The 125,228-nt window shown below is 39.1% G+C and overlaps 1 protein-coding gene across 1 annotated transcript; it reads right to left on the bottom strand.

The window, feature by feature from the left end:
- Positions 1-22,014: 22,014 nt before the first annotated feature.
- On the bottom strand, positions 22,015-94,135 carry TMC1 (transmembrane channel like 1). Its single transcript, XM_030005857.1, has 20 exons — positions 94,022-94,135; positions 85,474-85,539; positions 84,976-85,339; positions 79,564-79,704; positions 65,426-65,516; positions 64,073-64,154; positions 56,924-57,030; positions 55,557-55,655; positions 51,156-51,298; positions 48,296-48,440; positions 46,048-46,242; positions 39,198-39,377; positions 38,825-38,977; positions 37,290-37,418; positions 33,322-33,389; positions 30,271-30,510; positions 27,557-27,682; positions 25,804-25,882; positions 25,571-25,706; positions 22,015-24,611 (listed from the first exon to the last, which is right to left on the bottom strand). The coding sequence occupies exons 1-20, from the start codon at positions 94,059-94,061 to the stop codon at positions 24,343-24,345; spliced, it is 2,853 nt and encodes a 950-aa protein (XP_029861717.1). The 5' UTR covers positions 94,062-94,135; the 3' UTR covers positions 22,015-24,342.
- Between the last annotated feature and the right edge of the window lie 31,093 nt (positions 94,136-125,228).

Raw genomic sequence — 125,228 nt, 5'->3', positions numbered from 1 at the left:
AAGCTAATCACAACCTCTAAGGTCTCTCTGTGAGGCTTCGGTGTTTCACTGTTCTCTGCTAGCGCAGCTATCAGCACCCTCTGAAGGCCACTCACCAGCAGCAGCAGCCAGATATAAGCTCTGGGACAGTGGTCTACAGACACCAAGTACACCAATTACATAGCCTGCTACTGACAGGGTCATATTTTCTCTAGACTGAATCCAGAGCTACAATTCATCTCTTGTTACAGAGGGTCAGCCTTACATACAACCTTACGTACAAGCTCTGCCTATTAGTAAGAACATAGAGCACCACAAAATTTTAAGCAGCAAGTATAGAGAATGTGCACAGAATTGAAAGTAAAGAAGTTTGTTGTTTTTTGGTTTTGTTTTGTTTTGTTTTTAATAAGGTGGTTAAAACAACACGCAGATCAGGCTTTCACCCTATGACTCTTCTCTGGATGCCTTGTATGCCTTTTTTCATGAAGTGAAGAACTGGACATAAGACTTGTGGCATAGGTATCTCTCTCCACAGGCCTCTACATTATCTGTTCTTGAAAGTTGTCAGTTCCAAATCCCATACATATGCCTCTGAAATAATTTCGTTATTCACGGTTGTCAAACAAACCCAATCCCAGTCCCATATCAAGAAACAAGTAACAAAATAATAGAAGAAGGAAAAGAAGGAAGAGTGAATCAAAAGTAAAAATGTACTGTGGCAATAATTAGCAGAGATTGTTCAGCAGAGGAAAGTATACAGAAGCACAGAAATCAAAATAAATGCCAAATAAAGGGAAAAGAAAAAAAAATTCTAAAGAAATAAGCTTCAGAGGAGAAAAGAATGACAAAACACTCCAAAAGACTTTAAAGGTGGTAGTGAACATAGTATTAGAGAAAACCTGGATACAATGAAAGATTAAATACTTAAAGAGTTGGAAAGTAGTATGTAGAGGAGGTATGGGTCATCATAATTCTGTACTGTCCAAATTCTGCTTTTGCTGAAGTCAACTGTAGAAGTCTCAAAGGAGGATAAATAAGCCAAACGACAATAAGTCTACATTTGCATTTCGGTTTGGATCAGGAGTGCACTGCTGAAATTATATTCCTGATCATCCGCACTTACCTTCTTTAGTTCACATGGAAGAGTGATACAGGGGAGCAAAATTGGGTGCCTTTTCGATGACGCTAAGCCAGAAGATGCACACTTGGTGTGGTATGATCCAACCACTAATAAACATTCAGCTCTTAGAAGCGGACTAGGGCTGGTCTGAAGCAGCTCCCCTCTGAATGTGTACTACATGGGCAGTTGATTCTCATCTCCTTACAGTGTCCTTTGGCAGTTTAGGACTGCAAATCCAGTCCTACCAGGTGATGTTGCCTGCAACTGCAAGCACAAGAAAGAATGACTTTGAAATATAACCCAAGGAAAGGGAAAAGCCAACATAAATAGAGGTATATAGGATCAACTTGACACTTGCATGCTTGTATGTATTCTTCTTTACAATGCCTAAAATATTTTAATACTGTTCCCAGCAATATTGTAAATCTATTTTAGTTTGTGATTGACAGAGTCTTTCTCTTATTTACAGGTAAAAGAAAGCTGGCAATGGTCTTGTTTCGTCAATTTAAATGTTTCAATGTGAACAAAATGTAGCATCTAGTAGTGACTTTAGGTTCTTATTTTTTTCAAAAAATAAGTCAGAGAAGTGTTTCCATGTGTATATTACAGGAGAGACAGAGAGAGAGAGAAGAGCAAAAGAAGGCAAAGACTGTAATTCAACCAAGGTGAAACACCCAACGTTTTCATCAGAGCCAAGTATAGCTTTGGGTTAATCTGGTGATACACTGAAGTTGTTCCCAAGAGATGCCAATGTAAAGAGATACACCTTTTGGCATCTAGTAAGTGTAAGGAATTCAATATGTGTGTGTTTGCCTAAAGCACTTGAGATATGTTTGAAGGAGGCAAACAAGGGCTTATTAAATTGCATAGTCCGGTTTACCTTAAAAGAGCACATTAGTTCACAGTGCATGGCAAAGTGGCCAACCTAGACGAATTTCAGAATATAGTCCCATTTGTTCCTCAGCTGCCTGGTTACTAACTCAGAGTCAAGGTCAGGAGTGGATTTCACTCTACAATGCACACATTGTGCAATAATACAATCTCTCTGTGAGTACAAGAAATGTCCTTTCACAATTAAGAGTGTTTATAACTGTGTTCATAGTATTAAAGACTCCATCTGATGGTGAAATACCTTTGCTATGTCTTTGCATTATATCTGCATATGGGTACAGTGACTTGTAATCACCCAGTCTGGGTAGGAATAAATGAGGACTTCAACTCCACAAATATTACACAGGTAATTAAGGAGGCCCTTTCTTTCTGTGCTGGAATCACTATCGTGTTACTCCTGTTACATGCCAAAGCAGCACCACTGAAATTTACTGGGATGAAACGTGAGAAGAGCAATAGTTTATGTAAATATTGCTTATAATGTTGGGGAAGTTGTAGTCAGCATTTCACAGAGAACAAAAGTAACAAGAGAAATGAACTTACTGCACTTCCTTTGAAAGCCCCTGAAAACTGACTGCTATAGTCAGCAGCGATTACTAAATTTATACTTCATGTTTGGATTTAAATGGTGATATTTTTCATATAGTTCTCCAAGCCAGAGGGTGCCTGAATAAATAATGTACAGCAAAATCCCAGCAGATTTGAATGGGACTATTTCTTTTTCCAGTGAACAATCTTTCTATCCCCTTAATACTATTGAATGCATTACTTTAATTTTCATGAATGTATGACCAATAAGATGCTTTTGCAGTCTTCTCGGAAAATTATGTTTCATGCAATTTTATACCATATAGAAAAGCAAGTCCTAGAAACTTGGGGTGATTAAAGCCATTGTCTTGCCATCACAGAGGCTATCCCTGCTCCTGACACACCTTCTTTTTTTTTAAGAGGGGGAAGCTGTTGAATAGCAACAGCAGGATAGAGGGATCCTCAGGCTATTTCAGTCAAAATAGTGAAGCTGTAAGGAATTCTCATTCTGTCTCAAGAAAGAAAATTACTGATAATCCTCGACTGCCAGATATCCAGGTCTTAAGACAGACAAGAGAAGATATGGAAAAAATATTCAGAGCAAAAAAGGCATCTGGCTTGGATAAGGAGGGAAAATTCCCTGATGAAGTAGGTTTTAGGGAGGAATTTGAAAGATGTGACATCTTGGCAGGCAAAGGGGCTTGGGGGAGGAGAGTGGGATATTCCATCTGGGACACAAAAGATAAGTGAAGAAAAGACAAGTGCAGGAAAAAGAGGGAGAAAGGAAGGGAGCAATAGCGGAAGTATAAGGAGTCTGATGAGGAATGAAAGAAAAGCTAAGGATCACCTTGGGTTTCTGAAAGATCTCACTGTAAGATCTCATTTTAATTCTGTAAGAGTTAACATGAAGGGTTTAATAGATGAAGTGTCCTTCCCCAGCTCGTCCATCACCATGTTTGCTGTCAGATTGTATTTGTCCTGTCTGATCCTTCTGCTCTCCCTCTTCCCATTCAAGTCATGCTCTAGTTCTCTTGGTGTTAATATTGTCTTCCATCTATAACTCTACTGAAAAGTGAGATTTAAAACTCATTAGGAAAAGTCCACTTCAAAATAAAGCAGCAAAAAAAGAGTCTCTGAAAATTTGGGAATAATAGTTTCCTGTGAACTTAGTGGGAGGCCCTAAGGACTGAATTATTACCTTTGCTATGCTGAGAGAACAACAGTGGCTTGATGAATATACTGCTCTGGAAATAAAAGTTAAAGATCTGGAAGCACAACATAAACTGACTCAGTCAAATAAAATGCTGCATAGTCTTGTAGGAAAGACATAAATCACTTGTTGCATGAAAAATTGGACAGGTGGTTTGACTATTGAAAATCCAATTCGTGAAACAGTCCTCAAAGGGCAGCAACAAAGATGATTCATACACAGTAAAATAAACTGTCCATGCAAGAGGAAGAGACCACAGCTGCTTTTACACATGACTAGCAGGTGTTGCAGAGAGATTTGGAAGAAGGATTAACCAAAATACAATAAGGTTGTCCTTGATGGGAGTGGAATAGAAGTAGCAAACTCTTCCAAGAAACTATATTAGTATTGGGGGTTATTTAGAAGCAAAGAAGCTAGAAGAGACAACACCAAGGAGAGGGTTTGTTTTATTATTTTAGTTTATATCCTCATATTACTTATAGTACTATGTGGAGTATAAGATTATGACTAAATAATAGCTTGGATACTCAATACACCCCAATCCAGGATGGCTCTGCACATAAAGAGCAATCTGACAAACTCTGACAAGCATTTCAAATTATTAAACCAACCACTGCAACTGGGCACCATCCTCTTGCTGTCAGAGCAGAAGAATCCCTTAGCCACCAGTACCTTTTTATGGACTATTAAGAAGCTTTGATAACATAGCATGATACATACAGCACAAATCCAGCTGTGGCAAACAGAATAATGCCTTTGTATCATCATACTTTGCCAAGTGGTGCAAGCTGTCAAGGCCTTACCTATGGGCTCCTTGCAGGTTGGTGACTCCAATAACATGGATTCTACATTAGTTCTGAATATAGCTCCTTATTACACACAGTGATCATGCTTAGGACTGAGGAGAACACTGTGTGGTGACAGCAAGAATGAGCCTGGCAAAATTTGAGCAAAATTAGAGATTTATTGCCCTTGGAAGAGAAGAATGTCTGACAGGCAAATAAGTGAATCAAGTGAGAACAAGCAATACTGTCCACAATTTACTATATTCAGGAACCAAGAAAGACTTTGTATGAGTGTGAAGAAAGAAATGTGTCATGTGAACATTGTATTTGGACTATAAATATGTCCAATGCACAGACGCATCAGCACATATTTTAGAACTGTTATTATGGACAAATAATGTCCATAGCAGCACAGTGCCTATTAGAGAGCTGACTCTTACATAAAGAATCTTTGACCCTGCTTATCCACTGTGTTGATGGAAATCTTTAAAAGACATAAGATTCTGTGGCCTTCTGCATTTCCAGAAATCCTCAAGGAAAAGAATCCATGCAGAGCACTTATTTTCAGCACAATGCATGGGCCCTCATATGGCACATCGGTCAAGTTCAAACTACAGGGAAAAATGCCAGTGCATACATTTCGATGATGAATGAATGCAAGAAAATCACAATCTGTCTACAGATATTCATCCAGCAGAGGAGTATATACAGTAAAGACTTATTGCAAATTACTTATTTAGTATTAATATACTAATTATTATTCAATATTCTTAACCTATGGTTTTCTCTTAGTGGGGAATTTCCAGGGAAAATCAGTCTTCTCTTCCTTCTATGTGTACTAAGTCAAAATTCTCTAAAATAAAATAAATGTAAGTATTTAATTTTAATGTCCTGAGCAATAAAGGCATTCTGTTTGTTGAATACAGGAGGTCTTGGGCATAGGTTAACTAAAGGTAACAGAAGGAATCTGAAGTCACAGCTCCACATATCCACATGTTATGAGGGACATTCGGTCTGAAGGAGGAAGGAGATACAAGCACACACCATTAATACTGTTGTGGCTGTAGGGGTCTAAAGGCAAAACAACATGATTAAGAAAGAGGTGCCATCTTTTACAAGACCACGTCAAATAACAGAACAACAAAGAAGCTCTTGGGTACAAAGTGCCTTCTCTATGCCACCTGCTGGTTGCCTGTTCTCAGGCTTGATCACAAGTAAGGGGAAACAATCACAGTCAATAGTAATAGTAAGGAGGTTGAGGAGAGGAGCACTCCCAGCTCATATACCCAAATTCCGTCTCCACAAAAAGCCCAACATACAGGTTCTTTGTTAGTTTCCCTTTATGGCATCTAATGTGCAATGGGAAAAGCAGTAAATTTTCCACTACTTCATCCTCCTTCTTTTGATGTGCGTACTCCCCTGTGCTCCATGGCTGCCTCTCTGTTAACACCTACATAAAGGAGTTGTTTAATATGAAACTAACTTGCTATGTTGAATGCCATAATAATTTCAATATGATTGAGGAAAACAATTGTGGAGTTATTTACACGGACAATTAGTCATGGCACTGTAGAAATGGGCAAAAACCCCAGTCCTCTCTATAGAGCTAAAGAAATTTCACAGTCTAATAAACAACATGTTTCATATCTTCTATTGTGATGATCTGTTGATGGAGAGGTTAGGTTTCATTATGTTTCTCTCCAGACCTCAGCAAGCAAACAGAAACAATTGGTGCCATTAACACTGAGGAAAGGTCAATCTCCATGAAAAAGTAACCCAGGAACCTAAACCTTACACTTAGCAAAGCACGTGTGTGTTTCATTCACAATATGCTTCCTCAGCCTGCGCTCAGTGACTGTAGTCCTCTTCACAGAGGTCTTAATTATCTTTAACAAAAGGAAAAATGCCCATGCATTACACTATTCACTGATACAAGACAGATCATGTCTGACAATATGTCGCTATCTCCTACTGTTTTCTTTTCTGTATGTGATGTATTAGCCACCAGTAAACAAGGGAGCTCTTGCAAAACCTTCAATATTTTATCTGTCATTTTTCCCTACCTCCTTTAATATGTAGGCTTAATAATTAACCTCCACTGGCTTATTCACTGCTAGAAATTAAGCTACTTAAGTATGTGGCTTTATGGACACTGGAAGACACTTTTTAAACTTTATTTAACCAAGTGATTAATTTTTTATGAGATCTACTTGTTGCACATGTTTACTGCCTGTTTGCTTCCTTCTTATTTTTTTCTGTAAACACTTTGCTTACAAAAAACTACATTTAAGTAGTAATCTTGTGCAAATTATATAGAATTATGAGCTTATATGTAAGTCATTGTATTATGGAGTATATTTACCTGTATTGGTTTTGTGTGGCAAGGTTTTGGTAGTGGGGGGGGGGGGGGGGGGGTGTTACAGGGGTGGCTTCTGTAAGAAGTTGCTGGAAGCTTCCCCTGTGTTCGAGAGAGAGAGCCAATACCAGCCGGCTCTAAGACGGACCCGCCGCCGGCCAAGGCCGAGCCCATCAGCGATAGTGGTAACGCCTCTGTGATAACACTTTTAAGAAGGAAAAAGTTGGGACAGGCGGTATTCAGCAGCCAGAGAGAGGAGTGAGAACATGTAAGAGAAACAACCCTGCGGACACCAAGGTCAGTGAAGAAGGAGGGGGAGGAGGTGCTCCAGGTGCCGGAGCAGAGATTCCCCTGCAGCCCGTGGGGAAGACCATGGTGAGGCAGGCTGTCCCCCTGCAGTCCATGGAGGTCCACGGTGGAGCAGATATCCACCTGCAGCCCGTGGAGGACCCCACGCCGGAGCAGGTGGGTTCCCGAAGGAGGCTGTGACCCTGTGGGAAGCCCGCGCTGGAGCAGGCTCCTGGCAGGACCTGCGGATCTGTGGAGAGAGGAGCCCACGGAGCAGGTTTTCTGGCAGGACTTGTGACCCCGTGGGGGACCCACGCTGGAGCAGTGTGTTCCTGAAGGACTGCACACCGTGGAAAGGACCCATGCTGGAGCAGTTCGTGAAGAACTGCAGCCCGTGGGAAGGGCCCACGTTGGAGAAGTTCGTGGAGGACTGTCTCCCGTGGGTGGGACCCCACGCTGGAGCAGGGGAAGAGTGTGATGAGTCCTCCCCTGAGGAGGATGAAGCGGCAGAAAACAACGTGTGACGAACTGACCATAAACCCCATTCCCCGTCCCCCTGTGCCGCTGGGGGGGTTGGTAGAGAATCTGGGAGTGAAGTTGTGCCCGGGAAGAAGGGAGGGGTGGAGGGAAGGTGTTCTGAGATTTGGTTTTATTTCTCATTACCCTACTCCGGTTGATTTGTAATAAAGTGAGTTAATTTTCCCCAAGTTGAGTCTGTTTTGCCCGTGATGGTAATTGGTGAGTGATCTCTCTCCTGTCCTTATCTCAACCCACAAGCTCTTTGTTATATTTTCTCTCCCCGGCCAGTTGAGGAGGGGCAGTGATAGAGCGGCTTTGGTGGGCACCTGGCAACCAGCCAGGGTCAACCCATCACATTACCAGAACAGAACGTGGCAGAACTTGGTTCATAAAAGGAGATTATGAAAGTTTAAAACTTTGACATACTGGACATGTAAGACAAATACATATGCCTTCTCCTTCACACCAAACATACCTGTCCAGATCAAGGTCATAGCACTTTCATTGCTGCCTTTTGTGCCTACCTCCCTAGCACACAAGCAGCTGCCTGGGAAGAGAGTGGGGTGAGTCAGTTTGACTCAGATTTTTGTGTGGTTTTATGTCACTATTGCAGCTGGAAAGAAGAGATTCACAGCTCATTAGGAGTTCCTTCATGTCATATGAAGAACTGTATGGGAGAAGCTAGCTGTGCGTTAAAGTGATCGATTCCTAACAGACTGAAACTTTCCACAACCACCAAATCTAGAAGAGTCTGACATAATTTTTGACTGTTAAATCAAGCACTCCGCACTGTCCATGCTGGCTGACTTGTCAACGACAGAGACCAGCCTGCATACTCTATAGCCTGTACAAAAACTTCAGTATCATCCACGAAGAGACTAGACTGAAGATTTCTAGTGGTGTCAGTTGTCACTAGCATTAATTTTGACAGGTCTGGATATCCATGTGATTCAGGTAAACATCTCCTGTGAGCATTGCTATGCTCTGAATAGAAGAACCAGTTATTCATTGTGGTCTGGTGCTTTACTGCCTCAGGGCTGCTTGCATGTTGTTACTGCTTTAACTTCGAAAAACATGTTTTATCTGAAAGATGCATTTCAGCTCTTTAATTTTTAAACAAACCAAATGGACATCTTTAAAACTAATCTTTCTCCTGAATGCTGCATAGAATAAATTATTTTGAAGGTGAGACTTTTAATAACGGTATTCAACCAGGGAAATGTATAACATATGTGATGACAGAAAAAAGAGCACACCAGTTGAGAGAATCCAGAAACAAGTTAAATATTTAAAACTAAAATTCTCATTGTATAAATAAGACACTACATTATTAAACAGAAAATATCTGTTTACTTTTTAGTCATTGCTCTCTCTGTGAGAAAACTTGCAGCTCTAAAGTACTGATGCAAAAATCCATGAGTGTGAGTGGCAGCGGACTACAACCACCTAGCAAAACCCATAATGCCAAGGTCAAATCTTCTTCATAATAACCAGCTGAAGGCAGAGGGGCTCCAGTGAATATGGCGGACAAGATTTTATCTCCCCAAACCTTTAGGGACTTAAAAAGTGAAGCTTGAAGAAACAATCAGGAGCAAAGCTATGAAGTAAATTAAGAAACCTTACTGAGAAAGGAGAAAATATATGGCCACAGAAAAGTCGGTAGGGATTTGATGCAGAAAAACACACTGAACCTTTTGCAGAGATAGAAAGATAATGTTTCATATTATGTAATAGGCTGGAAAATTAAGGCAATTAAGATATTTTAACATTTGTAAGAATGAACTTCTGGTTACAACATTTGAAAGTGACAATAAATTAAATATTACACCCTATGATATTTTTCCGTCATCTTTGAAGAAGTCCAGCTCTTAAGCTTTATAGCTCTTTCTTATATATTTCCTTCAGGAATACATATCTCAGAAGGCTAGAGATCAGCATATATAGGAAGTATTCAGAATTGAGAAAAAGAATTACATAGAACAAACTCAGCATAATAGGCAGATTCGAGAATTCATAGCTAAGCTTAGACTTAAAAGAAATGCAAGTACATAAGGCAAAAAAAGTCACAATGTAGCCCTTGGATATCAGTAATATTTAGAGTGATATTCTGTAGTTAGCAAAGGAGAAGAAGCCGTTTGAGAGCCTATGTAGCCAAGTTAGAGGAACTAATTTATTCAATTTAATTTATGTTTCAGCTTTTTATATTTTCTCCCTTCTCCTCAAGGGGAGAAAATTGTTAAGAAATAGCTGTGTAAAAGAGTGGAGTCATCCACAGATAACCTACTAATGGGTAGGATGCCATTCAGCCCAATCTTTGATGTAGTTATTAATGCAGACCTCAAGAAGGTTTTGAACAACGGCTTATCTGTGAAATCTGATTCTATTGCTATGACATTTGTGACAGATGGGTCTTGTTTGCTCTTCACAGTAAATACATTTTTCCTTTGCCATAATGCAATACAAATACTTCCTCAACAAAAAAAAACCAAAACAACAAAAAAAATCTGTATATGAACAAAAATCATCTGTCAAAAGAATACCTGCAGAAAGTTTTATATAAAGGAAGTGTTCCTAGCCTCAAGGAGTTGATGGCACAACATTACTTTAACTTGCCTGGTCTGTCAGTGAAATAAGAAACACATGAATGAACAATGATATAGTTACTTCAGAACCAGGAATGATCCTATTTTAACCTAGGATTGAAATATTCTTTATTTCATTATCTGCCTGGGAGAAAATGGTACTTTTTATGCCACAATCCCATATAAATTATGTGTAGTGCTTCAGTACAATTAAATTAAAACTTAAAAAAAAAAACACTTTCTTCATTGAACTCCGTCCTAGAACACACCTGTGAACTCCTAGGAGATTGACAAAACAGCACAGAATTTCCCGTGCTCAGGGCTGCTGTCTAACTGGAAAGCACCATGCTGTCCATTAACATTTCCAGGAGGTGCCCTGAGCTCTCAGTATCCAAGTGTGCATATTAAGAACATCGAAATGAAATCTGCAAAATCTTGTATGTTAAGCACTGAGCTAACAATTGCCAAACAGTCAAGAGTAATGGGGCAACTAAAGATCGTATGGACTAAGGGCCAGCTTCCTGTATTTGTAAAGAATATTCAGTATAATTACTAGGCTCTGAAGTCATTCTGGCTCAATCTCTGGCACAAGGATGCTTTGTTGCAAGTGAAACAGGAGAAAAGGGGAAAGTGCCATCTACGGAGCAAGCTGTCATATTGGCATTTCCTGGAGAGAGAAAAGACTGGGAAAAGTCTGGTACCAGACATTTGAAACTGGAGTCCTGCACATCAAAACCCATTTACCACCAGGACCCTAGGACAGAAAAAAGGGAGCGCTGGCCTGACTGTTCACACAGTGTTAGTCACACTCTGCAATGGTTACACACTTAAAGCTGGTAGGGTTTAAACCTGAATCTGAGTTTGTTACTCTCAGTATAATTTAGGCATATGCTGGGTGACCTGGCTTTTGGCACTTGTAACAGTCAAGTTTTAAGCAGGTCTATGCGTGTCCTAGTAGACATTTGGGTACCAGGGTAACTTTGCTGGTGGAAAGATGTTTTCACAGAAAATTCAGATAACTTCAGGCAAGGCAGCAAGAAAGGGAAATTTTTTATTCTGTAATTCTGAATACACACAATGGCAGTGGAAGTTAAATGCCTATCTTTGTGGATTCAGCTGCTGCTCCTATCTCTCAGCTAGGTGCAGCTGACACAGGAAAAGTATCCACTAATTCCTTGACCATCCAGCAGAGAGGTTTCAACTGAGTCACTTTGGATGGCTATGTATTTGTTTGCAGACAAACCCTGGAAAGAGAAGCCAAACTAAAAGAGCAGTTTCAAGCAGCTGAGTCTCCTGCAGCCTTGCTGGGATGTAACCAAAGTTCACCACATGTGCAGAGATGGTACCATCACTTCAAATGTAGCGTAAGCAATTCTGCTCTGTATCTTTGGCACATCATAAAACACCACAGAAAAATAACCATACATAAGTAATAAAATATTGATAACAATGAATACAGTGAAGAAAATTATCCTTATGATGCTGGGGTTTGTATTCATACTTCCCTAGAGTTAGCTTTCCTTGTTACTTGCTGTGAGATTCCCACACTATTTTAGCTTGCCTGTGACCCTTAGGAGACAGAAAGTACTTACTCCACATTGCACAGTGGTAGCTGGAGTTAAGGTGATATTTATCTTTTCTAGTGCAATGCTGGAGGTTTTCTAGGGGCAGTATTGTTTGCTGCTGTACATTTATTTGTTGTAGTTAATTGAAATACAAAGCGGGGACTGGATATACCACTGCTGTGCACAGAACCTGGCTGCCCACCAGCCTTATATTGCATTGGAAATAAGATCCTTCCTGTACCTTCATACTTGTTTTGTGTTAGGGAACAGGAAGGTGTAGTCTGAGGTTTTCCTGATCCTGTTGACTCATGATGTGGAAAAGAAGGGACAGGTACCTGTAACCTCCTGTGATGGATGTTTCAGCATTTGAAGCTGTGTTGTACTTACCTACATGGACAGTTTGTGCGAGGCAGGACCATCTCTCCCTCTACCCTATTCTGTCACAGTTTATAAAGGCTGTGGCTTTTTCTTTAATCCTATCTCTGCATGTGATTTCTCATTATTGTGGTGTTTGGGCCATTACAGATGCTCCGTGATATGGAGTAGTGCTGGATTCTTTGCAGAACTATTTGCTACCTGCACTGAGGGAATAACAATGTAGAGTTTTTCCAAACATCTTTGCTTTACAAAAACTTTTCCCAAATTATTCTGGATAAGGCTTTTCTATCTGAATATTTCCACATATCTATGCATTTGTCCAGCAAAATGAAAATCATTACTCAGGTACTTTAAACACAACATGTAAGACAGAAGGTATCACTTTTCTTTCCCAAATAGAAGCTCCTGAAATGAAAACTCACTTTGATGAGTTTAAAGTTTGCCTTTTCTATGTACTTATAAATAATGTTTAAAGTTGGCTTTCTGAACAAGCATTACATATTGTTATGTTTGAAATGAGAGAATAGATGGACTATTTTGGCCTGCAAAATACCTATGGGTCAGACTATATGATTCAGCAATGTTGCTTTTAAAAACAGAAACCAACAGACTTATTCCCAAGCAGTTATACTGCCTGTTATTATATCTGAAAAACACACTAATGTTGGAAAGATTATTTTTTTCACTTAATTTTCCCATGCACTATTTCAGACGGCCTATTAAATTCTTTGCTCCCTTTAGATAGCAACAGCACAGAAGATCTTGTACTTCAGTCCAAACATCGCATCAGCAAACTTCTGGTGTTCTCACAAATTCCTAGTTGATCTGAAACCCTACTAGCAGCCTTAGTTCTGTCAACTTTTACGGGATCAAATAGTAAAGATTTATCCTTCCCTAAGGCAGTTTGCTCACATGGATGCAGAGCAATATCTTATGTTGTTGTGACCTCTGCTGGAGAAAAGACCAAGGCACCTGTAATTTTTTTTTTTTTTTTTTTTTGGAGACAACTGGAAAGGAAAGGAAAAGGGCACTTTTTACTTCACTGTAAGCTTTAAAACCATTTCTTATTATGCATTTAGGTAATAGTTTAATTCATATCTGATGGCACGTTTCAATGTGAAACTAATGGTTAAGTACTCACACACCTAGATGTTCACTGTACTAGTAGCACTCAAAGATCCTAGTCAGATTTGGAACAGCTCTGCATTGGGAGCCTCACGAACAGATAAAAAGGCCAAGTACCCCAAAGGGTTTACATGGGACATGATGCAGCCTGTAAGTTTGACAAAGAAAAATAGCTGAAAAGGAAGTGGCTAGGCAGATTAAGGCAAGAGTAATATTTTTTTTTCATGAGTTAACATTAACTTAAATTCAGCAGTTACTAAAGTGAGTACACAAGGCATCCTTCTGCAGTCAGTGAACTATTTACTAAATTCATACTTAAATGCTGGATTATGATCTCTGTATCTATAGCTTGCAGTGCTGGAGTGAATAAGGTAGAAGCTAAACTACAAGTGAGGTCCACAGTTAGCAAGGAGAAAGGGCAAGGAGCAGGATTTCAGGAGAGGGTTGAAGGTTGAGAGAAAGACAGGGAGGAATTCGGGGACACAATTTCATTAAGTTCAGATACTGACAAGAAAAATGTGACATATTTGTCTTTCTTCAGTTAAAGCTGATGAAGTACTGAGATAAACTATCTCCTAGTGCAAACACTCTGGAATATAAAAATGCAGAAGGGATTTTACCAACCTAATTTAATTTGGTTTAGAGCACAGAAACAGGCTAAACATTAGAGTCATGTTGGAGATATCATATAGGCTTTAAAAGTAAATCTAAGCAGCCTGGGCTTGCTCAGGTAAAGGTCTAAATAATCCTACATAAAACCAGCAGCTTTTTTTCTAATGGTATCCTGCAAAATTGCAGCATAGAATTGAGTATGGGAAGTATAAGGCAGTGTGGTAAACTCATACGTTAAGTAAGCAAATATAATTTTAGCCTCTGACTCAATTAAATTCTGCTGTGAACTGTAAAGTGAAACAGTAGAAAAAGAGCAAGCACAAGAGTACTGGGCTTCTCTCAGCTGTTCATCAAAAGAGGAATGAAATGCTGAAGTCTCCCATGTGGGAATGACTTGGAGAAGATTGCAAGCAAAGAAACCACAATCTAGATGTGGTGAAGAAAAAGAAAAAAGTAATTTTGAATTGTCAGGGTTTCTTCATTAAAATACAGTCCACAAGAAACTTTCTCTACTGATTAAATCATACACATCATATACAAAAGAAGGAACAAAAAAGAGACCTACATGAAATTATGTAAACAAGACATTGAGCCCTGAGAGCTGATCCCATGTGTGAAAGAAGGAGGACTTCTGATGTCAGAAAAAGACTGCCTGGCAGGGCTGCTTTTTCAAAAGCATTAGTTAAAAATAGGACACCTCCCCTCCTGCCTCAGGACCATCCTAGCATAGTGCCACTGGTGTAATATAGATAGCCTAACACACAGGGATTGCCAGTCTCGTGTTTCACAGAGAGCAGACAATTACGTAGCGTGAACAGAGAAGAAGCATGAACATACCTCCCCTATCCCAGCTATGGGGCTGAGCTGTGGCATAAGGGAGTAGTAGCTGCTACTGCAGGGCTGGGAAAGGTGGGAAGCCTCTTGCCATGCTGCAGGCAGATTGTGGGAGTCTCAGAAAAAAGAGACCCTGCTTCTGCTGGGCCGGGGTGGTCCCACAGCACATGGCTGAACCACCTTGTCACTAGGGTGGTGGGGCTACAGCCAGAGCTGCACCACCACAATGCTGTACAAAGAAGGGAAAGCAATTTACTTCCCTGTTCTTGTTAGTGTCTGTCTGCTTTTCATTGTGTCTGCTGTATCCCTCCACTAAATTCTCATCAAAATCCTGGTGCAAAGTGAAACCAAACCAGAGACCAAGCAAAAGTTAGAGGCAGCTCTGTACGGACAGTGATGCATTCATATATTCACTGAACAAATCTGCCAGGAGACAGACCAGCAATAAACAAAATAATGTTCCTTGTGGCTTAGTTTCTTTTAACTTAACTCATTCTTCCACAAATTACTGAACAAAGCAGGACAGAGAGATATTCCCTGTGTTGATGCTCACTTTGCTGAATCAGATCAGGCTCCCTCTCTGATTTAAGCCAATAGTTAGAAGACAGGGGCCCACAAGCTGATGACGAGGATTCCTAGTGCCATCAGCACCGTGATGTGGAGGGGATGGCTGGGGTAGAGGGCAGCTGCCTTTACAACCTGCCTTAATCACAGGTGATTCGGAAAACCCCAGGGGGACAATACTGAAGCAGGAGAGGAAATCAGATGTTAACACATAATGTGCTTTGTGTTCTTTATTATGTCCCATTTTCTAAGCCGTCACAGAACCTTGGACACAGACTGTTTATAGGTAGGTAAACAGATAAATAGATAGTTAGATAGATTTATTCCTAGTCTTGCCGCGTGATGAAAGTAACTTCGTATTATACAGGCAGACAGTGGTCACTCAATTTCTCTGAAAACTGCTGTTTATACTAATTTGTTACCGTGCCCCAGAGAATCTCAGTTCCAATGCACGTTACACTGCTTTCCTGTGTGTGTGGAAATGACAGAATATTTGCTTTCCACTGTGCAGCAAAGTTCATTTTGGGAAAGGAAATGCCAAATGCCAAGGAGCTTATCTTAGCAGACAAAATTAGTGAGAGCACAGTTTACCATCTGAGAATACCCATCTCTGTGATGCTAATCCAGCACATGAGAGCAGCAGTGGCACAGACAGGGCTGTCAGTCTGCTTTTGCACACTAGGTAGCACTGAGGCTGATCTTGACAAAAAGAAACTGCTTATTAAAAAAAAAAAATACACTTCCATATTTTTTATGTGGTTGCAGCTGGAGCATAAGCTGATTTATGGTCCACCGGCATCATTGCTATGTGCGGTCATCAGAGATACTTGAAGGTGCCAGACTGGTGCTATACACTGGTGACAAGAATATGCCTTTGGAATGGTATAAGAGATTTTAGAGGTTTTCAGACAGTTGTTTACAAGCAATAACAAAGCTTACAAGGTGTTTGGAAAAATGTCTTAAGTGTTTCAAATAGGATTCCTTTAAACAAATGAATTTAGCTTGAAAACTTTCTAAAAACATCCTTTGTGCAAGGTATCTGGAGCTGTGGCTCTGTCTGTGGAGTGGTCATTAAGTGATTTTAAAAAAAGAAAAGGAAAAAAAAGGGGAATGGTCTTGACAAAAAACAGTACAACACTGAGAATACATTTGCTTCATCCTTCTAGCAAAAAGGAAGAGAGAAAGAAAGGTAAAGGTTTTGAAATATCACATTTATCTTCAGCTAGCAAGAAATTAATCCCATATTGATTACAATGAAATTGTGCTTCATACTGTAACACTATAAGGATTGAATTGTTACTTTATATAAGATATATATTAGATTGATATCATTACTGTTGGATATTGGTGTTTTGCTGAAGATTTGGCCATCGTACTTTGAGAACCTCTGAAAGTATTTTAGAAGATTTTTTTTTTCCTACATTTATTACATAACACTTTTTCTTCTATTCACTTTTCCAGGTCTTAAAAAAGGTTTTATCTAGTGGAAAAACCAAGACTCATCCCTTGTCAGAGATGTAAACTAATGGTTTTAATGGTCTGTTAGCCATTTGACTCTCTTTTGCTTAGCTCGTTGCATAAAAGTAGCTTTTAGCTTTTAGCTTTGTGAGTCAATCACCTGGGATAAGCACAGGTACAGTTTTGTAGTCAGAAAGTTCAAAATTTTAAATTAATAGTTTTCATGAGTAGAATTTATATTGATTGAAAACTATCTGCTCTAAGAATTGTGCAATTTAAATATCTCCAACATAATTGTTTTGTTTCCTGCTCCAGTGTTTTGAGATAATGGGTTGTAACTATTATTAACCACAGATTACATATTGGAATGTTTTTTCCTGATCTAATTCCAAGGGAAAAAAATGTTCTGATTCTATTTTTTAGGAAGTTCTTCACAATGGGTTAAGAGTTTGAAATATTAAAGCTTTCCCCACAGCTGTGGAGAGCAGGCAAGGACACAGACAAAAGAGTTAAAAGGTAACTGATAAACATAATTTACTGCAAACCTCATTAGTTATTGTATGATAGCAATGCGCACATGATAAGAAAGGATTTAAGAAAAAAATCAACCACAAGTTTTAGAAATTCTTTTTTCTTGTGCAATTTCAAAACTAAATAACCAATATTTTTTTCAAAATATATGTAACTGTGATGTTAACTGCACAGAGTAGTATGTACAAATACACGAATCATCTTTTTCATGACCCAACCGGCACGCTACCCTGGGTAGTGTGGGAGGTCGTGGAAAGCTTGAAATCCCCTCAGAGTAGATTAAGGCAAAATGATGCCAAACAACCAATCAAATTGTTTATTGAGAACAAACATAAACAAAACCCAAACAATCGTGTGATAACTCAAGAAATTGCTGTCTGCCAAGCGAGTCACAAAATCAAAGGGAAAGGGGAGGGGAGAAGTTTGCCCGATTTTACCAAAATGATTCAACATGAAACTTAAACTCTATGGATGAACTACTCAGATGACTAACAACATCAAACTATGTACACAAAGTGAGATAAAGGCAGCGAGAAAGAGCAAGAGCAAAATAAGGTTCTGGCCGCAAAGAGAAAAAGAAGAGCAAGGTAGGAAAGAGAAAGAGAGAGAGACAGCAGTAAAAGGTATCAGCACCCTAGGATCCAGTGATGTTCTGTTGGTCCTGTTGATTGCTGGTGTCCTGGTCTTCTCAGCTGAGTGGTGGGGGGTCTCCCTGTGTTGACTTGGTGATGGAGGTCTCCCTGTGTGTTGGGTATCGGAGGTCTCCCCACTTGTGTTCCCAATGGTGCCCTTTTATGCAGTCCAAGTCCCCAAAATCTCCGCCCAGTTATAACTTGACTAGTCAAGGTAACAGAGACCCACGCAAAGATCGTGTGGTGTCTCCAGTTCAACACACATGTCTCTGCAACTATCCACCGAACTTTTGTTGCACCTGCACTGTCAAGATTGTGACAGATTGCGCCAGGCTGTGGGTATCATTGTTGGGGTACAGGTAGACTGCTCTGTCCCTGTGGTTTCCTTCATACCAAGAAACATTTATACAGTCTCATGGTTTCCTCGGTACCAAGAAATGTTTAAGACAAATGTCTGACACCTGTCCCTTACAATCTTCCAACAAAAAGTCAAGGACAAAAATAAGCCTCAGATAAATTCTGCAATATTCTTTTATTATTATTTTGCTAACACTTCAGCAGATGTGGTTCACAACTTTCTATGACTATGCACTGCAGCTGAGAAGTTATGTCTCGAAAGAAAGAAAAAAAAATCTGATGTGGTATACAAGCTCCTTTCTTTAGATCTTCATGTTAAGCAGGATAAAAGAATCAGACCCCTGAAGTGCAGGTCAGTATATTCAGGTGTTCCGCAGACATGTAGGGAGGTGATATTTATTCCTACCTTGAATTATTATTAATGCCAAACATCTTTCAGCTCTTTATACTAACCTGAAATCTTCTAATAATGTAAACACAAGCAAATATTTCACTGAGAATGTTTATACCCAAATATGATACTGGTAGTACATTTGGGTCCTAACGTTAGCAACATTTCTATTTGCAAGCTGTCAATAGGATCTGTAATTTCTGACACAGTGTCCTCCCACAGCATTTAGGCAAGAAGACAAAAACTTACTGTGATAAAAATATCTTGGTTCTGTGGCTTTTGTTAACACAGACACATGTGAATTCCCTGGATAACCTGGCTATTTAAGGAAATGGCCACCTGTCATGCACAGTATGTAGACAGGAGTTGTGTGTAGGACTTGGTGGCTGCATGTGATGGAGTATGACCATGGAGAGACAGCTTCTTGCTTGTGGTACTCAGTGAAAGAAGCTAAACTAAAAGGGGACAGGAAAGAGGGGGACAAGGTGGTGACTTGTTTCCTTTGCTAAGACCCCAGGAGAGCAGCTGCCTGGGACCAAGATGTGGCAGCCCTCATTCAGAGCCACTGCTCCTTTCCAAAGCAGTTACTACAGTGGCCAAAGCCCTGCTGTTTCACACAGTCCAGTTTCACCCAGGGAAATGTCTTAGTGAGTATCTGACAATCAACCATGACGGCATTTGAATCTCACAAACCATTACCACAGCATCCTAGTGACTCTGACCTGGTCTCCTTTCCCTTGTGCACAGTTTTAGTGTCACTGCATGAATCAGCCGTGTGAGAAAGAGCTCATCTGCACACAGCTGTGGCCCAAGGAGCTGAGTCTCCCACCCCAGCACTGCAGGGCAGCATCACTGAGCTGTCAGAGGAAGTTCTCTTGAGTCTCCTGCTGTGGCTTCCAAAGCCCTCTGTACTATGCTCCTCTGGAAGAAGCTTGCTGCTGAATTCACCTCCATGTTCTCTTGAGCCAGCAGGCTGAGCCACAGCCAAGCTACCAGGGAGTCACACCCTTCCACCTTGCTGTTTCCTCTGACCCAATGCCCTGGAAACACCTTTACTTGCACCCACTGGGCAGAACAATAAAAGTGAAAAAGTTTCTCCCAGTGGTAGCTGATGCACCACAGGGGTGTAGCAGTGTCTCTCCGTGGACTACCACAGTCTCCCTGTGGAAGGGGAATGAGAACTGCATCCTTTCCTTCACACCTACGAGTTGGGCAGTGGGTGCTTATGTGTTTTGTCTCTCCAAACTATGCTATAGTTAGGTCCCACATCCGTAACTTAACCACAGACCACAATGGTGAGTGCTGCTTCCTGATTACCAGGTGATAACGAGGCTCATGAATGCATTAGAGACACTAGCTGATCAGAAATAGATGGAGAAAACAGACAACTCACAGAAAAGTATACATTCCATTATTAACCTGACTTTAATATCTTGAAGCACAGCTACCACTGAGTATGGTTATAATCTGGTAGGTAACATCAATTATACAGCGCAATCACACACTGACATTTTTATAGTCCAGTGTTTATAGACTGTAAACAACACATTTGCCACATCCATACAGAAACTTCTGTCACAACCCCCAGGTCTTTCTTTAGTTTAAGGAAATACTGTTTTTCATGGCTTTCTTATAACCACTGGGCATAGGTGCTCTTCGGATTATAATGACCTTTTCTACAGGAGGTAGGGGAATATTGTTTGTGTCGACATATTGTTATAATTTTTTTTTTTTTTTTTTTTTTTGTCCATTCAGTGATTTCAAGGAATTAATACAGACTGGTTATGTGGCATGGACAGCAAATAGCTCATACTGAGCTCGCAGCTTCATTTTTCAACAAAGGACAGAGCAGATATTACCTGCTTTTGAAGTTAATCTCTAGCCATAATGAGTTTAACAGCCTGGGTTTTCACAGAGGACTAGAAAGTGAAACAAAGAATTCAGCACAGCTAAAAACTGCACCTAATTTTCCAGTGAGCATTTTGTGGTTTTTTTAAACAATGCAAGGTAATAAAATGATTCCTTTAATTTAAATCTCTGTCAACTTTACAACAGCTCTAAATTTCCGCAGATCTCCATGGATATTAATATTGCATGTATTATGCTTGTTATTTTCAGGTCCCAGCTACCACAAATCTAGTGTTGAAAAGGCTATGTTATAAAACGTCCTGTCTCTCACTTGTTGTGAATTTAGTCAAGACAGGACTTGTCATCCTTTTGCTTCCTGTTCATGTGAGAGCATTGCACAGTTCCAGGGTAGGACTTTGTCACTGAGTAAAAATATTTAATTCAACAGCAGAAAAAAAGACAAATAGGAGAAGGTATATCTGTTCAATAACCATCATTTTACAGTAACTATAATTTTCACAGATCAGTGAGAAATTAAATCTTTGGCAGGGGCTTCAAAATATTTTGAAGGTCCCTCTGTACCAGTATGCTAATATAGTGAATTGCGCTTTTGTTACACAGAACATTATACTAAATGCTTAGCCAAATGTTATGAAGATGGCATGTAAATTGTGCAGAGGAAGATGTGGGACATGGTAAGATGCACTGAGTCCTGATTTCACTGAAAATAAAAGCATAATAGAGCTCAATTTGCAGGTCTAAAAACATAGAAGAAAGAAAATGGTATAGGTGTCACCAATGAAAACAAAATATATTTCACTTCTATAAGTAAGACCATTTGCCATGATTTAAATCACAGTAAGTATTATTCCTACTGTCAGGAGTATTTGTTACCTGTTCAGCACAGTACAAGAATCAAACAGAGGAGTAGCTGTGTGGGTAAGCGAATGAAGGTTGCTTGAGGCACTTTTTCAAAAAAAACAGAGACAAAAAATTTTAACTGAAAGACTCAAAATTTAGGAGGGATAGAGAAAGGTTGTACAGAAAGGAAATGTGACTTGAAATCTGATCATGCAAAATTATTGTAACAATCTCAAAATTACTTTTACCAAGTAAGCATCATGTTTTCCTAAAGGTAGACTTAGTATAGAACATGTCAGCTAAGTCAATGTTATGTTATCAATAAGATTGGAGACAACAAAAAAGAACTAAGCTAGGAAGCGTTGAAAGCACAGCTTCATGAAACACAGTGATGAAAGGCCTTTACTTAGAAGTACCAAAAATAAGAATAAATATTTCATTTTCAGTCACAGCAGTCTGATACTGATCACAGGGCATGAGCAACTGTGTCTTCTTATTCATTTTGGCTATTAATGCTCATCACTGCATATACAGGTGCATTCTGAGAACACTTTTATTGTTGAAAATCAATATAGCATATAGATCTAACAGAAAGTTCCTCAGAATAATTTCACCTGGTGGATTCCTTACTGTGTCATTCTCCCATGCATGATGTAAAGCAATCCCACAGAATGAAATACTAATCTTGCTAATAATGACAAAGCCTTTAATACGCACAGAAAATTTTCACTCCTAACAGAACAAGGAATCCTTATTAAGATCCGTGTACATAGCATAAACTTCCCTCTACATTTCAGGGAACCAGACTGCATCAAAACCAGTTTACAACTCTAATTTATTCCAACACCCCTTGAAAAACTCAGATGGATCACCAAGCCACAAAGCATCTTTAAAATCAGTTTCTTCACTTCTATAAACAATATTCCTTTTCCTAAGGAATATACATTTTTTGTTATTATGAAATATTAACAAACAGTGAGCTAAAACCTCTGTGCAAATCAGTGTCTCATGACAGATCAATCACAGCTTCTAGAAAAAGTTTACCTTAAAAACATGGACACGCTAGAGCACTGGGGCCCATGCTTAACTTCAGTAAGACTACTGACAATCTTATGTTTCTGGGCTAAAAACATATGCAGTTTATAAAATAATCATGTTAGAAGAAGATTTCAGATTAATGGACAGTTTGAATTACTGTACTTTTTCCACGTCTGAAGTCCATAGATTAGAAATCTTATCTGAGAAAGATGAAACAACTTACACTGCACTTAGCTGTACTTTCTCTAACATAAAATGCAAGACTCGCTGCACCCCGGATACAGACATGTCTTGGGATCCAGTCTTAACTCATTTGTCCTCTCCCCCAGTAATAAGAAATTTCCAGTCTGTCGGCTGGAAAAGGCCCTCCCTTGTAGTTGTTGCAATACACTTATCTCTTGACTTGGTTATCAGTGCTTAGTGTTTACATGCAGAACAGCCATGCTGGTGCCCACTGAAGGTCTGATTGATCTAATATCTTCTCTCCAGCTGATAGCAGATGCTTGTGGAAGCAGTACAAAGTCAAGTATAAAGTGGGCTTTCCCTTGCTTTACCCATCCAGGTTCTGGCAATTGTTAAAGACTGCTGGAGCTGGAAATTGCATCTGAGTCATTGTGTTTTATGGGGATACATAGTATATACTGGGGATTTTTTGTAAGCCTTTTTCAGTAAGTTCCACAATTTAGTTACATGGAGGTTGTTTTGTGATGTCACAGACTGGTTTTATACTGAGATATGGTTAAAGTTTTTTCACTGTACAAAACGGACCTCTATTTTACAGAAGGCTCCCAATGGAATTACATTTATTTTTTAGAAAAGAGTCAGTTGACTAATTTTGTTGTTATTAATCTTGTGAGTCTTAAAAATAACTATCAAGGCCCAAATTCTGGACAAGGAAATAAAATCAGAACATAAAAATAAACCTATCTAATTGGAAAAAGTAACATCAGCTTGTGCATGGGCTCGCAGCTATCCTGTGTTTCCACAAGACCTATCAGACTAAGGACCTTTTGCAACATGGACTCCATAGAGGTCAATGCAAGTATACAACGATAAATTCCCAGAGTAGATTATACAGCACATAATCTTATGCAATAATAAGAGTCTCTGTGCTATAACACAATCCTGCAGAGTACTTGGGGGAGATTATTGCATAACTGTCTTACCTCTAATCCTCAAATACGTTTTTCTGCACAGGAGAGATTTCTTCACCACTTTGATTTTTTAAATTTATTTTTAGTCTTTCAGAATGTGATAAAACTATTATTAGCTGAAAATGGTACTGTAATAGGAGTTAAATTTTCTTCATAGCAACAGACAGAATATTGGTTTTCTTTTACCTTTTTAACACTTTCTCAAAGACTTCAGAGGTGATCATCCAGCTTTTGGAAAGATCATAGTTTTCCCATGTAAAATCTGAAATCTTTGTGTAAGCATATCTGACCTGCAGAAGACAAGCTGTATGCAATGTTTAAATATAACTGGCTCTCACACACTTTGTAGGAAGCTATGTTTTCAGTGAACTGTGCTTCTAAGAAAAAGGAAAAGATGTTAGGGACACACTTTCAGGCTTTTAAGAAAATAATCAACTGAATACAAAATGTTTTTCATTCTTCTAATAAATATCTTCAATAAATATCCCTAAGTTTAGTAACCTATTGACACAGATAACACATTTTTGCAATGCCTTCAAATGCAAGAAGATATATGCAATGTTTTCTTCTGAAGCCTCCCATCCTGCAAAAACTGAAGCTCATGGGTAACTTCTATGCACATGAAGATTTACAATAAACACAGCAGGGTTCTGCACTTGCAGGAGTGTGTTTGGGTTTAGGATGACTCTTCTGTCCCTCAGCATCCTTCATCATATCAGAATGTACTTGAGGCTCCTTATCTGTAGTTGGCAGAGCCCCTGGGCAATCCTGGTTGTGCCCCTGGGAAACGTGGGTTTCCGGGTGGATAGCCCATCATTCCATACCCCCTGGGCCCCGGTGGCCTTGTCACAGCTATGGATGGGGGAGGAAGAGTTCCTCCTCTGCTCTGGGGGGGATAGTGGCTGTTCGGGGCAGGGCCTGGATGCTGGAGTGCCTGAGAGGAGCTGGCTTCTTGTGGCTGGCCTGTCTTCTTCGCCTCATTGCCACCCTGTCCTTTCTTGTTGTCTGAAATATGTTTGGAGAACAGAATTAAAAAATGAACATGCAAACCAGAAATCCCCTGAGAGGAAAATCCTCCAGCCACCTGTCCACTCCAGAGTGTGATGGAAAGTCTGGTGCCTCCCCTGCTAGCAGCCTGAAGTCTGAGGTAATGGACCTTCACGATCTTTGCACTGGTATTTTCTCTCCAGTCCTTTCTTCAAGGCCCCAGTGTAGGAAAGTGGAGGCTTTTCCCAAGTAGCTAGCACTTAGATATCATCTATAAATGATGGTAAAGGTAGCTATTTCAGAGTTAAGTGGGCAGGTTTTGATGCTGAAGATGTGCCTTGCACGTGGTTCTTCCAAAGACAGTCATCTCTACTCTGTGTTTCTCTGCTAGGTTTGAGCTTATACTGGTTGTATGACATGCATGCATGATGGGGAAAGTCTAGCAGTGTCCAGGTGAAAGGAAACAGCCTGCAAAATCCTTCAGGACAGACTGAAACCTGCCTGACCAAGCTAGGCTTTCTGATAAGGGTTGCTACCAGACTGCGTTCTCACTATACCTTCTCCCGGTGAATCTGGCACAGAGGACAAACATTGTCCTGAGCAGTCTTGGATCAACAAAATACAGTAGGAGGGTGTAAGATTTCATTTGTGATAGGTAAGAGGGATCACTGACGTTCAGACCAGCCTTTAAGTGTTTTTTTTTATGGGACTGGGACCTTGCGATTCTTTATAGCTGTATTACAGGGTTTTTTATTTTGGTGTTGCCTGGTGTGGAATAATGTTACAGTATTTCTTAAACGAGCCAAAGAAAGAAAAATGGACTGGACATTAGGCTAATACTTGTGATTCAGTATTGTGAATCTCTTTCAGGAGATTATGGCAAAGGAAACAGTCAAGGCAGTGAGGAAGACTCACTGTCACAAGACAGTGAGGCATACATTAATTTCTCATCCTGAGGAGTTCAAAACAGTCTTTACCTTGGTTTGGAGTGGGTTCATCTTGCTCGCCTCCTTTTTGCTTTGGTTGCGGTGGTTCTGTCTCAAATGGATTTTCCTCCTGTTCATTTGACTTTTGTGCCTTTTGTTTATTTCTTCTTTTATTTTCTTCTGCTTGCTAATGGTGGGGGGGAGAGAGAAGGCATCTTTCAGTGACCTGAACAACTTCTCTGATATTTAGTAAAACCGAAAACCAGTAATTCTCTATTTCTTACACTTTGTAGCTTCTTTTTAAGTTCCAAGTTAGCTTCCTTGTAGGATTTGGATGTAGCGTTGAGATAATAAATACTCAAGCTAAATTTAAAGAAAAATAATTTATTGTTATGTAATGATTTAAATATAAAGACTCTTACAACTTTCCTATAGCAACAACTACAGTTGTGCTAATATAAAGTCTGTATATTTTCCTCATTTATCGTGCCTAATCAGTAGTAGTATTTTGACAGCGAACAATGTGCTTCCTTACAGTATGAAGAAGACACTGTTATTTCAGGGTCAAAAAAAGCTGAAAGAAATTATTCTGTCTATTAATACTCTACATTCAATCTTACAGAAGTTAAGGAAGATGTTCCAGAAAGCTATGCCTCACTATGAAGTGTGTTCTAAAGAATAACTTATAAAAGTTAGTTAATTTGTATAACATACCTTAAAAATGAGTAAATCATATTTATAAAAGCTTTTGAACTAATACAATAAGCAAACTCAAGTACTGCCAAGAAAACAGCCAAAAGCATAAGTTTTCATTTTTGTATTAAATTATGACCTACACCTTCTACTGAATAAAAACATAACTGCATAATGCAATTTTCATTTTTCAGTGTATTGTATTACTTTGTTAACTCTATGAAATTAGTATTTTTCACCATGCTGACTTAATTAGAGGAATTCTGATATGAAGTCTTTTACTGATGTAAGCAGTAAATAATAAATCTGCATATGCTGTTTTCTCTGCTTTGCCTGATTTTGCCTTGTATTTTCCTTCTTTTTTTTTTTTTTTTTTTTTAATTTATTTTCAGTATCTTTGCCTTGGACCATTCCAAGAAGAGAGTAGTGCTCAAAAAAATATCTGTAGGAGCTGACCATGTATTTCAGAGGACAGCCTGGATTCTTTGTTTTTCTAGCCAAGAGTAAAATAGAATTTGATGTTAAGTGAACCTTGGAAAAATTTCATCTCAGAATTTCATTTTGCTCATGTAAAATCCTTCTGCAATTTTTATTGTATTCTGTAATCTTCTCTATATTTATTGGCAGTTCTACAATGGAGGGTTAAATCCCAGCTCATCTCTACATAGAATTAACTTTTAGTTCAGCAGTATGCTAAATAATCCGATATATGTATACAGCAGCTTAAAATGCCTTTATAAAGCAGGACTCAATACAGTCTCTGAGAAAGAGTATTCTGGGGTCGTTATTCTTTACCAGGTACTGACTTACTTACAAAAAATCTCTACTAGCCCTATGTCATAAAGTCTCTGACACCCTGTCTCACACTTCTGTCCCAACACTATAGAGTACTTTGTTTATCAAGGAAAGGCCAAGGCACTGAAGGTCACTTACTGAAAGTTACTGAGAAATAACTCTGCATCCTGGTGGTCATGTTTCTATCAAACTTGCTAAGGAATTATGATACGTTGTTCTGCCTTCTGGACAAGCTGATAAAAGTCACAGTATTTCAGATCCCCTATAGGCTTTTGTGTTTTAATAGCTTTGCCATTATTGTGACAACAACATTTTTGAAAAGCACTAACAAGACCAAAAAGAAAGCCATTGAACAAGAAAGAGATATTACCCCTTGTTCAAAGTCATATTAATTATGATGAAATAAAAGGCTTGTGAATTGTTTAGGTCCCTCACCAAAGGGCAATCAGAAATGTATTTCATTAAATATTCAGACAATGAAGATTCAGAGTGAAAGAAACTTAACAGACCGTAGATTAAGCAAGCTTTGAGTTAATATTGTATACATACACCATCAGCAATATAAAAGGTAGGATGAGTCCAGGGTTAGAGGCATAACCAAATACCTTCCCGAACCAGGAAGGGAAGTCATGCTCCAGAGTTTCTGATATGACTTCAAACATTCTAGTCTTCCCACTATTAAATAGAAAAGTTGACAATATATCACACACAAATATTGTGACAATGTCAATGCAGTACTATGAATATATAGGTTAATCACATCACATCAAACCTGGGAATAGGTCAATGAACTATATGTTTACATTATTTAAAACTTGACAGTTTGAAAGGAATATTATTTAAAAGAGTATTTATGTATTTTAAGGGGGGAAATGGACACCAATATTTTTATCGTATGCTAATAGATTTTGGCTGCAGTTACCACCAAGATTACTCCTCAAAGAATCAGTGTACCGTGTTGTGAACTCCATGCCACTAACCAAAGACTGAATTGCAATTTGTGCTCTATGAATTCCTGGTGAAAAATTCAAATCCCACCTTTTTATGGTTGATAAGCAAAAACTGGTCTGCTTGCAATTAGTTTCCATCCAGGAGTGTTCAGCCTAATTCTCCTCTCTCTGCCATGTACTAATGCTATAGGAGTCAGTGGCTGTGGTTTAGGAGATTTTTGTTATTGTTACAGCAATCTAATAACCTTCATGCATAATTGTTCCATGGCCAGTTTATGTAGAAAGTATTTTCTCCCTAGACCATTAACATTAAGTTTTTCTTGCAGAAGCATTTTAATGGATGTTCCAAAAGTCCCTTCCTGTTTATTTTGGTTTTGGCTGTGCATCACAATATAGAGTTTGAAGTTTTTTACCTGAACAATACCAGCAAAATAAGTCTTTGTATGTATTGATACTAATTGGTAGTTTTAATTGGTTGAAGGAATTGTAACGAAATTGCCACCTGATATTCCAGTCATTGAGGTCTCCTGTCACCTCTTTTCAGTTCTTGTAAAGCATTTCTGACAACCAGTTCTTATGTTTAACCCCTTCCTGGTAATCTAAAAAGGTTGCAGGGAGAATTCTTCAGACCAGTTCTTTCTCTCCACTTCCCCTACGCACCCATAGTAGATGAGAAATTCTACTCTGTGCTCTCCTTATCTTTTCCCCAGCACACACAAAGCTTATTCTGTTGCAACTTTGCTAATTCTGTCCTGGCTTCCCTACTCCTGGCAAGTCTCTGTTGATTTGTGTATGTTGCCTTTAATGACAGATAAAAACAAAACAAAACAAAAAAACCAAACAAACAAACAAACAAAAACAAACAAAAAAACCCAAAGAATCAGAAGTTTCATAATAGAGGAGACACTGAGTTACCAACAGGAAAGTTTTTGGGTTTTTTTTAATATAAAGCCATGTACTACCAGTAATTATCTACTGGCTGTCCAATAGTAACATTACCTATACTCAGCTTGAATGAACCTTCATTAGTTTCAAATCCTCCCCCATTAAAAGTTACATTGAATATTTCACACCTTTTATGAAGAACAGAGTATCTCTGCATTTGACAGAGAAAAAGTTGCAGGCACTATTATCTTTCTCATTTTGAACAGTAATCCTGCCATTTCAGTAATATTCAATTAGTAACTGCAGCTACTCAGATCTGACTCCGGATGTCTCCCTCTGTACTTTGTTTGCTATGACTCAAAAAAAACCCTTACTTTGCATCACTTGCTTTGTTATCGTGCTTCCATAAATTAAAGCAATTTTCTGTCTCATCAGAAATTTTGGCATGTCATGCAATTCTCCCTCTTAGGTGACTGTGACTATTGCAGGTGGCTGGAAACTGTCTCCCAGATATTTTGCCTTTGGCCAAAGCTAGCGCGGCAAGACTTCTGCTCCTTTACAAAGTGCACTGGGGATTACGCAGATATCATTTTACTCACAACAGTAATGTATTATTCAAACCTTTTATTGGAATCAGGATGTCTCTTTTACTATTCTTCTTCTCTTTCTTTGCTAATACTTTGTTCAAAACCAAAGACAAAAGTCTTTAAAAAAATTTAATGTCATATATTGACCATTGTTGTGTATTCATTATAGTTGTATGTCATGCTATCTGGCAAGTAAAGATGATAGGAATGGCCCTGGACTTTCCAGGTAGTGTGCACAGAAGGAGAAAATGTGGCAACATCTAAGCTAGCTTGAATGCAAGGCACATATTTGCACAGGCAAGGCAGGCCTAAGTTTTTAGAAGGGACTAATGAATGTTGAGGTCTTGAAGACTGAAGAAACTGAATCATTGTCACAGTGGTAATATAGATGCATGGAATACTGTGTCAGCTGGAGAGAGTCACAGCAGTCAAAGACTACACCACCATACATTTAACACACCGCCATATGTTCTGATATGCCCTTCCTACAAGGCATGTGCAGACATTTCTTGAAAGTCACCACTCGCAAGCCAGCAGACCAGAGATGCATAACAGGTCACTGCTCTACTCCTTAAGAATAATTTCTGGCTTAATTACAGCAGTAATGACAATTTTTTACATCACAACTACCTAAAAGAAAAGATTTTCTACTCTACACTTCAGATAAATCTTTCCAAATAATTACTCAGTTTTCTAGGATTCCAGCTTCAGGAATTATCCACAATTAAACACTTAGCCTATCAGGTGCTAACACTATTTTTCATTACTGCATCATTTACTGTGATGTGATGAGGCAGTACATTACACCAACAACAAAAGATGGATGTAAAATGCAAAAAACCTGAAAGGACCACAGTCAAAAGATGGTGGGATGGAAACAATGGTGTAAACAGCAGGCAGTGTAGAGAGAAAGAGGATGAAAAGCAGCATGGCCATGTAGAAGTTATTGGATCTGGAAGCTTTGAAGACCCTCTCTTGGGGGACGTTGCAGCACATCACTGCCCAGCACTGCAAGTACATCGAAGTGTGGAGGCGGAACACGTTGATTGCTGGGAGACATGGAGCATAAAAAGATCCCATCCTAGAAAAGAAGCAACAAAAAAAATAACCACTTTGTTGTAACATTTCTGCCTTCCTAGATATGCCAGCCATTCCCTATGTAAATGTGCTTTGTAGCCATACACACTGTGCACTCAGAAATCAAGTTCATAAAACCATCTTTATACTTTTTTACTGGTCTTGTCTCTTCAGTCTTGCTTTAAGAAGAGCAGGAGATGTATGGAGAGAAGCTACAAAGCCCTCTTTGTCTGCAAATTAAGTGATCATCTGATGAAATGTTATCTACTCTTACTTTGTTCCTTTAGTTCAGATAGCATCTCACTTGTGTTTTATAAACAACGATAGTCCTAAAGCTAGGTATTACCAAAATAATCTAGTTTATTCTTTATTATTTTTCTTAATATACTAGCACCATTTTAGGAAGGATATTTTTGCTTAGTCGACAATTGTTTTACTTCTGTTACCATGATTGTTTAGTGCTTCATTCCAACAAACTGTTTATTGATCCTGCTAAATATTGTTTTTTTCATTATTATGTATGGTTGCATGGTTATGACACTGAAACAGTTGGGAGCATTTTAATTTTAGCACACCTTGTTTCTTGTGCCCTGCTGATTGAATAGCAATTACTTTCGTTTGCCTGGCCAAATCATCCAGAATGTAAGAGATCAGGAATCTACTTTTTCCTTAATGATTGTCCAGGTGACAAAGGGCTGAGCTGCTTTGCCTCTGAGTGCCTCGGTTTCTCTGTTATATTAATATCTCTTCTGTCTCTTTTCATATATCTTCAGTGATAAGACGAAGGGTTTGCTAGTCTTACAGTCAAAGGGAGAGAGCACCTCATGGCTCTGTTCCTTTCCCTCATAGAAATCAGTTGCGAAATACCCCTTAATTTCAACAAGTTCAGAATCTGGGTAACTTATGGCCATTATCATATTTCAGTATAACATTTATTATATGGTAAACAAATTCTTGCCAAAGCTTATTAATATGAAGAAGACTTGCAAATGATTTGCATCCCACTTGCTTTGTGAAAACAGAGAGGAGAAGAGAGGAGGTTTCCTAACCACGTGGTCTCTCTCTTGTACACAAAAATAAATGCACACATACATGCCTCTTGTATCCTTTCTAGCTATGTGATAGTGCCAGCTTACCAGCTGCACCTGAAACTCTTTTTTAGTCTGTTTCAGATGAGCATGAACATGTGCACTAGAATTTGTAAAGCTCAGATGAAACAGAAACTGATTTATCCTTTGTATGTATTAATGATGAACATGGTTTTGGCGGCGTATGTTTATTATAAGTCAATCTACCTTTTTTTACTCATCTGATGTATTTGGTTCAGTTTAAATCATCAGACATTATTTTGAAAAACACTACACCTCTAGTGCCTTACTCAGCCCTGCAAATATCAATTAGCATATAAATGTGGTCCCAACCCTGCAATAAGCAGTAAACCAAAGGATGCTGTATCTAAATAGCATCACAAAAGCACAAGTTGCAGTTTCTGTGCCAGAATGTGCATATTGGGTCATGCCAGCTTAAAAGTGTACAGAGTCTGTACATGTAATGAAGTATAAAAATGATAAGTATGTATAGAAGTTTTGTTAGAGAATAATCAGGAATTGACTCCCTCACCCAGTCCTCAATGTCTCTCAGGTAGAGAATGATTTCCAACCTATCTTCCAAAGTGTTAATTACAGCAGTAGAAAGTATTAGTGCCATCAGTTGTGTATAAAATTGCAAGGAGAGTTTATGCTGCAGCCTCATCATTTTGATGAACAGCAGCCTTAGAAATGTTTCTCATCAGAAATTAGAATGCCAGTCCCAAGGCAGATAGCAAGATGTGAATTGCAAAGCTAAGCTGCTTTTCTAAGTTGCAGCACACAATATAGGTGCTCCACATGCCAGCAGCAGGTCTGGACTCCCTCCAGCCACACTCTTATGGCATGCCATCACTACAAAGCCATAGGTGGTGCCATGCTCATCCCCAGTGATATACCCTCCTGAGCCAGCCCACAGTGCTGCTGTTAGGGCCCTCAGTGCATCCCCCCAACAGGGTTTGGTTGCGGGGACTCTACGATATTTGCAGCCTCTTTCTTTGCCATATTTCTGCCGCATTTCTTTGACATGCACAGAGCACACAACCTTTGGCTTTACAGAAGTGAGGACTTTCACCAAGCAGAAAGTTGGATCAGCAAAGTCATATTAAAGGTGAAAAATTAGGCCTTAGCAACAATTTACTTTGAGAAGTCAACAGTGCTTGAGGAGGACAGTTCCTGAGGAAGACTGAGTGTCTTGCATGAGGACTCTACATGCTGGTATTCTTTACCTCTGGTGTAAAGTCCAAAAATGGGATGAAACAGACCTCTTCTCTAGAGCTAAGGGCTAACAGTGCAGCAGAAGCATTTTATGCACGTTCACATGCCTGCACAGATAAGTGTACATTTGTTTTAAGGCCTTTTTTCACAGGATGCGTGGGAAAAGAGTGGTAAAGTATTTTGAAAGGCTGAAATTCAAAGCAAAACAGGACAGGCCAGGTGCTTGCTCTAGCAAGCAGTCAGTCAAAAAAAGGTAAGTCATCTACACAGCTTTTTATCAGTTGGTCTTACCAGCTTATTGCAAAATCCTGATGCATCTGGTCTCATAATCTTAGCCCAGAACTAGTTTTGAAGTAGTCCCACTGATTGCAGCGTACCAGAGTTTGATATATATTGGATTACACTTCCATCAAACTAAAGCAATGGGACAGGATCAGAATTTCAGAAGAATCTTTCACAGATACAGCTAAATCCTGCAGTCCTGCAGATGCAACATGCTTTGCCACACCTACCAGATCATGCCTTGGTTAAAGATCAGTCCCAGCACATTTCCACTTATATCAAACTCAGAATATGATGGCTGAAAGAAATAATACAGATGCTCTCATTAAGTTTGCACAAAGGGTTTTAAGGTGACTTACAGTAGGTTAAAACCGTCGCTTCCAACAGCAGCAGCATACTGGCATTGTGTTATAAGGCCTTTTGTCACATTGTATCAGTGAATCATGAAACAAATTAATATGACTAAAGGCCAACAGGCAGACTTTAATACAGCTTGCTGTATTTTACCGAAAATCTTTCTGAGATTTGTTCTGAGGAAGGTGCTAATGGAGAACTAAAAATAGTTCTGGGTACTAGGCAACTTTTAAAACAAACAGTTAGTAAATTTTCCATTGGAGTGCCTAGTGGTGGTCATCTAATGTGTCCTCTAATACAGTACCAGCCATAAGGCTGCTGTGATTTAATTCCTGTTTGAACACTGTCTTTCATATTTTAAGAGTTACTGTTGAAAGATTCTTTTTGAGCATTGATAGATATTGCCAATCATTGTCTTCCCTGCTTAATATGAATATCTTATTTCTAATTTAAGTGTGTTTGATTCTAATTTTTACTTCAAGATTGAGCCATGGTGTCTCATTATCACTTTGTCTGCTGAAGAAAGCACTGTATCATAAATTTTTGTTTCCAGGACAGACACATACATACTGTAAACAAATAATTCTTTAGTCTTATATTTCTGAACTATTCATCTGACTCTTTCATTCTGCTTTTCCAAATCTTTAATCATTTCCACATTTTCTCTTTTACCCTACTAATTAGTCTGTAATTCATGAACACTTCCATCTGCAAACACTGAATACAATGTATTTCAGCGTCAATTGAAATACACATATACATATTTGTTTGTGTGCATATGCACCAGAACAAAACTTTCTTGGTAAGAAATTGTGGCTGCAAACTTTTGGTTTACACCTAAATGTCTGATTCATGCATATTATTCATATGGTTTTGCATCATCACAAGATTTTGTTTAATCAGGTTTCTGATAAAAGAGAGTTTTGCTACACCATAGCCAGTGACTTGCATGATTCAGCATAGTGGGTGGACTAAAAAGATGATGTATAATGTGTGTATTGCAGGTATTAATTACATAGATGACTGATAGAGGGAGAAAGGAACATGAGATACAAAAATAACTATTCCTATATGGCTGAACCAAGACAAAGTTGTTCTATTAAAATCACCAATTAAAGTCACAATTTTGAATTGTACTGTTATAATGTCGGAATATTTGGAGCCCCTACACTCTTTCTGTGTAGTTTTGTGTATATATGTAAAAGTTTACAGCAAACTTCTATATTTATGTTGCATGTATTTATGAATCTGTTTCCATATGAGGAAAGATTAAATAGATTACTAGTATTCAACTTGGAAAGCAGTTGACTAAGGAGGGCTGTATAGAGGGATAGAATTTCATAAGTGACATGGAGAGATGAACAGGATCATAAAGAATCAAATAATGTGTGACTGTTCTTCCTAACACAGGGGCTAGCATTAAGAAATAAAATAATTTGAATTTTAATTTTTAAACAAACAAAATGAAGTGTTTTTCCACACAACATGCAACTTAACTTCTAGAATTCTTTGCCAAAGGACATTTTGGTTGTCAAAAATATTTAGGGTATTAAAAAAGTCTAGAAATTAATGGATGATAAGTATATCATGGCCACTAACCACAGAGACACGGGTACAGCTACTTCCTAGGGAAGATTTTAAGCTCAGATATTTCCAGAAATTCAATGATTTCCAGTTTGCACATCCACTTCTGGCTGTTGTTTCAGGCAGCTTACTGGACCTGAGGACCATAATGGACCAGACCATTATAGCTGCCTTATATACTGCCAAATAAAAATGTCAATAATAAATTGGTTTTAGCATCCTCTACCAGCAGATGTGTTGTTGACAGTTTGAGAACAATAATTGATCATGGAAATAAGTGTACCCTCATTGCTGGATAAACATGCCATAGCTTCCATTAACAGTGTTGAAGCCCTTGTGTGTGGTCTGTGAGGTTCGCTCTCACTGCTTATCGCCTCTCTCTATGTTCTTTACTTTTTATATGGCTAAATGGCTAGAAAGAAGGATAGTATCTGTGCAGCTCTTTAGTCCAGACCCTTAATTAAAGCTCCTTCTTTTTATAGGCTCTGTTCTATTGATTGGATTACTGTTTATATTCCATTAACATCCATACTGGTAACAAAAAACAAAGAGCAAAAATTAAGTCTGAAGTGTTAATGGATGAATGTATGCATCTTCACTTGACAGCTGGCACTCCCAGTTCAAGTCAAGCTGTCCTACAGTTCACTGTTTGGCTCCCAACACTGGGAGACTTGCAGGTATCTCACAAAAAAATACATCTAGCAGCCCCATCCAGCTATTCTGGATACCCAGGGTCATTCAGACAGCAATAGGCACCTGTGATTGGGCAGGTCATGCAACAAAAAGTCCCTGCATAAGAGAGAGCTGATTCAGAGTAAATAGCAAGACAGAAGAGGCTTTAGGGAGCCCAAATTGAAGCCATATCATCCTAGGTAAAGAGTCTGTCCTACAGTCTTCAGAATTGGTTTCAGGCTTGCATTCATTCAGGCTCTTTCATTGATAGTCGATATCCTGACAGGGAAAAGATCCAAGCTATCACTTCAACATCTTTGGAAAATACGATGTCTGAGCTATTTCCTGTCAGATGTAGCACTGGCTACAATGATTCATGTGTTCCCCACATCCAGCCTTAGCTATTGCGGTGGCTGTGGAACATCTGAAAATGTGAGGAAGCTCCAGATGCCACTTAAGTGTATGAAAATACATGGTTCCACAGTTGTGCTGGCTCTCTGCCCATGCTGTATTCAAGTTCCTGCATTTGATTTTGATATTGCAAGGGTTATAGCTTGTTTTTCCACAGCCTGGCCAGCTGGTAGTCTTTGTTTTCGGCCCTACACCAGTCCTGTTTGAGACACACGGTGGAATTAACAGGTAGAAACCTGAACCTTGCTATAAAGGCCAAAATTCCATAGAAGCCAGCCAGCAGCAATGAAATTGCTATACCAGAAAAGTGGTTTTCTATAGCAAACACCAAAACTTTCTCTTCCTCTGGAAAACTATCATTTCCTGAGAGGCTCTTTTTAGTAAAACAAGAAATTTGTACACATATGAAGGTAAAATTTTGAGGAAAGGAGGACAAAAGAATGGCAGAACAGCTACAATGGCTGTTTATGCAGATGTACCCAAGATAGCTTTAAATGACTTAGCTCTTTTCCATACCTCTCAGTAAGTATAAAAGAGGCTTCAGGAGCTTCACAAGCTTTGCTGGTACACTGACTACTACTTAACAGGTGAAAAAGCAACATCAGACTTTACAGTGTAGGTATCTTAGCTGGCTAAGCTAAACTAGCTCAGACCTGTGTAAAAGAGTGAAAGTCTCAACTCCCAAGTGAAGAGCTCTACACCCACTTATGTTATGGGAATTACTAACTTTACTTCAGCTAAACTAATTCTAGCAAAAAATATATATATAATAAGATTTCTAGAACAAGTTATTTCATATTTTTCTCCACAAACACTGTGTGCTAGAAGACCCTGTCCAAAATCTTGTAGAAATCAGTGACATTGTATTCTGTGGAACAGGGAATGAGTCTTCAAATTGGAAATGTGTGAAAAATGTGCACCCAGTTTTCTCACACAATCAAATGAGAAAAAACCAAAACAAACATTTCCTAAAGTTACCAAAGTCTAAAGAATAAGACACATATTAAGACATAAGCAAATTCTGAGAAAAACTAACACAATGGTGTTCATGGATTTTGAAGGTGATGCATCTAGCCAACTGTTAACTCTGTAGGATTGAAAGGAAAACATAACTTATTACAAAAATATGAAGTGATAATCTGAAAAAGACATTTAAAATAGCAAACAAGATACTTACAAATCCATACTCCAAGTCCCAGCACCAGCAGTAATTGAAAAACCTAACAAAGACAGCTCTCAAGAAATCGCCAATTAGAATTGTGATGTATGTTGTCATCGTGTCAGAGACTGTCAGCCGCACAAATTCCTGTTAGGGCAATATTTTCTTTTAAGAATATATTTAAGCAATTAATAATTATACTACTAGTGAAATACTGGACTAGATCCCTAATTATGCTTACCCTGCTTCAACATGGAAGACTCTGCTCCTCCTTTACATTCACCGATTCTGAAAAATGCCAGGAGAAAAACTGCCCCTCGTTTGCTAGAGGTATCCTTTGCTCTAATTTGTGCTCATATTATCAGATGAGACTTCCAGGGTGTGATTAGACTGGGAAAGGCTTCCAGCCAAGATTGCTGCTGTAACAGAAATCTGAGCTGGTATGTTAAACTGCTTTTGATCCCTTTGAGTTTGAGAAGATTAAAAAAAAAAAAAAAAAAAAAAAAGTGAATAGTTTTCTTTCTCAAGGAGCACCAACTCCCAATGAATATGAAGAAAAAAGAAGAAAATCCTGATGGAAACCCTCACTCCTCTACTTTAGTTTAGCAAGTCCAACTAAACCCTACTGTAACAGGCCTTACCCCAATAGCCCAAAAGGCTACTACTCTCCCTAATCTGAAATTAAAGAGAAAGTTAGTGTAGTGATGAGCTCTTAGTGTTCTTAGCTTATTATTTCACATCAGTGAAAAGAATAGAGGGGCTGTTTTTCTTGCCTGTCTGCTCCCTGCTGGTGATTTATTCAGTCAGAAGGTGAGATTGTCAGAGTGATGGAGCAACAGCAAAAGTTGTGATTCCGTGGTGAATTCATTCTCTTGCACAAAACAACGCAGTATGATCAAATAGAGGAAACGGGGATGTTAGAAAATTCTTTCGAAATTATATTTTATATTAATAGGTCAATAAGACTAAATGTTCAACTAAATCAAATAAAATGACTGAGCAGAGTTACCATTAAACCATGACTGTTCTTTTGCATCATGTTACTTGACTAAAGATGGAGCTGCTTTCTCAAAAGCACACTTCTGTAAGACCTATCTTATACACATTTCCTTGTGGAGGTACTCCTTTTTTTTAATCTTGTCTATAGGTCTGTTGTAGCTACAAACTGATATTGCCTGATCAAAATTCTAATCACAATTACCACATTTATTAGGGGTTGCAATGAACCCAACTTTTCAAAATTGCTAAACAGGTTTTGCAATACAAAGATAGGATGAGGAAGAGGAAGGTAAATGAAGAAAATAGCAAAAAGGAGCAGAAAAAAAGAAATGCTTTCAATGCTGTCAACTACCAGGAGAAAGAATTCTTGGCTAGACAAGGTCCAAAGAAATGAAATAATTTTTTCTTAACTTTTTAGCTCAAGAATTTTCCCACATTTTCACATTTTCCCACCTTAATGCCACTTATTAGCAGAAATAAAGATGGTTTAGATATCATATCTTGTAACAGACTATGACCTGTTTTCAAATATGAGCTCAAACCAGTTACATTACCTGTCCTACCATTGTTTCCCAGCATGGCCCTCTGGGGACATCTGCAGGGTCTACCTGTATTGGAGGAGCAGTCGAATTTTCTGGAATAGTACCATTGTACAGATTGGCTTCCCATATTGACATGTTATACTTGACTATCTTTTCTTCTTCCAACTAAGTAAAGAAATAAATTGGGGGGAAAAAAAACCAACATGAGCTTGTTGCCAACTCAACCTTTTCTACTCCAAGACCCCCATTACCAGCTCAGGCATGGATGTGATTTACAGTACCGAAAGAAAAGAACATCTTTCGCTGACATGTCTGTGACTGGCTGGAAATCCTCATCCTTGCCCAGTTACATGTTAAAAATAGTGAAGGAAAGTAAATAGCTTGCCTTGAGATTGATTTCATCCATTAGGGCAATAATGAAAGTGTAGAGATTGCCAAGAAAAAGAGCAAAGATTCGTCCCAGCTGCCATCTTAGAGCTATTCGAGGGTGGTAGTTTTCCAGAGAACTGATTACATCAAATAAAGTTGGACAGAACATTCCTAAAAGTGACATAACCATGTTCACCTGAGAGGGGGAAAAGAAAATAAAAAGTTCACAATGAAATGTTAGAGGCAAGTCCTTTTGTTTTTATTAATTTGGGCGGAGGGTGTACTTCCATTACTACTTTTTATTTGTTTTTTGATTTAATGAAAAACAAAATCACTTTGGGAGTCACAAGATGTTTTCACAAAGGAAGAAAGGGCTGAAAAGCCAGTTGCAATCTACTGCAGATGGATATATGAGATAAGCCATACTAAGCCATATGATTAAGACTGTTGTCCAGATGATCCTTGAACTCTGACAGGCTTGGGGCCGTGACCACTTCCCTGGAGAGCCTGTTCCAGTGACCAACCACCCTCTCAGTGAAGACCTTTTCCTAATGCCCAATTTGAACTTCCCCTGACACAGCTTCATTCCATCTCCTCGTGTCCAGAGAGAGGAGATCAGCAGCTCCCCCTCCGCTGCCACCCAATGAGGAATTTGTAGACTGTGAGGAGGTCACCCCTCAGCCTTCTCTTCTCCAAGGTGAACAAGCCAAGTGACCTCAGCCACTCCTCAAAAATTTTGCCCTCAAGGCCTTTCACCATCTTGGTCTCCCGCCTCTGGACACACTCTTAATAGTCTGATGTCCTTCTTATATTGAGGTGCCCAAAACTGCCCACAGAACTTGAGGTGGGGCCTCACCAGTGAGGTGTAGAGTGGGACAATCACCTCCCTTGACCGGCTAGCAATGCTGTGCTCGATGCACCCCAGCAAGCAGTTGGCCCTTTTGGCTGCCAGGGCACACTGTTGACTCATATTCAACTTGCCGTCAGCCCAAACCACCAGATCTGTTTCTGTGGAGCTGCCGTCCAGCCTCTCATCCCCTAGTTTGTACATATAACCAGGATTGCCCTGTCCCAGGTGGAGAATCTGGCACTTGCTCTCATTAAATTTTGCATGGTTGGTGATTGCGCAACTCTCTAGTCTATCTCAGATCTCATATCCTCACTGCATAAGCAAATTCAGATCAACCATGCTTCTTTCCGTATGATTTTCTTAGAAACCTCTAGTAAGATTAACTCATCATCTTAGCAGTATGAAATGGAACAAGTTTACTGAAAGCAAACTGAGAAATACAGATAACTAGCTTTTATAGAAAGTTTGAAATACAACATAGCTTATAAATTCTACAAAGTGAGGCATTCTAGTAATGTAACATTCCTAAGTGATTGCTGAAAACTATTTCAAGTCTACCCGAAACTTTTTGTTCTAATTTGTTGTGTCAGCCAAAAATGAAAATAATTGAAAAAGTTTAAGAGTGCAGTTATTCAATTTAAATTTAAAATAAAATTGCATTACAAAAAGTGTGCCTTTAAGGGACTAAAAATAACAAACAAGAAACAGAAACAATTGGCTCAGTCTAAGTCACAAAGGTTGTTGGAAAACACAAAGATGTTTATTTGATATGGCTCATATTAAAACAATTAAGTAAAAATAATTTATTTAGTCACAAAAAAATGTAATTGTTCACACAATTCTGGTCTTCCAGTTGGTCTGAAACTAGTATTTCTCAACCATGCTGGAATCCATTTTGCTAGAACTATTATAAATTTTAATAAATTTCTAAATTCCTGCTACTGAGAGAGTTAGGACTGCTCTTTCTTCTCAGAATTAATATGGCAGCAGAAAGGCACTATGCCAACAAATATGGCATATTTGTTGGCACTTACAAATATGTACATTCCCACTCTTAAAAAGTTTCATCTATGCGACTGGTGTTCTTAAAGCAAAGAAATAAATGGCTTGCTTTCTGCTGTTTTTCTATTCTTGGTTTTTAATTAGTTCTAGAGCTAATTACTGGATTTTTGCATTTGTAGGCAATCAGTATTGCATTCTGTGCATGGCTTGTGGCACCCTGTAAGATGGGGGGTGGGCGGTGGGGGTTAAATGAGTACAGGAATTCACTGATATTTCCTATGTATTTAGAAAGTGTTATTTGCAACAAGGATTACCTTGTTAAAATAACAAGAAGTCACTGTTACCTCATAACACTCAAAAAAGAAACAACCAACCAAAAACTTGTAGCTATCGTCTCTTGCAGCACTTGGGTTTATAACTGAAAAAGGCAGAATTTATATTTGAATCCTCTGCCACCTTTTACCTTATTTTATTAACAGCTGTGTTGGGTTTCATACATTAATGCTTTGAATAAACTTTCTCTCATGAGGATTGTGGATATTCCTACTTTTTGGTACTTCTAGAAGGTGATGAGATGTTGGTGACCAAAATATTGGTTATTTTTTCTTCATAATGAACTGTGTAAACTTTTTTATCTTCAAGTCTTTGAAGTATCTAACATAGTTTATAACACGTATTGTCTCAGTCACCATCAAACCAAAGACTTTATGCCCAATGTGGCCCAAGATGGTAAAGCTGCAGGAGTCACCTACAGCCAACATGACCAATCATGAACTCTCAAAATTCAAACTTATTGGAACAGGCTGTATATCCTGTTTATCAATAGAAATGTTCGGTCCTGTTGGAATACTGCTGAATCTCAAATCAGAATCCTCACTTGCTCTGGTGTGTCATATCTTCCCATGGCAGCAAGTTCCAGGTGCAAATATGTGCATAAGAGGAAATATCCTGGGTCACCCCAAGGGTTGGCCTAGCCCAAAAGATGAATAAGTCCTAGACTCCAACTATATTCAGTTTGGGTACTTGTCAGTCAGGTGTGTTTTTTATGTATTTAGCAACCCCCAGAGGATTTCTTTTTCATGCCTTAAATGAGTCTTCCTTCAGTCAATGTGAAATGGAACCCACGATCTACCATTCCTTCTCTTTTGCTTTTTCTGAACCTAGCTTTTACTCAATTCATTTGATGTCCTTAGTTCTTATACTGGAAGACAAGTGAATATGTATTTTGGAAGAAAAGTTATGTTCTTTGGGCAGTTTTAAATATAGTACCTAGTAACTTTATTAAAAGTTTCCTTCTTGCTGCATGGGAGAGGCAGGACAGAAGTCACTGCTTTTCTTTCTCCTGAACATTCAATATCTTCTATATTTGTGTTATGTTCTGCCTTTTTTACCACTTATCTGACGCAAGCATATTCTTTCTCATTTGCTTTCTATCTGCATTTTTCCTTGACTATTCATGCTCCCCATCTCAAGAGCATTTCTAATTCTGGAGGAAAGATATTATTAAGATAAGAGGTGAAATGAGGTACAGAAACTTGCAAAGCTGAAAAGTGAGAAATTATTACAACAAAAAATGCAATGTTTTACTGAGAAAAAATGTAGCACATTGAGTTTTCAAAATCCAAAAACTATGATGGGTTCTATATTTCAAAAGCATAAACATTTCTCATATAGTTTCATAGATATATTATCTTTATGCTTTTTAGTTTCTTGTGAAGGATTTTGCCATTGTCCATTGAATCATCCATTAAACAGTCCATTGAATTTTAGCCTCTTTAATCTAGTCTGATTTCAGAAAGGAGCTGATTTATATTTCTGGACTTCTTGTTAACTTGAAGCTCAGGTGCTGGAGCTGATTTTCTTCCCCTGTTTTTATCAGTGACAGTTTCACTGTTCTGTGTTGACTTACAAATTGTAGAATGATATGCCAGAAGAGGGGCAGCATGCCAGCATCCATACATGGTGGAGTCATGGCTGATAACCAATGTGGTCTTATATTCACTATCCGCTGAGTGAATCTCAAAAGTCGTCTTTGCCCTACTGAGATAGAATTTTCCCTAAGAAAGCAACAACAATCAAGAGACACCCAATAATTACTAAAATTCTGGTTCAAAACACAGTTTTTTATCTCTCTGTGACAATAACTACTCCATATACCAAGTTTCTGCATTACACTCTGAAAGCTAGAAAATTACTGCTTACACAAGATTTTCCAGCTGCTATGAATCTGGTAAGAAATCCTGTCACTGCAATCACATCTAAACACTAGCCCCCCGGCATATTAAACTCTGCCAACACAACATTAAATATTGAACACTGACCCCTTGTTGGTTAAATGATAAGTTCACCAAGCGTAAGTAGTCTAGCTAAAATATATCATATCTTCCACTAACAATGATTGCAATAGTCATAGATTTGTCTAGCATCTGCTGCAGAAAGGACTGATAAAGACCTGTTTTTCAAGTAAATGCAGTTTCATTTTTTAAAAAGAAATTAGAATTAAAAATTATATTTCATACTAATAAAAGTTGCCTGATGATTTCTAAAATTAAACAGAGCATTGACAACATGGCTTAATAACTTCAGTATAAATGTACTCCATAGCCACTACTAGCAACATTAAACTAAATAGCAGGATGTTTTTGGCAAAAGACCTATGGGGTTGTTTCAGCTTGCAAGACCTGAAATGTTAAAACTATACTTTTTTGTTCCTGGGGAAAAAAAAAATTATGGGTAAAACTTATCTCCTTTTTGCCCAAATGTTGTTAATGATTCTGTCTCAAAGAAATCAGTCTGTCTCCTCATAAGTTTCCTCTGCTTTAAGTACCTTTATTTTTAAACAGTACAGGAATATATTTGAGAAAACATGGTACCTCAGTACCAGAGAGATGCTCATACTACCATATAGCTCTGCAAACTATCTCCTGTCAAATGAGAAAAGTCAATTTTGTTCAGCAATTTTAATCCAATTTCAGAACTTTAAGAGGGGAATCAGTGGCATTATTCTCCATTTTACCAAAATTTCCACGGACATGGGGAAATTGTCACATGATACAGAATCATCATTCATCCATGACCAACCACCAGGCCACAGCCATGTATGAGGAGCAATGCAAACGCTGATGAAATCCCTTAACAGTCCTAGTCTGCCTGTTTCCACTAATTTTCTGCTTTCCATGACACACTAGACAGCTTTGTCTGAACTGTGATCTGACAGAACTAGGTACTGCCAATATGGAGAGGGATTTTAAAAATTTACAACACTATGACAGAGGAGGATAGTCAGAAAAAGGTCTTGTCCACAAAGTGACCAGTGCCACTTCATTAGGCTGTGAGCTTCAGGAACAGATGATATAAAATGTATTTACTTCAGGTTGCTCCAAGGACACCATAACTACATGTAATAATTTTTTAATCCCTTAATACATTCACTGTGATGAAAAGAAATTTCTTACAAAAGGAGCTTAATATTTTTATGAAGAATGTCAATTTTTACATACTGTTGCTTGAATTGTATATAAAAGCTGCACTTTCATTTACTCTAAGTAGTACATTAAGTGTTTATGGGGGTTTTTTTCTGATAAAATCTCAATTCAGTTATTATTGATAAAAACATAAGAGAGTTTGATCTAGAAAATAAGAAAAATGTTTAAATGGCTGTTACATAGAAGCCAAATATATTTATGTAACTAAATGTTAATATCCAATCAAGGGCAATATTTTGTGCCTCACAAATATGTTCATTACCTGTCAATAAGAAAAATTCTTTAACCAAATAATGGCAATGTTGGTTTATCCACTCTCCTTTAGAGACAGACTTGCTCCAGATCTTAGTTCTGTGATAGAGTCTGCTTACCAGTTTATTTTTGTAAAGCAAACAAAAGTAAAACAATGAATGTAAACATGCATATGTTTAACTACTTTCCAGGTTGCAGCATAAGCTAATATAACAGCTTTCGGTAGCACAGTTCTTGTTAGTACAAATCTGTTACCACACCTTTCAACTGAAAGAAAGCTGAATTCCTCCTGAACTGTCTTCATCTGCTAGTCTGTTATCACACTTAAAGCTCATGTTGCTTTAAGCTAAGCAGCTTTGTACACAAATTTTCTTTCCCATCAGATCAAAATGTAATAACTTTTATAAGTAACTTAACCCAATCTCTATAGCCCCATTTCTCTGGATTCCAGAGGTGGACTGCTGGAGTTTTTTATTACTTTCTCAGTCAGGTTTTGGTGCTGAAAATTAGGGATTGACTTTCCTCATTCCATTGTCACCCATCCCAGCAGCTTTTTGAGGCTAGCATCTTTTTGCCTTACCTTAAATCAGGTATCTACTTCACACTCCAGCTCAGAAGATGAGCTTTAAGTAACAGCTAGTTTTACAACATACACAGCAGCATCTTCACTAAGAAAGTCAAACCTGCCCAGGTTTTCATATAGCAACACTGACTTCAGGTGCTTACTGCACACTATTACACAGCAAACACAATCGCTATCACTATACACCTCTATCAGCCAGGGCTGCATCTGCTCTAGAAGGAAGCAGATTAAGCACAAAAAAATGGTATTGGACTGGGCAGCTGGATCAGGAAGGCCTGACTTTCACCCTGCTGCTACACTGCAGAGTCGTATCCGTGAGGTCCCATATAACTTTCGATATGCCCACACACCAGTCACTTTGCTTCAGCCAGTCCCAGGAGGAAAGCAATAGGAGAGCAGGCCCCTTGAAGAGATCTTGTGAGTCCACAGAATGGCTGGAAAACAGTCTTAAGAGCACAGAGGAGGAAAGGTAAAGGCCTCAAATGAAAACTAAATACAAAGGGACATTTGAAAGAACCAATCAAGGAACAATCATTTTAATGAAGCAGGAAGCAGAGACACAAGAACAATTCTTTTGTTAGACTTTTACCACCCACACTCAGAGTATTTAAATTCTCAGGGAAAAAAGGCAACATGCAGAGTAGAGAAACACAGTTTCAAACCACATCTATTTTAGAAATGTGATAGCACGAACTTCATTTCTTTCCCACCACCCGTAGTTCTCCAGACCTTCCAGGGCAAATTTCTGGGATCTTCTGACAACAAAAAAGATAAGGTAGCCACTTCCAGCAAGTGTGCATAGGGCTAAGAAGTTAGCAAGAACCCTCAGGAATCGAGTCAAGTGAATATTTTCCTCTTTTCGGCTCTCCTGCTCCTCCACGATAGCTTCCTGCACTTGTTAGAAAGAAAATAATATTATGAGTACTTTAATGGTCAAGACTCCACCTTGCTTCCCCAGTTGTTAGAAGTCAGTTAAATAAATTATGAAGACGCAAATGGACACCTGGTCATCATGTTTTGAGAAGACTTTATATTGTCTCATAAAATCTGTTTTGGACCCTGGCGGACCCTGAGATTTTGACTCCCCAGAGTTCACTTTGCTTCTATTGAGTGTGACCTCACTGAGTCTCATTACATCTGCACTTGTGTGCCAAAAAGAAACCAGCATTTTCTGTCAGCTTGCAAGGTACTCTGAGGCTGAGTGACCCAGCAGGATAAATGTGTGATTAGCTGCCAGAAAAAGAACTGTCATACTTTAAAAATGTGGATTTGTGAGAAAAAGGTAAAAGGTTTTATTCTGAAAGTCAGCAGATCAGAAAGAATGAAAAGACAGTTTAGTTGTAGGAAGCCCAGAAAAGGCAAACAGTGCACAGATTCAGACTGCAGAATAAAATGTTTGTCCCACATTTAACCTTGGCCAGGACTGATAAATACTAAGGCTCTGGTGTAGCTATAATCTCCAGCTCCCACTTTGACAGCAGAAAGAGCTTTGCTCTGATGTGTCCTCGTGAAAAGAGAGTTCGGTTACAGCTTCTCACTTTGGTATAAAGATGAGTTGCCCAGAGGGGAAGCTGAGCTCCAGCATTGTAATAATTACACTGCATGGCTCTGCTTTTCTTCCAACTTGTGTTTGTTACATAAATGAAAGGAGATTGCAGCAGCTCTTAAGCAAAACTCCCATGACCTCACCCAAGCCAAGATTCACCCTTTCTCACTGAGGTTCCTTGCTCATTTGCAAAGATCATTGTAAAGCTTCATGAGTTTATTTCTCAAAATTCAATCTCTGTCTCAAATTATTTGTATTCTTCTCCCAATAGCTTTCAGCAACTGGCCTTAGTAGGCAGGCAGGGAAACCTCACACAGTTTCAGTGCTTTCAGTCAGTATTTCTTCAATATTTGTTTTTCTTGGACCTTTTCTTTCTACTGGCTTTGAGTGCAGTCATCTTTTATGCCTGCAGTTGGGATGGTGGGCTGGGTGAGATGGTATATTGGCTATATCACCACTGTAGAAAGGAAGGGTGTTGTGTGTGATTGGATGGCGCAGCTAGCACTTGGTCCTCCAGCTCCCATGCTACATATTGTCAGTGTGACTGCAAGACTAGCATCTTGTTCGTCATTTGGCAACACCTTGCCAGCGTATTCCCTGTACATTACTACGTTGAAGATTAGATTTTCCTTTACAGGCTCCACTGGTTATGTCCCAGTGACCCCAGTGTGGAAACACACTCTTTAACATTCAACAGATACAATATATCCCCTTCACTCTTTTCACAGCAGTGCATTTTCCATCCTGCCCAGATTCCTCACACAATGACTCTTGAAATCAACATACCCTATAAACTGAAAAGAGGCCTAAGAACACCTTGTATTTCCTTGCAAACTGGGCTACATTTTGTAATTAATTCAAAAATAAAAACTTCATATTATGCAAGGTAAGTAACATTTTTCTTACTGAAAAACGAGTTTACTCTCAAAATTCTGAGGCCAAGTCTTCTGACATGATGAATAGCCCTTTATAGATGATCCTATTGCTTTATCTTATGATATCTCAGTGTAGCAAGAGAAGATGATAGCGTGAGGTTGACAAAATGTCACCAGCATTTTAAAAATAAGTTTTTCAGACAAGCACCATAGAAACTGGAAGCCATCAGAGATAAGAAAAAGGAAAAGATTATTTTTATAGTAGAATCATTTTTCTAAAACTAGTAGTGCAGTCACAGAGGACACAAAAAGATGCCATTAATGCTTTTTCTTCCACAATCAAAAGGAAAAAGTTGATGGCAGGGCACAAAGTCCCAGACTCAGAAGAGTATAGAGCTGCCAATTTTAGTTTAAGTTTCTAGGCCCCAAGCACAGCTAATACTTGACCTTGGAGTTCCATTTGATTCACAGCAGTGTGAAAGACAAATCAGGTTACCTCTCCTTAGTGAGCTCTATTTTACCTTAAAGCTTGTTGTGATGGAGGCAAACTTATTATCTGCTGTCTCAGGATTGCCAATCAGGTAGTCCCAGCTTGTGAACATTTTCCAGCTGAAATTAAAACTAGTATCATCCCCACCACCTTCTTCATTTGCATTCCTTGCCATTCTACAAAAGCCAGAAAGACACAGGAAGACCTTGTTAGAACTAGTTCTGCTATGTAAGCACGATTTTTAAATTGTTCCTAAATTCCACCATTGTTCTGAAAAAAACCTGTATTATTATTACAGTCAGTCATGTTATACTAAATCTGGAAAGCTCAGTCTGAAACGATAGAAGAAGATGGAGATTTTCATATTTAGAAAATTTATGAGCTCACAACACACATTTCAATGAGAAAGAATGAATTTATTTCATTAATATCTCAGAGAAACTCTGCTGGAGAAGAAACTCAATGGGTAAACAATATCAAGAAGATCTCTCAAATGGAAAGCTGCAGAGCATCCTGACCTGCAGTAGATTTTATTAGAGACTTCACAAAGAGAAAAAAAGAGGTCTAAAATAACCAAACAACCAACAACAAAAGCCAAAACAAACCCTGGTTATACCATAGAAAAGTATCATTAATACAGCTTTCTATCTTCCCTTTCATCTCTCATGCACTTATAAACAAGATTTCTAACAGTGTCCGGAAACATCAAATTATTTCTTCAGTGATTTTACTTAATCTTGACTACTAACATCTCTATTTCAAAGTGTTGTCATTTATGTAATAATAGTGGTCTTGCTTCTGCATACTATCACTTAATTCAAACCATTAAGCACCAGGATGGTGTATATTGGTAGGGTAAAAATCATTTAGCCTTCAGTATTGTATTGATTTCTTGGTCAGGGAAAGGCAACACCTATTTTAAAGCTCACTAATGCAGCAGATTTATGTTATTAGGGTCAATATATTCTACATACCACATTTTTAACAGTTCAGTAAAATACACACTCTCAAATCTAGGAAGAGAATAGTAAGTAAATAATACAGAAAATTCTTCTGACCTGTCATAAACCAACACCAGGGTTGGTTTTTTTGTTTTTCCTTCTATATACAGAAGGGACAGAGATCATGAAAGGTTCTGAGTAGGATCTGCCCTGCTGCTGTTTTCTAGATTAAGATAATTCCTTCTCAAGGGTTCCTAATGAAACAGTGAACAGTCTTGTGGTTGGGATATAATTTCTTTGAGACCAGAAATGTTTCCATTTTATGTTATGGACTGGAAGAGCTGTAGAGAGGAGCCTTAAATCTAAATACTTCCCCTAAATAAAATAATAATGCTTATAATCCTCACTACCTCTTTCACGTAGACATTCCCTTTTCCAGATCTCAGTCAAAAGAGGAAAAATGGTTCCACCTCCTGTTGCACTGCTTTTAGTTGCTGTGCCCACTGTGTTGCTTTCTGGAGAAACAGCAAAGAGCAGAAGACTGCAAGAACTGCTCATAAGTTTACCAAAATATTGGTCAGCGTTAGTGTTATGTGGCTGGATAGGAAGTCAACACGTACATAGTATTTTTTCCTCAAGGATATACTTCTGTTTGGGCCACAGGCATTTTCTGCTAGAAGGAATTTTTTTTTTTTTTTTTTTTTTTTTTTTTTTTTTAGTCTGGGTGTCAGTCACTGAAATACAATTGTCTGATACTAAGACTTTTCTAATCTTCACAGCTACATTATCAAAAAATATTTTAAAATATATTTTCAAGCTAAACCAATTACTTTTTTATTGCAGTAGTTTGTTCCTTCTCCAGAAATACATATATGTATCTGAAGACATTTTTTTTTCCTTTTGAAATGCTTCTTGCCCTATGCAGGAAACCATGCAATATTTGAAAAACAGAATATGAACTATTCTAGTGCTTATGCACTCATTCACTGTAGGGATCTTTGAAAGCTACCACTATAGCTAGCTGTATTGTGGTAGGTAGTCACCTTGTTTGAGTCAAGAGTATTAAAGATTATATTCATTGGTGGCCGATGTCCTTAGAAACTATCAGAATTATCACAGTTTATTCCAATAGTGAATTATTGTGAATAACAGTTTTATAACTGTGTTTAATAATAGTGAATAATAATTTTATTTCATTTAAATTCTGACCCTAAGACAAAATTCAGAATTTGAGAGGCAAAAGCCTACTATATCACCAGCTGAACTGCATAAACCCTGTTTCACTGACCCCTGTGCTTCCTACTGCTTAAATGTTATGTTCTTAACATTGTAGTAAGCATAGTTTTCACACTGCTGGAGATTATTTTGTGTTCCACAGAATATTAAACCCTTACTATGGCCAGTAGCGTTAATTCTTCCCTCTACACCACTGTGCAAATGTGACCTAACCACTATAGTCTTGCTGAGGATCATTTACTGCTGACTGTGAGCTACACACAGAATTATTTGCCATGTTTCTTTCTTTCTCATCTTCTTCTTTCATAGAAGAACTTAACTCACATAAGGTATCATTAAAGGTAGAACAATTGAATTTCCTGGACGTTAGCTGACATTCTGCTAGATGCAGAGTATTATGAAAAGATGGGCTGACAGCTCTGTTCCTTACTTTATGCATTCATTTTTCATTTTGAAGTTGCAGCAGGGAAGTGTTATGTTATTTCAGTAAGGATTTTTTCCCACTTCCACAACACTGTAACGGAGCTGCTGGTGCAGAACAGTAGATAAATAAATACAGGCTGAAGGAATCTTGCATGACTTTGACCTTGCACTTGATCTAGCATTGTCCTGCCCTTACAATAATCATATATTTAAAAAGATAGTCTCAGTGGTCAAGAGAGGAATTATCTGCCTTTCTGAATGTACTTTACTCCAGAGCCAAGGAAAACTTACGTTCGAATGACAATCATAAAGCTGTAGCCAATAGTCCCAACTCCGACAAGGAAATATGAAAGAGGCATCCTGAACTTGAGCCATCCAATTGTCCTCTGGTTATTGTAATAACCATAAAAGAGTACAGAATACTGTGCAAAGCCCTGTAAAGTCAGCAAAAATTATAATGTCTCATCTGTTAAATATGCACATATTCAGAAATTGTACCAATAACAATGTACAGAAACATTCATTTCAATGCATTCAAAACAGTTGTAAGCATCACTATAATAAATATCACGGGATGGAAAATCTCTCCTTTCATTTAGAAAGACCTAAATATTTCATGTCAACTTTCAAATCTTTTATATTTAAAACTCTTCATGGGCACTCCATCTACAATTTAATGAGTCAAAATTTTTCATCCACATACTTCTTCTAAAGAAAAAAACATTTTATTTTACAAAATTTGTTTTACAAATTACTTGCAGATAAAATGCCAGATTCTTAACTTAATTTTCATGTTTCTAAAATTTATTTGCATAGCCTATTTGATATAAAATTATCATACACCTTCTCTGTCTAGCAATGTTGTCTGCTGTTCATTGAGTGATCACTCTATATAGATTAACCAATAGTTAACTGCATTTTATGGATGATTATTCAGTATGCAGTGTTTTTTAACGCTTAGACTCCAAGGCTGTAAAAAGCGCAATGTAAGTGTACCTTCTTTCTCAGCAATTCAAAGTATATCTCCTTTTCTAAAAATCTTAATGAGAATTACCCTCTCTTCTATGGGTTGGATTGCTGATTTTTTGAAATAATTTAATGGTACATTATTAAATGTAAGCAATTGCTGGTATCTAAAATTATTCAAATACCTAAAACTTCCTGATAATCCTCAGGTTAGAGCAAGAACTTGCTTCCTAGAAGAAGACTGTATCCAGAGCCTTTGCAAGGAGAACTCAGCACATGCACAGCAGTGGCAAACCTCCAGCTGGTTGTAATGACTTCAAGTCAAATACAGAGTATTTGACCACGTAATTAGTGGTTAGACCATGCATTATTTTGACACTAGTACAGTAGGCTGAGGGGTCTGTGAATTAAAAAAGCCATTTACTTCCCTTCTGCTTTTCAGTTGCTTATTTTACTTAGAATAAATAATATCTTTCTCATATAGTATTGCAAAACATGCACTTAATTTATTTTAGCCCTCACAGTATATGAAATGAGTCATGGTGTTATCTGGAAAACCTAATTCACAATTCTAAGATGAAAATGAAATATTAATATATGATAAACAGAAATATTATTCAAACTGTCTTGCTTTGGTAATCAGCATATCTCATTTTTCCTCCTATCAGACTAGGTTTGAGAGATGTGCCTACACGTAACAGATAATAGTATGTTCTTCTCTGATAAGGGAAATATTGTCATAGAACACATTTATAACTAATTACTAGTAAAACATCTATACCAGTCAGGACACATTCAAATTCAATAGTATGTCTTTTGCATCCTTTTGCTCATTAAAGCACCCTATAATTCCATCTTAGCCCAGGTTTCAATACAGCCTAACACAGCTCTGGAGAGCCTTTTGGATCCCTCAGATTATTAAAATGCTTTTTAAGTCACTGTGTTCTGCAAAGTCAGAGATAATTCCTCCACTGCATGTCATTCAGTATGTTGTTCCCTGGGGTTTGCCTACTGCATTTCACTGTGAGACTTGAATATCTTTAGCTGTGTATAGGTAAGCATGCATGGAAGATCTCTCTCACTCCTTTCTGAGCCTAACATAAAAGAGGGGTGAGATAAGAATATTGGTCAAATGCTTTATCGTAATGACCCTTGAGAGTCTGATTTTTTTTAAGTTTGAACTAATATCTGAACTGTGAAATATACAACGTTAAAACTGAATTCCAATTAAAATACATCAAAATCCAAATCTGTTTCTCTTTGCCATGTCAGTAAAATGAGTACAATTTTAAGCACAAAAAAGCAAAAGATATGTTGAGCTCATCTTTTCTTTACTGTCTTAAAGATTGGTGGGGTTTGGGGCTTTTTTTAGGATGAAATAATGTTTGCTGATGTGGGTTCATTTATTTGTAACTTACTTAGTAGCATACAAGAACTGCTAGCAGATGAAGGGTACTATTTCCTGTGCTGCTTAATTAAAGATGATACTGTCTTCAGGGAGTATTTGTCAATCTGACACACCTCAAGAAAATTCTTTTTTCCCCTCAGTATTTCGCGGGATCCACCTCTTTCACTGCCCTATTCTGTGTTTATTACCTTTGCATTTGCTCCTTGTGTTAACTGCTACTCTCTTATTTACGATACTTTCTTCTTCAGAGCTGTCAGATCCTGTTTCTGACAGTTATCATAAACTTCCTCTCTCTTTCCACCATCTGTCTTCATTCATCTTTTCTCAAATATGTTTCTCTTTAAACCTTATTCCCATTTGCTGTGTAAAGCTCTTCCAGTCTCTACTCTTTTTACAAAATATCCAAGTAAATATGATTCCTTTTTCTCCAGTATCTCCGAGATATTTTAATTTCTTATTTTGTAATGTCATGATCTAACTTCCCAGCTACATGTCTAGATGTATTCTTATTGTCACTCAAATACACAAGTGCTGATGAACCAGACACCATGCCATTTTATGCAGCAGTCATTGCAAAATGTTACATGCATGGCCTTTTAGAAAGATCTTTCTATCCTTTTGTATCCAAAGAGGGTCCATCACTTTATGTGGCAAAATAAAGAAGTAATCTGTTCACTTTGCATACCTTTATAGTCAAAAGACAGACAAACATTGTAATTTCTACCTATTATTTTATGATTTTCTTTTAATTTGGTTGTCTATAGTTAATAAACATGAAAGATTTGCTTATAAATGAGAAAATGGGTATATCCAGCCAAGTTTTTTCTGATGTTCTGTCATCTTACAACACGATTCTTCCTCCACTGATAGCTGAAGATTGAAAATAGAGCTAGGGAAGCTAAAAAAAGGACCAAAATCTGGCATCATCTGAGCCTCCACATGAAGGTATTAAGCCACAAACCAAGGGATCCTGTTTGAGATCTGCACGTCACAAGATTAGGGATCTCTCCACCCCTTAACCATACTAAAAAATGGCAATAAAAATGAGAAGCGTAGACACCGTACCCTTTTTATGTTTTTTTCAGGAGAGATCAGAGCTGGCCTCCTGTTAGAAAAGGGACAGGTATGAAAATCTGCCTGTGCCCCTCCAGGGATTGCCTGTGTAGAGCTTCATAGCCTGCACTATTCCCCCCACTGGCACAGCTGGAATGAGACCTCACATGGTCCAAAGCTACATGGGGAGGCCACTTTAGATGAGTCGCTCTGCAGACAGCTGGAGAGTCTGAGCTGTAAACTGGAGGAACCTGCGCCTGAGTTTTTTTTTCCAAGAAATGGGTCTGCTTTCAACATCACATTCATGCTTGCTGTTGCTAAAACAACTCAAGTGCTAAAACATGCATGTGTGCATAACTCTTTAAAAGTCTTGGTACTTCTTACAGAAGGGAAAAAGTGCAGCAGATTGAGGGAGTAATCACACTTAGTTCAATGGATGCTGCTTTGATTAATCTGAAGGAAAACCTTAACTAGATGGTTGCACCCTTTCACAGGTGAAGAGTACCTTTTGATGACATTGACTGCGTGCCATAGAGAAACCTAACAGCCTTCTAAGCAACTTATTGTAATACCAAATTTATAATCAACTGACTTTATGCAAAGTTGTATCATCTTTATATAAAGAGGCTGACTATAGAGATGTGCCACATGCAAAATGAGATAAAACTGTTGTTTTCAGGAAAAAAAAGCAGTATGACATATACCTTTAGCTTGTCAGTACAGGAGGTATAGATCCACAGGATAGACTGGGCATCACATCAACGGTAAAGAATTAAGACATGATTCTCAATACAGCTAAAATATCTGCATATTCTATACGACTAAGAAAAACTAAAGATAGAATTCTTTGTTTTAGAAAAAGCCTACAGAGCACATTATTGTGATTTCTTTTTTTTTTTTTCCTAATTCACACTACATCCTCAAATTTGGAACCATAATCATATAAAAACAGAGGACCAAATTTACCCATAAGAAATGGAAAGTCAGTGCCCAGGGATCTGAATCCAGCTTTGAGACTTTTTCCCATGTGTCTTTGGATTGCTACATATACTGAAAGTGTGTGTGGACATTGAGCTTCATGATATGTTTTGTCTGAAGGAAATATATATACTCAGAACTTGTGAAAAATATATGTAAATCAATTCTATTGCCATTTCCTCCTGAAATATCTCATATTAAATTTCTGAATATTAAATAATGAAATAAAAGCCCATAATAATCAAATAGTCGTGTGAATATACAATATTGCAAGTTTATGCACTTACACTAAAATCCCAGAGAGTAGCGAAGTTCATAGCACTTGCTTCTTCAGCTCTTGGGACAGTTTTTCTAGGTAAAGAGCCATATGGCTTTCCCATCAAAGCCTGGAACCAAGAAAATGAGAGCAATTTACATTTTAAAGCAAAATACCAACGAAGGGAAGGGACAGTGATCTGTCATTTCTTAGGAAGACTTCTTTTATGCTCCTGAACTCCTTAGTGAGGATGACCTACTTCTCCAATTCTTTTGATAGCTTCTCACATTAATGATTGAAACTATGCTTAAAGTACGCATTTATGGTGTTTTCTAAATTTAAAGTGATGTTGCACTAGTATCAAAGGATTGTCAAACTGTGCCTCCTACATTCAAAGACAACACAGAAGTCCAAATTCCTCTGATGAGTGGTGTTTGTCTTACAGACAAGACCAGAACATTCATTTTTCTTGCATTACAGATTTTATTGGGTTTTTAATTGAAATGTATGGGAAGATGCTAGGGATTCAGTTTTTGGATTCTGAGAGTCCCACTGGGGTGGCGAGATGCTTGCTCAGCCACAGTATATGTCCTCACAGGGTCCTTTCCAGGCTTTACCCTGAAAACTCTTGAGCATTTTCTCTGTTTTGGCTTCAGTGGAAGATGGGTCATACTATTGAAATGCTGTACTAGGATGCTGTTGGAAATTCCTACCTGTTTCCCACCTGCTTACTAGAAGATAAGTAAGAGGATGCGGAATAGTGAAATCAAGGAGATGGCACATTACTTTTAATTCCATATAAGCCCTCTTTTTAGAAAGACAATATGGTGGCTCAAAGGAACTAGAAAAATATATTTCACAGAAGTGATTTCTACCTGAATTACATGTTCTCTGAGCAGCATTATTAACAGTTACGCTGCACACAGTGCAAAACATGAGAGGCCCCTCTCGTGACTTTACAGCCCTGTTGGGCCTTATCAGCATGCAAGTATTAAAGCAGCTGAAAAGGATTCATGGTGCCTCAGAGGCCTGGAGTGTATCTTTCTATTGCAATGCACATTTCAATGAAGATACTCCACTTGGTTGCTTCTTAGTATCAGTTCCTCTCCTTCTTTTCTACACAGGAAAAAAAAGTTTAGCACCATCCCAGACCATGGACAAACATTTTCAGGACACAAGCCTATATACTTTTTTCTGTTGTGTCTATTTGAAGACATCTCTCTACAGAGACAACTGTTCACAATCAAAGCACATTTTGACAGCCTTAGTATATATTATTACTTTTAAATGGAGCATAAAGAGATTACAAATTTATTTAAAGGTCCAGTCCTATGAAATCTCACTGCAAAGACAGAAATTCACATAACAGTTCTTAATGGTAATTTAAAAGATTCCCACCTCGGGCACCATTACAAGTCCAAAAGTCAGTCCAAAGAGAATCATGTTTATCCCATACATCCAGCGCAAGAATATGAAATAAGATGCTACTGATGAGCCAAAGTGACCTATGAAAACATCAGATGTGAAAAAAGGCCAGATAAGTTAGTCCTCTTATGTTATTTTACCTTAAGATGAAGATTCTCAAAGTTTATTCGAAATAAATAAAATCAGGGGAGGCTTTTCATTTTCTTTATTACCATAATTCTAATAATTTTTTTCCAGATTGCATACTAGCATTCACTGACCTGGCAGAGAAAATAGAAACAAAAAATAAAGTATTATTTATACAGAGTATGTAGGGTCGTGTAAAAGCTGTGATATTTACTAATATTAAATCCTCTAACAGCAGGATTCAAAGCAAATTACTTCTTCCACACACACACCCCCCCTCCACCCCGTGGGGATAGTCTTTCCAAGGGCACAAAATACTTGTAAGTGCTGTTGCCAGAGTGCTCCCCAGAGCTGTTCACCAGGGGACAACAAAAAGATCTGCAAGTGTTTGTACCTTTTCTTTCTCTTACTTTGCTATTTATGTGTTCCACCTGCACCCAGGCATGGAGGCAGTCCCATCACCAGGTGCACAGATGAAACCTTGGACTCCACTCACTCTAGACCCCTGACCCAGACCTGTGCGAAGAAGAGGAGGCTGCAGGGGAAGCAGTGAGCACTAAGTGCCTGATTTGACCAACACTCTGCAAGTCAGGCCAAACAGAAGTAACAGTCCAAATTCAACCCCATCTTGCTGCAGCACAGCTCTGCTGAATATAAGATGGCTGGCAGTCATGCTCATCTGTCTGTCAGAGTTGCAAAATACCAGGTTTCATTTCCATTACCAGTCAGTCACAGGAAAAAAAGTGACCTTTCAACAGACTTTTCACACACAGTCTAGTTAAGGGGCCTGATGTGTTCTGATGGCAAATAATGAGAAGAAAATCTCTCTGTTCAGAGGAGTTTACATTGGTATTTCCACACTGTTTTGCAAGCCTTGTATCAGATTCTTCCATTTTGTAAAATGACATTAACATGACTGGTGCTATTTGGGGTGTATATATGCAGAATTTACTGTAACAACAAAATCAGTAGAAAATGTAATACACTTAAACTGGTATAACCTCAGAGTATAAAAAGAGACTGACTAGTAAGAGGTTTTTATCAGGACTGTGCAAAGGGAGGAACAAACCATTCTGTCAAGGATTTCAGCATTTCAAAATCTGCTTTATTCACAGTTCAGAATGGAACCAAAATTTTGAAATTGTTCATGAAGAAGTAGCCAATCTTAGTGACCTACATACTGAGAAGTCTAGGTAGAGGCATAAAGCAAGAGACTTTGAGTTAGTTAATCTGGCTGTGATATGCTGATTACCCAATTACAACCCAGCTACACCCTGCAGGGATGCTATGGACTCAAAAAAATGAAGTGCAGGAAATTAGGAAGATTTCTGATTTCAAGACACTTTTGATACTGTAGACCTCTCCATACCGCATTAGGTTTTTTGCTCGAATCCTAATATCCCCATTCTTTTGGGAATGCCTTCTTTTCATGCATTGAGTTATAGTTCTTGTATCAGTTAACCTGATGAAATTACTGCCATGCATCCATCTGGAACATCTGCATTAAGCAGTGTATTGGAATTACATGCATCAGTATAGTTATTGCAAGTCACAATGCACAGACTGTACATGGGATTCATTCCTTTTCGCCAATGAGGCAAGAACAGCAATCTCAGGTGAAAAAGCTTAGCTGGGGATGAGGATAATTTAGCTGTGGATGCTCTTAACCACATTTCCAGAGTGGGCAGGTCCAAACAGGGGGGGCAATAGGGAACATGGAAAACGGTACAAACAGCCTGCACCATCTGTGAACAAAACCAGTCCAAGTTTCACCACCGTCTTGAATCCACTCTGGGGTGCAACATGTTCCAGGTATGAAGAAAAGAGTAATACTTTAAAGTATACTTGGCCATCTTTTCCCACATCCACAGTCTTACCATATTATGCATTGGCATGCAGATTGGCATGCACAGTGTAAATTTCAGCAGTGGAATGAGGAGGTTCGCCCTGTTGCAACACAGCAATGTGTGTTCCCATAAAGTCTTGTTGCACAGATATTACTGAATGTCTATTCCATAATGAAAAGAATCATTTCTTTTCTAAATACAAATACTTCACATATTTATCAACTTCTGTCTCTCTTAAAATCAAAACCCCAGCAGCAGATTCACCTGTTTCCATCACAAGGATGCAGCACAGCAGAGCTTGATGCCTGTTATTCTGAAGCTGAGCTCCCTGTGGTAGAAAGGACTCTCATCTTGAAGCAGGGAGCCTACCTGAGATAGCCCAGCATTTCATGTTGATACATGTTCTTTCTAGATAGCTAGCGGCCTGGAAGAGTCAGACCCAACTGAAGAGGGCTGTGGTAAGAAAGGCCCTATTTATTATAATAGGGACCATTATGAAACTAAGCAGAGATTGAAGATGAGTTTTCTTGGAGGGTTTAAATGTAGTTAATACTTTCCTTTTTTCTTCTTTCTATTACTCTCTTTATTTCTTTCTTCTTTTATTTATTATTATTAAATGACATTCTTGATTATAATTTTCAGAGGAAGGAGAACTCTTTCAAGAATTTTAGTATCTAAACATTAACAACCCCCTGCTGCCAGTCCATAGGCCCATCAGAAATGATCTCTGTATAAAGTTTAAAAGTGTCGTTAATGCAAGTTTGTAGTTTAGGACCCAGTATGAAAAATTTAAAACAGGGGTGTGTCTCCTCACGCCAATATTAATAACGATTAATAGTTAATAATATTTTTTTTTTCCTATATCTTTCTATAGCACATCTAAGGCACAGTAGTGTGACTGTTGAATTATCTGACTTGATGTGGTCAAGGTGGTTCTTGGGTAACTACAAGTGGCCTTGAAATAAAATCAGAATTGGCTTTTCAAAGCAGACCAGAGCGTTTAGGTTTACCTATAACATTAGCTGGTCTCCTTAGATTAGTCCAACCTGTCCTAAAGAAGCCCTTTGTTTATCAAAAGTATCTTCCTGAAGTCTGTTTAAACTTTCCCATCAAGCCAAAACTATGGTAACAAAAAAAGCTTGATAAAACTTGTGATACACCTTGGGATTTCCCAAGCATACCAGCACAACTCCAGATACAGAGAGTTTGTTCAGTATGAAGCTTTTTCTTCCCAGATCTTTCTAGGCTATAAGTAATAACCCAAGGAACTTTTCAGTTCGGTAGCACTGCCAGGCACATGTGTGCCACTTGCCCCAGTCCAACACATTCTTCATTTGACCTCTTTTTTGCCAAAACTACACTATTACTATTGACTTTATGTGAATTTAGCAGTTCTGTTGTTCTCATACAGTGTGTTTATTTAAATGTTGCTTTTCCCATTAAGTTTCCTGCATCAGTTGGCAGCGGTTGGCACAGCTACCTATCCTCTTCAGTTTGCGTGAAAGAAAACTTTCTATGTATCTAACATTGTTTTACCAGTACATTATCTTCTTTTGAATCAAAGAAATCTTCCCCAGTACTACCTAACTGATCTTTTACCTCTATACAGGACCTTAATTCACTTTTCATTTGCAATCTGTGTACAACCCTGGCTTCAAGAATGGACCAACACATAACAACACTACAGTATAAACATCAGGTTTTCTAAAAAAGAGCCTCTATTACATGTTAATTCCTGAACTGCATCACAAAGAAGACAGATCTTTGCCATTCTATTAATATATGGCTTGATCTCCTTTGGTTTGTTGATCCTTTAGATTTTAAAGTAGGTATCATGATAGTCCTGCATTAATTCTAATTTATAGGGGAAAAATTGTTAGTGCTCTGAAACTGTCTTCTTTTGGATGAGTCATGCTAGGTTGCTCAGATGCAGTTTTTTAGAAGGACTGAAGAATAAACATCAGTGTTTCTCAGCAGTCAGAAAATTAAATTTATTTCCCCCATTTTCTACTGTAAACAGTTACTGCCTTGTTTGCTTGGGATTTTTTTACAAAGAGCTCACTTTAAGATCAGAAAATGCAAATCATCTTCATGTAAAAGCACAGACATGACTTATGCTGAGAATTTAATTGGTTGGAAGCTAACAACTGTAAAGATTTGCCAAGCATAAACTATTCCCTCATACAAAGGTATTTAGCCAAATGAAGAGGTTTCCTATACAGAGTAGTCTGCACATAAGTGTCTGGCTTTTGTTCCATTCATGCTCCTGCTGCTTACAACTTCTTTTAGCCGGGATCACGCAAGATTCAAACAGAACTTGAAATTTCATAAATTCTTGCCTCTCTTTTAGGTGCTATTGGCATGATGTCTTCTTATATCCTGTTAATACTTACACTTCTGTGCTTAGTGCCTGTCTTTGGAAAGAAAATAGCTCATAGCATAGTATTAGCAGTGATCATGGAGGATTATATAAAGGTTTTACCCCTAGGTTTTGGGGGGCTAAAAGGCTGTTCATCTGACTATAATCTTGTCTGTTGGAAGGAGCAGAAGCTACCCATGAACATTTCATTTTCGAACATGTTTAACTGGTGAATTAAATATACCAGATACTTACCTGTGTGTATGCAAGTGTTCTGGTGGAAAAATTACCACAAAAGAAATATTAGTTTAAAAACACTAAACTATGTAGTGACATGGAAAGCAGTTGTACAGACCCAGCTCTGTGGTGGAGAACTGGGCTAGCACATTTTGCATCATCAGATTTCCAAGAGTGGTCCAAACAGCCTACTTTACCTGTTACAATCTTACGTAATTTGCTGCTTGTGTCACTGTACTGTCTTCTCAAAAAATGAACTGTCATGTAGACAGTGCTCCCTCCAATTTCCTTTATGCAGTCATATTTTGCCACATGAAACTGCAGCCTGTGGGAACTGACATCACTAAGGACAGACCACAAACAATGCTGTCCAACAACAGTATCTTTTTAAATATTGATCCTGGTGTCCAAGTCCAGTGTTCAACCACTTTCTTCAAACACTCCTCAGTATTTTGGGTGGACTGAAGGATCCAGTGGCTACATGCAAGTTTGTATTGGGTCTGGCTGAGATGGAGTTAATTCTCCCCATAGCACCCCTCATAGTGCTGTGCTGTCTATTGGTAGGTAGAAAGGTGTTGGTAACACACCGGTGTTTTGGCTACCTCTGAGCAGTGCTCGCACAGCATCAAGGCTCTCTCCAACATTTGCCCCCCTCACCAGTAGGCTGGGGGTGGGCAAGATCTTGGGAGGGGACGCAGCCAGAACAGAAATGGAGGATAGCTCTTTACCTTTTACTAAACTTGATACAATATGACCAACGTAGTACATGTCCTAGCGACACATAAATTCAGATGACAACTAGGTTTCTAGAAAAAGTTGAAGCAGCAGCCTTTTTGTCTCTGTAACTCAATGTATCTTAATCTCTACTCTTCCATTATACACAGACTAGCTTTTTTCCATTTCAATTTCCCTCACTTCCACTTTTTTAATGTCTGAACCCCCCTTTTTTCTGGGACTTGGCAGCTTTAGCAGTGTCATCATTAAGATGACCTTGATCTTAGTACTACAAATTCACTAATATGAGGTACACACTAAAAGCTACTGCTTGTATTAACCAGTATCAAATATATTGTGACTTAAAATTCTTTTCCTTAGCAATATTTCAGAGCTGTTCCCTTAAAATCAAGCCTTATTCTAGACTACAAAGTTTTGGACCAAACCGTGGTTTAACTTCTTAAATTACTAATATTCAGACAGAGCATTGTTTCTGCAAGTAAAAGCAACTGCAGCTTGCCTTAGCAATACTCTGAACAGAAAAAAAAAAATAATAGAAAAAGAGTAAACTTCACAATTTTACCTCCCGAGATTATGAAAAGCTACTATCTCACTGTGATTTTTGGACCTTCCAGGTGACAGCAAAAAAAAAGTTACTTATTTCAAAAGAAAAAATAAATAGATATAAAGGCAGGACTGGAAAAATTATCCTGTTCTATTTTTGCATTCTGATTTTATAAGGAAAGAAATGTCTCTGTTGGAAGCTATTACTAACAGAACAGTTTGTGCCAGGACTAGTCCTTTACAGAGGCTTGCAGAAACGCTGTTCCCACAAAACCTCAAGAAGTCTGTTATGTGTACAGACCAGTAAAAGACCACATGCATCTTGCTGCTGAGTTTGATTTTAACTACACATATGCAGCAGCTTCTTTCTAAACTCCACCTCAAGTGAGTAGATATCTGTTCAGCAGTCTGTAGACCACATGTTTAAGGACATTATGTAAGTTCTCTTCAATGGTTATTTTGCAGTCCAAAACTCCACAATTCATCATTTTCCTGTTCTTCTACTGTTCTGGTTATTGTCTTTTGATGCAACCCACAGCTTCTTCTAATGGCAGCTTCTCTAAAATCAGTTTCCATTGCACTTTCCTCTGCATTTTATCAGTGGCAGAGCCTCACTCAGGTACCCATGCAGTTAAGACAAATTTCCTTCAAAGAAAGGGCTGCAGTTTGAATTCGTCACTGGAACTGAAACATAAAATTGACTTGTGCCCAAAACCTACTCTCAAACATACCCATAGTACTTACTACACTGTTTTGTTTATATTTATGCCTAATATAAGGGGATATCTGAGACCAGTATTGTTTTCTTTGTGTTGTATTACATAGTTGAAAATGAGAGGAATAACACTAAAATACCTCTTAAGTAAGGCTCAAGATGATGCAAAAACATCACAGAAATAATTATAGTATAAATACAGACAAAATAAACTGAAGGTAGGCAATAGCTAAATCCCAATTCTGCTTTTCTAGGATTAACTTAAACACTGGCTCCTGACCTGTTACCTGTGTAATTGAGGATTTTCGTCTGTAACTAACTAACTAACTAGTATAACTAACTAACTAACTAGTATAACTAACACTGTCTCAAGGATATTTTCAACTAGCTATAATATCAAGCTCAATAAATATTAATGAAAAATAAATACTCATTGATTTTATACCACACATTGAATACAAACATGTATTTCTAAAGTATCAGAAGTAATTTACCATTTTGGCATGCATCAAGAATATGATACTAGATACTATTCTTTATTACCTTCCATAGGTACTTACTTTCAATCTCCTTAATTTTCATTTCCCAGGGTATGCAGGCTGTCTTAAAATTCTCAAAATCTCTTTGAAATTTCATCCATTTCTGAAAAGGGTCAAGATTAAGAAAAACCACCATCATCTCAGTGCCCAGATGCTCACTTTCCCCTTGAGCTAATGTAACTCCTCAATCATTCACAGTATCCTTTGGCAGAGCCCACTGCAATAGAAGCACTAGCTTATGAAGAACCTTCTCCTTTTGTTTGTTCTGAATGTGTCTCCTACTGGCTTTGTGTGAAGTCCCTACTTCTTCCACAGGAAGAATGACTAAATAATCCTTTCTTTTCATGCCATTAATTTTTTTTTACAATTGTTTCTGAGAATTTATTTTGTTATTTCCTTTGCTATTCAAAATTCAGATCTGGAGCTCAAGCTGTGTCATTTAATAACAATTACTCTACCCAGTAGTTTACCTATTAGATAAGTATAACTTCTGTAATTGAGCTTCCTGTGTGCAGCTGAGTTTGAAAGCCTAATTATTTTTTTGTCAACATTAGTGTTTATGAGATGTAACTACACAACTGCTTGCAGAAAATCCAGTCTAAGTAAGGGTAAACCTGGCCATAGCAAGTAGTCCTGCCAAATTTTCTTAGCATCATTCTTCATCAGCATTTTAGTTTGGGGCAAAAGTGTGCTTTTGAAGTGAATCTCCCAAACCATCCCAATTTACCACACTACATTTGCACTGTAAAGCAGTGTCAGAGCAAAAAAATAAGTCAAAAGATGTACTTGAGGAATGTACTTGAGGAGCGTGCTAATCCACGTCCACCACTACTGGGTATATAGTCTTTGGGACCACACAGGACTTAGCCCAAAGAAAGACCTGCCAGAACACATATTGTGTGGACATTAGGTCCTCAGCAACCACTGTTTGGCCTTTCAGTCACAATCCTACAGAGCCATATTGCTTCCTAGGATATACGTATCCCTAGAGTCTTGGCTCAGTGGAGATGCCTACAGTATTTTTGCTGTGGGGCAAAAAGACACTTTTTGATCCTTCACAGAGGGCTGTCTGAAGGGAAGGACTGAGTTTTGGATTCGGTCCACAGAAAAACCCAGTCCACACCAAGAGAAATTAACTTTCACAAGATAATCTGTTGCAAACTCTTGCAAAACAGTTGATTTTTGTTTTGATGACAACTCAATCAAGCTGTGAGCTTTCATTAGAAATCTTTTCATGTGAGAGCAGTGGAAACAAAAGTGTTAAAATGCAAACATAGATGAGGAACTCTGTTTTGGAAGATGGGTGCATATGGCAATAATCTGCAAAGAGCTCCCCATTTGCATTACATGAAGTTAGTGAAATAATAAATTTACCTTGGTCATCATCACTTTGTATGCATAGAATTTTTTTCCTTTTCCTTTTCCAAGAGCACCTTCAAACTTTTCAACAAAAAGCTGGGCTTCCCTGGAAAATGAAGGCAAAAGAGAGATGTAGATGATGCTATGGTAAATTTGGTTTTGTGTCTACCATAGCAATGTAATTTTTTATGTCTTCTAACTCGTCATAGTTTTGTATAATCTTGTTCCCTGAGTAATGTTTAGAAAGAAAAGCTCTGAGATTTTGTATTTCACAGAAGACTAATCATATGTAGTGAAAACAGAACAAGCATCTTCAGTCATCTGCTCTAATCCAAATGCATTTGGAGCTCTAAGATCTGCCTACATCCAGTTAACGTTACCAAATATTTTTAGTCACAGTGACTTTGTTTTGCAGTTCAGCTGCTGCCCGTTTGTGCCACTCACAAACTGGTATTCCTTCTGGTTCCACCTAATATAAATTGTTGTCCAGCTACCTAAGGGAAATTTATTTTCATTTTTTATTTTGGAGATATGCATACACTAGAACCTTGGTTCCCCTGTGTCTACCTTTGTCAAGACTAGATTTAGTTCAACTCCTCAGAATTTCTGCATATATCACCTCTAACTATACCATTCTCAGAATCATTTCTCAGAAGTGTAGCTTCAGTGCTCGTGGAAAGACTAAAATTTTGCTTATGAATTTACAGAAGTTAAATGGTTTTAAAAAGGCATAATGTCCAAGGATTAAACAATAAACAGATGAGATCAAGAGCATATGAATATTTTCTCCATTTCACCTAATTTTCATTTATAAGTATGAATTCTGTATGTGTCTGTATTGAAAAAATGTGCCCTAAAGGCTAAATGCCTAATCTGAAACACTGGAAAGTAGAGTAAGAATTCTTAGCTCTGAGTGTATGCACAAGACAGTATAACTATTTTGTCCTCACACTAGATGACTGCAAAGCATTGTATAGTATATTAGGTATTACACTAAGCACTTGGGAAAAGGTAGACTGTTGGGAAAATGTTAATTGTGATGCATGTCTCTCCAGAAGTGTTACAGATAAGTTCACAGAGTGAAATTAATTATCATGCTTATATCTTCTGCTCACATATTTTATGTGTGCAAGCAAAAAAATTGTGTTAAACTGCAAAATCTGACAATGGCATTGCCAGAATAGTGGTGTAGCTGTGATAAAGGAGAATTAAAATTATGTGTGAAGAAGGCTATTAGCTGTATCAGAATTTCTCTTAACTCATGGTTAAAAATCTCAACATCTTTAAAAATATTGTGTACTTTTAGTAACTGTAAATGCTTAGGGTGATCTTCATACTATCATGTGAAGACCTTTCAAAATGTTTCTCCACTAGACAACCACTGCACCAGTCTCTTTAGCTCACAGTACCAAGGTTCCGAACAGCCTTTTGTTTCTGTGCTTCCCAAGACAGTGCAAAATTGAGCTACTGAACTTAGCTTTTGCTCTTTGAGAGCTCTCTCTCTTTGAGACCCCTCTGAGCACTGTCGACTTCCGAGTGTTCACACCTAAACCCAGCTGGTGAGGCATCAGGACCAGTGCCAGTTCACCTGAACTCCCCAGGAGTTCAGCATGCATTTTCCTGCCATCTGAGAACCTGTTTTCTCCTTCAAAGTGACAAGTTGGCAGAAGCAAAAAGCTACATACAATGACATGAATCCCAATCCAATCACTCTTTTTTTTTTTTTCCCCCTCTGGCACAAGGCATGCAAAGATTCCGATAAAAAAGATAAAATACCCAGCCACAATGCCAGCCACACATCCCACCTATTCACCACTTCAAAGTGTTCCTCAGGGACACAAGTCAGTGTCTTTTTAAGGCTCTAGATCCCTTATTCCCAGTTCTGTGTTTCTGGATCAAATCTGTATTCTGCATTTTGGAGTCTGATCTCTCTGTACTTTAGCTAACTTTGACACTCACTGGGCCTTCTTTATTTTCCAAGCCACTTCAAGTCCTTCAGAGATTTGCTGGTTCAGCACTCACATCTTATTATTTCATTTTGATTCTCAAAAAAAATCTGCTCTTAAATTTCAGCCCTCTCAAATAAGTCAGAGAAAACAGTTTCTTTCAGCTTCAGGAAACCAGTGTCTGAGAGGATTTAAAATCTTGTTGCACTGTCAGGAGATATAAGGCAGTCCTAACAACAGATGGCAGCTTCCTCGTAAACTCAGCAGTCAGTGCTGGAGCACTACCATAAAAGCAGCCAGAATCAATAAACTGGACGTGTACCAGTCTCCCAAGTCAACATATGATATTCTGGACTTAAGAGGAAAACCTTCTACCACCACTTCTATCACGAGGTAATTCAAGCACTGGGGCTTGTTCATGAAAAATTACTGAAATCAAAACCTGAAGAGCTGTAGAGAACCTGTGCTTTCAGTCACTAATTATGCGCAGTTATGTTGCAGAATATGAAGATTTCAAATTATAGCGGGGGTTTTTTACAGTGAGGTTAGAAATTTAAGGGGATAATATGAAAACAACCATTAACACATAAAAAATCCTCCACAGCAGATATGAACACATTTTGCATCTGTAGCTGAACACAAAAGTTCTCCACAACCATGTTCTGCTATAAAATTAAGCTAAGCCAAAACAAGAAGGAACTTTCCACAACGAAAGTCATAAAAAGATTTATTTTACACTCTTAATCTAAGCCTTCTGTTCATTTGCTTGAAATGTCTTTTTACAAGGCTTTCTACAAAAAATAGTATTTCTTGTCCCTCTCTGCCTCCTGGACTCCCCGTCAAGTAATCTTTCAACTTACAGTGTTAGCAGTATTTAAGTTTTTTCTCCAGGACAAACCAAAACATTGCTTTTCGAAGCTGGTGATTGGGATCTGCAGGTTTAACACTGCTGACTCTCCTGAATGCCTCCCTGTTTCTTACTTTGCTAGTGGCTGAGGTTTCCTATCTTCCTTCATCCCTTCTTCCCCAACACTGCCCCACTCCAGTGTGTGCTGGTTACAGAAATGTTATAAACCACCCCTAAATGTTACTGCTTTATAATCTGTTTTTTCAGATTTTCACTCCATTGGCCTGCATTGGTCTAAGTTCATCATTGCAGCACAAACAAACCAGACAATAATCTGATACCAGTTAAACTTCTTACTGAGTGGTTACACATGCAGACAACTGAGTTACGCATGCAAGACCAGAGCAAAAAAACAGTTGGATCCATGCATGCTCAATATTTGTGAAGCTACTTTCGTGTTTCATGAAAGACATAGGAAGGAACTCTGTTCATTTTTTATATATTGCTTTACTGTACTTAAAATTTTGTTGTATAAATCTTGAAAAAAATCAACTAAGTCCAAATGGTGGACTTAACAATATTATTTTCATTTTCCATTTATACTGTATTTGCATTCTAGTCTAGTTACAATATACTGTGATTTTTGGAATTAATAGGACTTTTGGCATTAATGCATATTTCACACTGACCATAACAAGAAGGTGTTTCAAACATGCATTAAAAACTGTGGCTATTAATATTTCCCATTCTTGTGAAGTAATAGCCAAAATCGTGGCATAGTCAATAATTGTCACATAGTTAATAAGAGGTGTGGTGAATGGAGTTAAATCCAGTTGGCAACCAGTCACAAGTGGTGTTTCCCAGGCCTCAGTATTGGGGCCAGTTCTGTTTAATATCTTTATCAATGATCTGGATGAGGGTACCAAGTGCACGCTCAGTAAGTTTGCAGATGAGCCCAAGCTGGGAGGGAGTGTTGATCTGCTCGATGGTAGGAAGACCCTACAGAGGGATCTGGACAGGCTGGATCAATAAGCCGAGGCCAATTGTATGAGGTTCAAGGCCAAGTGCCAGGTCCTGCACTTGGGTCACAACAACCCCACACAGCGCTACGGGCTTGGGGAAGAGTGGCTGGAAAGCTGCCTGGTGGAAAAGGACCTGAGGGTGTTGGTCGACAGCCAGCTGAATATGAGCCAGCAGTGTGCCCAGGTGGCCAAGAAGGCCAATGGCATCCTGGCCTGTATCAGAAATAGTGTGGCCAGCAGGAGCAGGGAGGTGATTGTTCCGCTGTACTTGGCAATGACGAGGCCACACCTCGAGTACCGTGTTCAGTTTTGGGCCCCTCACTACAAGAAAGGCATTGAGGTGCTGGAGCATGTCCAGAGAAAGGCAACCAAGTTGGTGAGGGGCCTGGAGCACAAGTCTTATGAGGAGCGGCTGAGGGAACTGGGGCTGTTTAGTCTGGAGAAAAGGAAGCTGAGGGGAGACCTTATCGGTCTCTACAACTACCCGAAGGGGGGTTGTAGTGAGGTCGGTGTTGGTGTCTTCTGTCAGGTGGCTGGAGATAGGATGAGACGAAATGGCCTCAAGTTGCACCAGGGAGGTTAAGTTTGGATATTAGGAAAAATTTCTTTACTGAAAGGGTTGTCAAGCATTGGAACAGGCTTCCCAGGGAAGTGGTTGAGTGATCATCTCTGGAGGTATTTAAAAGACGTGTAGATGTGGTGCTTAGGGACATGGTTTAGTGGTGGACTTGGCAGTGTTAGGTTAACGGTTGGACTTGATGATCTTGCAGGTCTTTTCCAACATAAATGATTCTATGATTATTATGTAGTTGAAAGAAATGAAATTCTTTTCTTAAAAAAAGAAATTATTTCGTGAAAGAGAAGAGTTAATTTTTTCTTCCACTCTTGGAATACATGAAATCAAGTTACCTTTGATGTTCTACAAGCATGTCTTACCTTTTGGTGTGTGGTGGATTTTACCAAAAACATTCTAAGCAGCATTTTCATACCATTCATTTAGAGACACTAAGTCTTACAAGGGAACCCCACCACATGCAAATATACAGAGGAGCTATTAAGTGCCCCACAGCAGCCTATCTGTTAGCTGCATCCATGAATATTTGCATGACTTAAAGATCTTACTTAATTGGTATTTAAATGCAAACCTCAGTAACAACTTGATTCTATGAAGAATTCCCACCAGAGTTTTAACAAAATATCTGAAAAGCAAATTAACTGCAGAAGCAGAACTTGAAAGAGGTCCTATGGGTAATGAGGCAGAAACATGTGTGCGGTTACGTGCAAGGAAGTAATACAGAAACCTTAACTACCAGACTATGCTGGAGCTGTCAAACAGAACATGTTTTCCTTCTCTCCCTCAGCTTTTCTTCCCTGAGCAGCTCTGCAGCAGGTTAGTCCCACTGGGTTACTCCTGACCTCTGTAATTTGTAGGTTAGGGAGACCTTTCCTTGACTTCTACTTAAGCTTCCTGGCCTTAGAAGTTCAGCCATGACTTGTCAGCATTCAGTCAGGGAACAGGCTAGCAATGTCATTTCTATGTCTGTGACACATGCTCTTTCTTGTTAAATATAATCCAATATGTTACTTAATTCAGGTTTCTACCTTGATGTCTAAACTGTCTCGCTGAAAGACCTCTATTTGCACATCCCTGAAGATTTTTGCCACACCTTGTCCTACCCTCCATCTCTTTTGTGCCAAAAATAAAACATGAGGACAGGAAGAATGATCAAGCAGTAGAAAGCAGTCCTAAACCCATAGAACTGTTTTAGAAACCACAACAACAACCAAAACCACATACCTATATATGCACACCTACTTGGAAGTAATGCAACTTCACTAACATGAGGATGTGTCAAAAACAACACAGAGCGACAAAACTGAGCTTTGTAATCACTGGTATCGTGTTATAGGTAAATTATCTATATCACAAGACAGGCCAAAGTGTGCCCCGTTAGCCAACTGTGAATTTAAAGAAGCTTCAGAGAAACATTATTAATTGAATTACAGACACAAGGAGCTAATAAATGTTGCATGGGGCTGGGCATTATTGTCCCAGAGAAGCCTGAGTTCATTATTAATACTAGGTGTGGAGTTACAGCTTCCAAAGTGCTAGGTGTACGGTACTTCAGCCACTTCAGTGTTGCAGAGAGAGGATGAATTACAGCTCTCAGAGGTTGTTGCTAATGAATAGGATTCAAGTGCATTGCTCACATTTTTCAGTAACAGTTCAGGAAGGTTTCAGTCTCTAAGATCTAAAAACTCATTAAAAAGAAATGTCATATTAATATTGATCACCCAGGACTTCTCCAAGTCTTAAAAAGATTGGCTAAAAACTGACTGCAAAACAACTGTTGTCAGGCACAGTTCACTTGAAAAGAAGTTCGGCAGTAATAATGGGCAAATTATAGTGTTATTTAATACCCAGCTGGCTTCCAGGACATCCAGGCTGGCCTCCAGGACTGCCAGTATATCCACAGTAAGAGAGGTGAAATACTGATTAACTGGCATACAAAGAGCACATCCAAAGTTGAAAAATTTCCACCATCCCACACAGGCACCTTATGTGTCTTTGGGTTTTGTATAGTTATAAAATATTCTGTTTCCAATTCATTTGTCTTGATGGGTGATCTAAGTCCTGTAATAAAATAAATGATACTAAAAAAATACTGGAAAATCACCACATTATATTCTGTCCCTGGCAGATGAAGAGGTGTCTGTTCTGCTCTGTTTTTCTTAGAAAAACCAAAAAGTTGTCATGGCTCTCTTTATGGTCTGTATTTAATTGGAAGTCCTTTAAAAAGCCTAAGCTTGAAATTTGTCTGCCTTTTTTTTTTTTTATTTTTTTTAAATATGTCATTTCACTTGTTTTCAGAGTTTGCTAACTGGCTTGTGGTACAGCTTTAAAGTGAGACCACTGTTGGCACATTTCTGGATTCTTGTGTTTAATTCTCTGATTATATGGTACCATAATAGGCTTTGCTAGTGGATATAAACTACATAGCTGTTAATAGCCTTTGCTATTTTATAGCACAAAACTTTGGCTATCTGAAGTGTTATGTGCACTAACAAGGGGAGTGAGATTAGTATACCAGAGCCAAACACAGTAGCACAGCTTTAAAAGGTTCTCCTTTCCTTCATAACTCTGCAAAACCCAACCAGGAGAATGCACAGGTAGGGATACAAGTCCCCAAAATCAGACCCTCAGAGGTAAATTGGAATAGCTTTCCCTGGACATTTTCCAATTTGCAACAGCTGAAGCTATGGCCCATGAGGGTTTATTTTATTTTGTTCCTTTTTCTAATCCAAAAATCTTTTCAATAGTTTACCCCCCTCTCTAAATCTCACTCTTGTAAGTAAGGATTGATGGTCATTATCATCTGATGGCTCTTCAAGTAATTTTGTGCTGGCCCAAGTAGGCAGTGTCAAGAGGAAATGTGCACAAATTATTGTCTCCCATACAAAAGGCAAAACAAAAGTACTCACAAAGAATGTAAAACAGTGGAAAGAAAACAGAAAAAAAAAAAAAACCAAGAAAACTTCTGAAGGAGAATATTTGTCTTGGAAATGAGAAAAAGTCTGGTCTCCAGCCACACCCATGCTCTCAACAGCACAGACCACTGTGTCCCCAGTCTGCAGCCTAACATGTCTATTGCTTAGGGCCTGGGAGAGTGATGGTGCCCCTTCCTGCATAACATCTGTTCATTCCCCTCCATGCTTCTTCCTCACTTTTTTCGCATCTCCAGACCTGTAAAGATCTGACCATGAAGTCTCAAGGTGAGGTTAGAGTCTGACAATGCCGGTACAATTCAACTTCAAACTGCAGATGGACACTCTGCAGCAGGGCAGTATCCTTAGTCATGGTTCTTCAGATAATAATCAGGGTCTGTTTGAAATGCATCTTTCCAGACACAGCAATGTAAATTAGAAATTAGAGCTGATCTAATTTACCAGTGCAGCTCTACTAAGAATGCTGTTTCAGCAATGAGTATCTCAGCCAGGTTTTGACAGAAGGCATTTTCTACAGAGCAACTAGTTCTTCATCTGTGTTCTAAAGTTATTGTTCATTCATGCATTTTCAGAACAAAAAGAATGAAGGAGAAGATTAACCTTTTACAAAGTAGTTACTAGAGCTAAGTAGAAATCATCTTACCGATCCTATACTTTTTAAGCTATGAAACAACACTCTGTCAGGAGAAACTGGTTTTGAATTATCAAAGCGAGGGTGTTGTTTGGCCTTGAAAATGCTTAAACAAAATGTTTCAGCCATTTAAGATTTCTTATCACTTTTTTGAAACACAAAATTTAGTGGAAACTAAATCTTTCCCCAAAAAATAGTTTGTTCTGAGAAATTTACACATCTTTAAAAAAAATATTTAGAATGAAAAGTCCAACTCAACCCTAACCTAAACTTTTCAAAATAATATGAAAAAATTATGATTTTTTGTATTATTTTGTCACGAATATGTAACAAATCCTTGAGCATTCCTGGCAAGCATTTTTTTTCCACTCTTGAAAAAAAATAGGTCCTAATACAGAACAAACGTGGAAAGGGGGTTTGGCACACAGTAAAAACATTTCTCATAATGCTGAGAAGAAATCGCCAATGAAGTACCTCTCTGTTGTGGAAGCTGGAAGACAAAGAATAAGGAAATGTCTTCTTCTATCTCTAAGAGGATAGGCTCTTTTTTCCCACACACACTCCATAATACTCTAAAATCTGCACAGGGGAAGAAGCAGATGACATAGGAAAATACTCGCTAATAATAACTGTTGACCAAAAGTTTCAACAGCAAGATATGCTAATACAAGGGCATTCAAAAGTCACATTATTGATTTACAAGTTTAAGGCACTTAAAGCCAGTGTGTGTCCATTTTCCACATATACAAGAATAATGCCAATCTATCAGACTAATGGTATAAATTTTAAATGACTTGCTAAAATACAAAACAAATACATAGATACCCTAAAATGTGTTGATATAGACACTTCTGTATTGTTATAACTACAATCATAATAAAGCATCCATTGATAACATATTATTTCTTATTTTAAGCAGCATAATAACACCAGGTCTTCCATTACAACTCAGTTGAATTTAGGCTTCAAAGAGCCAATTACAAAAACAGGACTCTAGAAAACAGTCTATGACTGTATTTTGGAATGTAAACGATTGGGTTTGATTTTTTCAAAGGTACTGAGTGCTTCCAAATTCCATCATTTTCATCTAAGATGCTAAACACAGATTTAAGTGCCTAATTGTCAGCACACACATTTAAAAATGTGACCAAATATTAGTTTTTAGCTTTTATTTTTTTATTCCAGCTGTTTGCTGGGTTTATGTGTTTTGTCTGCTGAGATATGCACGACTGCACAGAACTGTGAAAATCTGAATGGGATTGCCTGGAATAAAAAGTAACTATTTTTTAAATCTTTTTTGACAGAGAAACATAGTAATAAACTTAATTCTTCAGTTAATAAAGGTAGATTCAAAATAAATAAGCTAATCTGAAGAACTGTCATTTGCTCTTGGAATACACAATTTTCTAGGGCAAATAAACTGATAACATGCTTCCAAGCCTACTTCTGAGAGAGCTGTAGCAAAGCATATAAAAAAAAAAAAAATCATTGCAAACTGCCGTAATAGCACATTGATGCATATCTTTTACTAAAATAAACCTTCTGATGTTGGCAAATAAAATTGAATGCATGTCTAGTCTTCCAGTCTAGATTGTTGATAAACTAATCTTGAAAATTGATAAACTAATGAACTTTTAGGTAGAATTGCTGCCCATGCTGAATGTACAAGGACCACCTCACCCTGAATATTAAAAAAAGAAATTGTTAAGATAAAAAGGCAGCTGACAAGGGTGGGATTTTGAAAACTCATTATTGGCTTAATTGAGAAAGCCCACCTCAAAGAATAAAAAAAGTGCAGAAATTTAGCATTCACTGCGGATGACTAGAAGCACTCATCCAATTGCAAACATTTCACAGTAACATAGATTTTTAAGGCCAGAAAGGATTGATATTCCCACTCCCTCTGACATGGAAAGGATGACAGAGGCTACAGATGTTCATTGAGGGGCTCCTGATTCAAACCCACAACTAGTGGCTGAGCTAAAACTTATCATGTAAAAAATTACACATCTGATTTAGAGGCTTCTATTTGTAGTTAATCATTTACCCTCACTGCAAGTACATTTGCCAGTTGTCCTGAAACACATCTTTTTTACAATGTCATATAAGCAGACTGAGAGAAGCAGCTGATGTTAATCAACAAATCAGAATGGTTTGGGCTGGAAGGGACCTTTAAATGTCATCTAGTTCAACCCCCTTCCAATGAGCAGGGACATCTTCAACTATATCAGTTTGCTCAGAGTCCCATCCAATCTGACCTTGAATGTTTACAGGGATGGGGCATCTACAACCTCTCTGGGCAACCTGTTCCTGTGCCTCACCACCCTCATGATAAAAAATTTCTTCCTTGTACCTACTCTGAATCTACCTTCTTTTAGTTCAAAACCATTACCACTTGTCCTATTGCTACAGTCCCTACTAAAAAGTTTGTCCCCATCTTTCTTATAAGCCCCCTTTAAGTATTGAAAGGCTGCAATAAGGTCTCCCCAGCGCCTTTTCTTCTCCAGGCTAAACAACCCTAACTCTCTCAGCCTTTCCTTAAGGAGAGGTGTTCCAGCCCCCTGATCATTTTTGTGGCCCTCCTCTGGACCTGCTCCAACAGGTCTATGTGTTTCCTGTGCTGAGGACTCCAGAGATGGATGCAGTACTCCAGGTGGGGTTTCACCAGCGCTGAGTAGAGGAGCAGAATGACCTCCCTTGACCTGCTGGACACACTTCTTTTGATGCAGCCCAGGATACAGTTGGCTTTCTGGGCTGTGAGCGTACATTGCCAGCTCATGCCCAGTTTTTCATCCACCAGTACCCACAAGTCCTTCTCTGCAGGACTATTCTCAAGTCCTTCATCCCCCAGCCTGTATTGATACTGGGGGTTGCCCCAACCCAGGTGCAGGACCTTGCACTTGGCCTTGTTGAACCTCATGAGGTTCACACGGGCCCACTTCTCAAGCTTGTCCAGGTCCCTCTGAATGGCATCCCGTCACTCAAGCATGTCAACCGCACCACTCAGCTTGGTGTCATCTGCAAATTTGCTGAGGGTGCACTCGATCCCACTGTCTGTGTCATTGATGAAGATATTAAACAGTACTGGTCCCAGTACAAACTCCTGAAAGAGACCACTCATCACTCATATCCCTACAGACATTGAGCCATTGACCACTAACTCTCTGGATATGACCATACAGCCAATTCCTTATCCACCAAATAGTCCATCCATCAAATCTATACCTCTCCAATTTAGAGAGAATGATGTTGCGGGGGACCATGGCAAAGGCCTTACAAAAGTCCAGCTAGATAACATCCATAGCTCTTCCCTTGTCCACTGATGTAGTCACCCCATCATAGAAGGCCACTAGGTTGGTCAGGCAAGACTTGCCCTTGGTGAAGCCGTGCTGGCTGTCTTGAATCACCTCCCTCTCTTCCATGTGTCTTAACATAGCTTCTAGGAGGTTCTGTTCTCTGATCTTCCCAGGCACAGAGGTGAAGTTGACAGGGCAATAGTTCCCATGGTCCTCCTTTCTACCCTTTTTAAAAATGGGTGCAATGTTCCCCTTTTTCCAGTCACCAGGGACTTCACTTGACTGCCATGACTTTTCAAATATTGTGGAGAGTGGCTTGGCAACTACATCAGCCAACTCCCTCAGGACTCTGGGACGCATCTCATCAGGTCCCATAGACTTACGTATCTTCAGGTTCATCAGGTGGTCATGAACATGATCTTCTCTTACAGTGGGAGGGACTTTGCTCCCCCAGTCCCTGTCTTGAGGTCCACCCACTTGAGAAGTGTGGGAAGAGAAGTTCCCAGTGAAGACTGAGGTAAAAATGTTGTTGAGTATCTCAGCCTTCTCCTTATCTCTTGTTACGAATGTGCCAGTCATGTTCATTGGGGGTACACTTTCTTTGACCTTCCTTTTCTGGCTGACTTACCTATAGAAACCCTTATTATTCTTTGCATCCCTTGCCAAGTTGAGGTCCAGCTGGCCCTTGGTCTTTCTGAGCCCATCCTTACACATGTATGTCCCTATACTCTTCCTGGGATACCTCTCCCTGCTTCGACTGCCTGCCTGTGCATTTCCCTCTTGCTCTTTAGTTTGACCAGCAGGCCTTGACTCATCCATGCCAGTCTCTTACTGTCCTTTCCTGATTTCTCACACATGGGGATCAAGAGCTTTTGCATTCTATGGAAAGCATCCTTAGATCTTCCAGCTCTGTTTTTCTGTGTCTCTGAGCGCAATTTCCAAGCGGGTCCCATTGACTAACTCCTTGAACAGCTGGAATTTTGCTTTCCTAAAATTCAGGGTCCTGACTTTATTCTTTGCCTGTCCCATATGCCTCAGGACTACAAATTCCAGCAGTGCATGATCACTGCAGCCCAGGCTGCCTCCAATCTTGACGTCTCTGATTAGCTCACTTGCGTTGGTGTCCAACAGGTCCAGTATTACATCTCCTCTGGTCCTTAGGCCTGTCCCTAAGATGTGGCCTAAGAAATTATCCTCAATGCACACCAGGAGTCTCCTGGATTGCCTACAGTGCTCCATGCTACTTTTCCAGCAGTTGTCAGGGTCATTGAAGTCCCCCAGCAGGATGAGAGCCTACAAGCATGATGCCTCCTGCAGCTGGAGTAAGAAGGCTTTGTCAGTACATTCCCCTTGATCAGGCAGCCCTGCTACCTCATGAGGGAAGACCCTCTTCCTCCTCCTTCAAGAGAAGAATCCCGTCTAACACCAGCAGGCCTCGTGCCATGTAGACCATCCTGTTATCGAAAAATGAAAAATTCTGTCAGTGACACCAGCCATGGAGCCACGTATCGATAGGCTGAGTCTGTCTGTTTCTTCCAGTATCACCGCCCACAACTGGAAGGATAGAGGAAAAAGCTACCTGTGCCCCAGATCCCCTTACCAACTGTCCCAAGGCGCAGAAGTCTCTTTTGATTGCCCTTGGACTACATGTTGCATCTTCTTTGCCACCCACATGGAAGAGCAGTAATGGGTAATGGTCCAGGGCCGTACCAGGCTAGGAAGTTTCCTAGGAACTAGAAATTGCTAGGAATGCTGGGATATAAGATTGGGTATAAAAATAGAAGCTCTGTTCAGAGTAAGAATACAATAAATTTTAACTTTATGTATATGGGGATTCTTCAATTATAGACTATGCAAAATAAAGTAATTGTTATCTGATTATCTAATCTGCTCATCTATTTTTTTCTGAAATTTCCCTCACCTTCACAATGCTTCCACTTTACGTCTCCTAGGTCCTCTGTTCTCTTTTACCCCCTTCCATGTCACCTTCTTTCACAACATACCTTCCATTTCCTCTTTGCAGCTGTATCCTTCCCAAAATGACCTTACCTTCTAGAAGGAAAAAATTGTAGATCTTCCACACCATATTTCATATGCTCTCTCCTACCATTATGTCTGTGTTTTCTATCCATATCAAAAACTGTCTGCAGGAGAGACCATACTTTCTCTGTTAGATGTGTCTAACAAAACATGACCATAGGTTTTGTTGGTATTTGGGCAGTACTGCAGTGAATGAGTTATTCAAAAGAGAGGAGCCTGACAGTTTTGGCAAAAGAATAAAGTTCCCTGTGTTTACCCAGTTCCCTGTGCTTGGTGGAAATTTAACTCTAAATGAAAACTTAACTTTTAGCCTTAATGAAAATGTAGTAACAGGTTTGCTAGGGCAAAATGCAGTTTTATATGTGGCATACCTAAAAATCAATGAAAATGCAAGCTCAGTTTCCAATCAGTTTGCTTTTTCATAAGTTAAAAAAAATCTGTTCTTCTTTCCAAAAAGTAAGAATAGAAAGATAAACCCTTTCTTCCCACCCTAGTAATCTTGAGGTATTCCTGAAATTGCATCATTCTTATTGAATGAGATAGTAAACTTATCAGTGGAAGAATTTACCAACATTAACCTAACTGATGAAAATGAAAGATTTTGCAGGGGGGTGTAATGGAAACTTAAAAAAGAAAAAGACCTGAGTTGTTCATATTTGATTTCAGGTCTACAGAGACAAGAAAGTACTGATCTGCAATGCCATTTACTTCCACTTCCTGTGAAAACACATGCTGGGAAAGAGAGATTAGAGATAGTTTGAAGTCAATTGTGTCAGTAGGTCTAGAAATAAAGTGAAAGTTCAGAAAAACAGTGCAAAGTGCAAAGCAGGATGCCAGATATACATTATGGAAATCAAACCATACTTCAGGACAGACAACTTCTTTTTCATCTTCCATGGCTTGTTTCGTAGCGTGGCGATTAGTTTCTTTTTTTCTTCTACTTCTTCTTTCAGCTTGGCTAATTCCTCCTCTGTAATTGGCTCCTCCTCAGAGTCAGAATCAGAGCTTCAAATAAAAGCAGGAACAAAAACCATCACCAAAACTTAGAAAGGACAGAAGTTTTCACTGAAGCACATACTTGGTGTTAATTCTTGTTAACTTTGAGACCTAGATAAATGCCTTCACTGTTGCACAGAAGGGAGGACACAGTTCACTTAGACTTGTTATTAATTTTAGTATGAAAGGCAAAGCCTGCGCACAAAGTGCAGAGCCGCAGCTGAACCAGCACTACACCCAGAGCATCCCATGGAGAGTGGGCAGTGCTCCTGGGGAAGTGTCTGACAGCCAGTGATTGTTCCTGCAGGAGTAACCAGCCTCCTCAGAGTCCAACCCAAACTCACAACAGACAAGTGAGAACACTATACCTGCAGTCATAAAAATGAACTTGTTCACCCCACTTCAGTGTGCCACAGGAGAGAGAAGAGACACCACAGCCACAGCAAAGACAAGTGTAAACACCAGATGACAGCCCATCGACTGATCAAGGCAGTAACATTTCAGAGATGGGAAAGATTCAAAGCCACATTGCAGCAAGGCTGTGATGTGTCCTAGCACTCGGAGTAAGCAGATGCAATAGTAATGGCATCTCCAGATGTGTTGTGTGGTAATCTGAACTTCTTATTCATGCAACTGTTTGTAGTATCTTTGGAAAGCATTGCTGATTAAGGCAATGTCCACTTTCCTAAAACCTGCATAGATATCCTTTTCTGTGAGCACTCTTACATCTCATATAATGGCATATAGCAAATCATTAGCAACAGGTGTTACCTTTTCTTACGCCAGCAAACAGGAAAATGATAAAAAGGCAATCATTAGACTCTGACTTCCTGCCCTAAAAGGCTGACGGTGACAACTACCACTAACTGAGCGCCTAGTAAAAGCAGTTTAATGCATTTCTATTTGTTTTTTGTTGTGTTTTCTTTTGCCTTTTTTTTTGTTTTGAATATTTGAAAATGTACTGGAGGTTTTTTTTAAATAGTTTTCTGGTTTGTTTTGGGAACAGTTCATTCAGGCTTTACCAGGCAAGCAGTTTTCAGACTGTTTTGCTTATAATTCACCTTTCTGAGTGTTTGATATTCGAAATCTGATGTCAGAGCTGAATGATTTTTTACCTAAGCCACCTAATTCTATAGTTTCTGTCTTCTGAACAACTAAAGAATTATAAACTTTTTCTTCTACCAAAACAGATAACACAGGTGTCATTAAAGATTTGTGTGACATGAAGGTCAAAGGGTTTACTTGTGTGACATAAAGGACAAAAGGGTTTATCAGTAAGAATATTTATGAAAAGTTTCAAAACAAACAAATACAATAAAAGCAAAATTCTTTTTGCAACACAGCAAAATACAAATTTCTCATTGGTCATCTACCTTTAGTTTTCATGAAATACACATCATTATAGCAAAAGCTATAGGGAATCAGTTAAAAAATTTCAGACACAGAGGAATAAGTTGGCAAAGGAAAGAAAAAAGCTCTCATAGTTATCAGGTACCCTGCTATTAAAGACTCAAATGCTATTTATTGAAAAGACTGTCACATTAGAGAGTTGAACCCATCAGCCATAAAATTTCAGACTTCATGTGATAAAAAACAGTGCCGCAGAAAATATAAATCTACAGAAAGGAACACAGCTACTGAACACGAGACATACTTATTGTTATTCCAGTATTGCGAAGAGCAAGGGAAGAACTATATGAAAACTTAAGTCGAATGGATGAAGGTCAAGAAAAAGATTTGTGCATACAATTTTAAGGCATTGTAATGCAAAATGAGCCATGTCTTTAAGAAGAACAGAAGGATTAAAGGAGTCTGGTTTTGAGAGTGCTTTAAATCTGTAGTTGTTACAATCAGCTGTTTTGCATTTTACAAAGCAGACAGCAACATGCCCAATATTAATGATTTCCTTTGACAGAAGATTGCTGCGTTATGCAAAATTGAAATACACAGTTTTATGAGATCGTAGTGAGAGTGGTGGGAAATATGAGTGGTAAGTGCTAATGCAGTGAGCTTACTGAGGAAAGGAAGCTGAGCAGAACACAAGAGGTAAAGTAGGGATAATATTGGCTCTGGTGCCCATTGCCCACTACCGCTTTGTCTTTGCAAACACGTCTCATCTTTCATTTTTCACTTTCCTTTGGAACCAGGAAAACAATAAAAATTCCAAATTTCTAAGCACCTTTAAGAAATCAGTATTTTCAAGAGTGTTTACACTACACAGTCACACTTTACGCAGTTACAGCAGATTTTTCCTTTAGCTCAAGTGGTTGAACACTATGAGATTTAAGCCAGGAAATCAGAATTCCATCTTCTGCAACTGAAAGTCTTAGCCTTTCATGAAAGGTTGCAACTCTTACATTTGAAGGCCAGAAGGGTTCACTGTGACTTTCAGACTAACACAGAGCACAAAGCATCACTAAATAATTTCACATCAAGCCCCCACCTTCTCTGGCTCCGGTTCAATGCACACAATGAATCTTTTCCTAAGTCGGTAGAGCTTTTGAAATCAATGATGCTTCCTTAAATCACACACATAATGAACTTGCTCATAATATTCATCTGTGTTTTGGTTTTATGCCCATATTGTACATCTGTGTTTTGGTTTTAGTTTCATCTCCTCTTTATGGATGTAATCTACTTTTCTCACAATTTTTGTAAAAGCCATTTTATAAAGGTAAAAATTAAGATGAAAACGTTTTCTTGGAGATTGGATGTTTTCAGTGAAAAGACTGGTAGGACTTTAAGAGTTTACAGTGATGAGTGAATAAATTTGACTATATTTCTTCCTAGTTTTTTGTGAAAATTCTATTGTTTATTGATAATCCCAGTAACATCCCCTGGCAGTTAGTGCTCTTCAGCAATCTTCCTGCTAGCAAAAAGATGCAGTGCCTGTACTGCCTTAATCTTCCATGTACCCATGGACTTTTGCATAAGCTTTATACTGTTCAGTAATCCTACTAAAAATCAGTTGATTTCCTCACATGTAGAGCTATACAGTAAAAACAGAAAGTGCATAGGCTAGGCAGAATATAAGATTCCTTCTCTGAGGATTTGTAGCTCAAGTGACTGCACACAGTTTCTGCCTAAGAACAGAAGATTTAAAACTCACCCAGAAATAACTCCTTTCACCCTGGAATTATCCTGTGAAACTCACTACCACAAATTAGCAGAGATCAAAATAATCAGGTTAAAAAAAACCAAAAAGGAATCAACACATAGTTCATCTAGGATTCCTTTATGTCCTTTATGTAGAATAACTAGGGCATAAAGATGTTGTCCTGGTTTAGGTGAAAAGTAGAGGGGAGGAAGAGGGTAACAGCAGCAGATTCTACTGACTTGTACTGTGACCTAGCTAGAAAGGGAAGTGTTTGTACTGTTTAGCAAAATCCACAATGACAGCAGCAAATACAGTATTATCTCTCTGTGGAATAATATCACATTTAATTTTACTTTTCTTTTTGTTACAGATTTTTTGTTGGTTTTTTTTTTCTTTCTCAACTTCTTATTTTACTCTTTTCATGCTTTTTCATGCTGAAATGTCTTGGCAATTAAAAAACTACATCAGTAAGATGTACATTTAAACAGCCCATAGCATTTGTTGTGGTAGGTCTTAATGGATGTGCTAGGGAGGCTGTATTTCTATGCTGCCACCCTTCTCTTCTGTCCTGAAGATTTGCAAATCCTTTATCTGAATCACAGCTGATCACCAGCCTATTTTCCTTTATTCTTACATTATTTTTGTTTTTCTTTTAAAATATTCTTATATTTATTGCTCTCTAATCTTGTCAGATGGTCCCCTAAAAGTCTAAAAATATAATGATCTTGAGGTATCTTCCAGAACATCCTCAGTTTTTCCTCAAATGTTATGCTTACCACCTCCAGAACAAAGTCTTGATCCAGGTAGCGATTTCTAATTATTTAGCCCAAATGTATGTATTTTAATATTAAGAACTTTGAAAGACAATGAAAAATATTGTGCCCTCATTCAATTTTATATTTTCAGTGATTTTTTTTAAAATAACACTCAATAAATGTTTACAGTGGAAGACAATTATAAGCAAAGGAACATGGATTCACACATTCAGGACTGTTGCTATATGCATACAGAAATTGCACAGAGGGGTATAATTGGCACGACAGTGAAGACCCAGCATGAAGAAAGATTTTAGGCACTCCTGTAGGGAAGGGAAATGAAGTAGGGGTATATTGAAATGGGATCATGAACAAATTAATGCAACAGCACTTCCCACTGTATTTTTTTCTTTTCTTTGACTCCTGCTGTACTCTCCAGTGATGCCTTTGGGAACACAAACAGCTGTAACAAGTGCTGAATGGGGGAAGGGGAATGTCTCTCCCTCTCCACTGAGATAAGTATGCCTAGCTGCATTTGCTCCATTATACACCATTCCCAGGGGTTGTTTCCTTTCAACAGCACAAGCAGGGACAGGGAGCAAGAGAATGCCAGGATGGCAGAAAAATACAAAATAATTTTTTGAAGTGCTCCATGTCAGTGAGGTCTTCCAAAGACCCCAGGTTGCATTAAATGTTTTGGGAAACTGAACGGTAATATTTCAGAGGGAGTGAGTGGGAGGCAGACTTGAAAATCCCGTGTCAGTCCTTGGTTCTGAGTTCTTGAAATTTTGGCACTGTTCTTTTACAAAAAGCTGGCTCGAACCTGATTGGGAAAAAAAGAACTTGATCTTGTGAAAAGTGTCAAGATTTTAGTTCTGGACTGGAAATAAAACTAGGCCTTGGGGTTTTGGAGGGTTACCAGCTTAGGATTTGGGAGATTTTAGTTTTGGGGAAAGGAAAAAGCAGGACAGATCTCACATGTTATAACCTCTCTGTGTCATTTGCTCTCCTCCTCTGTCACTTTCACTCCCTTTCTCCAGAGAACAGCTCATAAACTTAGGGTATTTAACTACAATAAGGGTGAGCCTGGCTTGAGCTCCCATTCCACCAGAACAGCTTTAACCTAATCCTCAGGGTACCAGCAGTCCCAGAAGGGCCTGGCTGGTCATTTCCCAAGGTCCCACCCTGGACCTGTGACAAATCCCTGACTTCATTCCACTGAAGTGGATATGGTTTTGTGGAAAGTTTCCATTTCACTCAGCCAGCATTTCCTCACTGCAGGAAAAAAATAAAATCTGCCCAGCTCTAATTGGGCTGTAATGAGTAAGGGAGTCATACTGACTCTTGGTATTTCACAGCTATAAATGAAAGCAGGTTTTATGTAAGATAACTATGGGTTTATATTTAAAAAATAATTTACTGAATTACCCAGATCCTGATTTCTTTTTGTCTTTTTTCTTCTTGTTGGCCTTCTCTTTTTTTCCTTTCTTATCAGGCTTTTTGTCCTGTTTCTTCTCATTTTTGCCTTTACCACTTTTACCTCCTTTCTCATCTTCTTCTTCATCACCTTCCTTGGATTTGTGATTTGCCTCATTCTTCCTGGCTTTTGCAGGGTCCCCATCAGAATCACTGCCCTCCTTTCCAGCTGCTCGTCCCCGTCCTCTACGGTTTCTGTGCCTGCGATGCCCAGCTCTCCTTGTCCCATCTTCGTCATCCTCATCCTCCTCACCACCCCGCCTGGCTCTCCCTCTTGCATGTCCCCTTCTGGTTCTCGGTGTTGCTCTCTTCCCCCCTTTATCAGTGTTGGAGAAAAACAAACACATGAGAGAAGGCAGTATGTCAGATGTAGGAATTTCATCCTCCTTTATTCATACAGATAATCATAAAACATCTGAGTGTGGCCTCAAAATAATCCACACGACTTACCTGTTCCTTTGACATTTTCTTCATTCTCAGCTGCACTGCCTTCTTCATTGTCAATATCACTACCATCTGTGGAGTGAAAACAAAGGCCAGTGCATGTGAAGTGTGGATCAGTCATTAGGAATGCAGGGGTTTTGAGAAATTCTTGGCAGTTACTGTATTGTACTCCCTTACGCCATTTCACAAACCCAGCTTTTTGGAACAGAGCAAATAGTTTTCAAGAAATAAGTTGAAGGCAATAAAAATAGTTACACTTTCCTTCAGCACTCAAATAAGTAAGCCCCAAAGTGATGCCATGAAGAACGCCCTCTTATGGAAGAAATATGTAGGACAGGAAGACCTTGAAAAAGAAACACAATAGCAATATCCTACAATTTGTGGAAAAGAACAAGGAACATGAAAATGCTTCTCAGGCAATTCTCAGAGAATTTCTTAAACATATGAAAGATAAGCACTGACTGAGATTAAAGGAGATTAAAAGAATCATTTCCTGATTGCCTGACTGGACGGCATGAAGCTTCATAGCTGCAGCATGGCTGAAGAGCACATTCCCAGAAGGAAGAGGAGACTTACTCTCAGTTCCAGCAACAAAATCTCTAAGCATAGTGACAAAAGTTGACCCAGCTCGTTCATATGCTGTACCACAGTCCTTTTCTACCACTCAGGAGATGATAAAAACATTGGAGACTCTAGAGAGAGATCCTATTTACAGAAGCAAGTAGTATTTCTGCTCAGAAACATCTTTGGTTTGGGGTAGATCTCTTGGTTAAGTTTTTCAGTTTCAGTAAGTTCAATAAGAGATGCTGTCTCTACTACCCATCAATAACCATGAAAGTATCCAATTCATTTGCCTGGTACATTTTGAAACTGGGATCATGCATATATAGAGAAGAAAGAAAAATAATTTAAAATGCATTATGTCCATAATAATATCTAATTAATATGCTTTCTGCAAATATTGGTATGAACATAGTACTTAACAGGTCACTCCTGAAACTGCTAGTGGTATTCACCAGCAATGTTTCTTCAGAAGCAATCCAACTAATACCTGAGAAGCCAGCAGCTAATAGGTTCTCCTGAGGTATCTTTGAGCTTGTACATGTAGGACAGCACTTGAGACACATCAGTGAAATATATAAAAATACATGGTAGTAAGAGATTTAGGAGAAGACTCAGAAATATTACCATGAATAGAAATAGGCAGCTGTCATTCCACTCCTATATATCATCTATGTTCCAGATGTATGTTGTCTAACTTCCCCTCTGTACAGACAGGACAGGTGACGTGTCATGATACCTATATTCGTATTTTTCAGGTGAGAAGATATCTTCCTTCTTCACTCATGTGTAATACTGTTGAATTTTTCTTTCTATTTTTTCACCACCCATTCCCTAGTTCCCTAGTTCCTTTTATAAGTTTTATTAAGCCACTAGTGATTATCAAAAATTTATACACAAATTTATTTATCTAGGGACTGCTGTAGCTAACTGTCAGGCACAACTTCTTAGCTTTACCTAGTATCAAAGAAAAGCAGTAAAATATGTAAGGCTGCAAACAAGAAGGAATCTAGGGTCTTGTTTCACTGTGTGCAATAATGGGCAGAGGGTTATTACGCAGAATTTGACAGGCATTTTAAAACTTGGATATATGTAGAGAGTCTAAGTTCCCTCCACAAAAAATTTCATTGTAATTACATTTTCTAACATTTCCTCAGCATCTGCACAGTAATTTTTTAAGACTATGCAAAAATATTAACATTCTATATCATCAGTGGAATGGGAAAATAAGTGTTCCTTTGTTCTGTCTGGACATATGCCTTCTGCTGCTGACAGTAACAGGATCTCCATTTGACAAAGATCATTACATTGCTATTGAAAGCTTGCAAAGATGAAGACAGACACTTCTAAAGGATACTTTGCATGCAACAATAGGTCACGGTCTTTTATTGCAACTAATGCTTTTGCTGATCTCCTCCAGTCAGACAGAAATTCCCAGGAAAGCACTTTAATGGTATAAGATTGACCTCACTACAGATTCTGATGAGCCCATACAACAAGCAAACAGCTGGAAGTTTATCATATATACTGAAATATGTATTAGCAGTAAAAGTGTATCATGCTCAAGTTCACATCATACTGACATAATAGTGAAAGTGACAATGGACTAATACAGAGGCTTAAGCAGGGCAAAAGGTAGCTGTTGGGGTTTAATTAATTCTAATAGCATAAAGGTAACAAATGCACTATTCTGAATCCAACATTTCAGGTAAAATGAAGTGTTAAACTAATTAATAGATTTCAGGCTGCTTGAAGAAAGTACTGGGAACACTACTAGAAGGGAGTGTATCTGAATAGTGACTCCTGTGTGTTTATATCTTTTTTTCATCTAAATGCTCAGGCATGTGAGTGATAACAAAGAAGTTTTTAAAGAAATGAAGAAAAAGAATAAAATCAAACAGAAGTATATATTGCCACAAAACAAGTCTAGAAAACATGAACAGCGATTACATGGAATCATGCAGCTAGAGAAGTAGTGGGTACTACAGACATACCTAACAAACACAAGTGCAGCTTCAAAAGCTATTTCTGCAAAAATTTAAAATTATAGCTCCAAACTGAACTTCACAGCATTCCTGCCTCCACAGCCCCATGGTCATATAGAGATGAAATGTGTTCATATGAAGAATGTTAGAGGTTTGTCCTTCTCATTCTGGTGTATCCACAGAACAAGAGATCTCTCCCAGGTCTTGGGGTATGATGCAGAAAGCATTGTACTAGAATTTATTTTTAAAAGAAACTGGAAGGCAATGAGGACTCTCTAATCCTCCAGTTTCCTTGCTCTCTTCTTTATGTCATGAGCTGTGTCACTAGCATAAAATCTGAAGCTCAGGGTACAACTAAAATTTATTCACTTGAGTCAGCTGTGATAGCCGTTGGTGCTGTTTAGGAGGAACAAAATCACTGAGGAGGGGGGATGAAGGAGCTTTACCACCCCTGAGGTCTGTCCTGAACAGCATATATGCATGCAGTCATGTAAGCTATGTAGCCACCCCAAACCGCACCCACATTACAGCTATCCATGGAGACTTGTAATTCAGACAAGCTGTTGCATCATCTTTTTGTGTTTGGGGTTTTTGCACATATCATTAAAAGACCAATGTTGACAGTTGGTTGGGTATTTGAGCAATAAGAAAGATAAATAATCATTACTGTGCTTAACATTATTATTACTAGAAAGCTATTTCAGGTCATTAACTCTGTAATACTTTTCAAAGAAGAAAGCAAGAGGCTAGGCAGCTCATAACTCAGCACTTTAGGTGCTTGTGGCAAACCATGTCTTACTGAATTATTGGAGAAACATTTCAATGATAAACAAATTACATTTTATGGTGACTAAATCTAAATGTAGTTTAGCACTACATTTAAATGTTCTTCTATAAACCACAACATAGAGAAACAGTAGAGTGCATTCCACAGGCACTGTATTATCATCCTACAGGAAAGCTGAAGAGCATTTCTGATGCTCTGGTTTGTTAATATAAAAATGTATTGTCTTTGATGCAGGAACAAAATCATCACTATGTGGGATCCTTTTAGGTAGATATACTTGCCTTCTGCTTTTGTAAACAGATCTTCATGTGATCCCACTTATCAAAAGTTTAGTGAATCCTCCACTAAAATCAACTATATCTTACTAAAGCACTGTCCAGAATTACTCGTTGTTCCAGAAAAGGGTTGATAGGAACTCGTTTCTTCACAGTATTAATATTCATAGGGCTAATATCAGAATATTAGGCTTTGAGTCAGCTAACTTGAGTTTATGTGACCCAGAGCAAATGATTGCTCAGCTGTTACACCTTCCAGGATACATCATCCTGCCCTAATGATACATACATCATTAGGTATATTTGGAGCTATAGTCCATAACTCCTTATGCTCTTGGAAATCCAATCACTTTCTGGGTTTTTTTTCCCCACAGTAGTTTGAGGGAAACTTTCTCATCTTTCTAGACTAAGGGCAAGGAAAATGTAATCTGAGTAAGCTATCATTTTACCTGAAGTCTTATTTATGTTTTAGACTATAGCCACAAATGAGCCAACAAGACTAAAGGAGGACATCTTGAATGTGGGCTCAGACTAACTTGCAAGTCAGAGACTGCAGTGAAGACAGAATATCAGACAGCTCAGGAGAGAGTTCAAAATGTTGACATGTTGGCTGGTGAGGAAATTAAGGACAGAAAAAAATGTATAAAACCATAGGAGTCTTTGCTATATGGGATGGCCATTTAGCAGATTGTGGAGGCTGTTGTATCCTTACATTATTTTTCCAAGTTGTTTGTACACCACTTATCAGAGGGTACTACTCAGATTTCATGTTTTGGATTTTTTTTTTAAATTCATTTTATACTGACATAATTTCCTTGATTTTTCACTGAGAGGGATAATGATTCTTGGAACTACCCCATAAAATATGGCCCACTGTGTAGTATTACTGCTCATATTACTATTACGTAAAACTGACGGCTGCTAAGCAATTCTGCATGCTGGTGCCATAAAAAATTTCAGTGGTATGCAAAGTAATCTGTAATTCAAAGAATGCTATCAGACTTTTTGTATATGTTACAAAATAAATTTTTACTTTGTTAATTAATTATCAAGCCAATGAAATGGATCATATGCAGATAGAGCCTTGCAAGCAACTATTGTGTCTTCCTCTGGACTGGACCATGCTGGAATTTTTTCAGTGCCAGAAAGTCATCAGGCTAAATAGCTAATAAACTGGGTGCTGAACATGTAGAACTGTCAGCGATGCAAGATCATATTAGGCAACAAATGCATACGAAGTACTAGTCAAAAAGAAAGGAAGAGTTGTATAATATTAAATTCTAGATATTTACATATGTTTCCATACTATTCTTTCTGATCATGTAAATATGAAAGTGTCTTACAACACTTCTGTGAGGAAAGATATCACTAGAAGTAACAGCTGTGAAACACACCAGAAATAATATACCAAGGTCTCACAGAAAGTCTATGGCAAGAGTGAATTGGTGCAGACTTCAACAACCAAGATTTGAGACCTTAACACTATAGACCCCATCATCTTAGTGTAGGAGGGGAAACCATACCTTGGGAAAAACAGCTTGGCCGACCTTGGGCACAGAAGGGGACTTGAAACACAGAAATTACAAATAAAAATTACATTTATACAAAAACTGGCACACTTAGTATTTGAGACCATGCTTGATTTTTCTTTCATGTTTTTCCCAGTTAGTGTTGCAATTATTTCTTCCAATGGACTAAAATTAAAATCACAATGCTCAGAAAATATCCTATCCAGCAATAGCTATGAATTTGTGAAGTAAAATAATAATTCCTATTCAGTTACAGTCACACTAGCAAATATACTGCTTATTTTTCTGCACCTGAATTGGTAAGGTTATAAATACTAAAGTAGGCAGAACATTTATACTACAATGTCATAAAGCCACTAGTGTCTTGGAAGACTTATTAGTCTTAATGTACATGCTGTGGCCCGCAGACTTCTACACCCAAAGAGTTTCCAGAAGTTGCCTGAAGGGCAATAAGGTTTCCCTCTCTGCAGATTGCCAATAAAGACAATTTGCCCAACTAATTGTAGCCCACTCAACAACTAAAAATTACAGATGGGACCACAGGGAACAAATGGAATCCATTCAATTCACATCCATAAATTGCTCATTTGTTTCCCATGGGTAAGGAAAAATTACAAATGTTCTACTAAAACAACAGAGACTGAGCTCACATAGATCAGGTTGGCACTGTGGCTGGCATTGGGCATATCATCTGATTACATTCTCCTCTTTCTAATTTCTTCCTGGGCTGTACTTACACACCATGAAGTTTGAGTGTTGTCTCTCAGTTTGTGGGTCAGGACTTCTCTTAGGCAAAGTTTCCCTTCAGGGATAAATAAGTTTATTGCACAATTTTAGTGCAAGAATTTTAGGCCAAATCTGATTTTGCTATTATAAAATCTACAGAAGGTAGAGGAGGAAGATAATTCAGTGAGAAAGCCCTCAGTATTTCATCCCCTCCAGAAAAGCATGGATAAAAGTTTCCAGGCCACCATGTCTTACACTATCTCTGTGGATACACCAACATTTCCCTACCTATGCCGGACAAAGACCTAGCTATGTAGTGCTTTGTCCTACGCAAGACTAGAGATCTGACAAGCTTGCAGGACCTGGTGATTACTGTAATAAAGCAACCAGGAGAAGCCACATTTACTTTGTGTCTTCATCACACAGTTGGCTTGATGGTGGGCAGTTTTTTATTTTCATTCAGTCTTTACTGCAAGAATTAGAATCAGAATATTGTGTCCAATGCATTCTAGGAAGTGTGAGACTGCAGTAAATCATACCAATCTGACCTTTTCAGGTTCTGAAATGTGATTTACTTAGCTTATTGTTATTCATTCATATTACTGTTAACATGGGAAGAACACGTTTTAATATGGAGAAAACAGTTTATGTTCAAGTTACAAAAGTAGCATTCTTAGTGGATCTGAAGTCAACTGTATTTTTTCTTACTTTGTGAGAAGACAGCTCTTTTAAGGTTGATACCCAGAGCTCAGCAGCTCACCACATATTCTCTTTATTATTTTTAGATGATAATAGGCACTTTCCATCTGATCTCTTTTAAACATCCACTCTGAAGATTTGTGCCCTAAGTCTTCTTTTCCTATATGAGAAGCCTAGAACAATGAATTCACATTCACTAACTTAGCTTAATGAACCATACATGTCCTACTATCACAGATTTTGCAGAAGACATGCTATGAAACAAGAAGAATGGCCAAACCAGGGCTTCACTAGAGCTAAAGATATCAAAAAGCAAAAATGTATGGCCCTAGACTGCATTTTTGCAACTGTTGGGGTCATCCATTCTTTGCAAGAATATTCCTCAGGACTGTCAGCAATGGTGAAGCAAAACCTCCTGTAAAGAAATTGCAACCAGATTAGTGCCTGAGCTCTGTGCTGACTAACTCCAGCCCTTGGAACATTTTAAGTCAAAAGTGGACTGAGAACCACATTCTGAAAGTGTCTCATAGTTACTTGAAGTGGAGCTCCAGCTTTTTAAGTCTTCTTAAATCTAGATGGAGTCTTGAATTTACTCGCAAGATCTCATCTCCAAATATACTGATAACTGTCATTAAGGTAGTTAGATTTTATTATAAATTATGTATACGATAAATTTTCATGCAAAATGTGTCAGAGTGATCATGTTTCTGCAACCTAAAGATCTCAGCCTTCTCCAGTTATAAAGATGTGTGGGTTTTGTTCACCACGGGAATGCTAACCTCTGTACTTTGAATGAATAATAAAGTCACTGAATAAGAAGGTAAGTTAATTTAGTCAGATATCTGCATGCAGAAGGCAGACATTTAGGATAAACTTAGAACCTTGATATTCTAAGAATTTTTTAATTAGAAATTATTATAAAAATATGTATGTTCTATATTCATGCTCATTTTTTTTTTTAATTCAGATAAAAATTCTGCTGAAGTTGGTAAGTATTTTGCCTATGCTACATTATATTCTGTGCTTCCCTCATATTAAAATGAGCTCCATTAACATGTACTGCTTGGAAATTAAATTGGTCAATAAAGGGACTTGTAGAAAACACTGGCAGAAAAAAAACAATAAAGGTGCTCAGGCAAAAAAAAGGAAAGAAAATAGGATGGACTCTTAAAATGAACTACTTGTTATATTCTGCCAAAATGCTAAGCAGTCCCTTCTGATGTTTTCTATGGAAGCAGAACCCATTTTATTACTATGGCACGTTACAAGTGTGAATTAAAAATATAGAAAGTACTTTTTAGTAGTACCAGCCCTGGTACTTAGAAAGACCTAATGAATTCATTCAGAAACCAGTCTAGAATAAGGTCCCTTGCAATTTTCCTCCATGTGAAGGTACGAAATGTCATGTCTGTTCCGTACAAAAAAGATCCATATTTTGGAAAGAGTAGTATTGTCCATGAGAACTGAAAGCACTTCCTATATCAAAGAGTTGCCTTGCACTTTGTCAGAGTAAGCCACTAGGCATTACCAGCCTACAAAAACGTTTTTTACATCCAGAACAGTGCAGTATCAGTATAGAAATATTGTTAATCTTATTATGAAGAATGTTTGACATTTCATACCAAATACTCAAAGCAATAATTAAAGGAGGCATTGCCTTTATGCAGTTTACAGAAGTCACAAAACAACCTTGTTTTCTTAATCTTCCCTCTAAACTACATATAAATGCAAGACAAGTAACCGGGCTGTGGTTGCACTCTTTTGATTTACTAACCAGTGGAAAGCCACACTGCCATGCTACAACTAGCCAACTTACACAGCAAAGCTGCTTTCAAAAGCCAAGTAAAATAAATTTCTGAACAAAAGGTAATGAATTGTGACAAAGAAGATTTTGTATTAGAAAGAACAAGAAGAAAACAAAACTTGCACACTGTTAAGCTACATGCAGAAAATGAATATGTGCTTAAGATGCATAATTGTAGTTGTAATTACCATTTCCTTCAATGACGGTTGGCTTTTCATGTTTAGGCATCGTGGCTATTTCACAGGGCTGCTCCAGCTGTTACCTATATAAGAGATCCTCTGAAGGTTGAATGGTTCAAGATGCAGTGTACCACATCAACATCGTCCTGTCTGTCACTGAATGGATGGCGCTGGTGAAGTTTCACTGACTGAAATATAAGAAGATACTAATTTCCTAAGTGATTAATCTTTCATGAATGTTTAGTTTACTATTTAGGGTTGGCATGCTAGGGTCAAAAGAATGGAAGAAGTTGTTCACCTTCTTTATTATTATTACTGAAAAAAGACAAACTCCCCTGCAGTGTACTTATGACTAACACTGTTTAAATGCTTAAGTGCCTTACTGAGCAAGGAAGTTGCACATTGTCCACACAGGCATGCTGTGATGCTGCATACAGGTCTACGCTTCAGCATGTGGAGGAAGTTACATGGATTTTTATTTTTCTCTCACGAAAGACAGCTTTTACCTTAGACGTATTTGACTTGCATAGCTTTAACAGCCTGACACTGATTTAAAACTTCTTAACAAAAGGGGCGAGATGCTGATACATCTGCTGGTTTATATTTGCATCTTCTTGCAGATCTGCTAAGACTCCTTGCTTCTGCCTTTATGCAGATATTACATCCTAAGTTTACCAGCTCTATCCTGATTCACCTTGTATCTGCAACACCAGACAAGCTTAATAGTGAAACAAAACAAATTTAATTAACAAAACCGGTCAGGTTTGGAAGTAAAAGATTTGAAACCACTTGTTACAAATAAAACAACATAAAATGCAATTCTTGATCTGTATTTAACTACATAATTCCTTCACAGCTTCCCCAGTATTCCCTATCTGGAATTCTTTCAGTGTGACCCAGCTTGAAAAAAGGGGTAAGCATATGCAGAATACCCCACATTCTCAGATGCTCCTGAGTGGTTTTTGGATCCTCTTACTCACATGACTACAAAAGCCGTTCCGGGTTTTTCTGGAGCTGTCATTCAGTTGTCTGAAGGAAGCTTATCTGGAAGTTTATCCAGTGATGCTGGCTACCTTACGTTTTCCTTTTCAAATTTTAGCATCAGTGGGTTTTTTGGAAATGCTGAAGATGTTTGTGGAGGTTGTTTGCACTGACTTGAAATTCAGTTTACAGACAAGACACATCCAGCTGTTTAATCCTATTTCTGTTAGAACATTAACGTCTTATGTTTCAAATATTCCCAAAGAGATTAAGTCTACATGTACAATTATAAGAGGCCCTACACCTTTGTCTATAAAGCATGTTTTCTGAACTATTATAATTTACTTTACTGCATTCTTACATTAGTCATTATATAATATCATAGTTCCTGTGCATTTATATACTTGGAAAGACTTCTAATGCAAAAAAGAAGTGCAAGAAAACACTCAGTCTCTGAAAATCCATAGTTAGACCATGTGTAATAAGCCTTGGTTTTAAGAACTCAGAAAAAGAATAATCATGGTCTAAAAATTCAGTTGGTAGACTTCTGTACTCCTTTAATAACAGAAAGAACAACTTGGGAGGAATGATGAGCATGGCATTCAAGTTAATGATTCTGCAAGTGCTTGCAAAAAGCAGCAGTGAAAGAGTTGTAATGAGATGTTTCACAGTTGCAGTGAAATCAGGACCGTAGCCTTGACGGAACTGTGTAAGACTTCATCAGAAATTTAAGTTAATAATACTTCACCTTCATTTATTAGCCACATTGGAAAATATTTCACTGGATATATAAAAAGGCAAGGGACATACATTGAGGGCTGATTTATTAATCTTACCAATAAAGATGACATTACATTAATATCAAAGATGCAAAGGCAGAATTCAAAAAGATAGATAAATAAAAGAATTAAGGTCATATTCACAGTCTGAATGTGGTCTCTGGGTGAACATTTGCTATGATATACGTGAATTGCACACTCCTTTTTATTTGTTTCTCAAGTTTTATTTGTTTCTCCTGACTGGGTCAGGATGGGGCTTTGAGCAATCTGGTCTGTGGAAGGTGTCCCTGCCCATGGCAGGGGGGTTGGAAGTACATGATCTTTAAGGTCCCTTCCAACACAAACCATTCTATGATTCTATGAGTTTGTGACTCATACAGTGATCAGATTTAGTTAAATACTTTTACCACAGTGCAACTTTTTACTGTAGACAAGCCAGATCCAGTCTGGTTTGCGGTTTACTTTTGTGGCTGCGGGACTTAACTGTCTCCATGAGGTCCGCCAGTTGCTGCCCTCATCAGTGTACCAGTAAAACTGTCCATGGGGCTGCCCTGTAAAGTGGGTCACTAATCAAAGCAAATAATCATTTTCTTAAGTCAGCTTAGTGCAGTGATCCCATCCACAGCATGGTTCCACAAATGAATGTATTAGAGCAGAAGGGGGAGTCAAATTGTGACATGATGTGGGAAAGGGCAGCCAGGGTCAGGAGGCAGAAAGAGGGTGCAAACCTTTGAAGACAGACTTCCCACTGGAGATAACATAGCTCCAGGCTACATCGTCTATTTCTTAAACATTAAAAATTTAGAGACCAAATACTACGCAGAGATTGAGGACAAACTGTACCAATTTGACTTCATAGCATCCTACTGCTTCTCTAGTACAAATATAAAGGACTGCATGGAGACAATGGACAGTCTTCATTTACACAAGGTTCTCTTTACAGCACACCAGTCTTGCAAAAAAAAAAAGGCCTTTAATTTTATTTAGCTCTGTTTAATAGCAATAAAATCTGAACAACACAGAGTAGTTTTATTATATAATAAATGATGAAAATGACCCCGGTGCGACAGGTTCAGAGAACTGGGCTCATTCCTAAAAGAGTTTATTGAACACTACAAAAATTTCTGTTGTTAGCAAACATGCCACATTTTTGTTTCTTCCTTCAAATGTGTACCTCCTTGTCAGAGACACTTACTAGATATTCAAAGTCCTGAAGCATGCTTGGTACACAAAAGATAAGGATGGAAATACACAATTATCCCTTTACCACAGCTGAAACTCATGGGAAAACATGTAATGAAGGAGAAATGGAAAGTATTGGTCCACATACTCTTCCTCATACCACTAAACTGATAACTTACTTGATAGCCATCTGCCAACCAGATAAATCTATCCAAGGGAAATAAAGATGACACCAAAGAATGATGACATAACTATGTTTGGTGCAAACATTAGTGCCTCAGTAAATCTGCAAGCATCAATTTTGCTTGTAATCAGCATTTAAGTTACAGTGCCACAACCTATTCACAAAGAAATAACCGCTGTAATTTCTTTCCTGCCACTTCTGCATATCAGCTGTGAACTCCTTCTACCACAATGAAATGCCCTGAATGTAGATTTTTCCACATTTCAAGGTGCATTTTTCATTGGTTTCTAAACATACTGCAAAACTTAAGGCAATAAATTATTTTCTGTCAGACTTGTTGCTAAAGGTGACTCTTTTCACAAGGGGATTTTAAAACGCCATTTTGTTTTGGGGCACACAAAATGTATATTCTGCCCTGCTGAAGGACATCATAAAATCAGGCAGTTCTGGAAGTAGATACAAAAACAAGCTGAAGTCATGGCGCTGCAGCTGTGCTAGTGAAAATGCCTTTTCCTATGTAATGTAATACTTACATCGATCTTTCCCTAACCTGCTGCATTTAAATAAGTCAGATGAGCCTGAACAGCATTAACTGGAAAGTCTGTGCCTACCACCCTCATTATCCCACATCTTTTCACAGCTGAGTGGATGATTATGCCGATCATGTCTGGGAGCAGCAGGAGGCTGCACCAGGAGGGGGCCGAGGCAGGACTGGGGTCAAAACCTCCCCGAGGGGCACCATCCCGCAGCAGTGCAAGCAGAGCAGGGTGGTGACACTGGCACTGGGGGGACCCAGGCGAGGGTGGGAAGTAAGTCAGATGACAAATCAGATTGATTAATTTCATGCAAGTAACTTTCAAAAGCTGATTCGCAATCCTTTTCAAATATTAACTCCCAAGTCAACATGTTCTGCTCTTGAACACCGATTAGAGAATGCCGTGTAACAGAAACACAAGTAACTTTGCTCTGATGTCACTTTGGTATTCACAGAGAAAACAGCTACAGCTGAAATCTACTTGCAGACAAAACCTTATTTGGGTAGAGGTCTCTGAGCAGCTCATGAAAAGGAAATCTAACAGCTAAGTCAAAAAACTACATGAAATTCCAACAGACTTCTGCAATTATTGTTTATGAAGCTATTTCTAGCTTTTCTGATATTTCTGAAATACTGTATTTCAAGTTTCTCTGAAAAACTGGAAGTTAAGCTAAAAGTACAGCGGCATGTATTTTTCATTATACTTGGTTGCTTTACACCCTCCTGGTAGGCCTGATCACTAGGTTCAGAGGAAAAACATCAGAAGTCTCATGAAGAAGTCATTTTTTTATATTTCCTAGTCAATTTATGTGGATCACAAGAAATTAAGGTGATATATATGATTTAGAGGAATTTATCCAAATTGCTCTTGATCACTGTATCTATTCTGCTCCATCTTTAAACAGAATGTTTTATTAAAAGCTCAAAAACAGCTTTAAATTCCTAACATTCATTAAAATTCTGCCTCGTTAATTTTTTATTAGAAAGGGAAATATTTAGGAGACTTTCTACATCTCCATATGCTCTGTTCTTTAGATCACTTCTGAAAATTTGTAGCCATAAGCATTTGGGAAGTTCACCTGAAGATATGCGTATATATATTTCCACTAATGGTAATGCTACTTAGATAATTCTACTTAGAATCATATTCTTGTCTTTATCCTAGCCAAAATGAATGGATGACTGAATGGTCGTTAATACAGCTGCTTTCTTTAATAACATCTAATATCACACACTGTTGGCTATGTCTGACTGCTCGCAGCACCTGCTATGCTGACGAATGGGCACGCTGCTCAGATAATTGCATTCACTGTTTAGTTGTGTCTGCGCTCAATGGAGGGAGTCCTGATTTACATCTCGGTGCAACCCTTTATTGCTTAATTGTTCTAAAATGAGATTTAAAAAAAACAGTAATTGTTACATGTCCTGAAGTACTTTTTTGTATAGTAAGTGCAGCTGGAGCAGCCAAAAAGGGGTGAACAGAAGTCTTAGCCTGCACAGGCTGGTTGAGGCAGGATGTACTTCAGAGCACTAAAATACTGAAACTTTGTGGCTCCACAGCCATCAATGCCCCATGTAAATCACAGATCAGGTCCTCCTAAATGCCATGTCCACTTTAATGTACTCTACTACACCACATAACACTTGCACAAGCGATCATCACTCAGAGAACATAACATTCAAGAGTGACTACTTTCCACTCCAAGGTTTCATTGCATTTTTCAGGCAGACAGTTCGCAAAGGACTTAGCAGGCACGGATGGCACAGCTCAAAACTCTCCTCGACACTGCACATGCCAGAGGAAGTGGAAAGGCTGTAATTACCTTCAGGGACTCCTCTCTTTTTGAACTTTGGCCACTGCATGTTCTTGGAGCTGACCTGTCTATATCTCATGAAGGCCCTAGGATCAGAATGAGCTCTGCATATTCCCTAGCTAGCATCTGTACCCCAATCTGGTTCCTCTGCTGTCACGGCAAGTGGCAAATGCTATAAAACCAACAATGACCCCTCTTTTTTTGTTGTTGTTTTTTGGGGGGGGGGGGGTTGTTTTGTTTTTGGGTTTTTTTGTTTTTTGTTTTTTCTTTTTTGCAGGGCAATCAGAGAGCAAAGAGCACCAGAACCAGGTTTCATGATGGTCAGGAGTTAAAAAGTAAAGTCTTGAATGTGAAGCTTCAGCAAAATAACAAAACTCTGAGTTCTGTGAGTGAATTCTGAAAAAGTGAATTCTGCAGAATGACTGAGGGCATGGTGCCTTTAGCCAGAGGAACTGGTCTATTCCTACCTCTTACTTTCACATTGCCTATAAAATCAAGTGAATACAATACAAATGAAAGGCAGGAGTCCAGGGAAGAACAGTGCAACAAGTAGTCAATTCAATGACAAATTCTTCAGCCACTGAACGAATGATTAATAATAACACCACCTATAGCCCTCCAATGCACTCAATCAGTGCCTGCTCCTAGGAGCTAGTAAGTATCCTGAGAGGACAATAACAAACCAGCTAAGCACACCAGCATTGTTTATTGTAGTACTGGGAAAAGTCTAGTACTAGAAGAATATAAAGAAAATTGTTTTCAAGAAGGGGAAAAAAAAACAAAAACATATTACTTACAGTGTTTTCAACTCACATGGAAAGTTTCCCATAAAACCCATTTTCATCAGGGTTGTTAGGAGAATAGGAACATATGAGTGAAAAGTTAAAAAATAACTTCCATACCCATTCAGCCTTAGTTTTGTGAGCTGATGTTCCAGAATGGATGCCAGTCAGTGTCAGTGACAATATCAGTCTTTGATACATGGACATCCCTTCATTAGGAAAGATTTTGGAACTATTAACTCATTCTCAACTGACCTGTTGAACAGCTGCTAAACAGTGATAAGTTTTATTATTTGGCAAAGCTGGGCAAACCCATACAATAGGTTAAAGTTTTAACAAGTTAACTGCAGGCTAAGGGTTTCCTAGACTATTAATGATCTCCTGAGACACAAATCCAGCAATTCAGCTGATGAGGGAAATAAATATGCTTGTATCAAGTGAAGGCAGAACAAACCAAGGATAAAATAAGATAAAATGTTTTGAAAACAAAACATGAAGGCCTGCAAAAATACACACAGGTGTACAAGCCAACAATGACTGGAAAAATACTAGTACGCTCCAACCCTGGACACACAAACCGAGGCTTGAAGTATATGCTTGAAGCCATAAAATCACATTCTCATTAAAACCAAAGCTATAAAGTTAAGCACCCTTGAAGGAATGATTTTCAACATCAAGATCCTTTGAAAAAACATCAGTAAATGTAGCAGAGACTAAAGCTTGTCTTAAAATTACATTGATTTGGGCAAAATGCAGATCATCAGCTACTGAAAACATTACAGAAAACTACACCATCATGCCCTGCAAGTGAGCTTTTCTTCAGGTAAGCTTTGGTAGTTGCTGAAAGACAAAGGCAATTTTGCAAGAGCTTTTTCAGAATACCCTTGTGTTTGTTCCTGAACACGGCAGCATTGTGTCATCATTTATCGAGGGAACATCTTTGGGAAGAACACAGCCCTGCATCCTGAGGAGAGACAACTCCAGCACTGTCATAATAAGATGCTACAATCAAAGGTTTAATATCAGTGACATTCCTGGTACTCCAAACCCTGCGTCAGCCTTCCAGCCGTGCTCAAGAGGAGGCAAGGCAACTGAGCATGAAGCATGGAAAGAGCTTTCTTTTCTTTTCTTTTCTTTTCCTCCTAATGTTTCTTAATGCCTTGGAGTTTTCAGTATCCACTTTCTGTGCCTAACATCATGTCACACAGTCCTGGACAAGCCCACTGTGCCAAATTCTGGGAAAGAATATGACAGTTTTATTAGCACATACTTGTTTTCATTATGTGATGCAACACTCACCCATTTATTTCACCTCTCCACATACACACATGCATATCTGTCAAATTATATTAATTGACTTAATAATACTCCTAATTTCTACAGACGTAGAGAAAGATGATTAGTTTATTGTTTCTGTCATTCTTTGACTATCACAATAATGAAAAGTGTCAGGAAAGAGCCTTCGTACATCTTCAAAACATATCACTCAGTTTGTAAAAATATGCAAAGCTAGAAACATAGGCAGTGTTGATGAATGATATGTCATATCTCTAGCTTCTAGATAGATGTAGATAGATAGATAGATAGATAGATAGATAGATAGAGGTTTGTTAAACTATTTGGATTACAATTTACTGTGAGAAACTCCAGGCCATGAGGACCCCTCCCGAGAAGCTGCAGTTCCAGCTGCCATCAGCAGATGGCAATGCATGTGAGTTAGTGGCACCTTAATGCAAGGGCTCCATCCACAACAAAAACTGCAGTTAAAGAAAAATCACGGTCTCATTACTTAAGAAAGCAGAAGACCACCCAACAGAGGTTTTGCTTAGAAGCAGAAAAAGAGAGCGCGTGAAATTAAACCACATTAAGCTTTCATCATGTCAGTTATGTCCCTACTTTCCATGACCTGTTAGATTTAAATTGATCAATCGTTTGGATGGCAGAGATAAAACAAGATTCTTGGTCAATTTGGCAGTGACATAAACAATGTTCTCTTCTGTTTCAGTGTGCTTGTATGGTTTAAGTGAAACAACTTCAGAATGACACCCAAACTACAGGAGATAAAGGCTCTGGAAACAGTCCACTTTTGGTATTACACGCAAACCTCATTTCTTTGGCTGTTTGTAACAGTAAATCGATGCTGATGTGTGGGAGCATAATCATGGACTCAACGACAGATCAATATGATCATAGTTGAAGACCCTTTACTAGAGCATCAGACATCATTTTATACATTGGTTACATCCGTACATGCATTTAGCTATTTTACTATTGGTTACACACATTATTCACGCACTGTCCACGCGCCTAGTTACACTTAATGATTGGTTATATCAACACTGTACACGCGCATAAACATAAGACATAATTGGTTATACTAACTAAAACATGCGAAACTTGTCTCAGTCTAATTGGTCAAGATAAACTGCCGAATTGAGGTTCTTTGTGCCAAGTTCCCTTTATCATGGAATGCGCACTTGTGTTCTTCTAATTGATATCTTTCTTATTTTTGTCTTCTTGTTTATTCTGTTCAAGGCCTTCTAAAGGCGTCTGGAATGCTCTTGTGACCATTAGCTAAATATGTTCCCACACTGATCTGCACAAAATGCACCACTCAACAATGAAAACTAGAAAGAAAAGCAAGAAGATATATGATTTTTATACCATCTCTTCTTCCATCTGGGAGAAGAAGCAGGTTCAGAGATAAAATTCTATCTCCACGTATTCAGAAGGCACATGAATCAAAAACCTAAATGTGGCTGTAAGACTTAAACATCTACAAATAATTTTGTGAACCTGTCCTTACAGGAACAACATGTACCAACAATCTGATACAGAGAAGACAGACATAAACACAGAACCAGGCAGGTGGACAGGTCTAAATGAGTATTTTCAAATATACTTACCTTTCATTCACCTGTCCCCTCTTCTTAAATAGAGTCCAGTTTTCCTCCAATAATCAGTCATATAAATTTATTTAACTGTATCATCCTTCCAAATCTATGACTATTATGCCCATCCTCACCATTACATTTGAAGATTTCAATTCAAAGTATACAAAGATATACAAGGAACAAGCAAGGTGAACTAGAAGCTTTGGCCTAGTCCCAGAGCTACAACATCATTTGCATAAGCAAAACGTGGTGGGATGAGTCCTGTGACCAAGGTGCCATGATGGATGGTTATAGGCTCTTCAGGAGGGATAGGCAGGGCAGGCGAGGCTGGGGGGCAGCGCTGTATGTAAGGGAGGGGCTGGACTGTATGGCGCTTGCAGCTGGTGGTGACATGGTTGAGAGTCTCTGGGTAAGGATGAAGGAGAAAGCAAATAAAGAGGATGTTGTTGTGGGCATCTACTAGTCGACCACCCAGCCAGGATGACGACACCGATGAATTACTCTACATGGAATTAAGGGATATCTCTAGATCAACTGCCCTTGTCCTTATGGGTCGCTTTAACTTCCCAGATGTCATCTGGGAATATCGTATAGTGGACACAAACAGGTCCAGGAAATTTCTGAAGCATGTTGAAGATAACTGCTTGGTGCAGGTACTAAGGGAGCCAGCTAAGAAAGGTGCCTTCCTAGATTTGTTTTTTGTAAACAGAGAGGGGCTCATGGGCGAAATGGTGATTGGTGGCTGTCTTGGTCACAGTTATCACGAAGTAGTTGAGTTTCAAATCATTGGCAATAGGAGAAAAACTGACAGCAAAACTTCAACCCTGGATATGGGGAAAGCAGACTTTGGGGTGCTGAAGGAGCTAGTTAGGAAGGTCACCTGGGAATGTGCTTTTGAATGTATCAGGGTACATGAATGCTAGTCACTTTTTAAGACCCACCTCTTAAGAAAGCAGGAGCAGGCAATTTCAAAGTGTCGGAAGTCAAGCAAGCGGGGCAGAAGGCCGGCTTGGCTGAGCAGGGATCTTATTCTAGAACTTAGGCAGAAAAGGAAGGTGTGCGGACATTGGAAGCAAGGACAGGTGACAGAGGAGGACTACAGAGATGCTGTTTGCAGCTGTAGGGAGAAAATGTATGTGGCCAAAGCTGAATTAGAGTTTAAGCTGGCCAGCACTGTGAAGGACAACGAAAAGAGCTTTTTAAATAAGTTAATAGCAAAAAGAGAATCAGAGATAACATTGGTTCATTGCTTGATGAGGTTGGTCACCTCATAAATAGGGATATAGACAAAGAAGAGATATTTAGTGCCTTCTTTGCCTCTGTCTTCAACACCAATGATGGGCCCTGGGACCTCCAGAGCCCTGTGTTGGAAGACCATGACTAGGGGGATGATAAACTCCAGCCGACCCTGAACTTGTTGAAGACTTGCTGCTCCAGTTGGATGTGTATAAATCTATGGGGCCCAATGGGATTCATCCCAGGGTACAGAAAGAGCTGGCCAATGTTATCATGGAACCTCTCTCCATTACTTTCAATGGTCTGGGAAGTCTGGAGAGGTCCCAGTCAACTGGAAGCTGGCAAACATTGTCCCAATTTTCAAGAAGGGAAGGAAGGAAGACCTGGTAATTACAGGCCTGTCAGTCTCACTTCAGTGCCTGGTAAAATTATGGGGAAGGTTATTCTGGGAGTTACTGAAAAACACTTGAGAGACAGTGCAGTCAGTGGTCATAGCCAGAATGGGTTCACAAGGGGAAAGTCCTGCTTAACCAACTTAACTTTCTTTTCTGACAAGGTCACTCATCTAGTTGACCAAAGGAAGCCAGTAGATGTGGGGGGTTTTGTATGCTAGCAAAGCTTTTGATACTGTCTCTCACAGTATCCTTCCGGACAAAACATCCAGCACACAGCTAGGCAAGTCCATAATACATTGGCTGAGCAATTGGCTGATGGGTCTGGCTCAAAGAGGTTTAGTAAATGGGGTTACATTGGGCTGGTGGCCAGTCACAAGTGGGGTTCCCCAGGGCTCAATTTTAGGGCCAGTTCTCTTCAATGTTTTTATAAATGCTCTGGACACAGGAATCAAATGCACATTCAGTAAGTTTGCTGACAATACTGAACTGTGGACTCCCTCAAGGGTAGAGAGGCCTTACAGAGAGATCTGTAAGAGAGAGAGCTAGGCAATCACCAGCCATAGGAAATCAGTATGAGCAAGTGCCAGATTCTCCACCTGGGACGGGGCAATCCTGGTTATATGTACAAACTAGGGGACGAGAAGCTGGAGAACAGCCCCGTGGAAATAGATCTGGTGGTTTGGGTTGATGGCAAGTTGAATATGAGTCAACAGTGTGCCCTGGCAATGAAAAGGGTTAACTGTGTGCTGGAGTGCATCAAGCACAGCATCGCTAGCCAGTTGAGGGAGGTGATCGTTCCACTCTACAATGAACTGGTGAGGCCCCACCTCAAGTAGTCTGTGCAGTTTTGGGCACCTCGATATAAGAAGGACATCAGACTACTGGACTGTGTCCAGAGGAGGGCAACCAAGATGGTGAAAGGTCTCACAGGCAAGACTTATGAGGAGTGGCTGAGGTCACTTGGTTTGTTCACCTTGGAGAAGAGAAGGCTGAGGGGTGACCTCCTCACAGTTTACAACTTCCTTATTGGGGGGCAGCGGAGGGGGAGCTGCTGATCTCCTCTCTCCGGTGACCAGTGATAGGACATGAAGAAATGGAATGAAGCTGCATCAGGGGAAGCTCAGACTGGACATTAAGAAAAGGTTCTTCACTGAGAGGGTAGTCAGTCACTGGAACAGGCTCCCCAGAGAAGTGGCCACAGGACCAAGCCTGTCAGAGTTCAAGGATCATCTGGACAACAGTCTTAGTCATATGGTTTAGTTTTAGCTAGTCCTGTGAGGGACAGGGCGTTGGACCTGATGACCCTTATGGGTTCCTTCCAACTTGAGATATTCTAGGAATGTATGATCTATAATTAGCTGTTTTATTATTAGCTAACTATGTGTACATTGCTTATATGCCTCAATGGACGCACTTGAGCTTCTGTCCCAAGATACCTTCAAAGGCAGCCGAAAGGATAAAGAGAGGGAAGAACCATTACAAGTGAAGAACTAGGGTGCTGAGATATGCATGCTGTTTGTCTGAGGACCAGCATGAAGACTTTGCAGGTCTAGGAGCTGGGTGCAGGTCTCTGGGGGTCTGGGTCCTGGACGCAGTGGGAGATGCAAGGGTCCTCCTTGGGATGTGTGGTGAAGAACTAACCCTGCAGTCCTGGATAAAGTAACCCCCACCAGCAAAACTGGCAGTGAAAGCTATTATGAAGGAGCAAATATGAAAGTGCTTGTTAAGAAAAGTATGACTTTATATATGAGGTAGGGAAAGTGCCAGTAGGTGGCACTCAAAAATACGTAGCACTAGCACTCTTCCTGGGATTGTCAAGGACAGATAAAACTTACCGTTGTACATGCCTACCGGTTGCTCTGTGCTGCTTTTTACACGCAGAGGGTAATCTGAATCTCTTAGGGATGTAGTAAATGCAGGTGCAGGAATGAAGGGTCTCCATACCAGACCATATGAGTCTGTTCCTGGAGGCCTCCACAGTTCCCAAGGTGCTGCAAGCCACTACGCTGAATCACCAAAGTTTCACCGCTCAGCTGGGCAAGCTGCAAAAGTCAGTTAGTCAAAGTAAATATGCAAATCAGAGTAAGTGTTAACTTAACAGAGGAAAGTGTTATAACCACCAGAGGATAGCTGTGCTTTGAATGCATAGACCCTTCTTGTATTCTGACAGGATCCAGCTTTTTGTAGCGCTTCTTTAAAGGGTGTTCTTTTACCAACAGTAGTGAGTTCAAAATTACAGCTGACCATGTTTTTTCTCCCTTGGGGCAGCAGTGGGCAGTCTGTACCAAAATAGCTCAATGGGCAGAAGCGATGCACTGAGGATAGAGCCTGCAGAGCCTGGCCACATACCTACCTGTAGGTGGAGAGGTTGCACTGGAGCAGCCCCAGGCTTCACTGGATCCTTCCAGTGAGCTCTGATATCTTCAGTGAAGACACTGACACTAAAATGCTCATAAAATCCAAGTATTTGTTTAATTTTGTGCTTCAGGTAGCAGCTAAATAAAAAAATTGGGGAGGGGATCAGTTTTTCTATCAAGTATCATGTTTCTTCTATAAGGTCCTTTACAAAATGTTTCATGTCTTGTCCTTTTTATATTTTTTTTAAATAATGAGGTCTTGCTGAAGGCTTAAATGTCCTTTAAATTTTCGTCTTGTTCTAATTATGAAGAATATTTTTCATTGTCTTCATGTAAACACAATACATGAATTTAAGATGGAGAAGCTGAGCAGGGGTGTGGAGACAAAGCTTTTTTCTGGAGTTTTCTGGAAAGGTTCTACAAGTGAAGCAGACTTAAATTGTCCTCTCTTCTAACACAGAGCAGAGTATAAGTCATTTAAATGAGTCTGTGTTTGAAACAGGGTCGAAATCTTTCAGGGATTGAAGGTATGAGATCTAGGGAACTTAATTTCATATTCACTGGTGTAAATCCTACGTAACTTAAAGAACATACTCTAGTAAACTGTGCAAATGAGATCAGACTTTTGTCATAAGAAGGAAAAACATGAAGTTCATTACTGCATTGAAGCCTCACTAAAATTTTTATGATGTTCAAATTCAGTATTTTCATTTAAGTCTGCCTTGGGGATATGCATGTATATTTATGGGTCATGTTCTGCTCTCTGCAGTATCACCCATATACAAAGCAGTCTTCAGTTTCAGTACTGTAAATGAAAGCACATTTAACCCAGATGACGCTCTCACAGATCCTTTAATATAGACACTAACACCAACCACAGTAACCACAAACAAAAAGTCAGTCTGCCAAACACAGCCTTTTTCACAGCCATGTTAGCAATAGCCATAGTCAGTTATAGATGCTTCCAACTCACTTAGCAAATACTATTTAAGGATATTCTCCTTGTAAATCACAAAGGACCTTTTCATTGTGGGATTTCAGCACATTTCTATTTCTAACAGATCATGGCCGAGTTATTTAAAAGTTGTTTTGAAAATTTAAAAAGATGCAGGTTTCACTTGTCCCTTCTGCAGAACAGAACTCCAAACTGAAGGGAGATAACCAAGAGCCTCTGCCTTGTTGGTCTTAAAACCATTAAGACAACCTGTGGAAAGGGTTCGCTCCCCAACAGACAGAGGCTGCCCTGTCACTGGACTGCACACAGAGAGATAGCTTTAAATAAAAACATCTATGTCTACCCCAAAGTTCAATCATGTTTTATGATGTCCCAGTGTCTTCCCCTCGTCATATTTTAAATGCAACAGTAAATGAGGCTACATGTTCCCCATTACACACAAACCTAAAGACCTGTAACACTATGAAAAAGTGCAATTACCAGAAAACAAGCATTTTTCCTACAGAATTAATCTGTCACACCTATACCCGCATATGGTGGAACTCACTTGTACAGCTGATATAGTTAAAAGGGGTCACTTTCTTATTTCTAGCTCAGGGAACAGCTGCATTTCAAATTGCACATCCTCCATACTGTAAGCTGACATAATGTCTCCAAATTTTTAAGTCACTTTGGTTCACTATTCAAACTCAACAGTAACGGTGAAGACAAAAGTCCTGAACTGGTGCCTTTTTTTTAACTAAACAAGACCCTTGCATCAGCAAAGAAACCTTAAATGCTACAAGAACAGATAAATTTATAAGGTCTCTAAATCTTCAAGCCAGGCCAGAAACTCACTTTTACTATATTAGCATTTCTTTATTCTGATCAGGCAAAATTGGGAATGCAAATAAAACTGAACAGCAATTCTGTATTTTGGAACTCAGAAGATATATATACTTGTTTCAATTTTGGCATAGACACAAATTATTTTGTATTTCATTCCTCTTCTTTCTTCCATGCCTACCCTTTAACTAGTAGAAAACAATAACATTGCTACACTGGCAACTTATTTTGAAGTTTCACGATATTTAGTGTTTCTTCTTAAAATCGTTGATCTTCAGTCATCTGAACATAGCCTCTCTTTCAAAAGAATAACCCTCATAACAAGCTTATAAATATGTTCTGAAAACTGCAAGTGCTAGAAGGTATATGTAAACATTCTATATGTTGCTGTTGAGACTTACCATTTCAGTACAGTTGTGGCTGGCACGCATTAATGAGATGATGATGCTTATTTTTAATTGAGAGCATATCAGGCTCTGAGCTTCCAAGAATTCTAGATGTGTCTAAGTTATCACTTCTGCTTTTTTTTCAACTTGCTACTGTTTGCTGCTTCTTATTCTTTTTCTCATCTGGACAGAAATCCTGCTAGATTATCTATTTGTCTATACAGACCCCTGAATGTATTTGGGAGTGACTCTGGCCTGCTATATGGAGAAGGGACTGCTAATGTTGGGAGACTTGGATCTAATATTGAAATGCTGGGTGACTTTAGGCAGAACATCCAACCTCTCTGTGCTCTTCCTTCCTCATTTGCTACAAGGGAATATCACCACCTTGAGACCTAGCGATAGAAAACTGCATCTGTAGTAGGTTGTAGTACACATGCTATAGGCAGCATTCTTCCTCTGGTGAATTTGCAGCCTGGCTACACTGATACAGGGTAAGACAATACTGCAATCCTTCTGTTTCTTCTTTTATTTCTACTTCTGCATCTTCTATTATTATTTCACAGTGGTTTTTTAGGAATTAACTGAAGCATACAGTAATGAGACTGTGATCATGAAATGAAACCTTCAGAAAGTGTAGACACCTTCCCATGGGCTACAAAGAGTCATTGTCGACCAGAGCCAGCAGACTGCAGTAGAGGTTGCCCAGATGACTAGTGGAGACCCTGGTTCAGGTGAACATCAAAGCACATGCTTACCCTGAAGCATGTGAGCAGTCTCATCCAGGAAAACAATTAGCCATCAGATGTTTAAGTGACTAATCTTGTTCCTACTTACCAAATGGCATAAGCATGAGGTGTTTGATTCTCAGTAAAGCCAACGAAAAACCCCTCATGAAGAACAGACCATGTCAAGGTCAGTGACTAGGGATCAGCCCAACCACATGGTCCAAAGAGTGCCCAAATCAGACTGTGGAGATTTGTGGGAGTCTTCCCACAGATGGCAGGGCACTGTTGCAACTCGCCATTTCATTATTCTGGTTTTGGACACATAACTCCATTGAAAACCAGTTTCAAACCTTTAAAAGTGATGTAATTCAGCAGTAAGCAAATCTCAAATCTTTTGTGGGAATTATTTTTTCCTCATCTTAACATTTTACTTGGTTAGGATTAATGATGAACCTAACATAAATTTCTCTATTACCTTCTTTTCAGCTTATTCTCTTATAAGAGAGTGGTCTCTCCTTTGCCTTTTGTTTTCACTCCTTTCTCTTATCCTCATAATTTAATTTTTTAAAAAATACTACAGGGATCACATATTTTCAATCAAAAAGCTTGATTTTTTACAAGATTAAATATGAATAGATTTCATTAATGAAAGATCTGAAGAAGTTGCACAGTAGAGCCTGTCCAATCATAAACTGCACCAGGGGAATGTTGCAAATTTGTAGTGTTATGTTTTATGTGTAAGGCCTACCACATTTGCTCAGGCAGGACAATGGACATGGACAGACAAGTAATGAAAAATGAGTATCAGTATATCAGATGATTTTCACAGCTAGAATTCTAAACTGAGCCAGACTAATACAAAAACTACTTTTGAACTAATATGATACTTTTTCGTTGGATTTCATTTTTAAAGTCAAAATTTCATTGACATAATTATATAATGCAGAAGAGAAAAAAATCATACAAAATCCCATTTTTGTGGATGACACCATTTATGTACTGTGGGTATATATTTCATTCAAATTTCAGTATCTATATTAATGAACTAACATGATCAGTTTATCTCCCTAGGTTCTTTCTGAAGGGGAGAGAACAGAGATGATCCTCCATAAGCAGAAGCCTAGCTGGTGTGCTCTAAATAGGTCAGATTTAGTATAACTATTGGCGTTTGTTTCTCACTAACCGTTAAAAAAGAACTTACTCATATACACACACCATTTGCAAGGGTATGCACCTGGATTCTGTATCTCTCAGAGTAACTAAATCACTACTGTTAGTAAGTCAATCAAACCAGTGCAGGGCACACAGACAGTGTAATATTGCCAGTAATGACATTATACCAACTCTCAGTTGCTTTTATAGAGGGCGTGCTCAAGAAAAAGCAATGTATTCCTAATTGGCAGAAAGCCCCAGAAGAAAATTGTAACCAGGAGTTACCATTTGTGCTCTGCCTCCAGTTTCTTACAATTTAGACAGCAAACAATCCAGCATGTGAGTTTTGTTTTGTTGCAACAAAAAATATGAATTTTATATCATGGCTGTCTCATTATTTGTGCTGATTTATTGTGAGTCAATATAAAGAGCACAACCATAGTAAAACGTGCTTCAGGCTAATTACCAGCTTGTGACTTTATGCCAGTTACGTTAATTAACCGCACTGATCAGTGCTAGCTATAAAAAGCTCACATGTGCTACTGTTTATACAGCACCCTTCCATGACTTAAAAATGGAAGTCGTCCTTCCTGTTTTTGACCACACTGATCTGTCATGTGAGAGTTGTGCCACTCTTGTAGACAATGACAAGTCTAGCTAGGTTACTCATTGCCTCATGAGCTAAGAAAACATTGTGCTAGACTATAAATGCCCTCTCGAAAACCTCAGCTAAGTCAATTTTTGGTGAGTAAAAGTTATGGGGATCTTCTAAGGACAGTTTCCATAGCAGAGGCATGTGTGACAGCAAATAAAAGTCTTCCAGACACCTTTGTTTGTCCCTGGGACAGAACACAGAGCACAAAGGAAGATATTCACTAAAACGCAGAAGAATAGCCTGTGAGATTCACAAGGGATGTTTATGCAGTTGGGCACTTAACACCCACTGAAGCTAGTGCGACTTAGTCAGTTTGAGGCAGTTCCCAATGACATCTTCCTTTGAGCACCCAAACATTGAGCCACACTAAATCAATGGGCTCTCATAAAAGCACTGGCACTAACAATTAATATCAGCCTCTACGGTGAGTCACAGGTGCTAAAATGTGTGTGGGAACACTTGTTGCAAAGGCAGAGACTGCATCTCGAAACCATTCCACCTACATTTTGTATTGTAATTTCCTTCTAACTCACGGAATTCCTTAAAAATGTACAACTATACATTCATGACTTATGCTAAAAGCCTACACAAAAATTCTGAGTTAAAGTGTTTCCCTATAACAAAGGCCAATCCCTATCCATGATAGACACCCTCCCCCAGCAATGTAATTATTCCTTGTCTACATATGAACATTTTAGAAATGCTTTAGAAGACTGAGCGAGAGAACAATATTTTAACAAATCATCAGGAAAATCTAGATCCTCTGTCATTTTTTTCATCTTCAAGAATATTCCTAGGGCATTTTTCAAAGTAACACTCCACTCTTTAACGGCTTGTTATTTCAAAATAGATTGTGTACTTTTGCATATAAATGGATAAGAACAGCTTTTCTGGACCAGACCAAAGGTCCATCCTGCCTGAAACAGTGGCCATAAGCACAAGCTATGGAAGACAGGCATCTGACTCTTTCCTCTAGTGCCGTCCTGGCAGCCTCTAACCCTCTACAGTTCACAGACCTTCTGAGCCTGACATGGTTCCTGTGCTCAGGGGACTTCTCTTCCATTAATTTGTCCCACAGCCCATGTATGATTTTGGTGCCCTTCCACACCCTGACCCCTATCAGCCTGATGAACCAGCATCTCTGCTCATGCCGAATCCAGCCCCGATTTGGTTCCCCCCAACACTCATATTGGAAGAGAACACAAATGAATGACCCTGCCTGATGCACTGCATTCATGATTTGATAGATCCCTGAGGACAAGCCACACCGGCCTGGTATCAGATGTAGCCAGCTTCTGCCAAGTCCTGCCACATGCCTTGCCGTGCACAGGCCACCTGAAATTTTGCCATTGAGTTGCAACAAAGCTCAGTGGCAACACTGACATGGCAGGGTGGTTTTTCTGAACTCTTCACAAAAATTAGCTTTCTGAAAGTTTTTTATTTTCTAAGAGGCTTATTTAATTTGCATGTAGAACTGGTAAGAGCTAGATAATAGCCGTCAGCACAGATGTGAAAGAATTTCAAACACTTTATTTTTTGAAGATTCAATTTGAGTTTATTTTGTGTGCCAGGCAATGAATCAACAAAATTATTTTATTTCAGTAGAAGAAATATTCTGAATCCAGTCCTTTGATGGGACTGATACCACTGACATAGTAGCATAGTATGACTAAAAAGGAGCTACTGCTAATTTTTCCTGAGGCAGTAACAGCAAGATCCTGTGGGGACACACTAGGGTAAATCACCAGAAGTTACTGACTTGCCGAAACAGACTCCACAATCAGTGAGATTGTAAAGTAGGTATGTTTATTCAGCGCTGGACAGCACGGGGGGTATTCCCACCAAAGTCGTGAGCGCCCGACTCGGCAGTTCGCGTCACGTTTATACAGTCAAGTGTTACATATTCACAATACACCTATACATATGCATGACCTGTCCTCGCTTCATATTAAAATTCGCTCCGAGAGGTCATTTCCATAGTCTCCTCTCAACTGCGCTTGCGCAGTGCCTCTTTATGGTGGTCGTCTGGTGGTCGCAGAGATGAAGATAGATGACTCCTCTTCATCACCGCTAGTAACCTCTTTTCCTGCGCAGGCTCAGTGGTTTCTTGGTATTCACCCAAGCCGCAAGACCAGTCTTAGCTGGCTCTTGGGGCCAGCTCCTGCTTCTTATCAGGAACTGTCTCTGCCTCATTGGCTGGTTCTTGGGACCAGCTCTTCTTATCAAGGACTGTCTCTACCTCAGCTAATTTCAACAATGTAAGCGCTAAGCATCATCCTTCATCCCCCTTTATTATGTCTACTGAGATTCTTTTGACTCCCCTTGTCTCATTACAGTCAGAGATGCCTACTAAAAAGTGGAGCAGGGGATATTTGGACCCTTGGGATCTTTGTGTGGAGGCAAGCATGGTTACCAGAGCAAAAGCCACACATTGCCACTGGGAATTAAAAGGCTGGCTCTTGTTTGGTTTTTTTGTTTATTTATTCATTCTTGCTACCTTATTTCTTTCACCAATTGCTAAAAAGAGAAGAAAAAGTCCCAGCACCTACTGATCCTAATGAACAATGTTCTTTTCTTCTACAAGGGGCATGGGGGAGTTCGGCTTTCTACATGCCAAAAAAATGACTAAAGAATCTGCTTCAGACTGCGACGTTCATCTGTGCTGGCAATGTGATTTTTTAAATCTCACTTCTAATGCCCTGAGTCAGAGCATGCAAACTGGAAAAGCTTCTGCTTCCAGGGCCTCTGTTTGCAGTCCCACACATTTTCTTCCCCTCCCTTTCCTATGCCTCTCTCTTGACCTTGGATTGTGTCCATGGCCGAGACTCAGCAGCACAGGTATAGAGGATCACAGTTAATTAAGCATTTTGTGAAGTCTCGTTGACTTCAAGGAGTTGGATAGGTGTCCTCAGCTAAGACTTACCGGGTAGGGATGGGGCTGAGAACCTCCCACCCCTGCAGGGCTGTATCCCAACAATCCTGACTATGGTCTAACAGTGCTCATGCTATATGCATGCTGCAGCACAGGGATGGAAATTGATGTCCTTACAGAAGTGCTGTTACTGAAGCATGGCCTCACCCTGTATGTCCTGTCTCAGCTCTCTCCCTTTTTCAACTATCCTGTACCACATGGCTAATCTTTACCTACCCTTTCCCGTTCCCCTCCTCCCACCCTGCCTTCAGTTCCTCTCTCCTTTCCTTACATTGCAACAAGTGATTCCTCCGTCACAGAGCTCTGATCTGCACGTGTCTCTCCTCCAAGTCCAGCAAGTCTTCGTCACTCTTTTATGTTCACCTGGCCAGTGTTTTTTGTGTAAAAGTCACAGGCTGACCCAGGAAAGAAGCAGGAGACACTGGAATTGCTCGGTGCACCCAGGGAACATCTGCAATCGCTTGCTTTAGGCAGCCTGTATGGGACAGCTGAATTCTTCACTCCAGGGCCATATTCCAGAAAATTTACTCACTCTCTGTTTGCAGATCATGAAACCTTTCAAGACACAGTCCTGCAAGCAGAAAACAGAATGGTGCAGTTTTAAACAGGGTTTCTATACCCTTTAAGCACATTCACCCATCCATGATAAATGTAGCTTGGAGCACCAAAGCCCATGATTCATGGTGCTGTAGCATGCACCAGATTTGTTCACCTTCTTAAGGGAAGCTATAGCTACTGATTGGGGTAATTAGACAGTACCAATTCACTGCAAGACAAATACAGGCAAAGCCATACCAGTGACTACTTTTTCCTTGTGGGGTCAGCCACATTTTGCCGACAGGGCAGAAACTGTGTTACCACATAAGCCTCCATCCCTTTGTGGGCAGTCTTGGGAAACCACAGAGCTTGCCTCAGCTGTCCTGAACAGCCACCCTTCAGCAGGAAGAAGTAGGCCTAGCAAGTTTAACAACACAACAAACCCTGTTCTGTTATTAAGGGTCACAGACATCTGCCTTTCCTCTAATCCTCTTCCCTTGGGCTGCCAGGGCTTGCTGCGGGGCACTGAAAAGAGGGTGGTGGCAGCTGTTGCCACTCCTGAAGTCCACACAGGGCAGCACGTCACAGATGCCAAACAGCTGTGAGGGTTGTCCTGAACTGGACATGCCAGCTGCTAGCAGCTTGTGACTTTTACATCCATCATCTCGTATCACCTGCTTGTAGCGCAGGCAAGGTGGGGAGAGAGAGAGAGGGGAAGTAATCTGAGATGGAGTAGTCAGCTCAGAAGACAGGGAGAAAAAGGCTGACCCTAATCTGTAGACATTTAAACCATCTTTTGGTGGGTGCAGCTCCATTTTTATTATGGCCTTTGTGCACAGTAGGTTGAACTCTGTTCCTTTTCCTGCTATGTAGAAGGTAGGTGGGTAGCCCTGAGGACATGGGGTTTGAAACTTTGCAAGCCTTCCAAAATCGCTTGCTGATGCCTAACTATTTTAAGAAAGCACTTGTTGCAACTGCCCAAGTAGGTAAGTGTATGTTGTCGCGTCCCAAAGTTGGAGCAACTCAGGTTTGTGGATTTCCTTTGTCAGAATTAAGGTGAAATGACACCAGGAGAGTTCAAACAACAATCAACATTTATTCAACCTAGCCAACCTTGCCCAAGTACAAGTGAACTTATCAATATGAACCTTGCAACATGTCATTAAGCCGCTGTTTGGAAAGAGAAGGGAGGTGTAGAAAAAGAAATGGAAAAAGGAACATGAAACTGTGTCAGAAGGAGAGCCTTCCCGTTGAGTCACGAGGTTCAGAGCAGACCCCCTTGCTTTCTGGACTCCTTCTCAGAGAGAAGCCCAGGGGCGGCTAGATCCACTCCTAGTCTCAGACTTGGTCAACGGTTTATGTTTAAAAGGATGAGGTGCAGGGACTGTGGAAAAAAGAGAAGGAAAAGAGGGAGAGAGAGAAAGAGAAAGAAAGGAAGAAAGAGAGAAGAAAAGGGTTTCACCAGTCCTGGGTCCAGCGTTGGTCCAGCCAGCGTAGAGATCCAGTTCCGGAGGGCGCGCGCTGACAACTCGTTCTCCCTTCTTTTATAGCGTGTTAGTCGATGGTCTCAACATGCGCGGTCCCATTCCCGGGGTTCTCTGGAATCGGTCGGTGAGCTTGGCGGAGTGGGGGGGGGCAGTTCATTGCAGAGTTGCATCTCTTTTTCTGCTGGCATGACCACTTAAGATAGAAGCACAGCCCCATTCCCGTGGCACCTCCTCCTCCAGGCACATATGCTGTGTTCCTTCTCCTGGTCACTTAAGATAAGGAATTGCAGCTTTGGAGAAGTGCGGTCCCACCCTCCGTGGGGCCCTCTCCTCTGGCCACATTGTCCTGTTCACAAAACTCCAGCATTTTTACAGACGCTGTTTTCTCCACCAAAGTTCTTTAACGCATGTTTGAGACATTGACTATAATTTTTCAGACCCTCACATATGTGTATAAAAACAAGTTCCCTGCCAGTTTCTATGCATGGATGCTGTAGCTATGTGTGCCTGGAGGCCACAAAACTCTTCTTTTTGAGACTCCATCCAGAGCATCACTCCTGTGTATGCTGCACCACACACAAAAAAATCCAGAAGTATGCTCCTGTTTGATCAGGGCTGTTGCCTGTTGTAACTCTTTAAACCAAGTGTTCAACAGTTCTGCATTTGTTTTTAAAAACAAGTCATCATGGAAGAAGGAGTAGCCTGGTGCTCAAATGTGCGTCAGAATCTCAGAACAAATATTAAGCAACATAAGAAATTGCTCATTCATATTATTACAGGATTTTTCACTGGGGCAGGTGAATGAAGTGAACAAAAACATAAAGAGAAGCACCAGCTGCTTTTGGATGACTTTTTCAACCCAGTGACAATAGGAGTGTCTGCTGAGTCACCCCTGAAGCTGTCATCACAGCCACACCTCACAGTATCTCCCCAGCCAGTAAGAAACAGTCCTCTCCAACCAGCCACTTCCCCTCTCTGCTCTGAATTACCCAGAAATTAATCAGACACTTACAACACTGTAGCTGCAAAGCCTGAGAGTCATTTGTTCTTGGGAAAAAATAAGAGCAGAAAGCTGAAACCGGTAAATTAATTTAGCAGAGTAAGCACTCTCAGCCCCTTTGACACTTTTTTTATTTCTCATTCCCAGAAGATATTCTGAGTAGAGCTGCCTGGACTGGCAAACACAGCAATCAGGTATTCAAGGAAATGTCAGGTTTCCTCCTGACCTATTTTCAAACAAGAGAAATACCTTTTCCTGGAGCTGATATCAGGTGATACTTCCAATTAGTCTGCATATTAAGTAAACATGGGGGGGGGGGGGGGGGCACTCAGAATGTCTGCTTTCAATGCTGCTACTCTGGCTTTAAATCTATTGCCTAACAGCCAAAACATTCCTATTTACGAATGACTGCAAAAGCTATATGCCAGTGCTCCTCGGCAAAGCAGCTATATACCTCTTTAAAGAGAGGGCCTGATTCTCCTTTCCATTACACCAGCTTTACATCCATGTAGTTCTGCTGATTTCAACCAAGGCAATGCAAGGATTCTTGATTCCAACAAGAAAACCAGATCTGCGATTTGGATGAACACCATTAAAATCATGAGCAGTTTGCAGTCTTTCATTACCTATTAAGCCTTTGCTAGCAAAATACGTCTTCTCATGCTCTAAATTACAAAAGCTGAGTTCAGTGTTAACCTGAGGAAAATCATGGTAACTGCTGTCATCCCTCCCGCGCCCACTGCACCACGTCACACTGGCTGCAGGCACTTGGGGAGCATCGAAAGGAGGCGGTGCTGCTGGACAGGGTAAGGCAAAGACATCGCTTTGTGTCAGGGGTTGAGCAGGAAGGAAAGCTGAATGATGAATGCTGAGCCCCCTCCAAAACAGGTTATTGATTAGCAGCTGAAATAAGGGGAAAGGCTAAGACGTGGACGTGAAGAGGGCTTTGCTGAACTCAGTAATCTTGTGGTGATTTAGGTGAGCTGAAAAATGAGTCCAGCTGAATTCAGCAAAACCATGTCACTTTGCAGGAGCTGAAGATGCTGTGCATACAGTTATATGTCACACATTCCACTAAGCCTTGTCCCGCAGGACAGGACACCACAGGCAACGAGGGCTCAGGCACTAGTGCTCAGTCTTGATACAGTTGTGCCTGAAAAGTCTACACCATGAAAAGCCTGTTCTCAGTTCCCTCTTTTTTAAGTATTCATGCTGAATATGGCTAATACATCTGTGATCATCTGATGCATCTTTTGGTTCTTGTGTCCTGTTTGGTGCGACCTTTTTAGACTAGCAATTTTAATTTGGAGGCCTTATGCCATTTAATACATGATTTTTATAATGTCTGAAGAACCCACATGCTTTTGGTTTTGTTCAGTAGATCTTCAGCTATCTGATTTAAGCACTCTCTCTGCTAAGATAAAGGAGCGATAGTAGTTTGTAATGTGCCTGATGTTAGGCACAGAAAACTTCAGTTAAAAATCTGCCTGAAGCAAGACTTCTCATAACGTTCTTAAAATACTCTCTGCTTTCACTGAGATAAAACCTTTAATTCTTAGGCAGAAGACTGACTGCTAGGATTTTACACTGTAGTGTTACATATAAGAAATCCCCACCTACACACTAGATGCAAAAAAACCCAAAAGATAGGGGTAAGCCGAGACCTTTACCATATTGTTGAGATATTGTTGTGATGCGAAGAGTATAAATTGAAAAGTATAGCAAAATGGCATGTGGTGCTCAGGCACAGGCATGAGGGGCACACAGATATGTCCTAGAGACCTGTATAGCTCAGAGTCCACCCTATCCTTCAGGCAGTTTCCAGTTGTCCCTCATCAGCTGTGTGGGAAGAGCTGACAGTGAGAACAGTGACTGGCATTCCTGAGCCTGCAAAAAGGATATTAAGAGTTTCACCTCACACTGTCCTCCTCCTTCCCTTTCAATAAAAGAAAGAAAATATGGAAATTATCACACTATACTACTTTGCAGCTTCAAATTAGTAAATAGAGTTAGGCTTCTGCTTTCCAGTCACTCACTCACATCAGTCTCCTGAGGAAAGTATTCCTCCTATTAGTCAAAAAAACTTTGTCTTTTTTGTGTCATACCCTTAAATAAAATATTGTACCTATACACAAAACTGCTCCACCCACTGACTCAGATATTACAGAGCAAAGCTGTGTCTTTTTTTGCTTGTCTTTACTAAGTCTGAGTTAATGCAGGAGAAATTATCCCCGAATTGTAAGCCTGTTTTAAAACTGGTTATAGCTGCAGCTCACAGAAACCTCCAGTGTGTGAAAATATTCATACAAACAACTTGTCAAATTTACCCAAAGTGTATTTCACTGAAATCACAGTAATCATTAAAGCTTTATCTACTTTGTAATGCCATCCACACAAGGCACACTTCACTAGGACACTGGCAGAGTAGGGAAGTGGTACATATCTGACTGTACAGTGCACCTGAGGAATACTGCATAACAATTGCAACTCGCTGTGCCACTAATGCACAACACAAGCAAGGAAGCTTATCACACCTCACAGTATGCTTATTTAATATGAAAGAGACCCTGATCTCTTTGCTATCATAGTCTCACTGCCAAAGCAGTCTCATCAAATGGGACCCAAAACTATGCATTTCACCTAACTGCAGTTAAAAAATGAAACACTCAATGAAAAAGGAACAGATCATAACCATTGTTTAGTGAAGAGCAGTGCTGGATGAAGATCTATATACTTAGCTATTTTTTTAAGCCAGCAGAGAAGAATAGTGAGAAACAAAAGGTATTCTTATGAATTATAAAGCACAGCAAATTTTCCATCTTCCATTGTCAAGAGCCATCTGAAATGCCTTCTTGTGAATATAGCTTCCAGAAAGAATACCTTTAGAAAGCTTTTGTTTCAAGAACAGGATTAACTTATGTCAGTGAACTGGCTTTCAGCTACTCTACAGGCTTTAGAGTTGCTACATGGCTGTGAGGGTGAGAATCTGTTCACAGTTTCCTGAAAGAGGAGATAGACTGTGATTCAGACTACTTGTACCCTTTGTATTGTTGGATGTTTACAAACTTTCATCTTACAAAATGTTCTCTCAGTTATGTGTTTGGAAACACTAGACTTCACATTTCTGGTTGATTTTCTTTTCATCAGACAGACACCTCTCCTGAGAGGTGAAGTAAAATTCGTTTGAAATAGAAACAGAAATATTTGATAAATACTGTCTGAGCAGGACATAGAAGGAAAACCATAAGAGCAAGTGAGCTATTACAAGATAAAGTGCAACTTCTAAATATTAAATATTGACTGGATATTAGCTACCCAAAAAAAAAACCCCCAAAACCATCTCAAAAGCCTATTTGTTCATGTATGTCCAGACAAAAACACTGGTGGTTCCCACCACTCCTTTCCCACTCCCAGACATCGGGGAGGGGGGGTGGTAGTATAGCTAGTTCCCACACTTCGTGAATCCTGCCCAAAATCTAGAGTAGTCAAGCCAAGGACAGAAGACAGACCTTTGCAATCCAGGCTGAAATCTGCGTCTGATAACTTTGCATACCGAGTTGCAAACAGTATGTACCACGTGTCTCTCTTTTAGCTAACAGAAACTCCATACTCTGATTTGCAACCTGAGGGAAGAGGTGGGCACCACTCACTGAAGTGCCTGCTCAGAAAAGAGGGATTGCTGTCCACTTGTAGGAACACAACCTTCTGGACACTGTTAACACCAGTAAGAGCCAAGGCAGAGCTACAAACTGCTTCAGCACCTCACCTCCGCATCCTCCTCCCTGTAATTTCTGTACAGTAGTCAAGGTGAAAATTAATATGACACTGAGCTCCAGTAATTCTTCAAAACCTGCACTGAACAGCTGCAGAGATGCTAACTGATATCCAAAGCCATGCTGCCATGGTGGGTAGAGCATAGGCAGACAGGAAGCAGAATAGGAAGCTTTTCATTTGAACCTAGGAGGTCTTACGCAGCAAATCCTTAGCTCCTGCTGTGTTTGGAGGTTTCACAATCTGCCAAGGCGGTATGACTCTCAGGTGGCAGTTTGAGGCAACTTTCCTTGGTAGGCCCCCTCAGGACTTTCTCTGGACCTCTGAACGACTTCTCATTATAATGGCTGGAATCACTTAGCGATCTCAGTCATTAAAAATGGGGATACAGATTTGTGTCTCTCTCAGCATGCAGCAAAATGAGCAAAAAATTTTCTCAAGGAGTTGTATGCTGTGTCTGTGATGTGCAATGATCTCACAATCAAATTGGAATAAATCCAGCCTAAATGCAATGCTGCATGACATTGTATGCCTGCCAAAATAGACTTATTAATCATGGAACAGAAGAATTCTTGGCAGGGTTTCAAAGCTACTTCAGAAGTTCATTAGAATGAGGCATTAAGTCATGGGAGGGAGAAAAGTCAGAGACAACAACAGCACTACTCATTCTTTTAGTATGTTACATGGCAGACTGAAATGGCAAAGAGGACGGGGTAAAATGAAGGTGCTGCAGGACTTCTGGCAGAGCAGGTCCCATTTTGTAGCTTGCTGAGCATATATTACAGTGGATGCAACTTTTTTAGGCTTTATTTTTTCACTGGAAAAGGGATAAGCAAGTTATGGAGACACATTACAGAATGTTAAGGTTTACCTGGTATCAATAGTCTTCATTAATACATTGAGAATAGCTATATTTTCTCCTATTTCTTTAGTATCTTCCAACCAAGGATCACAAAACAAATGATAAAATTAGTATATTGATATATACAATTAAAATAATTGAAATGCATCAGCATAGTACCCTTTGTCTCCACCATGCTAGTCTGGCACACTATTTGCCTATGCTTGTGGCACTGAGGAGTAGCACCGTATCTGTTGGCCTAAATCAGCTTCAGGAGGACACAAATCACAAGCAGACCTGCAAGAAGGGAAAGAACATGGGCTTCCCATGCAGGTAGGACTCTGTGCTCTCTCTGTCCTGTCCTCACGGACATGAAAGTACTCAGGCCCCTGTGAAGGATACGTCCCTTCCAAAGACAGCATGGAGGCAGTGGGACACATTGGGACAGGGTTTGGGGAAGGTCCCATACACCCTTGCTTACACCAGAATTTTCTGCTGAAATCTTGTGAAGTGTGTGTTGTCTACTACCTTCACTGGGCAGACAAGCAAAAAGGTGCCAAGGAAATTGCATGACCGTATATGTCAAAACATTGCCAATCACTATTTCAACAGAAGCACCTTGAGCTTCCAGGCAGTACCTGATACCCATTGGATACTCTTACCATACTTCACCACGGAAGCAGAAATTATCCCAACTACTGTATGAAACGGGTAGGCAATGCACTTAAACCCCCTTACTAAAGTATTGAGGCAAAATTCAGCCACAGGGAAATTAACCTGCTGAAGGACCTTAAAAAAATATCAATTTATTTTGAAACATCCTTGCTTCAGCTCTTCAGCTGTTACAGCTCATGGAGCTGATTTGCCTGTGAAATATTTTTTTTCTGACTTTCTTCAAGCTTTTGTCCCAGATGAGCTTTCTAATCCAACACACTGTATGAACTCACGAACAGCTTGTATCTTTACAACTGAGAGTGTATGTAACTATGTTGAACTAAACCCATTCATAAAGGCACATTTGGGTTGGATACTCATTTCACTTGTGACAACGATGGGAAGAGTTAAGGTTATTCAAGCATACCAGGATAAGAATACATGCAAGGGATAAGACCCTCTAACAGCAGCACCACTGCTAAAAGAAATGCTCATCAAGTCACAGTTGAATTTCCTTATGAAAACTACCTTTCGTTAAATGATTTTTCCTTCATTTCCAAGGACTATTTATGAAAAGTTTTTGCTATGCAAATGTAGTCATGATTAACTGGCTAAAGAACTACATTATTTTTTCTATTGTTTACTTGAGGTCTGTAACAGGTGGTATAAAAAATCAGTACAAAACTTGAAAAGTAATCTTATTACATGCAAAAAATAACTGCAGTTATAATCAGTTCCAATCAACAACCCTGAAAATTGTTCTGCATGTCTTCTGAAAACGTGTACATGTTTTCCAAAGTCGCAAAACTGAATATCCTCAAGGATTTCAAGGAAATGACTCCCTGAAAACCTAGATTGTTTTTTAAGTTGAAAAAAAGTGTAAAGTTATTGTAATATTCTTCTGAATATTACACATAGGACAGGGAGGGAAAACATAATGTCCAGATGATCTATTATTTACCCTGCAGGAAAGAGAACTGTTAAAACAAAAGTGTGAGGCTCACAGTAGGAAAGCAATAAAACAATGAGTAGCACCTTAAAGAGAAAAAAAGCCACACAAACTGGCACTACAAATTGAGGGTTTGACCTCAATTACTGTCTATCTACTGTTCAGAAACAGAACCTCATGTCATATTGCAGAGAAAATGGGTGCTTCCTATAGCTAGTAACCCAAAAAATGTAACAATGTAAATTTTTCACAAATATGAATTGTTTTCATATTGTCTGGCATCCAGTGAAATCATCTACAGCAGTTAAAAATACCCTTCTGCCTTACACCTATTTTTTCCCAAGATACCATCAAATAAAGAAGTTTTTCCAAGCAAAACCTCCCTTATGGTGGTTAACTTCTGAGACACAAACTTCTGAGAGAAGGTTAACATGGAACAAAGAGAGGTGTAACAACTATCCCTGCTTTCTCCATGAAGTAATGTCTTTGTGTAGTACTGGATTGCAACAGTTATGATTATGGGACTTTTTTTTCCCCAGTGTTTTAAGAAATATTTTAAAGTCATAACAAAAAAAGTGCAGCAAAGCAAAAAAACCCAGCAGACCTAAGCAGAATGAAACAGGCTAATACTGGTAACAAAAGGCCATGCTTTGCCCAGGGCAATATGATGTACAGTGGAAGTGCAGTGACAACAGTCATCAGCCACATTGCCCCTCCTGTTCTAGATGAATCGTCTTTATCTTCCTTGCCTTTACTCATACTTTCAATACCAGCTCCTTCTTATGATAGCCTACTTATCAGGGCTATTGGTCAATGCATCTGCTTATTAACATTGACAAGAAAAGCAATGGTAACAGAAAGGGCCCCAAGGTCGAACTCAGAATGGCCAGTTTGGGTGCTGACTGAAGCTATTGCTTCTGCTACTTGTTCCTCTGTCTGGACTCTCAGCAAACCCAGCCTTGAGTGTGATGGTCTTTTGGTAAGTAGCTGCTTGATAAAAATATGTTTGGCCCCATGGGGACCTCAGCTCTTACATCACTGTTTCCAGCATTGTTCTATGATTTCAAGGGCACAAATTATTAGCCTGCATTTAATTTATGCAAGCATTGTGTTGGCAAGCAAATCCGTCATGAGCTACTTGAGCGTTTACCTGAAGTTTCTTTCTCAGTGTGGCTGAATATGGCAAATGCAATTAAGTATGAATA

The sequence above is a fragment of the Aquila chrysaetos genome, chromosome Z, assembly GCF_900496995.4.
Source record: "Aquila chrysaetos chrysaetos chromosome Z, bAquChr1.4, whole genome shotgun sequence".
In the NCBI taxonomy this organism is placed as follows: domain Eukaryota; kingdom Metazoa; phylum Chordata; class Aves; order Accipitriformes; family Accipitridae; genus Aquila; species Aquila chrysaetos.
Note: the sequence above shows the minus strand (reverse complement) of the source record. Positions and strands in the feature narration are given on the sequence as shown.

Bases quoted from the DNA above. Each gene is read 5' to 3' on its own strand.
- TMC1 (XM_030005857.1), bottom strand. From the start codon at position 94,061: ATGCCTAAACATGAAAAGCCAACCGTCATTGAAGGAAATG. The intron at 64,155-65,425 runs GTAAATTTATTA...GACCCTTTTCAG, and splicing joins ACAAAGTGATGATGACCAAG to AAATGGATGAAATTTCAAAG. The intron at 25,883-27,556 runs GTATGTATACAA...CTTTAAATTTAG, and splicing joins CCTTTTATATTGCTGATGGT to CTTGAGTATTTATTATCTCA.